At 41.4% G+C, this 115,979-nt stretch overlaps 2 protein-coding genes across 2 annotated transcripts; one reads left to right on the top strand and one right to left on the bottom strand.

The window, feature by feature from the left end:
• Positions 1 to 30,751: 30,751 nt before the first annotated feature.
• On the bottom strand, positions 30,752 to 95,417 carry trmt61a (tRNA methyltransferase 61A). Its single transcript, XM_034194877.1, has 4 exons — positions 95,365 to 95,417; positions 83,300 to 83,656; positions 62,049 to 62,315; positions 30,752 to 31,365 (listed from the first exon to the last, which is right to left on the bottom strand). The coding sequence occupies exons 2-4, from the start codon at positions 83,628 to 83,630 to the stop codon at positions 31,046 to 31,048; spliced, it is 918 nt and encodes a 305-aa protein (XP_034050768.1). The 5' UTR covers positions 83,631 to 83,656; positions 95,365 to 95,417; the 3' UTR covers positions 30,752 to 31,045.
• A 3,425-nt stretch (positions 95,418 to 98,842) lies between these two features.
• ckba (creatine kinase, brain a) lies at positions 98,843 to 108,677 on the top strand. Its single transcript, XM_034194876.1, has 8 exons — positions 98,843 to 98,937; positions 99,158 to 99,352; positions 102,058 to 102,212; positions 102,288 to 102,420; positions 104,062 to 104,233; positions 104,319 to 104,442; positions 104,568 to 104,757; positions 108,161 to 108,677. The coding sequence occupies exons 2-8, from the start codon at positions 99,160 to 99,162 to the stop codon at positions 108,337 to 108,339; spliced, it is 1,146 nt and encodes a 381-aa protein (XP_034050767.1). The 5' UTR covers positions 98,843 to 98,937; positions 99,158 to 99,159; the 3' UTR covers positions 108,340 to 108,677.
• Positions 108,678 to 115,979: the final 7,302 nt, after the last annotated feature.

Here is a 115,979-nt window from a genome sequence, read left to right as displayed (position 1 = left end):
ACACCACCAAAAACTTTGATTCAAGTGCATGAACCAAATACATACTCCTGACATTTGATCACATCTAATTTAGCTGATGAAAAGTCACTTCTAACAGGACTTTGACCTTGAAACTTTTTTCCAATGTAAAATTTTGTGGAATTGGAAACTAGTGCATGGTGTTCTGGTTTAATCAGAACACCTGGCTTAATCAGGTCCCATCTTATCTTAGGGACCTCGTAGTACCATATCACCCCAATAGAGCGCTTCGCTCTCAGACTGCAGGCTTACTTGTAGTTCCTAGGGTTTGTAAGAGTGGAATTGGAGGCAGAGCCTTCAGCTTTCAGGCTCCTCTCCTGTGGAACCAGCTCCCAATTCAGATCAGGGAGACAGACACCCTCTCTACTTTTAAGATTAGGCTTAAAACTTTCCTTTTTGCTAAAGCTTATAGTTAGGGCTGGATCAGGTGACCCTGAACCATCCCTTAGTTATGCTGCTATAGACGTAGACTGCTGGGGGGTTCCCATGATGCACTGTTTCTTTCTATTTTTGCTCTGTATGCACCACTCTGCATTTAATCATTAGTGATCGATCTCTGCTCCCCTCCACAGCATGTCTTTTTCCTGGTTCTCTCCCTCAGCCCCAACCAGTCCCAGCAGAAGACTGCCCCTCCCTGAGCCTGGTTCTGCTGGAGGTTTCTTCCTGTTAAAAGGGAGTTTTTTCTTCCCACTGTAGCCAAGTGCTTGCTCACAGGGGGTCGTTTTGACCGTTGGGGTTTTACATAATTATTGTATGGCCTTGCCTTACAATATAAAGCGCCTTGGGGCAACTATTTGTTGTGATTTGGCGCTATATAAAAAAAATTGATTGAAATTGATTGATTGATTGATTGATTGAAATTTGAAATGAAAGAATTTTTAAAAAATGTTTGAAAGTCAGATTTTTAAATTTTTTTAATTCATTTTTGTCTGTGCTCTGTTCTGCTTTTTTTTTTTTTTCACCCAAAAATATTTTCTGGGCTGCCGGTTCTTTCCTGTAACAGTACTGAGTAGTAGGAAAAGCACACGTCACACCCGACACTATCTTATCTGAGTGAAAATGTCTGGCATGTTCTTTTCCACAGTACACATAAGAACAGATATCCTACAGCTGTTATCTTTACTGTTTTCTCTGCAGAGGTGACCTCTGCTGCAGGCCTCCTGCAGGGTGAATGTGCGGACATCAAAGTCAAGGGGAGAGGAGGTGACACCACTTCAGAGGGCACAACAGAAATTAACGTGTTTTACACATGAATCCAAAAAAGTGAAATCAATCAGCTCTGCGTGGGGCAGGTTCTCCTTTAGGTGGTGGCAAGATAATGGCTATAATTGATCTGTGATTGTGGATTCTGAAATAGACATAAAATGATCAGTTGATCACCAGGACAAAGGTGAGACCTTTATAAAAAAGAGTCAGTTTTGGATTGTTGACTTCCTTTTTGGTGGGCAGCCTTTTAGGTCAGGTGATGGAGCATTTTCTAAAGGATGGATAATGTCACATTGCCTCCAACCCCACTTGTACAGCATGTAGATCAGTGAGATAAGAAAGTTTGGTGACCAACATGGAGACTTGGGTTTCGATTCTCAGTCATGCAACCTGTCCGTGTTCTTGGACAAGACAGTCTGCATTGTGTTAGTCCATCCAACTACCTTTAATGTAACGGCAGGGCATCATAGATTCCCATCCCCTTCACACCACAGAATCTCGAGATAAGCACCAACAGGCCTCAAGGCTGATACAGGATGTCTTCTTCTGGAAGACCAGGAACAGGGTTGGTGACCCCTGGCATAGACTATATCAATCATTAAGAAACACAAACAGAACAGTGTGTGTGGTAAATCTGTCTGGAGTTGCCAGTTGTCATACACTGCAAGTGATCATGCAAAAATGAGACTAGTGAGGGAAGCCACCAAGACACCCAGATAAGTGAGCTATCGACTTCTGTGACTGTGAGTGGAGAAACTGTGCATTGTGCCAACTTTTGTCTGTTGGATCACCACTAAACAGCTTCACTGTGGAGAAAACAGATTAAATCTAGGCTTTGTGTTTCACATGCGCCTTCTGTCAAACTGTAGCTGAAACATCTTGTGTATGAAGCTGTATAAATGCTTAAGAGAACACATGAAATCCTGAAAACCCTGAACTTATTACTTTGAATATTAACACACACACGCACACATATATACAAGGTTGGGTGGGGTTACTTTGAAATGTAATCCAAAAGTAATCAGATTACTAGTAATCCAAATGTATTCTTTCAAAATAATCCTACCCAACCTTGTACATATACATATATGTGTGTGTGTAAGTGTGTGTACACAGACACAAATTTGTTTCACCTTATTGCTTTGAGTCTGTGGTTTTGTTTGAAGCTGTGGTGTGGCTGTGCAGTGATTGTGATCGTGTACCTGACTGACTGCTGCTAAAAATACACTGCTGTGAAAAAAGAGCAGATTCTTCACACAACAATGACCTACATTTGTCCTTTCTGCACAGAGTGCCTGTAACGGCTGAGAATTCTTCTATCAGTGTGGTTCATTTGTTACATTTGTGCTGGCAATGCTTTATTTATTAAACCATAAATGCTATTATTTCACAGAACCCTTTACAAAGTCTGTAAGTGACCCACTTTGACAGTGTGTAACTATACATGTTACGTAGTTTGGATGTGTTTGTGACTGCACATTTTGTCCTTTTTTTTCCTCCTGAGGATTGTTGGTGAAAAGAGACAAATGCAGCCTTATTCCAGGGGCAGCAGCAGATTTTATAAACTGGGTGGTCCAGAAAGCTAAATGATTATGAGGGTTATGATCTAGGTTTGTATGGATACACACATTCTTATATTCATCAAGAGGTTTACCTGTCAGACATATTTGTTGCCTAAAAATTCCCATCCGTGTGTGCACATAAACACTGAGGATCACCTTCTGCATTATCCAAAACAAACAAAAAAACAGGGAGAAGCTGTGTGATGACATATTAAGACCACTGTATGTATAACAACAAGGGGGGTGGCAGGAAATGAAAACTTAGGATTTTCAAATTTAAAAACATAAATTTAGAGAAAATTTCGAGATTGTAAAGTCATAACTCATTGCATTTTACAGAGTGCATGCCTCGACTTTTTCAATGTTTAGGAATATCAAAGGTGACACTGGCCACCGTGAACACCTTTTTGGTGCCATCCCTGTCAAATCCAGAAAATACACAACACAAACTTTGATTATTATCACCATAATTTGACCATTATCAGCAATCTTAAGGACCACGGGGCCCACATTGTTGCCGTACAAGCTTTTTTTAAAAAACATAGTCCATAAAATTTCTACATTTAAGGAGAACAACGGTCCCTGTGTATCAGCACCCAGCTGCAGTATGTGCAGGTTCCTGACAACTTTTTCTTCATTTAACTGCCGACGACCCTTTTTTTCTGCAGCCAGCTTTTATTGTCCTGCTTGGAGAACGACCCAAACACCTCGGTGGTTAACGTGAGGAGCTGCCAAAGTAAAATGTTGGTGAAGGGTCATGATAAGATGAGAGCAGCATTCTGTTTAATGAGCTTGTTTCCCAGGACAAGAATAACCATCTGTCACAGCTCAGTCAGCAGCTGGATGAAGTTGTCATTTTAGGTCTCTTTATAAAGTGACTTTGGATTTCTGTCATGTTCATTTGGGTGTCATATTTAATAAACATCAAGCCTATATTTGAATCCAGAATGATGTGACCTAACTTTGATCTGTTTTTATACTGACCCAGCACCTAAACACTTAAAGGGGTCAAACTATGAAATCAGTTTGTGTCTACTTTTTACAACATCATATGTTTTATCTTCAGCGTCTTATATTTCTATGTTTGTTCATGTAGAAACTCCTCTGCTACAAGCAAACATAAATAAAAACCCTGAAATGAATGATTTTTGATTTCTGTGACATATGTCAGGGAAGTCCATATAAAAAGAAGTATATACACACACACACACACACACACACACATATATATATATATATATATATATATATGTGTGTGTGTGTGTGTGTGTGTGTGTATATATATATATATATATATATATATATATATATATATATATATATATATATATATATATATATATATATATATATATATACACACACATATATTTATACACACACACACACTTCTTTTTAGGTAAGACACACCCACTGTCTCAATCCATGCCTGTTTGTCTATTCCAGCAATTAAACATGATCTCACCCAGAAAGATAAAAGGCCTAATAAAACCTCCGCTTTAGAGGTTGAAAACAGATGGGTTATACACAAACAAAATCTGTATTTCTATGAACAAAACATGCACAGCTGTGCCATTCATGATGATTTAACAGCTGTGCTCTGGCATCAGATGCCCTCATTTTTTTCCATGCTAACAAACCGTTTTACGCTCATTGTTTGGAAAATAGAGATGAGAAATCAGCAAAATAATGAACAGATTGCAACAAAGAGGAAAAATTATTTATAATTCAATAAATAATATGCACCTTTCTGTAAGGTGACTGCTTTTTTCCATCTCTCCCCTGGTGTGGTGTGTCGAAAACAAGATACACAGAGGAGGTCCGTTTTGAAAATTCTTTTTTGAATTTTTGAATTTTGTCATGTTGAGATGCGCCGTCACATAAGCTGCCTCCATCATCAACTGCTGCTGCAGGAATGTCCATTCATGCTTTCATAACATCCTGCTGCTGTTTGCTGTATCGCCACCAGGTGTTCAGAAAACAACCGTATGTTCAAATCCCCCCCAGAGATCATCCCACACCTGATACCCATTTAGTCCAGAGTTACAAACCTGAAGGTGAGCACAAAGAAGATCCTCAGTAATGGAGAACAGACATCACTCATTCCCTCAGACCACATGACAAAAAAAATAAAATAAATAAATTATAGGTAGAATGAAATAAAAAAAAAAAATGCAAACTATCATATGTGGCACTCTGATGAGTTAAATACTGACTTTTGCTGCCAGTTTCCTTGAGCTAAGTAATAAGATAGACACAAGAACATTTCCAAGTCACTGAATGTTGTGTCTTAGGCTTCATTCATTTAGGTACATCATCATACAGGGTTATGATTAGACTTCATTGAACCCAAAATGCAGACAAGACAGACACACAGCTGATTAAAAGATGAGTTGAAGCAGTCCAAAGAGGGTGTACTGTCCAAAATGTTAAATGAAAGGAGGCAAGTCAGTGCTGGGAAGAGGTTTAACAACAGGAGCCAGGAACAGGAGCCAAGCATGAGAGGAAAATAATCCAGTAACAATAACCAGGGAGCAACTTAAATAGTGACACTGAGATGAGTAGACGAGCGACAGGTGCTGTGATTGGAATGTAAACAGCTGTGAGGAACACCAAGTGACAAGGCCACGCCTACAAGCACACCAACCCAATCTCACGGCAGTTCATGATGTCATTACGAAAAGTAAATGAATCTATTGTTCATGATACCATCACCAAATGGGGTGCTTTTCATGATGGGGGACGGAATGCAGGGTGACACAGGGGGGTCTGGGTGAGTTATGATTAGGTTAGGGCAAGGCAAACTTAAGTAGAAGAGAGTTTTTTTATCAGTTTCAGCTGTTTTGGTGGATGAAATTAACAACAGGGGCACTATAGGGGCAACAACGAGACAACACCCAAAACAAAACTGGGTTTTACAGGTGGAGGCCACTGACATTTTTTTCCCCTCCTCATCTTTTCAGACTGATTTTTCACCAGTTTTACATTTGACTAGGGACAAGTCCTAGGGCCAGTGTCACTCTTGGTTGCATGATTTGGTACCTGGACCCTACAGAGGTTGCACAGGTAGTCCACCTCCTCCAGGACGGCACATCAATACGTACCATTGCCAGAATGTTTGTTGTGTCTCCCAGCACAGCCTCAAGAGTATGGAGAAGATTCCAGGAGGCAGGCAGTTACTCTAGGTGAGCTGGACAGGACCATAGAATGTCCTTAACCCATCAGCAGAACCGGTATCTGTTCTTTTGTGCACAGAAGAACAGGATGAGCAGTGCCAGAGTCTTATCAAATGACCTCCAGCAGGTCACTGGGGTGAATGTCTCTGACCAAACAATCAGAAACAGACTTCATGAGGGTGGCCTGAGGGACTGTCATCCTGTAGTGCTGGCCCTGTGCCCTCTGGCTGGCACCATGGAGCTCCATTGGCATTTGCCATAGAACACCAGAATTGGCAGGTCCACCAGTGGCGCCTTGTGCTTTTCAAAGATGAGAGCAGGTTCAACCTGAGCACATGCGACAGATGTAAAAGCAGATGTAAAAGCGTCTGGAGACACTGTGGTGAACATTATGCTGCCAACAACATTATTCACCATGCCCAGTTTGGTGGTGGGTCAGTGATGGTCTGGGGAGGCATGTCCCTGGAAGGATGGACAGAAATGAGAACAGAAGAAATGAGATTTAAAATAAATACAGTGTGCATGAGTAAGCTAACAACACCAATAACATTCAGGCAGCAACAAAAGCACACACACTCACACACACACTCATCAACAACCGCTTAGTCCAATTAAGGGTCGTGGGGGTGGAGCCTATCCCAGCAGTCATAGAAACACTCAGTGCATCATGGGAACCCCCCAGCAGTCTAAGTCTATAGCAGCATAACTAAGGGATGCATGGTCACCTGATCCAGCCCTAACTATAAGCTTTAGCAAAAAGGAAAGTTTTAAGCCTAATCTTAAAAGTAGAGAGGGTGTCTGTGCCCCCTGATCCGAACTGGGAGCTGGTTCCACAGGAGAGGAGCCTGAAAGCTGAAGGCTCTGCCTCCTATTCTACTCTTAAAAACCCTAGGAACTACAAGTAAGCCTGCAGTCTGACAGCGAAGCGCTCTATTGGGGTGATATAGTACTATGAGGTCCCTAAGATAAGATGGGACCTGATTATTCAAAACCTTATAAGTAAGAAGAAGAATTTTAAATTCTATTCTAGAATTAACAGGAAGCCAATGAAGAGAGGCCAATGTGGGTGAAATATGCTCTCTCCTTCTAGTCCCCATCAGTACTCTAGCTGCAGCATTTTGAATTAACTGAAGGCTTTTCAGGGAACTTTAAGGACTACCTGATAATAATGAATTACAATAGTCCAGCCTAGAGGAAATAAATGCATGAATTAGTTTTTCAACATCACTCTGAGACAAGACCTTTCTAATTTTAGAGATATTGCGCAAATGTAAAAAAGCAGTCCTACATATTTGCTTAATATGCGCATTGAAGGACATATCCTGATCAAAAATGACTCCAAGATTTCTCACAGTATTACTAGAGGTCAGGGTAATGCCATCCAGAGTAAGGATCTGGTTAGACACCATGTTTCTAAGATTTGTGGGGCCAAGTACAATAACTTCAGTTTTATCTGAATTTAAAAGCAGGAAATTAGAGGTCATCCATGTCTTTATGTCTGTAAGACATTCCTGCAGTTTAACTAATTGGTGTGTGTCCTCTGGCTTCATGGATAGATAAAGCTGGGTATCATCTGCGTAGCAATGAAAATTTAAGCAATGCTTTCTAATAATACTGCCTAAGGGAAGCATGTATAAAGTGAATAAAATTGGTCCTAGCACAGAACCTTGTGGAACTCCATAATTAACCTTAGTCTGTGAAGAAGACTCCCCATTTACATGAACAAATTGTAATCTATTAGATAAATATGATTCAAACCACTGCAGTGCAGTGCCTTTAATACCTATGGCATGCTCTAATCTCTAATAAAATTTTATGGTCAACAGTATCAAAAGCAGCACTGAGGTCTAACAGAACAAGCACAGAGATGAGTCCACTGTCCGAGGCCATAAGAAGATCATTTGTAACCTTCACTAATGCTGTTTCTGTACTATGATGAATTCTGAAACCTGACTGAAACTCTTCAAATAGACCATTCCTCTGCAGATGATCAGTTAGCTGTTTTACAACTACCCTTTCAAGAATTTTTGAGAGAAAAGGAAGGTTGGAGATTGGCCTATAATTAGCTAAGATAGCTGGGTCAAGTGATGGCTTTTTAAGTAATGGTTTAATTACTGCCACCTTAAAAGCCTGTGGTACATAGCCAACTAACAAAGATAGATTGATCATATTTAAGATCGAAGCATTAATTAATGGTAGGGCTTCCTTGAGCAGCCTGGTAGGAATGGGGTCTAATAGACATGTTGATGGTTTGGAGGAAGTAACTAATGAAAATAACTCTAACAGAACAATCGGAGAGAAAGAGTCTAACCAAATACCAGCATTACTGAAAGCAGCCAAAGATAACAATACGTCTTTGGGATGGTAATGAGTAATGGTTATGAGTACACTTCATATGATTGCGCTACCTTCATTAAAACCACGCCCTCCCAAAGCATGGTCGCCTTGGTTTTATGGTCACTTGTGTGACCTTCGGCAGAAGGCTTGAGCTTTAGAACGGAAATGGCATAATTCCACACTAGAAGTATTCCCTCTCGCGTAGTGTGATGCTATCTTAGACTATAAGCATGCAGTACTGAGTACAAAGCAAACTTATTACTCTAATTTGATTAATAAAAACAAGTATAACTTATAAGTTCTTGTTCGACACGGTAGCAATACTTCTTCACTGACAGCCACCATGTGAGCCAGTCGGTCTCCCTTTGAAGCACAGGAGTTCTTGGATTACTTTGAGAAGAAAATTGAAGATATTAGGTTAAACATAACCTGTGATGTCTACAAAGAGCAGAACCTGTTTACTTGATCCCATACCAACAAAACTGTTTAAAAACCTGTGGCCTATTCTTGGGTCGACAGTGCTGGAAATTGTTCATCTTTTATTAACTTCTGGATCTGTTCCTAAATGTTTTAAATCTGCAGTGATTAAACGGTTACTTAAGAAACCTAATCTTGACCCTAGTGTATTGAAAAATTATCTATTATTTTGCTCTAAAATTCTGGAAAAAGTGGTCTCACGGCAGCTTGTGGCCCACCTTACAAAGAATAATCTTTTTGAGTCACTGCAGTAAACTTTTAGAAAATACCACTCCACAGAGACAGTTCTCACTAAAGTGGTGAACAATCTTCTGCTTGCAATGGATTCAAACACCACTTCAGTTTTGGTGTTGGTATCTTAGTGCTGCACTCAATACCGTGGATCATCATATTTTACTTAATAGGCTGGAGCATTACTTTGGGATTACTGGAAGTGCCCTTGCATAGTTGATGTCATATCTGTCCAGTCGCTCTCATTGTGTTTTATATAATAACACTACTTCTAACCTTAGTTATATGAAATTTGGGGTTCCACGGGGATCTGTCTAGGACCCCCTGCTTTTCTCCCTTTATACAGCACCCCTTGGGCATATACTGTGGCGTTTTGGGATTGCCTTTCATTGCTATGCTGATGATACTCAATTGTATATGCTGATAACTGCTGGTAATTTCATTTCTATAAAAACACAAGAGGATTGCCTCGTAACAGTGAGAGGCTGGATGTAACTTCCTACTTCTAAGTTCTGATAAGACTGAAATGATGATTCTTGGTCCAGCAAGATATCGGCATCAATTTGATCAGCTTGCGCTTGGCTTAGGTTTGTGTGTCATGCCCCATAACGGACAGGGTGAGGAACCTCGGGGTGATTTTTGATCCTGCGTTGTCCTTTGTTCTTCATATTAGGGATGTTACGAGAGGTGCCTTCTTCCATTTGCGAAATATAGTGAGGATTAGTCCCATTTTGTCCATGGCTGATGCTGAGACCCTGATTCATGCTATTGTTTCTTCCAGATTGGATTATTGTAATGTCTTATTTTCAGGGTTGCCACAGTCCAGTATCAGGCGTCTCCAATTAGTTCAGAATGCTGCTGTCAAACTTTTGACAAGGAGCAGAAAGTTTGACCACATTACACCTGTTTTGGCATCCCTCCATTGCATACCTGTGAGATCAGACTTTAAGATTCTGTTATTAGCTTATAAAGTTTTTCATGGACTGGCACCGACCTACTTAGCTGATATGACCCTATGTACTGGCCCGGGCTTTGTGCTCACATGATACAGGACTGCTTTGTGTTCCGAGTGTAAAGAAAAAGTCTGTGGGTCAAAGGGCTTTTTTGTATCGTGCCCCAGTATTGTGGAACGGTCTCCGAGTGTTGATAAGACAGTCCGACACTATGGAGACCATCAAGTCAAGACTAAAGGCACATTTTTTTTCCATCAGTGCTACGGTTGACATAGTGCGATGTATTTTATTCTTTTTGATTCTTTTTAAATTTTATTCTTTTAATTTTTAGTTTTTTTTAATTGTGTTTTTAATTTGTTGTTTTTTTATCTCATTTTAAATGGTTTTTTTTAACTGTTTAGTGTTTTGTGTGAAGTGACTTTGGGCAATGTTGTCGTGATTTGGCGCTTTTATAAATTGAATAAATTGAAATTGAATTGAAATATAAATATACTGTCAGGTGGTGTCCGGTAACTCTTGTGTATGTGTGAGTCCGCGCAGACCATCGTGTGGTTGATGCTACAGACACGACTGATGTTTAAAAGCTCTTGAAGCCATTAGTCTTTCTGATAATACTGTACTGCTCACGTGTCTCAAGCACACTTGGGTGTGGTTGATCACAGTGCTGTCTGCTGTGGGGAATGTCTTGGTTACATAATCTGAACCAATACAGGGTACCGTGTAAAGTTTAGGGGTGACTTTAAACAAGTATTTATCTGAAAAGGTAATTATCAAAAAGGTATAAACCAAATGGAGGAGTTGTGTTGTTTTTAATAGATTTTGACATGGTTTGCAAATAATTTGTTCGTGGGATATGTGGATTCTTTTGGAGAGTTGGAGATGTGTTGGAGTTGGGGAATGTCCCATATCAGTGACTCATCTGGCATAAATATAATAACTGACAGTAACTGGGCAGTACGTTTAACTTAGTGTTTAGCACTGTTGTCTCACAGCAAGATCTCAGGTTTCCTTCTGACTTGGTTCATTCTGTCTTGACTTTCCATGTTCTCCCTTTGTTTGCATAGGTTGTGTGCGTGTGCCGTGGCTTCCTCCCACTTCCAAATGCATACATTTTAGGTGTCTTGGTGGCTCTAAATTTACCATATATGTGAGTGGGATTCTGATTGTGTTTGTCCATCGATTTGTCAACCCTGCAGTTGACTGGTGGCCTGTCTGGGGCGTACCCCGCCTCTCACCCAATGACTGATGGGACAGGTACAGTTTGTAAGTTTGGCTATTGCAGATGGTCCGGTCTGCTTGACGTTTATTCGTGTAATCCAAGAATACAGAGGAAGAATTTACTTATAAACTATTTTTCATGCCCTGGGTAAGGTCTAGACCTTGCTCATGTTTAGTGCATTGAGATGACTTAGGTTGTGACTTGGGGCTGTATAAATGAACTGAAACAAGCACTGATGAAATAACAGAATACATCAAGATGTTGATTTAGAATCAGACAAACTGGAATTGTGCAACTTGATGATGTTGAACTCATGAGTCTATGAGGCCATATCATCTCTTTCTGCACTCCTCATTCAATTTTTACTGAACATAGTCCTTTATGAGTTTGGCTGAATGTTTGTGCCATGAAATTAGCCCTATATAGTGCCCGCTGATACTAGTACTCATCTCCACAGTGTGACGTGAATGAGTATCTATTGTACTTGGCCTGAGAGACTTTCCAGGCAGTAGTGCTGAATTTGCATTTCGTGGAATGTGTTTATTTTTTGACAGTCGAGAATCCCCCTGTTTGATGACCTAGTTGAAATCCCTCCTTGCAACCTCATTTTTGAACAGCATTCCTGTGATGGGTAGAAGTTAGGAAATTCCGTTATGTTTTTTCACCATGGAAACTACTGTCACAAAACAGTGTTTATACGGCAGACCATTGCAAATCACACATTTAAATTAGATAATAATTAGGTTTGACAGAGTACCATCATTTTGAAATGTAAACAATAAGACACCGGTCATGGCTTTCTGGTGTTTGTCCCTTAAAACACACAGACGAAAATTACGAAGATCTTCCCATCTTCAAATGCTCATAATGTTTTTCATATTTGACATAGACCAAAGTCTCTATAAGCTATTTTGTGACCACCACCATTACAGTCCCTTTAAATTTTTTTTTGTCACGTACCTATATTTATGACTCCCCCCAAACAGAGAAGCAAGCCCAACACAGGTTACTTCTCCAGCTGAGTTAGTATGTATATACAGCAGGGTGAACTGAGACAATGTAGACAATGTGTCTTGTCCAAGAACACAAACATTTAGTGAGAATAGAAGGCAGGTCTACATATTGACAGGCCAGTTCCTGCACTGAGCGACCTGCTCAACAGTGCTGTGGAGCAGTGTTCATTTCAGAGTAATCAGACATCTCCTTGATCATGGCTAAGGCCCCCATCACACTTAGCAAGAATCAAGCCGACCCAGGCGGAATGCCCCCCCCCCCCAAAAAAATTGTGCCACATCTGGGAGGGAATAAATGACACTCACCTGTTTCCAATTAGATGATCTTTGAGCATTCATCAACTTTCCCAGTCTTTTGTTGCCCCGTCCCAACTTTTTTGAAACGTGTTGCAGGCCAATATTTTCACAAAAACAACAAAGTTTATCAGTTTGAACATTAAATATCTTGTCTTTGTGGTGTATTCAATTGAATATAGGTTGAAGAGGATTTGCAAATCAATGTATTCTGTTTTTATTTACATTTTACACAACGCCCCAAATTCATTGGAATTGGGGTTGTATGTGGTGCATTCTCAATTTATATTTATCCTACAATAATTCCAGTTTTTTTATATTTGTGTTCTAGAAATTGTTTCTGGATTTGTCTATGTAACTCTTTAGTAGTTTCAGTTCTGATTTATTCTTTAAATGTATATCTGGTTTCAGTCTTGTTTCTAAGTGTTATTGAGGCTTAGGTTTATTTCTACTACTTTGGTTTTATTCTAATGGCTTGTCAGTTTCATCCTACTCCTGTTGTTAGTGTTTCTGCGTGTTTATGTCTTCCAAGTCAGATGTCCTGGTTTCGACTTGAATTTTCTTTTGTCACCTTTGACCCTGCTGTTTGAGTTTTAGACTTTGTGATTTGAACAGTGATCACCTGTGTATGACTTTGGACTGAAATTGGCTTTGATTAAGGATTCAGGGATTCTTTATACCATGTATGTCTTCATACCACATATTCTTCTACATGACATGATATGAGATTATGTTTTAAAAGGTCCCGGTGGTTAAATAAACAAAAACTAGACTAGGCAATATAAATAAATAAGAGCAAGAATGAAATAAAATAAAAACAACATAGATAGAATGAGCAGCATAACAGAATTATTGTGCAAAAAAATATGGTTGTGCAGCTCAATTGTTCAGTTGTGCTAAATACTGGTGTGCAAAATGCCAAGATGTTGTGTAATGAAGGTATTAGCAGGTGTTGAGCCATCTGAGGTAGTGTTAATGTGCAGGAAGCAACAGACCTACAGTGCTTCACCAGAACTCAACAGCCTATGGGAAGAAGCTGCTTCTCAGTCTGGTGGTTCAGCACCTGGGGCCTGTACTACGAAGCGGGGTTAACTTACTCAGATGTAACCCAGGGTCAACCTCCTAAACCGGGGTTGACAAAACCTGGTTTCCTCAAGTGGTGTTAATCGGTACTATGACGCTGAATAAGATGTTGATTTGTTGAACCTGTGTTAACCTAATTGGAGTTTGTGCGCATTCACATAAAAGGGGCAGGTTGCAGCACACGTCACCATTTTTCAATGATGGCGCGGTCACCTTACTTTACCGGAGAAGAATGCACGATTATTATGCGGAGCTACGAGGAATTTAAATTAATGTTAAGAGGGAAATCGAACACATCGTCTGCCAATAAAGCAAGACAGGCTTGTTGGCAATGTATTTCTGATCGGGTAAATGCGTACGTATAATTCAATTGTTCCCCAAATCTGTTACAGATGATTAACCTGTGGAATGTCTAATATGTGTAAAAAAAAAATGACCTTCTTTCATTAATTACGCCCAGATGCAACATGATTCAGAAGTGGGCATAGGCCTACTAATAAATGTTAGGTTAATTTAATGTTTCCTAAATAGGCTACCTTGACTGTATGATTGCTATTCCTAATCCTGTCAATATTTCAGATGTAATAGCAGTGACAAACGCACCTGGCAGCAGGTGAAGATGAAATATAAAAACATCCTTCAGAACAGTAGGTTTATATTCATAGCTTGATAAGCCCCACTTCGCCTAATTAATGGACATGCATTAGACCTATTTTGATATTAGTAATTACCCGCGATTGCATAACACCCTTCTTTGATTTGCATTGCGGATAAATGGCCAGGGAAAACGACAAATGCATCCAACAGTTTAGATAGAGCAAGTACCACCTTGCAAATCATACGACATACAGTATTCTTGCTCAGATGTTCAGCATCACCGATGGAATACATAAATTGTTTACTGGCAAAATAGGCACAAGGCACATTATCTGCTCGATCGTCGGGGCATTGTTACACTGTAAAAAATGACTTGTTTTTACAGGAAAACACTGGCAGCTGTGGTTACCAGGGAATTCCTGTAAAACATACAGCAGCACAGTAGATAACATTACAGACATAATATGTATATGGATTTACAGTGAATGAACCACGGCTGACTCACATTAAAAGAACTGTTAAATCTACAAACAAGAGTTCTCTTTTTTGTACATTTAACTGCTGTATTTTTTACAGGAATTCCCTGGTAACCACAGCTGCCAGTGTTTTCCTGTAAAAACAACAGTCTTTTTTTACAGTGTACGATGGGTGATGTTACAGACTTCTGGTCTGATCGGCTGACAAAGATAACGAATTCCCGCGGCTGAGAATCTATATCTTCCATAGAGAATATCGTCCGGGTATGTCAGCGGATTCTGGCAGCCTTTAAAAACCCTCGCCCTGTGAAGAGAGCCCCTCACAATTTGTGCCCTCAATATCCAGGTAGGCTGGCATTGTCTTCGGAGTGACTGATGGTGAATGGACAGTACTTATAAAGGGAGTGGTTAAGCGAAAACCTCAAGCTAACCGAGAACATAACCTGCTCGGAGCAGGTTTGGCACAAAGTGTAAATTGCCATGGCAGCATACCTCGATCAAAACCTATCCACCTTTTGTAGTACGGGTTAACCAGGAAGTTACTCCACACGTCATCAACTTACTCCCAAAGTTACCGTGATAAGCCAGTAACCCCGCTTTGTAGTACAGGCCCCTGATGCTCTGCAACCTCCTGCCTGAAGCGAGAGTAACAAACATTGTGCTTAGCAGGTGGGTGGGGTCATTTTGATGCTGAACATAAGGCCAGCCTTCTTGTCTGCTGCAGAGCAGGTGGTAATATAATATAGTACCTTCAACTGCACCACAGACTAAAACAATTAAATGTGGTTTATTAAACATTATGTCTCTCTCTTCTAAGTCCCTGTTAGTAAATGATATAATAATTGATCAAGCTTGACTCTTAGTCTTGTCCATCCAAATTGGAAGTCCCAAAAAACAGTTTTATTTGTTGTTATCTATCGTCCACCTGGTCGTTACTATGAGTTTCTCTGTGAATTTTCAGACCTTTTGTCTGACTTAGTGCTTAGCTCAGATAAGCTCATTATAGTGGGTGATTTTAACATCCACACAGATGCTGAGAATGACAGCCTCAGCACTGCATTTAATCTATTATTAGACTCAATTGGCTTCGCTCAAAATGTAAATGAGTCCACCCACCACTTTAACCATACATTAGATCTTGTTCTGACTTATGGTATGGAAATTGAAGACTTAACAGTATTCCCTGAAAACCCCCCTCTGTCTGATCATTTCTTAATAACATTTACATTTACTCTGATGGACTACCCAGCAGTGGGGAATAAGTTTCATTACAGTAGAAGTCTTTCGGAAAGCGCTGTAACTAGGTTTAAGGATATGATTCCTTCTTTGTTATGTTCTCCAATGCCATATACCAACACAGTGCAGAGTAGCTACCTAAACTCTGTGAGTGAGATAGATTATCTCGTCAATAGTTTTACATCCTCATTGAGCACAACTTTGGATGCTGTAGCTCCTTTGAAAAAGAGAGCCTTAAATCAGAAGTGCCTGACTCCGTGGTATAACTCACAAACTCGCAGCTTAAAGCAGATAACCCGTAAGTTGGAGAGGAAATGGCGTCTCACTAATTTAGAAGATCTTCACTTAGCCTGGAAAAAGAGTCTGTTGCTCTATAAAAAAAGCCCTCCGTAAAGCTAGGACATCTTACTACTCATCACTAATTAAAGAAAATAAGAACAACCCCAGGTTTCTTTTCAGCACTGTAGCCAGGCTGACAAAGAGTCAGAGCTCTATTGAGCCGAGTATTCCTTTAACTTAAACTAATAATGACTTCATGACTTTCTTTGCTAATAAAATTTTAACTATTAGAGAAAAAATTACTCATAACTGTTATGTGGGCCGCTGAAGAGGAGGTACTGCTGGCCCACCACCACCAGAGGGCGCCCTGCTTGGAGTGCGGGCTCCAAGCTCGAGAGGGCGCCAGACCCAGAAGAAGTGACAGCTGTCACTCATCGCACCAGCTGTCACTCATCTACAGCACTATATAAGCCGGACTGCAACTCCACCTCCCCGCCGAGAAATCGACTACCGAAGAGATAATTTCTCTGCTGACTCATACCGTTGAGTGATAATCTGAACTTCTTTTGCAGCCGTTATCCTGTGGTGTTCGTCCTTATCTGTGGGATTGGTGTTTGGTGTGACAGCGACGGCTTCGCCTCACACCCCAAACCAGATAAGTGGATTAAACAGGAGCTGCACAAGTGTGTGATTGGAGGTGGAGGTGCTCCCTCCTAACTGTGTGCAGACTGTGGATTACTGAGTGTGCGGACTCACACTCATTCATCTTTTCTTTGCTTTCTGCCAGCAGTACCAGGGTCGACAGCCGAGGACAGAGGCCACCTGGGGACTCGGGACTTGGCGGCTCCGGTGTTCTTCAGACCGTTGGTGGTGGAAGCTGTGTGGGACGCGGCTTCTCTCTCGTCGGGGGTCTTCTATCTTCGAGCCTGCCCACACGTCACCTGGTGTTAACTGACTTTACAAATTTTGTGTATTTAGTTGTGTGTTGTCACAACATTAAATTGTTACTTTTTGGCTTATTCATTGTCCGTTCATTTGCGCCCCCTGTTGTGGGTCCGTGCTACGACACCTTCCCAACAATAACCACCCCAAAGACATATCGTTATCTTTGGCTGCTTTCAGTAATGCTGGTATTTGGTTAGACTCTTTCTCTCCGATTGTTCTGTCTGAGTTATTTTCATTAGTTACGTCCTCCAAACCATCAACATGTCTATTAGATCCCATTCCTACCAGGCTGCTCAAGGAAGCCCTACCATTAATTAATGCTTCGATCTTAAATATGATTAATCAATCTTTTTCTCTTTTTTTTGTCCTGTTAGACCTCAGTGCTGCTTTTGATACTGTTGACCATAAAATTTTATTACAGAGATTCGAGCATGCCATAGGTATTAAAGGCACTGCACTGCGGTGGTTTGAATCATATTTATCTAATAGATTACAATTTGTTCATGTAAATGGGGAGTCTTCTTCACAGACTAAGGTTAATTATGGAGTTCCACAAGGTTCTGTGCTAGGACCAATTTTATTCACTTTATACATGCCTCCCTTAAGCAGTATTATTAGAAAGCATTGCTTAAATTTTCATTGTTGCGCAGATGATACCCAGCTTTATCTATCCATGAAGCCAGAGGACACACACCAATTAGTTAAACTGCAGGAATGTCTTACAGACATAAAGACATGGATGACCTCTAATTTCCTGCTTTTAAATTCAGATAAAACTGAAGTTATTGTACTTGGCCCCACAAATCTTAGAAACATGGTGTCTAACCAGATCCTTACTCTGGATGGCATTACCCTGACCTCTAGTAGTACTGTGAGAAATCTTGGAGTCATTTTTGATCAGGATAGGCCCTTCAATGCGCATATTAAGCAAATATGTAGGACTGCTTTTTTTGCATTTGTGCAATATCTCTAAAATTAGAAAGGTCTTGTCTCAGAGTGATGCTGAAAAACTAATTCATGCATTTATTTCCTCTAGGCTGGACTATTGTAATTCATTGTTATCAGGTTGTCCTAAAAGTTCCCTGAAAAGCCTTCAGTTAATTCAAAATCCTGCAGCTAGAGTACTGACGGGGACTAGAAGGAGAGAGCATATTTCACCTATATTGGCCTCTCTTCATTGGCTCCCTGTTAATTCTAGAATAGAATTTAAAATTCTTCTTCTTACTTATAAGGTTTTGAATAATCAGGTCCCATCTTATCTTAGGGACCTCATAGTGCCATATCACCCCAATAGAGCGCTTTGCTCTCAGACTGCAGGCTTACTTGTAGTTCCTAGGGTTTGTAAGAGTAGAATGGGAGGCAGAGCATTCAGCTTTCAGGCTCCTCTCCTGTGGAACCAGCTCCCAATTCAGATCAGGGAGACAGACACCCTCTCCACTTTTAAGATTAGGCTTAAAACTTTCCTTTTTGCTAAAGCTTATAGTTAGGGCTAGATCAGGTGACCCTGAACCATCCCTTAGTTATGCTGCTATAGACTTAGAACGCTGGGGGGTTCCCATGATGCACTGAGTGTTTCTTTCTCTTTTTGCTCTGTATGCACCACTCTGCATTTAATCATTAGTGATTGATCTCTGCTCTCTGCCCCAGCATGTCTTTTCCCTGATTCTCTCCCCTCAGCCGCAACCAGTCCCAGCAGAAGACTGCCCCTCCCTGAGCCTGGTTCTGCTGGAGGTTTCGTCCTGTTAAAAGGGAGTTTTTCCTTCCCACTGTCGCCAAGTGCTTGCTCACAGGGGGTCATTTTGACCGTTGGGGTTTTTCTGTAATTATTGTATGGCTTTTGCCTTACAATATAAAGCGCCTTGGGGCAACTGTTTGTTGTGATTTGGCGCTATATAAATAAAATTGATTTGATTTGGTTTGGTGTACCACACAGTGATGCAGAAGCACATAACACTCTCACGCACCTGTAGAAGGCCCACCGAACAGAACTGTCAACTCCAGCGCGTCTCTGGACGTTATCAGGGCCTACAGTTTTGTGGGGGCTGATCCTCTGGAGGGTCTTCCTCACTACTGCTGGGGTCACACTGAGAGGGACTTCAACTGGTGGTGTGGTCAGTCTGGAGCTGGCAGGAGCACTTGGGTTCTCAAAGCGGGCGTAGAAGTTGCTAACAGAACACTGTTTGAACATATCCTGCTGGTTCTCTGCATGTGGGGGTCACATAAGTCATTACCTGGGATTAGCGATTGACTTTGACCTTCAGAGGTTACATTGAGGTCAAAGGTGACTTACAATTAGGTCAAATTTCAGATGACAGTAAAACATGTTGTGTAATACACCAAATTAAAGGGCTTGAGGATCCAGAATACAGCAAAGCTTTTAAAATCAGGGTTTACCTTGAGGTCAAACGTGAGCTAAAGTAGGTCAAATTTTAGATTTGAGTAAAAAAAATGCTGTGTAATACACTAAATTAAAGTGCTTGATGAGAACAACCAGAATATATCAAAAGATTTAAGTTACGATGTCATTTGATGCCATAATCACAAAAAACATTAGAAGATGTAGATTCAGATTACAGTAAAACATGTCGTGTAATACATCAAATTAAAGGGTGTGATGAAAGGATCCACCGTATATTAAAAGTTTTAGGTTATGACATAATTTGGTGACATCATCACAATTTAACCTGCAAACTTTTATTCCCCCAGAATGCCTCGCCATCTAATGGGTATTTTGAGCCACAAACTGAATTAAAAAAAGAAGCCAGTTTCTTAATAATGTGCTGCAACTACAAATATGTAGTATGTATGTATCCAAGGTACTGATGAGCAAGTGGGTGTTTATGTGTGAAGGTGTTGTGCAAACACTCAGGGAAATGTAACTGGAAAAAAAATCTTGCATTTTATTTGCAGTTATTTCTCACATTTCAAATTGATTTACAAATGCAAACACATCAGCAATTAATCCTATACGTATCTAACTTTGATGGATGGTAATCTATTTTCAACATCCTTTCCTTCCTCTGCTGCTTGGATTGAGAGACCAGCTCCTGCACACTTGACGCCCTGTCTCCCTGTAATCCACGCGTGCTTGGTCTCTGACAGTGTTCTTTGGGCCCCTGGTGCCATGGCCCAGGACAGAAAGGCTGAAGACAAGCATATTAAGCTCCAGGATTCCAGCAGCTCACAGCTTCTATTTCGAGCCTCATCTGTGCAGATTAGACTCTCCGGAGCTACTTGTCTCTGCTCTCTGGACAACACAGTTTGCTGAAGGCTTATCATTCTCATTAACCTCTAAAGTTCTCCAAAAGCTGCAGGAAGCCATTGCGGCTCTAAAGACAAAGAAATGTTAATTAAACCGTTAAATAGTCAGGAGTTGTTTTTTAGACCAATTTTTTTCTCCATTATGCATAATATATTGCTTTTACCTTATATTTACTCGTATATAATGCAGAACAGAGGTCAAATGAAAAATGTTCTCATTTCAAGCAACATTTAGCTTTGAAAATCACATTCTTTCTGTTGCAGACCCATAATCTAGATAGACAACCACGGGCCAAAAAGCAAACATTGGTGTTGTGTGAACTGCATACACACAGTCTATCTATAATGCAAGAAACATCTGTGTGAGTGCATATCTCTCTGTTTGTCAGATCGGCCTCAGCTTTTAGATATGGCTTGCGCATGGCACGATGATGTGCACTCTTTATTCTGAAAATTTTGGGAATAATTTTCAAACCTTTATTTTGAAACCTTTAGTTTCATTACAGTGTTGGCCAGCTCCCACTCAAGATGTCCCTGTGAAAAAAAAAAAAAATGAAGTGCACCCTCTCTTCTTCTATGGTGTTTTGCAGCTACAGTGGGCAGCGCTGTGTGGCACTGCCCGGTCCTGCAAATTTCCACCCGGCTATCGGGTTCAAATTGGCTGTGCCGCTTTTCTAAAAAAATGAACTGAAATGTTGCTTGAAATGTATCAATTCAATTGTATTTCAAACTTATTGAGTCATAGTTTGATTTATTTTGCAATTTCATCCAAATAATTAAAGAAATAAGAGCTATATTTCTCATTTTAATATGCCGCAAACAGCAGCAATTCAGCATTCTCTGAAGTCACGGCAGCTAAGAGCAGACATCATCTCTGCTTTCAGTTGAAAGGAAAAAAACTCCCATCAAAAGCTTTCATCAAATAATCCAGAGTTACTTCTGTGTCCGTAGATGCTGATACATTTGGAAATGTATGGTTTATTTTACAATTTAAAGTCTTCATGTTTCCAAAACGAGAGAGAGAGAGAGAGAGAGAGAGAGAGAGAGAGAGAGAGAGCAGGAGGAGGGGAGAGGAGTAAGAGGGGAAGGGGAGAGGAGGAGGAGGAGGAGGAGGGCTTCACTCATTTTCATCAGTGATGGGCACAGTTCTGCTAATCCACTAACCGCTAATTAGCAAAGCTAACTTTTTGGTTAGCGGATTAGCTTTCAGCTAACTTTGAAAACCATCAGCGGACCAATTACCTTCTGCTAAATTTAGTTCTGCTAACTTTCAGTCCCCTAATATATATATATATATATATATATATATATATTTTTTTTTTTTTTTTTTTTTTTTTTTTTTTTGCTGGCATAGTAAGAAAAGCTTAACTGTCAACAATGTTTGTAAACCCTAAAATCATATGTGTTTGTTCCTATCTGTTGTGTGTCTTGCAACAGTCAGGCAGCTGTGAGGAACTCAGCCCTCCCCCAGCAGAGGGGGGCGGGGCAGCTGCTGCAAAGAACTGTCATTTACTTTTCACACAGAATAAGACAGATGGTGGCAGAAGACATCAAACACACGGCACTTTTCACTCGTGGTCACAACATAACGCTTCACCAAACTAACTACACTAATTGATCTATAAAAAGACAACAAATCTATAAAACTAACAACACTGCTCAACCATCCCCTGGCAGTGACCCACGATCACGTAAATTACTTGGCACTTAAATGGTCCTAGCTAGAACCCTGGTGTTTAGTGCACCAGTTTAATCGGCTAACATTAGCTTAGCCAGGCTGAACAATCAACAGGTCCCATGAGTTACCTAGACTGCAAATATGAGTAAATTAAGTACTTTTATTCAATTATTTTATTTTTGTGGCATTTTGTAAATCCCGAAATACACGCTGTCGTACCCCTGTGAACAAATCAAGCGCAACTCTTTTTCTACGGTGGACAACGGCAGCCGGCATCCTTCTTGTTGCATTGCTGCCAACTTCTACATCAGTCCATTTATAGCAGTAGTAAATCCTATCGAGGAGTCCAGCGTCTTTCAAGTATTTAAAAAGCCACCATTTCCCCCTCCCAATAGACCTTATGTCTAAAACTGTCTGCAGATCACCTAAACAAGTTCATACTCATTACAATATTCTACCATACATACCCTTTACTTTGCCCCAAAAAAGAAATCTAACCAGATTGAGCCTTTTAAAAATCATGCTGTTGCATTGCTGTTTTTGCGTTTCCCCAATGGACAAAATAAATAAATAAATAAAAGAAAAAGGCACTGTGGTACTTTCACATTAGTGGAATGTGGATCAACTACCTACAGTGTGCTTGCTAAAAGCCAAGATAGTTATCAATCAGTCCACACATTTCACAGCAAACCTACACTCAACAAAAATATAAATGCAACACTTTTGGTTTTGCTCACATTTTGTATGAGATGAACTCAAAGATCTAAACCTTTTTCCACATACACAATATCACCATTTCCCTCAAATATTGTTCACAAACCAGTCTAAATCTGTGATAGTGAGCACTTCTCCTTTGCTGAGATAATCCATCCCACCTCACAGGTGTGCCATACCAAGATGCTGATTAGACACCATGATTAGTGCACAGGTGTGCCTTAGACTGTCCACAATAAAAGACCACTCTGAAAGGTGCAGTTTTGTTTTATTGGGGGGGGATACCAGTCAGTATCTGGTGTGACCACCATTTGCCTCATGCAGTGCAACACATCTCCTTCGCATAGAGTTGATCAGGTTGTCAATTGTGGCCTGTGGCATGTTAATCCACTCCTCTTCAATGGCTGTGCAAAGTTGCTGGATATTGGCAGGAACTGGTACACGCTGTCGTATACGCCGGTCCAGAGCATCCCAAACATGCTCAATGGGTGACATGTCCGGTGAGTATGCCGGCCATGCAAGAACTGGGACATTTTCAGCTTCCAAGAATTGTGAACAGATCCTTGCAACATGGGGCCGTGCATTATCCTGCTGCAACATGAGGTGATGTTCTTGGATGTATGGCACAACAATGGGCCTCAGGATCTCGTCACGGTATCTCTGTGCATTCAAAATGCCATCAATAAAATGCACCTGTGTTCTTCGTCCATAACAGACGCCTGCCCATACCATAACCCCACCTCCACCATGGGCCACTCAATCCACAACATTGACATCAGAAAACCGCTCACCCACACGACGCCACACACGCTGTCTGCCATCTGCCCTGGACAGTGTGAACCGGGATTCATCTGTGAAGAGAACACCTCTCCAATGTGCCAAACGTAGTCTTACACACCTCTCTGCAGCTTCTCTCCCCCTGCCATCCCCTCATTACCCCATCCCCGTAGAGACGGTGTCTGCTCCCAGACTACCAATAACCAGTAAAAATCTATTTAAGCATAAAAATTCAAAAAGAAAAAATAATATAGCACCTTCAACTGCACCACAGACTAAAACAGTTAAATGTGGTCTATTAAACATTAGGTCTCTCTCTTCTAAGTCCCTGTTAGTAAATGATATAATAATTGATCAACATATTGATTTATTCTGCCTTACAGAAACCTGGTTACAGCAGGATGAATATGTTAGTTTAAATGAGTCAACACCCCCGAGTCACACTAACTGCCAGAACGCTCGTAGCACGGGCCGAGGTGGAGGATTAGCAGCAATCTTCCATTCCAGCTTATTAATTAATCAAAAACCCAGACAGAGCTTTATTCATTTGAAAGCTTGACTCTTAGTCTTGTCCATCCAAATTGGAAGTCCCAAAAACCAGTTTTATTTGTTGTTATCTATCATCCTCCTGGTCGTTACTGTGAGTTTCTCTGTGAATTTTCAGAACTTTTGTCTGACTTAGTGCTTAGCTCAGATAAGATAATTATAGTGGGCAATTTTAACATCCACACAGATGCTGAGAATGACAGCCTCAACACTGCATTTAATCTATTATTAGACTCAATTGGCTTTGCTCAAAATGTAAATGAGTCCACCCACCACTTTAATCATATCTTAGATCTTGTTCTGACTTATGGTATGGAAATTGAAGACTTAACAGTATTCCCTGAAAACTCCCTTCTGTCTGATCATTTCTTAATAACATTTACATTTACTCTGATGGACTACCCGGCAGTGGGGAATAAGTTTCATTACACTAGAAGTCTTTCAGAAAGCGCTGTAACTAGGTTTACGGATATGATTCCTTCTTTATGTTCTCTAATGCCATATACCAACACAGTGCAGAGTAGCTACCTAAACTCTGTAAGTGAGATAGAGTATCTCGTCAATAGTTTTACATCCTTATTGAAGACAACTTTGGATGCTGTAGCTCCTCTGAAAAAGAGAGCTTTAAATCAGAAGTGCCTGACTCCGTGGTATAACTCACAAACTTGCAGCTTAAAGCAGATAACCCGTAAGTTGGAGAGGAAATGGCATCTCACTAATTTAGAAGATCTTCACTTAGCCTGGAAAAAGAGTCTGTTGTTCTATAAAAAAGCCCTCCGTAAAGCTAGGACATCTTACTACTCATCACTAATTAAAGAAAATAAGAACAACCCCAGGTTTCTTTTCAGCACTGTAGCCAGGCTGACAAAGAGTCAGAGCTCTATTGAGCCGAGTATTCCTTTAACTTTAACTAGTAATGACTTCATGACTTTCTTTGCTAAGGTCTTGTCTCAGAGTGATGCTGAAAAACTAATTCATGCATTTATTTCCTCTAGGCTGGACTATTGTAATTCATTATTATCAGGATGTCCTTAAAGTTCCCTGAAAAGCCTTCAGTTAATTCAAAATGCTGCAGCTAGAGTACTGACGGGGACTAGAAGGAGAGAGCATATTTCACCCATATTGGCCTCTCTTCATTGGCTTCCTGTTAATTCTAGAATAGAATTTAAAATTCTTCTTCTTACTTATAAGGTTTTGAATAATCAGGTCCCATCTTATCTTAGGGACCTCATAGTATCATATCACCCCAATAGAGCGCTTCGCTTTCAGACTGCAGGCTTACTTGTAGTTCCTGGGATTTGTAAGAGTAGATTGGGAGGCAGAGCCTTCAGCTTTCAGGCTCCTCTCCTGTGGAACCAGCTCCCAATTCAGATCAGGGAGACAGACACCCTCTCTACTTTTAAGATTAGGCTTAAAACTTTCCTTTTTGCTAAAGCTTATAGTTAGGGCTGGATCAGGTGACCCTGAACCATCCCTTAGTTATGCTGCTATAGACTTAGACTGCTGGGGGGTTCCCATGATGCACTAAGTGTTTCTTTCTCTTTTTGCTCTGTATGCAACACTCTGCATTTAATCATTAGTGATTGATCTCTGCTCCCCTCCACAGCATGTCTTTTTCCTGATTCTCTCCCTCAGCCCCAACCAGTCCCAGCAGAAGACTGCCCCTCCCTGAGCCTGGTTCTGCTGGAGGTTTCTTCCTGTTAAAAGGGAGTTTTTCCTTCCCGCTGTTGCCAAGTGCTTGCTCACAGGGGGTCGTTTTGACCGTTGGTGTTTTTCCATAATTATTGTATGGCCTTGCCTTACAATATAAGGCGCCTTGGGGCAACTGTTTGTTGTGATTTGGCGCTATATATATAAAATTGATTTGATTTAATTTGAAACGCCAGCGAATGTGAGCATTTGCCCACTCAAGTCGGTTACGACGATGAACTGGAGTCAGGTCGAGACCCCGATGAGGATGACGAGCATGCAGATGAGCTTCCCTGAGACGGTTTCTGACAGTTTGTGCAGAAATTCTTTGGTTATGCAAAACCGATTGTTCCAGCAGCTGTCTGAGTGGCTGGTCTCAGACGATCTTGGAGGTGAACATGCTGGATGTGGAGGTCCTGGGCTGGTGTGGTTACACATGGTCTGCGGTTGTGAGGCTGGTTGGATGTACTGCCAAATTCTCTGAAACGCCTTTGGAGACGGCTCATGGAAGAGAAATGAACATTCAATACACGAGCAACAGCTCTGGTTGACATTCCTGCTGTCAGCATGTCAATTGCACGCTCCCTCAAATCTTGCGACATCTGTGGCATTGTGCTGTGTGATAAAACTGCAACTTTCAAAGTGGCCTTTTATTGTGAGCAGTCTAAGGCACACCTGTGCACTAATCATGGTGTCTAATCAGCATCTTGATATGGCACACCTGTGAGGTGGGATGGATTATCTCAGCAAAGGAGAAATGCTCACTATCACAGATTTAGACTGGTTTGTGAACAACATTTGAGGGAAATGGTGATATTGTGTATGTGGAAAAAGTTTTAGATCTTTGAGTTCATCTCATACAAAATGGGAGCAAACCCAAAAGTGTTGCGTTTATATTTTTGAGTGTAAATGCCCCTGACTCACATGATCAATAACTACTGTAGTCACATCCAGATGTTTGTACTTTATGTACACTGTTTATTCCTTCCTATATCTCTATGTGTGCATATCTGTCTAACCAGATCAAATGAATGTCACTCTTTTTCTTAAAATAACTGTATTTGCGTGTCTCTTTGTATCTCAATGTCAAACATGTCTTAACTAACGTACACTTTGTCTGTTACAACTATGTAAATAGAGTAAGTACACGTCTTTGTTCATCCCACCTTCAAACACAGCCTCATACGACCGTCCATGAAAAATCTACTTAAGCTCCCAATTTTCTATAGGAATACAACTACGGGAGCTGCACTAATTAAATATATTTTAAAGGCAATTAACATTCTAAATCTAAAATAAAATTTTCAAACATTTTGAATAATCAGGTCCCATCTTATCTTAGGGACCTCATAGTACCATATCACCCCAATAGAGCGCTTCGCTCTCAGACTGCAGGCTTACTTGTAGTTCCTAGGGTTTGTAAGAGTAGAATGGGAGGCAGAGCCTTCAGCTTTCAGGCTCCTCTCCTGTGGAACCAGCTCCCAATTCGGATCAGGGAGACAGACACCCTCTCTACTTTTAAGATTAGGCTTAAAACTTTCCTTTTTGCTAAAGCTTATAGTTAGGGCTGGATCAGGTGACCCTGAACCATCCCTTAGTTATGCTGCTATAGACTTAGACTGCTGGGGGGTTCCCATGATGCACTGAGTGTTTCTTTCTCTTTTTGCTCTGTATGCACCACTCTGCATTTAATCATTAGTGATCGATCTCTGCTCCCCTCCACAGCATGTCTTCTTCCTGGTTCTCTCCCTCAGCCCCAACCAGTCCCAGCAGAAGACTGCCCCTCCCTGAGCCTGGTTCTGCTGGAGGTTTCTTCCTGTTAAAAGGTAGTTTTTCCTTCCCACTGTCGCCAAGTGCTTGCTCACAGGGGGTCGTTTTGACCATTGGGGTTTTTACATAATTATTGTATGGCCTTGCCTTACAATATAAAGCGCCTTGGGGCAACTGTTTGTTGTGATTTGGCGCTATATAAATAAAATTGATTGATTGAATTGATTGACTACTGCTTAATAGTACTTCATTAATTTGAAGCAAATTTGTCAATTCCCTTTGTGGGCCCTTTCTGGATGGAGTTTAAATGTTCTCCCCCGTCTGCGTGGGTTTCCTCCTACATTCAAAAACATGCTTATTTAAGGTCTGCTCCTTTCTCTGCCCCTGACATAGACAGTGGCTACGTTTACATGCCGTTAATATTCGGGATAAGGTCAATATTCCAGTTTCTGAATCATTAGGAATAATCCGTTTTACATGCTTTGATTTGGTCTGGCATTCGTGCAAATCCTGCTTTGTGTAACTTTTCGGCCACCTTCTTGTAAATGTCGCTATCTTGGTACTTTCTACCGTCAATAAAAGACATTATATTCATGTCTTTCACGATACTAAGTACTCGGTTTCCTCCTCGCTCCAAAAGTGTGGTGCTGTGCTGCTGTGTCTGGATTTCCCCATGCTTGTTTACCTCTGCTTCTGTGGTGTTCGGTGGGTTGCGCGCGCTGCATACAAGTAGTGGCCATATTCAAAAGACCAAGATTCCTTGCAGATAGGACATGTGCAGAACATAAAATAATGTTCCTTTCTATGGGGATATTCGATGCATGTTTATATGACCTGATATTCGGGTTAGAAAAGGAATAACCCAGGGGTCATATTCAGGTTTTTAAAAACCGGAATATGAGCATACACAGGTTTTTGCAGGTGTTTGCATGGCCATGCGCAACCAGGTTATTGGCTGCATGTAAACGTAGTCAGTGTCTCTACATCTGGAGTCGGTCCTCGGGCGCCAGACTGTGGCTGCCCACTGCTCCCAGTGGTTGGATTGTATCCAACTGTAATTAGAACATTTTGTTTTATGTACAATGACAATAAAGGCTGTATTATTATTTTTGTTAAAAGAAAGAGAAAAGTACTCAAAACGTGTGTGTGTGTGATACATGTAACGTTCGAGTACTTGCCTGTGTAGGTCAAAAAAAAAAGTTTTTTGGGGCACCAATGGAAACCATCGCTTAGCATACCATCACTGCCAGGGTCAGCCCTACTATGATCAGAATTTACAAGGCTTACCAGATGACTTAAATTGCTTCACTCCTACTTGATAAAATGGAATTTTGAAGTCATAGCAACGTGGAAACTAAGTCATCAAACCTGAACTCAGAGTCGTTGCTGTTCTGATGTCACTGAATGGCAGCAACATTTCAGTCAGTGTAAATATTCACCAGACAAACATGTTCTCCTGATGTGGGCAGTCAGTGTATGTGGAAGTCATTTCAGAACACTTAAAAGCTCATGCACAAACTGTGAACATTCATCTGTTTTTGTTGTTTCCATCTACAGTCAAGACACTGAGTATAAGAGGGTCAGAAGTGTGGATGTTTCAACTCTGAAATACTGACCTTTTGTTTGTTTTGGAACCACATGCTGCCTTAACGTGTGATCAGAAATCAAAGCTGTCAACTTGTAAACTGCACAAATTAATTGTTGACATTAACTCGAACCAGTCAACCCTGACTACGGTACATAAACAAAGCAGTTGAACATGACACACTAAACAGCATGTGAAGGCAGCTTCGTATATGACATATGTCACAGATGTTATGTCATCTTTTGCTTGCTCTGTGGGACGCCGCAGAGCTCAATTCAGTTGTTAAAACACCTGGTGGCGAGTTCACAGGACATTAAAGCTGAATAAAGACAAACGTTACAGGTGACATTCAGTTTACAATACATCCTGATCAAAACTAAACCTGACAATCTATTTCAAAATTCCTACTAAAAGAGGTGAAGTGGACGTAAAGTCAGACTAACTGTCCAACAAACTAAAATGTTTAAGATATTTGAAGTTAATCAACCTGTTTAATCAAGTTTAATCAACCTGTCTTGTATTAAAAATTGTAAGTAGACATGCTGAGCAGGAATCTGCCCAGTAAGAGAAAATGGGTTTTAAGAAAATGTCCCTGCTGTGGAAGCCTCTTGGCTGATATGTACTTTATAATGAAGTATTTATTTTCAAGTTCTACCCCAGCTGGTTTTTACAGGAACTCCGACATTCACTTCTCTCTCTCCTGAAGAGAAACCACCACGTGCACCAAAGCTAGATTGAAGCAGCGCCTGCTTCCTCTCCTTCCTTCCTCCGTTCACACGTTCCCTGCTGATGTGGGAATAAAAACCACATCCCAGTTTAACACAACCAGCAGGAGCTCGTTTATGAACCTTCTGACGAAATCAGGCACGTTTAATTATATGTACGATGTCGCTGACATTAATGAGCGAAGCTCTTCACTGTGTATATTTTATCAAACAATAATTTAAAATGGAATAATTGTTGCAGAACATCAAAGTAATCAAAGGCTACTTCACAATTGTCATTACAATGTTTTTTATGACAAGGCTGTCTGGTTTGTGGCTTCGTCTACCGTTGAGCGAGCTTCGCTTGTATTAAATATTTAAAAGTAAATTTTGGAAAATATATATTTTATGCTGCTTTATCAACCAAAGTTAAAGTCTAAAAATAAAAATGAACTAGCGCATTGCCCGTGGGGATCCATGGGTTCTATATTGGGTAGTGTTTATAAAATAGGTAGCTGACATTTTTCCAAGGGTGGCTTAAAGAGGAAAACACCAAAGTAACTTCAAGTTTAAAATCAACTTTGAAAGTTAAAGTTTAAATTAAACGTATGTACCTCGCCTCGCCTCCGACAGCAACACCTGACCGCTGCAACATGATTTCAAGACCATAAATCTGCAGGATTAAATGACTATAACTAAATCAACCAGCTGTTTGGTACTGTGACTTTAACACAGTTCCCTCATGTTCTTTCTCTGTAACCACAGCTGGACATGCAGAGGATTGATGTGTTTGCTTAAGGGCACATGCATCATGTGCGGTTGAGATTAAACTTGTGACCTTTTGGTTACAAGTCCTTCTCTCTGTGGGATGTGGGAAAAATGACAACGCCAGAAGGAAAAGAGGAGACTTCTTACCGCAAACAAAAACGTTTGTTAAAAGTAATTTATTGGTCACCATCTCAAAGCAAATTCCTTCCACAGCAAACTGCTGCTCATTCATTTTCACTCCGACGTGATGCAAGCAGCACACGGGTGCCAAGTGAATGCAGTACCAAATTATGTAACAGGCTATAAATCCTCTTGGCGCGGCTCTACCAGCCGTGGCCTGGAAGGACTCAGCTCACCCGCTGGAATTAATCTGCATGTCAAAAAAACCCCAAAACAAAACAGAAGATTATAAACCATGTTCATATTCCTGTGGAACAGCTGGCGGAAAGCTCTAAGTCCTTGGTTTAGTGGCGAAGGTCAGGTACCCTGTGTGACCAGGCATTTCTCTGGGAGGTGTGGTGGCTTTCAGACTGACGGAGGTGTGGTTTGGAGCAAAGACAGGACACGACTCCGCCTCGCCCATGGCATTAGACTGTGGAAGAGCAGATGGCTCGGGGCCGAAGTCGGGCAGTGGGAGTGAGACAGTCCGCACGTCATGGACTCTTAACAGGACCTCCAGGGTACTGATCTCTTGGAACCCCTGTTGTGCCAGGGCTTCACATGTCCTCTGAACCTGCTCGATACACGGTGAGAAGGAGCACACTCGACCTCCTGCAGAGAAAGTGACAAAGATCCAAACAGTCAATTTCTCTAAAATGATGCCAGTCGTGTCAGACTACATTCAAGCAGACTTCAGCAGAATTTGACCAGATTCCAAATAAAAACCTCTTGGAGAGAGAACACCAAACAGCAGCAAAGCCATGAGGTGCCACAATTTAACAAGCAACAGTCAAAAGTGCAGCGATACGTGAACTTAATCAGTAGAACTTAATCAGTAGTTGCATTAGATGGACACTGAACATCTGATCTGATCTGAAATGATCTGAAAGTGGAAACATTGCATAATAAACCTAATGAGAATGAAATAGGTGGATCTGATCAGGTCTAATCAATAAAGGCGCTTCAAACCTTCTATAATCAGAAATGTTAGTCATCTAAACACCCGATCAGATTATTCTCCACAGGTGGAATGTTCTGCTCATGCTCATTTGCGTAGGGACATAAGAACCAGCATTGTACTGTGAAAACCAGGCAAATTAAACACCTCAAATCAAATCAATTTTATTTATATAGCGCCAAATCACAACAAACAGTTGCCCCAAGGTGCTTTATATTGTAAGGCAAAAGCCATACAATAATTACAGAAAAAATCCGAACGGTCAAAACGACCCCCGTGAGCAAGCACTTGGCGACAGTGGGAAGGAAAAACTCCCTTTAACAGGAAGAAACCTCCAGCATAACAGTCTCAGGGAGGGGCAGTCTTCTGCTGGGACTGGTTGGGGCTGAGGGAGAGAACCAGGAAAAAGACATGCTGTGGAGGGGAGCAGAGATCGATCACTATGATTAAATGCAGAGTGGTGCATACAGAGCAAGAAGAGAAAGAAACAGTGCATCATGGGAACCCCCCAGCAGTCCTAAGTCTATAGCAGCATAACTAAGGGATGGTTCAGGGTCACCTGATCCAGCCCTAACTATAAGCTTAGCAAAAAGGAAAGTTTTAAGCCTAATCTTAAAAGTAGAGAGGGTGTCTGTCTCCCTGATCTGAATTGGGAGCTGGTTCCACAGGAGAGGAGCCTGAAAGCTGAAGGCTCTGCCTCCCATTCTACTCTTACAAACCCTAGGAACTACAAGTAAGCCTGCAGTCTGAGAGCGAAGTGCTCTATTGGGTGATATGGTACTATGAGGTCCCTAAGATAAAATGGGGACCTGATTATTCAAAACCTTATAAGCAAGAAGAAGAATTTTAAATTCTATTCTAGAATTAACAGGAAGCCAATGAAGAGAGGCCAATATGGGTGAAATATGCTCTCTCCTTCTAGTCCCCATCAGTCATGACATGTCAGTACTCTAGCTGCAGCATTTTGAATTAATTAACTAAAGGCTTTTCAGGGAACTTTTAGGACAACCTGATAATAATGAATTACAATAGTCCAGCCTACAGGAAATAAATGCATGAATTAGTTTTTCAGCATCACTCTGAGACAAGACCTGGACACCTGGACACAAAACACCTGAAATGAGCTCTTTCTGTTCCTCATAAAGGGACAAGGAATGTGACTCCAGATATTTTTGAAAGAGGTGAGCAAAAATGTTTAACTGCTTAGATTTGTTGAGTTGAGTCTGGTCTGAAGGTGAGGAGGAGAGCTAAGCAGAAAGAACACGACGCCGTGGTGTGATTCTGCTGCTCTGTTTATTTCAAGATAAAATTTCTTCCAGTAGTTTAAGCAGCAAAAATAGAACATGGGTCTGTTGCTGAAATAAAACTGAGTTTGGCAGCGAAGAAGATAACAGGAACTGCTTTGTGCACACATCAAAATAGTAAGTGCAATCGTTTTGAGGAACCCATTTAAACACGAGTATGACGTTTCATTACAGCCATGTATACATGTGGATTCACCAACCACAAATATGTCTGTTTCTATTCCATTCAGATTGGTAGCCTTATTGTCAAGCTACAGAAACAAATTTTAAAAAGCCAGATGTCGTCAAACTTTAGAATGTCATATTTAGAAATTCTGAAGCCCCATTTTCCCCTCCACATCATCAAAAATAAATCTTGTTGGATAGGTAATATAGAATTATGTTGCACTGACTGCGACACCAGTATCAGGGATCATATCAGAAACTACTTTATCTAATTGTACAACCCCAATTCCAATGAAGTTGGGACATTATGTGAAATGTAAATAAAAACAGAATACAATGATTTGTAAATCCTCTTCAACCTATATACAATTGAATACACCACAAAGACAAGATATTTAATGTGCAAACTGATAGACTTCGTTGTTTTTGTGCAAATATTTGCTCATTTCGAAATGGATGCCTGCAACACGTTTCAAAAAAGCTGGGACAGTGGTAACAAAAGACTGGGAAAGTTGATGAATGCTCAAAGAACACCTGTTTGGAACATTCCACTGGTGAACAGGTTAATTGGAAACAGGTGAGTGTCATGATTGGGTATAACAGGAGCATCCCCAAAAGGCTCAACTGTTCACAAGCAAAGATGGGTAAGGATCACCACTTTGTGAACAACTGTGTGAAAAAATAGTCCAACAGCATAAGAACAATGTTTCTCAACGTTCACTTGCAAGAAATTTAGGAATTCCATCATCTAAAGTCTATAATATAGTCAGAAGATTCAGAGAATCTGGAGAACTTTCGACACGTAAGCGGCAAGGCCAAAAACCAACACTGAATGCCTGTGACCTTCGTTCCCTCAGGTGGCACTGAATTAAAAACCGACATCATTGTTTAAAGGATCTTACCGCATGGGCTCAGGAACACTTCAGAAAATCATTGTCAGTTAACACAGTTCACTGCTACATCTACAAGTGCAAGTTAAAACACTATCATGCAAAGTGAAAGCCATACATTAACAACATCCAGAAATGTCGCCACTTTCTCTGGGCCTGAGCTCATTTGAAACGGACAGATGCAAAGTGGAAAAGTGTGCTGTGGTCTGATGAGTCCACATTTCAAGTTGTTTTTGAAAATCATGGATGCTGTGTCCTCTGGACAAAAGAGGACAAAGACCATCCAGATTGTTACCAGCTCAAAGCTCAAAAGCCAGCATCTGTGATGGTATGGGGGGTGTGTTAGTGCCCATGGCATGGGCAACTTACACATCTGTGATGGCACCATCAATGCTGAAAGGTACAGTAGTGTTCAGAATAATAGTAGTGCTATGTGACTAAAAAGATTAATCCAGGTTTTGAGTATATTTCTTATTGTTACATGGGAAACAAGGTACCAGTAGATTCAGTAGATTCTCACAAAATCAACAAGACCAAGCATTCATGATATGCACACTCTTAAGGCTATGAAATTGGGCAATTAGTAAAAAAAAAAAAGTAGAAAAGGGGCTGTTCACAATAATAGTAGTGTGGTATTCAGTCAGTGAACAGTCCGTCAATTTTGTGGAACAAACAGGTGTGAATCAGGTGTCCCCTATTTAAGGATGAAGCCATCACCTGTTGAACATGCTTTTCTCTTTGAAAACCTGAGGAAAATGGGATGTTCAAGACATTGTTCAGAAGAACAGCATAGTTTGATTAAAAAGTTGATTGAGAGGGGAAACTTATACACAGGTGCAAAAAATTATAGGCTGTTTATCTACAATGATCTCCAATGCTTTAAAAACCCAGAGACGCGTGGAAGAAAACGGAAAACAACCATCAAAATGGATAGAAGAATAACCAAAATGGCAAAGGCTCACCTACTGATCAGCTCCAGGATGATCAAAGACAGTCTGGAGTTACCTTTAAGTGCTGTGACAGTTAGAAGACACCTGTGTGAAGCTAATTTATGTGCAAGAATCCCCCGCAAAGTCACTCTGTTAAATAAAAGATGTGCAGAAGAGGTTACAATTTGCCAAAGAAGACATCAACTGGCCTAAAGAGAAATGGAGGAATATTTTGTGGACTGATGAGAGTAAAATTGTTCTTTTTGGGTCCAAGGGCCGCAGACAGTTTGTGAGACGACCCCCAAACTCTGAATTCAAGCCACAGTTCACAGTGAAGCATGGTGGTGCAAGCATCATGATATGGGCATGTTTCTCCTACTATGGTGTTGGGCCTGTATATCGCATACCAGGTATCATGGATCAGTTTGGATATGTCAAAATACTTGAAGAGGTCATGTTGCCTTAAGCTGAAGAGGACATGCCCTTGAAATGGGTGTTTCAATAAGACAATGACCCCAAGCACACTAGTAAACGAGCAAAATCTAGTTTTGAGTTTGTAGCGTCAACAGTAGATGCTACTATTATTGTGAACACCCCCTTTTCTACTTTTTTTTTTTTTTTTAACTAATAGCCAATTTCATAGCCTTAAGAGTGTGCATATCATGAATGCTTGGTCTTGTTGCATTTGTGAGCATCTACTGGTACCTTGTTTCCCATGTAACAATAAGAAATATACTCAAAACCTGGATTAATCTTTTTAGTCACATAGCACTACTATTATTCTGAACACTACTGTACATCCAGGTTTTGGAGCAACACATCCTGCCATACAAGCAACGTCTTCTTCAGGGATGTCCTTGCTTATTTCAGCAAGACAATGTCAAGCCACATTCTGCACGTGTTACAACAGTATGACTTCGTAGTAAGAGTGCGGGTACTAGACTGGCCTGCCTGCAGTCCAGACCTGTCACCCACTGAAAATGTGTGGCGCATTAAGAAGCGCAAAATACAACAGAGACCCCAGACTGTTGAACAACTGAAGTCGTACATCAAGCAAAAATGGGAAAGAATTCCACCTACAATGCTTCAATAATTAGTGTCCTCAGTTCCCAAACGCTTATTGAGTGTTGTTAGAAGGAAAGGTGATGTAACACAGTGGTAAACATACCACTGTCCCAGCTTTTTTGAAACGTGTTGCAGGCATCCATTTCAAAATGAGCAAATATTTGCACAAAAATAATAAAGTTTATTAGTTTAACATTAAATATCTTGTCTTTGTGGTGTATTCAATTGAATATAGGTTGTTGATGATTTGTGAATCATTGTATTCTATTTTTATTTAGATTTTACACAATGTCCCAGCTTCATTGGAATTGGGGTTGTACTAGATTACTTTAGGGTAAGTAACCTCTGTGGTTGGACAGGAAGTCAGAGGAAGAGAAAAGTCAGTGATCTGGATACATTAAAAAAAAACTAACAAAATCAAAGGGATCGGAAATGCGGCTCTGCTAAAGTTTAAATGGAGTAAAAAAAAAAAAAAAGTTTTAAAGTTTGTGAGAAGACATTCATTGCTGTGGCGCAATTTGAGGAGGCAACTGGAAATGTAAAGTAACAGATGTTCTCAAAACAATGAAGGGAACCTTAGCTGGAGCAGCTGAGCATTTCCGATGTGGAAACATCTACTCTACTGCATTAGTATTCCACTCGACTGCAGGTAAACAATTGTGTAACTGTGCAACTGAGGACGAAATGAAACCTGACCTCTTTCAGAGATTTAGTCTTGAAAACAAACGGTGTATTTTATAACTGTACTTTCTATGTAAATACTGCTTCATTAGTACTGGTGCTCTGTATCAGCAAATACTGCAGCTTCTTCATACTTTGTATCAGCAAATATTCAAACATGAATAGTGCACTTGTCAATAAAACTAGCAGCAGTGGTCTTGGTGGCCATTAGGCCTTGTCTTTGATAAAATGACAAGCTAATTTTAAGCTACATGCAAATTCAACAACTGCTCCTGATTTTCATCATGCATGTGATGATGAGCCTGCAGCACAGCGACGCAGGTGGTTCATTCATGCACTTGTTTCAGAATGAGAAGGTTCCCAGTTCAGGACCACACCTACATCTAGCGTTACATCAGGAAAGGCAATCTTGTGCCAAATCCACATTGTATCAGCTGTTGCAATGCTGAGCAAAAAGGGAGAAGCCACAAGAAATTGCTGTGATGTGACAACTAGGTTGTTTTGAAATTGATTAATGGTTTTTTGTAAATATTTTCTGTTTTAATTCCTCTCTGACAGATCTTTGGGTTGCAAACAAAAACAAGACATCTGAGGATACAATCTTGAGCTTTGAGAAACACTGATCAACATTTTTCACCATTTTATAGACTAAACAACTAATCAAGAACATTTGCATATAATAATCCAGAAAATAACTCAACAGTCCGTTTCTTTGTGTCTGTTGAGGCAAAGCTGTGTGCATGATCGTCTTTCACATTTTTCCCAAACTTTTGATCTTTTGTACTTGAGGACTAAATACTTTTATGACAACATACTCTGTTGAGAATGTATGGCTATGATTTACTTTTAAGTTAACCAAAGGGTTAATGAACTAATCAGAAAATAGATTAACAGAAAATTTAAGAAGTAGATTACTACGAAAAAAAAAAAAGTCATCCAAAAGGATGAATTGATTATAAAAGTAAGTCAGATCTGTGTCTGTATTCACATTATAATGTAAAGGATAATTTTAGCTTATAATCAGCCGGTTTAAAAGAAACTTTGTAAATAGTGGAAGCGTCAGAGCAAATTGTGAGACTCTAGAGTAATTTATAAAGCAAATACGCAGCAAAAAGGGCAACTAATTCCTGCTGAGTCACTGGAGAAAAACTCATCTGCAGAGGGCAGTCTCGCTGAGCGGCCCGTTCTGGGTCTTGGGTATGTTTCAGATAGCAGCTGTTGGTTGATGGGACTCACAGACTCCCCGTGGGCAGCCGCAAACACAATTCAATGGTTTCCTAGCAACCGAGATGAATACACGGGGAAGGCCTAGTTGATGATTATACAAGGGCGTCTCGCTCAGTGTTTAAAAGTCTAAAACATCAACCCGAGCTTTTCTCTGGCATTTACGTGCACATGTTGATCTAAACACGGGAGTCCTCACATGCATCAAAGGCAGATTCCTGGTATCAAAGCTCAGGTTTTCTCAGTGTCTGAATGTGAGGAGACCCGTCAGTGCTGCACTTGCATACTAACTCCGCTGCTTGGAGGAAGGGGGTAGGAGCGGCTTTGTTAGGATCCTTTGTGAGAACACTTTAGTCTAAACAGAAGGAGGCCGGGTCCCAGACCAAATACAATGGGAAGAATTGGCCCATGGAAGGTTGGGGGGGAAAAAAAAAAGGGAAATTATTCACTGCAGCTTTTCACATAATCTGCATAATGCAGTCTCAAACCTGTGCTCGGAGAAACTACTCACTGCTGACATGTTCTGCTGACTCCACGTGTTGTACTATTCACATTTCAGTCCACCAGTACACTGACCAGGAACTCTGCACCTTCAACAGGCTGGATCAGGTCAACTTAGAATTCTGGCTTATTCTTACTTTCACAGTTTTGGCAAACATTCCTATCTGATATGAGATTTATTGTCATTGTCATTACATGAGTGCAACAACAACGAAATTACATATACACTCCAATTACCTCAGACAAGATACAGCAATTAATCCACAATTATTACTTGTTACCATAATAATGGCACACATCAGAATTAAAGACAACACATATACATTTTATCATTGTTTATGTGCACTAAACTTGAGGAAGTCCGTCATCCGAATTGAGGCAAAGTGGGTGAAGGCTGCAGCAGGAGGGGCCCACGCCACCCAGCTTGGGGGGGTTGAAGGCTGCAGCAGTAAAAACTATAGCCTGACCGATATATCGGCCGATATAAGCCCTTATCAAAGTACTCACTATCGGCCGAAATTTTGCCGATAGAACGCCGATAATTTCTCAAACAGAACAGTTACTGAAATGTTTGTCATCAATGTAAAATGTCATGGCACTGTTTGTCCAGTAGATGGAGCTCTGACTCCATTCAACTGAGAGCTGCTTACACCCCTGCTTGAATGTGTTCATCACCGGCCCCCGTAGTTCGCCGTCACACTGCACTGATCGGCTGACAAAAGCATACAAGTACGTTTATAAGGATCTATATCCTTATCCTGAACCTATATCTAAGTTGCAGCAACAAGAGGTACAAGATCAGATGTATTTCACAACTCTTTTTAAGGATATGCATTTGCTAATTTCACAAAGGTTTAATTCTTGATTGCATTTTTTGAACTTGAAAATTCGCTGTTATAAAGTTAATCAATATGAAGTCAAAGCTTCAGGTTTTAGCTCATACCTTTTTTTTGTTAAGGGTCCAAAAAAGAACATTTTATTCATAAAAAAAAAAATAATAATAATATTATCAGCTGATTTATCAGGTATTGGCAAATCAGCCGATTTATCAATTATCGGCATTTTTTCATCCAAATATCGTTATCGGCATTGGCCTCAATAAATCCATATCGGTCGGGCTCTAGTACAAACAGCGCTGCCTTCAAGGTGGCAGGGAGGAAGCCAGGGTGAGGGGAGTGGAGAGACACGGGGGGGGGGGGGGTTGATCTATGCTGATAATCCTCTGTGGCTAACACATACTATTACCATAAGACCATCCTTTGCCCATCTATTATTAATGAGGTAACGTGACAGGAAATCACTTCTTCCATAATAATACACACATTTATGCATAGAACTTCCACAAACTCTACTCAGCTCATCGCATGCCCAGGGGGTACCCATGTTGTACATATGGAGGATCTGTGGTGCATCGTTATCAAGTCACCATGTTCAGAAGAATGTGTCCACACACTCTGAGAGACATATGCAAGCATGACATTACCTGCTCATAGCAGCAGACGGGGCTGCAAATAACTTATTTTCATAAATGATTAATCAAAAATAATCGACTCAATCAATTTGTCGTTTAGGTCCTTAAAATGTCAGAAAACTTGAAAAATGATACCTTCAAAATGTCGTGTTCTAGTCATGGCTCAGAGATATTCACTTTATTACCAGAGAGGAGGAACAAATGAGTCAAACTACAAAATTTTCACATTAAAGCAGCCGAAGTCTGAGAATTTTCTGCTTGGCATTGATGGATTTTAACTGATGTTTCAGCTGCACTCTCTTCAGATTTGATCTCCAAATAAAAAGACTGAGATAATCCAGATAAAAAGAGGGTTTATTTATTTATTTTTCACACAATTTATGTGATTATTCCCACAATGGACTTTGCCAGCCCATCAGATATTTAAGAGACGGCACCACGTTTACAGATCTCTGCAACTTCAATGATGAGTAACAGTAAAATATTTAATAAACAAAACTTTTACAATAAGACCCAGACTGTAATGACTTTTTGTTTTACATTATTGCCAGTGGTTCAAGTATTTTGGGGCAGAGGGTGCTCCCTAAGAAAATATTCCAAAGCTTTCCTTATGGAGAAACATTCACCCGTTGTCTCTACTGAACATAACCCTCTATGGTCATGGGACTGGCTCTGCAGTTGTCAACTCCATTCATCTGTATATGTGTGTGTTTGTGTGCATTTGTGCGTGCAAGAGTCAACAGCTCACAAAAGGAATACGCAGCAGTGCACCATAAAAGGGAGCGAGCGAGGAGGTGAGAGTTGCAGAGCAGCATCCTCACTCATTCTCAGCCTGAATTGTACTTAATGGAGGAGCTTGTTCAAAAAAACAAATAATAATAATAAATCATGGTGCATTTAGGTGCAATTAGCAATGCAGTTAAGCTTTTTACCTCTACCTCAAGGCACTGCACCATATGGATCTGAACAGTCAGGTTTTGTTGGATGCGTTTGAATAAGAAAAAACAAAGAAACACACAAACATTACCAGTAAACAGATTTTTGAACCTGCACTGAAACACAAGACATCCAGACACCAAAGCACTACTTAGAGTAGACGTACACTCATATATAATGTTATATTTGTTTCTTCATCAGAGCTCAAAGCAGGAATGGTAAAAAGAGAACAGCATGAAACAAGTACTATAGATAGGATTTCTAAATGGTTCTTGATTAGGATTCCGCACTGTTTCTCAAAATTCGACACAATTCACTGGACATTGGATAGTCGATGGGTATCATAATGTATTATGCAATTGTGTTCATGTGTAACCCAGCTTTTTAATACTTTACTCATACTGCTTAATGTGCGTTAGCATTTTCTTTAGGGCTGCCACGACTAGTCATGACTACGTTGATTACTGAAACCGTCTACAACTAATTTAGTAGTTGAGGAGTCGAATACTAGATTTGTATTGAACCTTGAACCAATGAAGCAGTGCTTCGATCCGCTGCTTCGTTGAATCTTTGCTTCGCTCCTCTTCAGAAGTGGCAACTCCGCTTCTTATCCCCTCTCAAAGCCATTAAAATATGTCAATTGTGAGTCACTTTTGTGCAGATTAAAGTGACTCCCTGGGACTCCTGTCTTGTTGTGAGAAAGAAAGGAGAATCGTCCTCCGTTCCGTTGCTCCAAACACTATGCCGCTCTCTGCTGAGTCCACTCGGAATTTATAACTTCAAAGCGAATCGCCATTTAAATCAAATGACAGCTCTTTCCAAACGTTGTAATACAAACAATAAACTGCAATTGGTCAAAATGTTTTTTTTCCTCCCAAAGTGAGACGTCCTGGCTGACGTGCAGCTGGCCAAGACTGTATGGTTGCAGACCTGCAGACTCCAGCAGCCAGCTGAGCTCAGTTCAGATGTATGGAGTGACATCCATGCTGTTAATGTCTGAAAGGAAATGCTTTTGACAAAACCTACAGATTTCTTTTTTCTATGTCCAGGAATCAAGCATCCACTACGTAGAGTTTATTTATGTCCAGAGCTCAAGGATCCAGTGACCAATTTCATATTTATTTACTTTAAGACCCAATAAAATGTTGTTGACGTAGAAAACCTGTAAATGCTACTTGTACCACACAGAAAATTCACAGGCGGTATCAATAAGGGAACTGATAAGAAATCGGATTGATACACGGAATCGATAATGGTATCAATATTGATAAAATGTGGTAAGCCGCAATTTACATATGATCCGACTAGTCGACGAATCGCAATAATAATCACTAACTAGTCGACTATCAAAATAGTTATTTGTGGCAGCTCTAATTTTCTTTTGCAAATTTTCACCTTTTCTATGCCTTTACCCTATGCTAAAATGACATTGCAACTTACGTATTTGTTTGATAAAATTACTAATCCCAATCATTTTCATATTTATGGCTTCCCTAACCCTAATTGATCTGAAATCTACAATTCCAAACAGACCAAGCTGTGCCCAAGCTTAGACATTGCTTAAAAAAGACAGCATTTCAGATCCCATTTTAGTTATGCAGAAAACTTAAAGTAAACAAATTCCACTTAGTGCAAAGCTGTAGTAAAGTTTAGGCCCAGAGTAAAACTCACTAAACATTTTAGCTGTTAAAAATATCACTGTTATTATTATTATTATTATTAGTAGTAGTAGTAGTAGTAGTAGCAGTAGTAGCTGCTAATTAGGAATGAACATATCAGAGGGGCAGCTCATATGGGACGGTTTAGAGACAAAGCCAGGGAAGACTGAGATGGTCTGGACATGTGCACAGGAGGGACCCAGGGTATATAGGGAGAAAGATGCTGAGGATGGACCCACCAGGCAGGAGGAGAAGAGGGAGGCCAAAGAGAAGGTTTATGGATGTGCTGAGGGAGGACATGCAGGAGGTTGGTGTGACAGAGGAAGATACAGAAGACAGGGTGAGATGGAAATGATTGATTTGCTGTAGTGACCCCTAATGGGAACAGCTGAAAGAAGATGAAGTAGTAGCAGTCAAAATCCAAACCTTTGTCTGCATTGTGACACCTGGGTAACAAATCAAATGAAAAATGAAATATGCTTAAGGTTGGGTATCGAAAACCGGTTCTTTTCGGGTATAGTTAAGAAATGATTCGATCCACCAATAAATAGTCCCTTATCGGTCCTTCAGAGCGACCGTGGTTTTTGAGGGTGTTTGTCAGGAAAATGATCATTTCTCTACGTTGATTGCAGACCCTGCATTAAGTTCTTTATTAGTCGTCTCCTTTCGGAGAAATTTAGTTTGGTGCATGAGGGGGCTCACCTGCACAGACAATAAAAACAGGAACAGCCTTTACACAATAAAAGCCACAAAAGTAAATATCACCGACAATAAAATAAATAACAAAAAATAACCTTAAAAATCGCTGTAATCAACCCACTATATACTACTAAAACCACACAGCCATTTACTACTCGCCATTCAACTGAAAAATGTGCAAAATTTATCCTATGACATAAGTACAATTTAAGCTTGTTCATTAATACGCTTAATAGACAACAGAACAAATGAGTGTTTGTACCGATGACATTTGCACAAAGGAACACGATATCTCTTTCCCGAGTTTAACAAGGTGTACTCTGAGTGCAGAACATGTGAGCTGTCCATTAAGATGTTTTTTGCTTGTGTAATGTTGCTCTGTCAGAGAGTTCTTGAAAACTGGAAGGAGTGTGGCCCATAATATAATGTTTTATAATGTTACATTACAGTGCAAAAAAATATGTTCCTCTTTAATGGACGACTTTGTTACCAAGACAAAACATGTACACTTTGACAAGCAAATAACAGCTGCATAGGTGTGCGATAAGCCGGAATTTACGTATGATCCGATTTGTCAGCTAATTGCAAAAATAATCTGTGACTAATCAATTATCAAAATAATTATGTGTGGCACCACTATATTGGATCCCACTCAACATCTGCACCAACAGGAGGACTGAACACTGCAAAACTGCCAGAAGGTTCAACATTGCCAAGCTTGAAGACTCAGAAACAAAAGCAGAGTTTCAACACTGCCTGATAAAAGATTGCCCGCAAGTAATCTGTCCCGGCTCCTAAGCATTAGGAGCTCAAGACAACCATAACAGCCTGCCAAGAACTACTCTGACACCAGGACTGGTTTGAGGAGAAGGACCAAGTTCTGGAGCAACTGCCTGACAAAAAGCAAAAAGCCTTCCTCGACCTCTAGAAAGATCAGACCTCGCAAGAGATAAAGTCTAGACTCCAGCAAAGCAAAGCGACTTTGCAAAGTGAAACTTTCAAAATGAAAAATCAGTGGTGGATCAACAAGGCTGCCAAAATCCAAGCCCTCGCCAACAGAAGTGACTTATTATTCCAGATCGTGATCTTTCTGGTGGAGACTATTACTTCTTAAATACACTCATTCTTTAAAGCAAGGACGTTTTTCTCATTCAGAGCTGCTGCTTCATATGCAGAAATATGGTGCACCTTTTTTTGTTTTTAAGATTCTAAAGATTCTATACTTAAAATACTTTTTGATGTTTTCTTTTTTATTGTGTTTTTATTGAGAGACAAGAGACATTAATATTTATTTGTCCTATAATGAATCCAGTATCATTGTAAAAAGTGTTCTAAAAAATAAAATACAGACATATTAATTCAGACATTTCTTTTTGTGTTTCCATCCCATTTTTTGTATCCATTTATATATATATATATATATATATATATATATATATAGACACACACACACACACACACACATTTAGAAATATAGAAAACACAACAATGAACACCCAGAGAGGGAATGATAAGTGTAGCATTTTATAACATCGAGTGAATCATGCAAATTTTTAGGAGGGGAAAAAGTAAACAAATCCCTTAAAAGCATTCTTGTCAAGATGTAGCAGTCTTACCAGTTTATAAAATCTTGGGCATATGTTGGTTGGCATATTTTCCCACGTGTTCCAGTGTTTAACAAATATCTATCTTTAAATTCACTGAAAAGGTAATCTTTTCCATTCTACCACTATTTGAGCCCAATGCTGAACAGCTGGTTCTCTCTGTACTTTCCACTTCCTTGTAATAGCTTTTTACCTGCAACCAAAAGTGTGTTCGAGAGATATCCATGTATTGTTTCCATTGCTTGAGTTTTTTTTTTTAAACCAAAAACTTAATTTTAAATTCAAGTGGACCATGCGTTCACATGTGTGCCGAAGGGTGGGGGTCTATACAGATCACAGATCAACTATGATCTGTTACACATTAGACACATGGCGTGATCTGTTCTGGTACTGCATTGCACCAGTATGTGAGATGGAGCAATTAATTCAAATGTACTGTTACACCCTCTGGCTAAAATACGTTTGCTCCAGGAGCCGTGATCCCACTGGGTGTTAATGATAACATGGCTCATATGCCAAGTTGGAGCCCTGAGTGTATAAATTCAATAAATTGGCACGGGTGCATTTTTGACTATGGTAGAGCCATATCAAGTCAATCGATGGATTCTCCGCGTGGTTATTTTCTCTCTTTTTATGTTTTTTTTTTTAAAGGTTGGTTGTCATCAAAGCAGATGAAGCTGAAATATGCTTTTATATAAACAGTGTCACAAATGCAGCAAAAATCTTCCTCCTATTTGGAACCAACCAACCCAAAACATGCATCCTGACTTGACACAAAACCCTGACCCCTTCAGTGACTTTTTAACCTGCCTAGACTTGCTGTGACTTCTTGCTGTCAAGCAACCAAAGTATTGTAACTGCCTGTGACAAAACAAACTGATGTCCGAATAAGAAAAATGTGAGCTTTGTTTGCCATAACTCATGGTGCAAGTGTCAATGAGGATGAAGTTGCCTGGAGAACATAAATACACTGGCTGGCATTTTAAAAATGTACTCAGTCACACTCAGGCTTCTGTCACACTTCAATGAGCCACAGAAAAGTCATAGTCAGGCGGTACTGAAGGTTACTGTGAGGACAGACACACACACACTTCCCTTTTACAAGCACACATGAATTTATTTAACAGGTCCCTGCAGTGATCATTAGTTATCGATGCAACAATCCAACTTTCAAAACAAAGCACTGATCCTGCTGTGATAAGTATTCACGTAACTTAAATAACCAGCTGTAGTCAAGTTAAAACAGTCCATGGTAGTTAAGAACCCTATGGATCAAAACAAAAAATACAGTCCTGATCACACATTTACGTGCACTCATCATGGGCATGTGTAATTTTGGGATTTTAATAATGTATTTTAACTTTTCTTTGGCTAGGGTGTAATGAATGTACAACATTCAGTGTTTCGGTGTTCCCCATAATGCCCCTGGCAGCCGCCACCTGCCCTTCCCAGAATGCACCGCGGTGCCAGCAAAGTTCCGCTGTCTCACAGTGCATTTAAACAATGGCAAAGCGAGGATGTGGATGGCGTTAATTTAGTGAGTTCACGGGCGATTATGATGATTATCCGCTCTCCCAAGTTGAGAGGGTTATCTAGAGGAGGTGTAGCACCTGTGATGGACTTCTGCTGTGCCCCGATGTTGTCTTATTGTCCATGGTAGAGAAGCTTGAATCTTCGACTGGACTGGGTTGCTTGACGCGAGGACGTTTCGCTTCAAATAGCAGAGGTTTCTTCAGTTAAAATTCTTGCTCTGGTAGTCTGACTTCTGTCTTGACTCTTGTAGAGAAGAATAAACAGAAGCCACAAAAGCTGAAGTCCTAATCAGACCCCTCCTACCGAGAGACAGACTGCTATAGGCTAGTGACTAAACAATAACTCTAATTAGCAACTATTGTGCTCTAGTTAGCACCCTCCTAATGACAGGGCAGCTGTCCCTCCTAATGATGGGACGGACGCCTATCCTGATGGCTCCCTTGACGACTCTCCTGATGACGTGAATGACTCATTACCATGAACAAAAGACTGAAACTGCTTTGACCTGAGTACCCCATTGTAAACAGGGGACAAAGCGTATCTCAGACCCCCTCCCCGGTTAAGGCTGGGTTTCAACTGTTTCACATAGAATGCCTCCTTGACCCCTCTCTCAAACCATTTCTTCTCTCTGGCTAACATTTTAACTTCCTTGTCCTCAAACATGTGGTTAGTGTCTTTAAGGTGCAGATGAAATGCAGACTGAGGTCTACTGCTGCCCTCTCTATGGTGATGGTATAGCCTTTTGTGTAAAGGTTGCTTAGTCTCACCTATGTAGTGTAGTGTAGTTTTTCCCCCCAAGTAGGGGAAAAACTATAGAGGATCTTCAGACAGCACAAAATTCCAGTTTACTTTAAACCGGTTAACACCTTGAGACAGAAATTAGTTCACCCTAAGGACAGGATCCCTAGTTACAAACAGAGCAATGTAGTGTATTCTATCAGATGTCAGGAAAACTGTAATCAATCAATCAATCAATCAATTTTTTTATATAGCGCCAAATCACAACAAACAGTTGCCCCAAGGCGCTTTATATTGTAAGGCAAGGCCATACAATAATTATGTAAAACCCCAACGGTCAAAACGACCCCCTGTGAGCAAGCACTTGGCTACAGTGGGAAGGAAAAACTCCCTTTTAACAGGAAGAAACCTCCAGCAGAACCAGGCTCAGGGAGGGGCAGTCTTCTGCTGGGACTGGTTGGGGCTGAGGGAGAGAACCAGGAAAAAGACATGCTGTGGAGGGGAGCAGAGATCGATCACTAATGATTAAATGCAGAGTGGTGTATACAGAGCAAAAAGAGAAAGAAACAGTGCATCATGGGAACCCCCCAGCAGTCTACGTCTATAGCAGCATAACTAAGGGATGGTTCAGGGTCACCTGATCCAGCCCTAACTATAAGCTTTAGCAAAAAGGAAAGTTTTAAGCCTAATCTTAAAAGTAGAGAGGGTGTCTGTCTCCCTGATCTGAATTGGGAGCTGGTTCCACAGGAGAGGAGCCTGAAAGCTGAAGGCTCTGCCTCCCAATCTACTCTTACAAATCCTAGGAACTACAAGTAAGCCTGCAGTCTGAAAGCAAAGCGCTCTATTGGGGTGATATGGTACTATGCTAGCTGCAGCATTTTGAATTAACTGAAGGCTTTTTAGGGAACTTTTAGGACAACCTGATAATAATGAATTACAATAGTCCAGCCTAGAGGAAATAAATGCATGAATTAGTTTTTCAGCATCACTCTGAGACAAGACCTTTCTGATTTTAGAGATATTGCGTAAATGCAAAAAAGCAGTCCTACATATTTGTTTAATATACACTTTGAATGACATATCCTGATCAAAATGACTCCAAGATTTCTCACAGTATTACTAGAGGTCAGGGTAATGCCATCCAGAGTAAGGATCTGGTTAGACACCATGTTTCTAAGATTTGTGGGGCCAAGTACAATAACTTCAGTTTTATCTGAGTTTAAAAGCAGGAAATTAGAGGTCATCCATGTCTTTATGTCTGTAAGACAATCCTGCAGTTTAGCTAATTGGTGTGTGTCCTCTGGCTTCATGGATAGATAAAGCTGGGTATCATCTGCGTAACAATGAAAATTTAAGCAATACCGTCTAATAATACTGCCTAAGGGAAGCATGTATAAAGTGAATAAAATTGGTCCTAGCACAGAACCTTGTGGAATCCATAATTAACTTTAGTCTGTGAAGAAGATTCCCCATTTACATGAACAAATTGTAATCTATTAGACAAATATGATTCAAACCACCGCAGCGCAGTGCCTTTAATACCTATGGCATGCTCTAATCTCTGTAATAAATTTCATGGTCAACAGTATCAAAAGCAGCACTGAGGTCTAACAGAACAAGCACAGAGATGAGTCCACTGTCCGAGGCCATAAGAAGATCATTTGTAACCTTCACTAATGCTGTTTCTGTACTATGATGAATTCTAAAACCTGACTGAAACTCTTCAAATAGACCATTCCTCTGCAGATGATCAGTTAGCTGTTTTACAACTACCCTTTCAAGAATTTTGAGAGAAAAGGAAGGTTGGAGATTGGCCTATAATTAGCTAAGATAGCTGGGTCAAGTGATGGCTTTTAAGTAATGGTTTAATTACTGCCACCTTAAAAGCCTGTGGTACATAGCCAACTAACAAAGATAGATTGATCATATTTAAGATCAAAGCATTAAATAATGGTAGGGCTTCCTTGAGCAGCCTGGTAGGAATGGGGTCTAATAAACATGTTGATGGTTTGGATGAAGTAACTAATGAAAATAACTCAGACAGAACAATCGGAGAGAAAGAGTCTAACCAAATACCGGCATCACTGAAAGCAGCCAAAGATAACGATACGTCTTTGGGATGGTTATGAGTAATTTTTTCTCTAATAGTTAAACTTTTGTTAGCAAAGAAAGTCATGAAGTCATTACTAGTTAAAGTTAATGGAATACTGAGCTCAATAGAGCTCTGACTCTTTGTCAACCTGGCTACAGTGCTGAAAAGAAACCTGGGATTGTTCTTATTTTCTTCAATTAGTGATGAGTAGAAAGATGTCCTAGCTTTACGGAGGGCTTTTTTATAGAGCAACAGACTCTTTTTTCCAGGCTAAGTGAAGATCTTCTAAATTAGTGAGACGCCATTTCCTCTCCAACTTACGGGTTATCTGCTTTAAGCTATGAGTTTGTGAGTTATACCACGGAGTCAGGCACTTCTGATTTAAAGCTCTCTTTTTTAGAGGCGCTACAGCATCCAAAGTTGTCTTCAATGAGGATGTAAAACTATTGATGAGATACTCTATCTCACTTACAGAGTTTAGGTAGCTACTCTGCACTGTGTTGGTATATGGCATTAGAGAACATAAAGAAGGAATCATATCCTTAAACCTAGTTACAGCGCTTTCTGAAAGACTTCTAGTGTAATGAAACTTATTCCCCACTGCTGGGTAGTCCATCAGAGTAAATGTAAATGTTATTAAGAAATGATCAGACAGAAGGGAGTTTTCAGGGAATACTGTTAAGTCTTCTATTTCCATACCATAAGTCAGAACAAGATCTAAGATATGATTAAAGTGGTGGGTGGACTCATTTACTTTTTGAGCAAAGCCAATAGAGTCTAATAATAGATTAAATGCAGTGTTGAGGCTGTCATTCTCAGCATCTGTGTGGATGTTAAAATCGCCCACTATAATTATCTTATCTGAGCTAAGCACTAAGTCAGACAAAAGGTCTGAAAATTCACAGAGAAACTCACAGTAACGACCAGGTGGACGACAGATAATAACAAATAAAACTGTTTTTTGGGACTTCCAATTTGGATGGACAAGACTAAGAGTCAAGCTTTCAAATGCATTAAAGCTCTGTCTGGGTTTTTGATTAATTAATAAGCTGGAATGGAAGATTGCTGCTAATCCTCCGCCCCGGCCCGTGCTACGAGCATTCTGACAGTTAGTGTGACTCGGGGGTGTTGACTCATTTAAACTAACATATTCATCCTGCTGTAACGAGGTTTCTGTAAGGCAGAATAAATCAATATGTTGATCAATTATTATATCATTTACCAACAGGGACTTAGAAGAGAGAGACCTAATGTTTAATAGACCACATTTAACTGTTTTAGTCTGTGGTGCAGTTGAAGGTGCTATATTATTTTTTTCTTTTTGAATTTTTATGCTTAAATAGATTTTTGCTGGTTATTGGTAGTCTGGGAGCAGGCACCGTCTCTACGGGGATGCTGTTTATACACCTTTGTATAAGCAACCTTTACACAAAAGGCTATACCAGCACACGTTTGAGGACAAGGAAGTTAAAATCTTAGCCAGAGAGAAGAAATGGTTTGAGTGAGGGGTCAAGGAGGCATTCTACGTGAAACAGTTGAAACCCAGCCTTAACCGGGGAGGGGGTCTGAGACACGCTTTGTCCCCTGTTTGTCCACTGTACTCAGGTCAAAGAAGTTTCAGTCTTTTGTTCATGGTAATGAGTCATTCACGTCATCAGTAGAGTCGTCAAGGGAGCCATCAGGAGAGGTGTCCGTCCCATCATTAGGAGGGACAGCTGCCCTGTCATTAGGGGGGTGCTAACTAGAGCACAATAGTTGCTAATTAGAGCTATTGTTTAGTCACTAGCATACAGCAGTCTGCCTCTTGGTAGGAGGGGTAGGGATGGGTATCGAGAACCGGTTCCTTTCGGGTATCGTTAAGAAATGATTCAATCCACCGACATCAATAACCTTTTTACTTAACGATTCCCTTATCAGTCCTTCAGAGTGGCCGTTGTTTTTGGGGGTGTTTGTCAGGAAAATGATAATTTCTCTACATTGATTACAGACCCTGCAGCAGGTCTGTAATCAACTTTTCTGCAGCGCGGCTTTGCTTTGAACCTTGAACCAATCGAAGCAGTGATTCGCAGATCGAAGCAGTGCTTTGATCACTGCTTCGTTGATAAATTTTTTTCTTTCGCTTTCCCCCGCTAAAACCCTAAAGAGCATATGGCTGTGAGTATTATTTACCTTTTTTATGTTAAACCAACCTGTTATGGTCTTCTGAAACAGTTGATAGATGTATTTTGTAACTTAAAAACGAGACCGATGCTAACACGTTAGCATGTCTATGGCATTTTCAATGTTAAAATTAGCATTAAGCAGTTGCAGCTGTCAAGCGTTTGTTGTCGTAAAAGAGTCAAATGTATTACAAATTGTAACATTTTTTAAATTTATTTTTGTTTATATATTAATAATAATAGCAAGCACAACAATAATAGTAATAATAACTAATCTAATGATTACAATTTTAGAGAAAGAGACAAAAAGAACCTGAATAAAAACACAACAGAAAATATAAAACCAACTGACAATGAACATACATAAATAAATACATACATACATACAGAAATAAAGTGTTTTCTGTGAACACCTAGTGACTCTTACAGCTCCATTTCATCCCTGTCTTATTTAAGTTTAATGACAGTTTGTTTTGGTCAAACCATATTTTCAATGTGTTAATTTCTTCAGTGATTTCCTCCAGAACTATCTGACAAGCTAGAAAACTGCTGCATCCTAGTAAGAGCAGAATACTACTGGAATGAATTTGAATAAGTTGTTTTTTTTTTCTCACCTAAATGGATGCTGCACTCACTGCAGTTTATTGTCTGTAATAGTCCCAGATTGCATTTCAGAGCTTCTAGAATTCAAACATTTTCATGCAGGTGGTGTTGGGGGGTAATTTTGGGTTTCAGCTTTTTTTGTTTTTCACTACTTTCATCCCTGAATATGTGAAATCGTGAGTCACTTTTGTGCGGATTAAAGTTACTAACTGGGATTCCTGTCTTTTTGCGAGAAAGAAACAAGAATCGTCCTCCGTTCTGTTCACACAGCTCCAAATGCTGCACGGCTCTCTGCCGAGTCAAGTTTGTTGGGAAAGTGTAGGAACACGGACCCACAACAGGGGGCGCAAATGAACGGACAATGGAGAAAGTCAAATCACAAAGTTTTACTGTTGTGAATTCACACAACAAACACAACAGATTACAAATACAGCAGTAACCGAATTCCAATGGTGTCGTGTGGGCAGGCTCGACGATAGGAGACGTCTGTCCGAGTCGAACCGGAACCACCTGATTTCCTCTGCCACCGAACCCCGGGGATACTGGAGCCGCCAAGTCCCGAACCCCAGGTGGCCACTGCCTCCGCTCGTCGGATCCGGTACTGCTGGCAAGGAACAGAAACAGTCAGGTGTGGGTGCGGCTGCACCCAGCAACACACAGGGTGGAAACACCACCTCCACCTCTTGTCAGGAAAATACTGGTAAGTGCAGGAGTGTGAGTACTTATCCAAGAAGTCCAATACAGTCTCCCCGCTGTACTACTCACTATCTGCTATCCAACACACAGCAACAAAGTATTATCGTCAAGAACACAATTGGCTGAGTACGTTACCCTCCTTAGTAGAGCGATATCTCGGCAATGAGGTGGAGATGCCGTCCTGCTGATATACCTCCCTGTTGATTGATATCAGCTGTCTCAGGTGATGGTGACAGCTGTCACCCTGGCTGCTCTTGTGAGGCGGCAGCGCCCTCCGGTGCCTGGATCCCGCACTCCAGGCAGGGCGCCCTCTGGTGGTGGTGGGCCAGCAGTACCCCCTCTTCAGCGGCCCACACAACAGGACCCCCCCCTCAACGGGCGCCTCCTGGCGCACGACCAGACTTGTCCGGGTGGCGACGGTAGAAGTCGGCCAGGAGGGCCGGGTCCAGGATGAAGCTCTTCTTCACCCAGGAGCGTTCTTCGGGGCCGTACCCTTCCCAGTCCACCAGATACTGAAAACCCCGGCCCATCCGTTGGACGTCTAGGAGCCGGCGCACAGTCCAAGCCGGCTCGCCGTCGATGATCCGGGCAGGAGGTGTGCCGGACCCGGAGTGCAGAGGGGTGAGGTGTGATGAGGTTTGATTCTGGAAACATGGAATACTGGATGAATCCGCAGTGAGGCCGGAAGCTGAAGCCTCACTGCGGCGGGATTGATGACCTTGAGAATTTTAAACGGACCAATGTATCGTTCCTGTAGTTTCGGGGAGTCCACTTGTAGGGGAATGTCCTTGGTGGACAACCACACTTCCTGCCCAGGACGATACGTGGGAGCCGGGGTCCGCCGCCGGTCTGCATGGGTCTTCGCCCTCGTCCGGGCCTTCAACAAAGCAGAACGGGCGGCACGCCACACCCGACGGCACTTCCTTAGGTGGGCCTGGACCGAGGGCACACCGACCTCTCCCTCAACCACCGGAAACAACGGGGGCTGATACCCCAAACACACCTCAAAAGGGGAGAGGCCGGTGGCTGATGATACTTGACTGTTGTGGGCGTACTCGATCCAGGCCAGGTGGGTACTCCAGGCCGTCGGGTGCGCGGCTGTCACACAACGTAGGGTCTGCTCCATCTCTTGGTTGGCCCGTTCTGCTTGCCCGTTGGTCTGGGGGTGATACCCGGACGAGAGACTGACCGTGGCCCCCAGTTCCCGGCAGAAGCTCCTCCAGACGTGCGAGGAGAACTGGGGACCGCGATCGGAGACGATGTCTGATGGTATCCCATGCAGACGGACGACGTGGTGGACCAGGAGGTCCGCTGTCTCCTGGGCCGTTGGTAGCTTCGGGAGGGCCACGAAGTGGGCCGCCTTGGAGAATCGGTCCACTATCGTGAGGATGACGGTGTTTCCCTGGGACGGCGGAAGGCCCGTGACAAAATCCAGGCCGATGTGAGACCAGGGGCGATGAGGCACGGGCAGCGGCTGTAGCAATCCCGATGTCTTGCGGTGGTCGGCCTTGCCCCTGGCGCAGGTGGTACAGGCCTGGATGTAACCCCGGACGTCGGCCTCCAGGGACGCCCACCAGAAGCGCTGCCGGACGACTGCCACGGTTCTTCGCACCCCAGGATGACACGAGAGCTTAGAACCATGACAGAAGTCCAGAACTGCAGCCCTAGCTTCTGGTGGGACGTAGAGTTTGTTCTTCGGTCCGGTTCCGGGGTACGGTTCTCGTGTCAGGGCCTCCCGGACGGTCTTCTCCACTTCAACCACTAACTGGCGACTAGGATCGGGCTGCACCAGAACGGGTGCAGACGAGAAGCGCCGTTTCAACTCCTTGAACGCGGCATCGCAACGATCCGACCAGGTGAAGGGAACTTTTGGCGAGGTCAGGGCTGTCAGGGGGCTAACTACCTGACTGTAGCCCTTAATGAACCTCCTGTAGAAATTAGCAAAGCCTAGGAACTGTTGCAACTTCCTACGGCTCGTGGGTTGGGGCCAGTCTCTCACCGCCGCAACCTTGGCCGGATCAGGAGCGACGGAGTTGGAGGAGATGATGAACCCCAGGAAGGACAAGACGTGCGGTGGAACTCACACTTCTCGCCCTTCACAAACAGCCGGTTCTCCAACAACCGCTGCAGGACCTGACGTACATGCTTGACATGGGTCTCAGGGTCCGGAGAAAAGATGAGTATATCGTCTAGGTATACGAAGACGAACCGGTGCAGGAAATCCCGCAAGACATCGTTAACCAACGCTTGGAAAGTCGCGGGAGCGTTTGTGAGACTGAATGGCATGACCAGGTACTCAAAGTGACCTAAGGGGGTGTTGAATGCCGTCTTCCACTCGTCTCCCTTCCGGATCCGGACTAGATGATACGCATTTCTAAGATCGAGCTTGGTGAAAATTCGGGCTCCATGCAGGGGCGTGAACACCGAATCCAACAGGGGCAACGGGTATCGATTGCGAACCGTGATTTCGTTCAGTCCCCTGTAATCAACGCATGGACGAAGTCCGCCGTCTTTTTTACCCACAAAAAAGAAACCTGCACCCATCGGGGAGGTGGAATTCCGGATCAACCCGGCGGCTAACGAGTCCCGGATGTAGGTCTCCATTGATTCGCGCTCAGGCCGTGAGAGGTTGTACAGCCTACTGGACGGGACCTCACTGCCCGGAACCAAATCAATGGCACAATCATACGGACGGTGGGGGGGAAGAGTGAGCGCCAGATCCTTGCTGAACACGTCGACAAGGTCATGGTACTCCACCGGCACCGTCTCCAGATTGGGCGGGACTCTGACCTCCTCCTTAGCCTGGGAGCCGGGAGGAACCGAGGAACCTAGACACACCCGATGGCAGGTTTCGCTCCACTGAACCACTACCCCAGACGGCCAATCAATCCGGGGATTGTGCTTCAACATCCAGGGAAATCCTAAAACCACACGGGAGGTGGCAGGAGTCACAAAAAACTCGATCTCCTCCCGGTGATTCCCTGACACCACCAGAGTTACAGGTGGTGTCTTGTGCATGATTGGAGGGAGTAGGGAGCCATCTAGTGCTCGAACCTGCACAGGCGAGGTAAGCGCCACCAGAGGGAGCCCTATCTCCCTGGCCCATCTGCTGTCTAACAGATTCCATTCAGAGCCCGTGTCCACCAGTGCTGGGGCCTTCAGGGTTGATTCCTCATAAAGGATCGTAACTGGGAGTCGTGTGGCAATGTGGGTGTGTCCCACGTGAATGTCTCGGCCCACCCCTAGCCCAGTCTCTAGGGGCGGGCGTTGGTGTTTAACCGCTCGGGGCAGTCTCTCACGTGGTGCTCTATCGAGCCACAAACAAAACATACTCCGCGGGCCCGCCTCCTCTGTGCATCTGGTGCCCTAAATGTTGCCCTGCTCGTGTCCATAGCTTCGTCAGCAAAGGGAGCTGTAGCCACACGGAGCGCGGGGGCCGTGGAGCGTGGGGAAGGCGGAGCGCGGTCGGAACCGGAAGGGAGAGGGACGGCGCGTGCCCGGCCATGCCCTTCGTCTCGTTCCCGACGACGTTCTTCTAACCGGTTGTCTAGTCGTATGACAAGATCGATGAGCCCATCTAAATCCCGCGGTTCGTCCTTAACCACCAGGTGCTCCTTGAGAACCAAAGACAGTCCGTTTACGCAGGCGGCGCGGAGGGCAGTGCTATTCCAGCCGGACCTCGCAGCCGCGATGCGGAAGTCGACTGCATAAGCAGCTGCACTCCGGCGTCCCTGTCTCATTGACAGCAGCACGGCTGAAGCGGTTTCTCCTCTATTAGGGTGATCAAACACTGTTCTGAACTCCCTCATAAACCCATCATATGTCTGAAGGAGCCGTGAATTCTGCTCCCAGAGCGCTGTAGCCCAAGCGCGTGCCTCACCGCGAAGCAGGTTTATTACATAAGCTACCTTGCTAGCATCAGTTGCGTACATGACGGGACGCTGTGCGAAGACGAGCGAACACTGCATAAGAAAGTCCGCGCACGTCTCCACACAGCCTCCGTACGGCTCTGGGGGGCTTATGTAAGCTTCAGGGGAAGGTGGGAGGGGTTGTTGAACGACCAGTGGAACGTCACTGTTACGCACAGGGTCGACGGGAGGGAGAGCCGCAGCGGCGCCCGGAGGGCGCGCTTCCACCTGCGCGGCGAGAGCCTCCACCCTGCGGTTCAGGAGGACGTTCTGCTCGGTCATCACATCCAACCGAGTCGTGAAAGCGGTGAGGATCCGCTGCAACTCACCGATCACCCCTCCTGAGGACGCCTGTGCGCCCTGTTCTTCCATTGGCCGTTCAACAGCCGGTTGACGCCCCTCGGGATCCATGACGCTGGCCGAGATATCCTGTTGGGAAAGTGTAGGAACACGGACCCACAACAGGGGGCGCAAATGAACTGACAATGGAGAAAGTCAAATCACAAAGTTTTACTGTTGTGAATTCACACAACAAACACAACAGATTACAAATACAGCAGTAACCGAATTCCAATGGTGTCGTGTGGGCAGGCTCGACGATAGGAGACGTCTGTCCGAGTCGAACCGGAACCACCCGATTTCCTCTGCCACCGAACCCCGGGGATACTGGAGCCGCCAAGTCCCGAACCCCAGGTGGCCACTGCCTCCGCTCGTCGGATCCGGTACTGCTGGCAAGGAACATAAACAGTCAGGTGTGGGTGCGGCTGCACCCAGCAACACACAGGGTGGAACACCACCTCCACCTCTTGTCAGGAAAATACTGGTAAGTGCAGGAGTGTGAGTACTTATCCAAGAAGTCCAATACAGTCTCCCGCTGTACTACTCACTATCTGCTATCCAACACACAAGCAACAAAGTATTATCGTCAAGAACACAATTGGCTGAGTACGTTACCTCCTTAGTAGAGCGATATCTCGGCAATGAGGTGGAGATGCCGTCCTGCTGATATACCTCCCTGTTGATTGATATCAGCTGTCTCAGGTGATGGGTGACAGCTGTCACCCTGGCTGCTCCTGTGAGGCGGCAGCGCCCTCCGGTGCCTGGAGCCCGCACTCCAGGCAGGGCGCCCTCTGGTGGTGATGGGCCAGCAGTACCTCCTCTTCAGCGGCCCACACAACAAAGTTAGAACGATAGAATCCAGTCGGAATTAATAACTTCAAAACGAAACAGTTTTGTTTATTTTTATTTATGTCCCGAGATCAAGGATACAGTGACCAATTTCATATTTATTTACTTTAATACTCAATGAAATACATAGAAAACCTGTAAAGCCTACTTTTAGTACAAAATTCACAAGAGGTATCGATAAGGGAATCGATAAGAAATCGGATCGATAAGCAGAATCAATAATGGTGTCGATATCGATAAAATCTTATCAATATCGATCCCTAAGGAGGGGTCTGTGTTATGTGTCGGACGCAGCCCGGAGAACCGACCAGCGTTTGAAGGACCCAGTATGAAATAAGCAGAGCACGGTACAAAGGATAACAGAGTTTAATAAACATAACAGTGAAGTGATACGAAAACAACAAGAGTGCCCGGTCTGGCGTGGTGGATTGCGGTGCGCTCCCAGCAGCGCTAACGGTCCGGAGCCAGAAAACTGTTCGGACCCAAGGACCCCGCCGACCCCCCAGGTGGCCGCGACAAACCGAGTCTGAAAGAAGAAATCATTATGTGAGTCCACACTCAACACACAGAGAGACCACTCAAAGGTGTATAAACAGCAAACACTTCCTGGCTTAATTGCAAATCAGCTTCCCACCCTGCAGGCATAGAACACCCTGTTCACAAAACTCCACTGCAGTGGAAGCTGACCCAAACGACCAACATACAGCTCAATATAATAAGGTGTGAGGGACACCACATTTACTGACTGTATAAATGTTAGTCACAAAACCAAACGTACCTCAGGAAGTGTGCTGACGAGTGTGAGACCTCACCCCCTCCTCTTTCACAGACCATGCATCAAACCTGGACGTTCTCTGCATCCACTGATGGGAGATGGCTCTAGAGACGACGATCTCACCCATCTGGTCACAAGGTCGAGTCTCTGGCAAACACACACTGTGCACTCCAGACTTAAATGCCACCATGTTCCAATCCGTGTAGATGCACCACAGCTGTGAGTCCTGACGAGCTGCACGTGATCAGCCTCAGGTGATCAGGGTGAGGTCCTGATAAACTCAGCTACACAGCCACTCAGTCCCAAATGCGCACCACCTGGGAGGAAAACCAAAAGACAGAAACAGAAGACACACAAAAGCCAGCCAGGCACGCCAGCCACAACAGTCTGGTTAGGTTTAAAACTCCAGCTTTTGTGGCTTCTATTTATTCTTCTCTACAAGAGCCAAGACAGAAGTCAGACTACGAGAGCAAGAATTTTAGCTGAGGAAGCTTCTGCGATTTGAAGCGAAACGACCTTGTGTCAAGCAACCCAGTCCAGTCAAAGATTCAAGCTTCTCTACTATGGAAACCACCTGGACAACTGAGAGCCTACACAGAAACGTATTGTCCATGCTTCACAAGATGTGTTTACATTGCGAGTGCTGAGCTCCTGACACCAGAACTCTGCTGAAACAGACCTCTCGCGTGAGTCACGGGCCGCGAAATGGCGTGAGATTCACAACTGCGAAACACTGAATACATCACTAATGACTTTTTGAAACAAGAATTGGGAATTAATTTATTTTGGATCTTCTCTCATCCACACTCTTCTCTCAACCAAATTATATATACAGGCTCAAATGCACACTTAAATCTTAAGTGATACATTCACTTAAATCTTTTAGTAAGTGGTGCTGAAGGTTCTACAGTGTATAACATGACAGGGTCAAGGCTTTTTAACTCTTCATTAGTGATCACGAGTATCTACATATGGTAGTTTCTTTTTAAGAATGTGTTTGACAGCACTGACTGAACAGACCAATACTCAGAACAATGATAAAGTCCAACAAACCCAGTGAAGATCTAAGAAGAATAATTGTACATTTACATAAGTTGGGAAGGTCTCATGCAGCCATTTCTAAACAACTCCAGATTCCAAGATCATCAGTTCAAACAACTGTACATAAGGACAAGTTAGTCACCTTTTTGCTAAGGTCTGGAAGAAGACACTAACTGTCACCCTCAGATAAGAGGATACAGATTAGGATGTTCAGAAACAGCCAAGGAACCACCAAGGCCCAGGCCTCCCATGAATCGGAAGCTGCTGGAACACCAGCGTCACTGTCCACAGTGAAGCAAGTTTTGCATCACCATGGACTGAGAGCTTATTGATCAAGAAAGAAGCCCCTGCTCCAAAATAGCCACTTTCACACTAGACTGAAATTTGCAGCTGCCCACATGGACAGGTTTTTATGGTCAGACAAGGCAAAGATTGAGCTATTGGACCACAATGACAAGAGGTATGTTTGTAGGAGTAAGGCGAAACTTTCAAACCTAAGAACACTGTACCAACTGTCAAACATGGTGGTAGTACCCCCACGCTCTGGGGCTGTTTTGCTGCCAGTGGTATTGTTGCATTGCACAAAGTTGATGGAATAATGAAGGAGGAGGTCTACCTCCAAATTCTTCAACATCACCTCAAATCAACAGCTCAATGGTTGAATCTTGCCCACAATTGGGTGTTCAAACAGGACAATGATCCCAAATGCATGTTAAAACTGGTTCTGGGTTGGATAAAACAGGAATCTGGAATGGCCTTTCCCAAAGCCCCAACCACAACCCTATAGAAAATTTGTGCATTACGCTTAAAAGCCGGGTCCGTGCCAGGAAACCAACCAATTTAAATGAACTCTACCAGTTGATCCAATGAGTGGCCAAATATCCAGCCACAATTATGCCAGAAGCTTGGTGGTGGTTCCCAAAAGCATCTGGTTGAGGTGCAGCTTGCTTGCTAAGGGACATTTCACCAAATATTAGTGGGGATCAGTGTTAATTTCATCAAACGAGACAAGATGTAATATCTTTGTCAACAATTATGTTTTTCATAACGAAAACAAGACGATGACAAAATTAACATGTATTATTGTTGACAAAAACGATGAGACTAAAATGTTTTACATGAAATAAAAACCAATAAAATCTCTCCATTTTTGTCCATAAGCACTTACACTTTGAAAATGTTTCCAAAATGTGCTGCATTCAAATGACACTGTCTCGACACAAAATCATCGAGGCTGGTGTCGCAGACGGAATGGTCCCCTCTAAAAATTGGTCTGCCCTGCTTTCACTGCATATGCATCATCAGCCACAGTTCACCGATTATCACCTCGTTTCTGCTTAAAACTGCACTCCGGTCGTCATCTATCTCAGCGACATATCTAAAGCTTTTGTACAACAATCATTTCCACATAAATTCAGCAGCCTTATTTCACCATAAAAGATGGAAGAAGCGATTAGTGCACTGCAGATACATGAGCTGCTAGCTGCTGCCCAGTCATTTCAAAGTGTTACCGATTATCGCCTCGTTTCTGCTTAAAACTGACTTTAGAATGATTTATGAGGTTTTACCTTGTCATCTGATGGTTAATAATCCCATTAATCCATTTGATCGCTCTGGGTGAAGAGACTGGAAATCTTTAAATGTGGGAGGAAACCAGAGCACCCGGAGGAAACCCACGCAAACACAAGGAGAACATGCAAATTCCACATAGAAAGGCCACAGGTGGGGATCAAGCCCATGACCTTCTTGAGGCAACAGTGCTAACCACTAAGCCACTGTGCTGCGCATTTTGTCAGGTAATGATAACATTCGTTATTTCATATGTATGAAACACTACATTGACTGAAATGGCAACCAGAAATATTTTATCAAAAAGACTAAAATGCCTCGACTGAAACAAGACTAAAATACACTGAGTTCTCTTTTGACTAAAATGAGACTAAAATTAGTAGACTTTTAGTTAACGGAAACATGTTCAAATAAAAAGGGTATGTGAATGACTACATATAACTAAAACTAAAAAGGGCATTTGACAAGACTAAGACTAAAAAAAAAAAAAGCTGACAAAAATAACACTAGTGGGGATGTATGTATGTACGAGGGTAGGCTGAAAAGTTCTAAGGCTCACTATAATGCAGTTAATGCATTACTCCTTCATGGGGAGCCTTAGAACTTTTCAGCCTACCCTCGTATTTATGGATGTATATTTGAACCTGTATGTATAATTTTGACCTGTGTGGATTAGAGAAGATCCAAAAATAAATTCAATCTTGTGCACCCAATACTACTCAACACGTGTTTCTTAGAGCTATTAATGATGTATGCTGTACAATCATTGCACCCTAGCAAAACGGTTCAAGGACATGATTAACAGCCCAAAATTACAATGACATTTATGCCCATTCATGACAATATGTAAACTTCTGACCACAACTGTACACTGTTGCACATACTGTATGCCAAAAGATACGTCTTACCATGCTTCTTCATCGCGGCTTTAGCATGTCCCACTGCTTCCCATGGGCTGGGGATGTCCAGAAAGACAGCATCCGCTACCCCTGTGACTCCAAAGCCTTCTTTACAGACGTCTTGGTTCCTTACGGTGACCAGGTGGCTTACACGATGTTCCCTGAATTCCTCAGCCACCTTCTCAGCCCGCTGCTGGTGGAATTCCACTGTGTGCAGGTGACCCGTGGGGGCAATAGTCCGCAGAATGGCATGGGAGAGAGAACCACTGCCTGTACCTATAACACAGGATGGAAAGAGGATGGACACAGACACAAACCAGGCCAGGCAGTTTTACTTATACATGTATAATATGTGCACAATTCTTCAGCCCGAAATGAAAGAATTTTTGAAATGTTCAAACCATGATGAATATGTACAGCTAGAAGACAGTCAGTGGCTCTTGGACTTAGCCTATGACCTGACTGACAAGCTCAATAACTTGAATCTAGAGCTGCAGGGTAAGGACAAACACATCAACATGATCACAGTGATGAAAGTGGGCCATGGAGGAAAAAAAACAAAAAGAAACTTTTTGGCAAGGGCCGAAGGCCTGAAGCCCTTGGTGGGTGGGTGTTCTCTCCCAGAAAAATTTGAAATCTCAGATGCATTTTGGTGCACTCCACCAAAGAAGTCCTGATGCTCATGATTGCCAGCTGCTGTTGTGAACCTCCTCACAACATTTGCTAACAATTGTGACACATTAGATAGAAAGTTCATTATCTCCTGAAAATAACGTATTCTGACTTTTTCCCAACGTAAGAAATCAATCTGCATGTCCAGGCAGCCTGTAAAAACAGCGTCGTGGAGACATTGCACATGTCCATCACAACTGGACTAAAATAGCATCCAGCAACACAGAAAGCAGTGTCAGCACACGCTAGGATCCAAAATCCGACCAAAAAAGTAAGAGTTTCGGAGTGAAGTGTGTCGCCTTCTGTCTCTCTGTACAGCCTCTGTAAAGTCGAACCTTCAATTTCGAATGAAAGGTCTGAAGCTTCGTTATCAGATGAAGCAGTGTTTGTTTTACTGTCAACCGGCCATCAGAATGTTTCTGCTTTTCCTAAAATGTGTATCACATGCCAAGAAATGCACCTGCTGACTCGGGGAGGAAAGCTGGACATTTAGTTTTGTTTTTTTGACAATATAGAGGGGTGACAAAATCGGAATCACAAGGACAAGGTGAAATTTTTCACACTTTGAAGTGAATGCCTCCAGCCTGGTGATGTTTTGACTTGGGAATTCAAACTTCAAACAAAAAAGTCCACAATCTCCCACATTTTGAATGGCCTTTCTGTACATTCTTTTTTTCGTTCAAATAAATTTATTGCACTTTCGTAACATATATACAGTGTGTCAATGAAACACAAACATTTTAGATTAATTACACTAATCAACAATTCAGCACAGTCAGACCAGAAACAGTACTAAAAGATTTAAATTTTTGTCTTAGGACTTCAGGACACAAGGTTGGATGAGACCCCAAGTGGAAGCGTTGTGTGCTGCTTTGGGTGACAGTTGCTGCTATACTAAAAATTTCTGGGGAAAACCCTGATTTAACCTTGCAATTTTTCAAAAATTGCTCTATAAATAAAGCTGGATTGGAATGGAGTGTTTATTTTGTTCTGGTGGGTACTACAGGGCCTGAAAATAAATTCTAGAGGAAACATTGACCAATTGAGCTGATTTAGGCAGCTACCCGTCAATAATTAACATTCAAAACAGATCACTCAAACCATTCAAACACCTTAAATCCAGCAACCGAGACAGCGTCCATTGTAAACTCCACAAAAGAGTCAGCTGGACCTGACCGTAACTGCCCCTCTCAACCGCACACTGACAAAAACACCGGAGACAAGCAAACTGCAAGAAACAAAGAAACCAAGCTGAAACACTGAAAAGAAGAAACTCAAAGCCAACACACAGCTGAAGTTTCCTGATCGATTCACTGCTCTCTGGGCCCTGCAATAGATAAATGAGCCCATTTCTAACCTTCTAACCCTAACCTAAGCCAACTCCCTTTTTTATGGCCGTATCTTTATGACCTCTTCCAGGGACATGTCCAGGAAAAATATGACTGACGGAGCTGCCACGTGACCAAATCTTATCTACTTGGACTATAACCAGTGCAGCTCTCTCTGTATAGGAACAGGTTTGCCAGATTGACCTGCAAGTTGAAAAGCAACTCCTTTGTGTTCTAAAAACAGAAAAGCAGGAAAATGCCAAATTGAGCCAAACAGCTTTTTAGAAATATTTGAATGTCGTGTGAAATAAAACTATAAACACCTCTGGCAGAATTTCTTTAAATTATTTAAATTAATTTGGCGCACACTCACTCCCGTTACTCTGGCTGATTACTGCTGTATTTCTGAGTGGGTGGTCATGTTTTTTAAGAGCGATTACCAATACGCAGTTTGTGAAGGAGTGATGCACATGTCTGACTTTAAAACAGAAAACTTATGTGCAGAGGAATAGCGTGTGCCCTCCTCAAGCACCCTGCCCCCTTCCGGCTGACATTACGTCACCGCCTCCTTTGTCCTGTGCTGCAACAAAGAGGGCACTGTGAGCCCACAGCGGCACTCTGGCATGCTAACGGACAGCACCGCTACACTGTGCCGTCTGTGGTTGGACCGCTATTTGGGAAACTGGACCAATTCTAACAGATATAAATACGAAAATTAACAAGTACATAAAAAGACTAAGTTAACTGAGTAAACAACAAACGAGCCAGAGCCAGCAAGAGAGAGTCTGTAGTTTAGTGACCGTTGGTAGTTCACTGATGATAAAACATCCGATCACTAAATGAGGTCATTCAAGCAATAAACTAACTGAAATTAATGCTGACACTAACTTAAAGGGGCAAAAAATAAGAAATTTGTTTCATCATATGGCTATTTATAAAACAGCAGATAAAACTGTCTGAATCAATGACTGACCAAAGTAATAATAGTGATGAAAGTGGCCCTTGAAAAGAACAAGAAGAAAAACTAGGACTGCAAGCAGTCATATACGGGCCCTCGTTCCGCGCAACCGCCTACCCAGGCCAGTGGGTGCCCTTGTGACCACATGTGGGCATGTGCATGCAGGGGCAACCAGTCATCACACAGCTAAAATTTTAAGCAAATCACACAATGCATCAAGGAGTTATGACATGTTGATTGTTCATCCACTAGGGGGCGTTCAGTGTACAAACAGAGGGGCTGGGTGTGTTCAGGGGCCAACCATCATCATACATGTGAAGTTTCAAGTCAATCAGGCAAAGCATGGAGTTATCATGAGTTGATGTTCCATGGAAAAGGGTCAAAATGGTGGCACCATAACGGCCACACCCTTCAACATAGAGAAAAGCTTTCGATAACTTTTGGTCAGTATCATCTTTGGATGCTGTCAAAGAAATTTGAAGTGCATTGGACAAAATCCCTAGGAGGAGTTCGTTCAAATACAACATGTAGAAATCATTTCAAAATGAGAAGAAAATTCAAAATGGGCGACTTCCTGTTTGGAGTAGACTCATGGTGCAAGAGACTTTTTTGTACGTCTATGCAAGTCACACATGTGTACCAATTTTCATCTCCCTACTCCACAAAAACCCCTATGGGGAGGGGGTTTTGAAATTTTCAAGGGGGTGCTATTGAGGCACTTTGCCCCGCCCATGGGCGAGGCCCCTATGTGTTGTAGGAGGTTTTCATGATGATATGACAAAATTAAAGCCGTCAAAAGGAAGAACGTAATTTCATGGCGAATGGGCAATATTCGGCACGCCGCCACACGGACGCCGTTACTCGTAACTTCACGGCGTTCATCGCCTACGTTCACCAATTTGTTCTGCATGTTTTAGAAGTGGAATGAAGTTGATTGGGTTAAGTATGTGACATCAGGACCGCTTAAAGTAAAAATAGGACATTTCGCACCACCACCGGGGGCGCTATGGCGCAGGTGGGAACTTAAGATATGTAGACGTTCAGGGTGGAGCCCTCATCATGTCCAGCAAGTTTGAAGGATCTACGATGAAGTATGTGGGCGTGACAGCCGTTCGAAGTGAAATGGCGTGCTCCGAAAAGCTCGCCAAAGTTTGACGACCCCTAGCAGCCACGCCGTTTGACTTAATTAGAATCTTTTGATAACTTTTGATCACCATTGTGTTGTGATGATTTTGACCAAATTTGGAGATGATCGGATGAAATCCCTAGGACGAGTTCGTTCAAATGTAAGTAGTGGAAATGGCCAAAAATGGCAAAAATTTGCTCAAAAGCGAAACTTAAAATCAAAATGGCCGACTTCCTGTCGATATTTCACCATGACAGTAAGAGACTTTTTCGTGCGTCCTGGCATGGTAAATATGTGTACCGAATTTCGTGAGGCTATGATGAAAAAAGCCCAATGCGGAGGGGTTTTTGAAAATTTCTAGGGGGCGCTATTTTGCGATTTTTCTGCGACCATGTGCAACGCCCCCAAAATATCGAATTTCGGATCTGGCCGGACGACTTTGGAAAGTTTGGTGAGTTTTTGAGCATGGGAAGAGGCCGACATTTCGATTTCAAGAGTGAGAATAATAATAATAATAATAATAATAATAAACAGCGCAATTACAATAGGGTCCTCGTAGGACGTCGCGTACTTGGGCCCTAAAAAAGGTCGGGCCGTCGTAGCTAGTGTGTGTGTGTATGTGTGTGTGTGTGTGGGGGGGGGGGGGGGACTACATGTGTGCAATTGAATAAACTAAATGAGAGCTATTTCTCAGTCCCATTTGGTTGCTCTTTTTAGTCATAACAAAACATTTTCCCATATTGGCAAGATGCCAGAAATATAATACAGTCTGTCACATGGATTAGAATACGGTGTTATTACTATTCCATAAAGGCCACATATTCACATTGATTTCAGCAATCTGTGCTTTTATTAACAACTGACAGTGCCTTAACATGAACAAAAATAAAATGTGATACAAGTAAAGCTGTACCTACTGTTCATTAAGTTACCAATATAAATATCGGAAAACCGATTTGGGATTAAATTTCATACTTATTCACTTAATATAAAGAGAAAACGCAAAATAACAGATTTTTCTGTCCATTGATGATGTCAGCATTTCTGGGATTTTACGTTTTTCACACCAATATTTGATTTTTAGAGCATGTTAACTGTTGATCATATTTACCTTCCGTTGGATATTTCACAACCATGTAACAGAGAAACCATAAAATGCAGATTCAGCAGGCTAATGTTTCACGTTTGCATGGAGACAGTTGGAAGTAAATTCATCCCAAGGACAGATTTTGAGACATCATATAAAAATCAAAGATTTGCTGGGAGTCTTAGCTTTTCTATATAAATGATGATTTAAAAAAAGCTGGGTCACCGTTTTGGTCACAGTCAAGTAGTTCACAGTAAAATCTAGAACGGCGCCTCTCATTTGCTCATCTGTGTGGACGAGCGGCGGCACATAACATTTATCCTTCAGTCTCGGACCCGGATGTTAAAACGTGAGAATTACAGTGGGGTAAAAACGTATTTAGTCAGCCCGATTGTGCAAGTTCTCCTACTTAGAAAGATGAGAGAGGTCTGTAATTTTCATCATAGGTACACTTCAACTATGACAGATAAAATGAGGAAAAAAAATTCCAGGAAATCACATTGTAGAATTTTTAAAGAATTTATTTGTAAATTATGGTGGAAAATAAGTATTTGGTCACCCACAAACAAGCAAGATTTCTGGCTCTCACAGACCTCTAACTTCTTCTTTAAGAAGCTCTTCTGTCCTCCACCTGTTACCTGTATTAATGGCATCTGTTGGAACTCGTTATCTGTATAAAAGACACCTGTCCAAAGCCTCAAACAGTCAGACTCCAAACCCAACCATGGCCAAGACCAAAGAGCTGTCAAAGGACACCAGGAAGAAAATTGTAGATCTGCACCAGGCTGGGACGAGTGAGTCTACAATAGTCAAGCAGGTTGGTGTGAATAAATCAACTGTGGGAGCAATTGTAAGAAAATAGACATACAAGACCATTAATAATGTCCCTAGATCTGTGGCTCCACGCAAGATGTCATCCCATGGGGTCAAAATGATCATGAGAACGGTGAACAAAAATCCCAGAACTACACGGAGGGACCTGATGAATGACCTGCCGAGAGCTGGGACCAAAGAAACAAAGGCTACACACTACGCAGAGAGGGACTCAAATCCTGCAGTGTCAGGCGTGTCCTCCTGCTTAAGCCAGTACGTGTCCAGGCCCGACTGAAGTTTGCCAGAGAGCATATGGATGATCCAGAAGAGGATTGGGAGAATATCATGTGGTCAGATGAAACCAAAATAGAACTTTTTAGTAAAAACTCAACTAGTCATGTTTGGAGGAAGACGAACGCTGAGTTGCATCCTAAGAACACCATACCTACTGTGAAGCATGGGGGTGGAAATATCATGCTTTGGGGCTGTTTTTTTCTGCAAAGGGGACAGGGTGACTGATCTGTGTTAAGGGAAGAATGAACGGGGCATTGTATCATGAGATTTTAAGCCAAAACCTCCTTCCATCAGTGAGAGCATTGAAGATGGGTCATGGCTGGGTCTTCCAGCATGACAATGATCCCAAACATACCACTCAGGCAATAAAGGAGTGGCTCCGTAAAAAGCATTTCACGGTCCAGGAGTGGCCTAGCCAGTCTCCAGACCTCAACCCCATAGAAAATTTGTTGAGGGAGTTGAAAGTCCATGTTGCCCAGCGACAGCCCCAAAACATCACTGCTCTAGAGGAGATATGCATGGAGGAATGGGCCAAAATACCAGCTATAGTGTGTGCAAACCTGGTGAAGAGTTACAGGAAACATTTGGCCTCTGTCACTGCAACAAAGATTATGTTACAAAGTACTGAGTTGAACTTTTGTTATTGACCAAATACTTATTTTCCAACATAATTTACAAATAAATTCTTTAAAAATCCTACAATGTGATTTCCTGGAATTTTTTTTTTCTCATTTTGTCTCTCACAGTGGAAGTGTACCTATGATGAAAATTACAGACCTCTCTCATCCTTCTAAGTAGGAGAACTTGCACAATCAGGGACTGACTAAATACTTTTTTACCCCACTGTAAAGCTAGAGTTGGTAGTCCTGGAGAGCTAGCGAGAGAGCTGGGAAGATTTGAAAGTAGCACCTCCTCTAGGTTCCACCCCCTCCCCCATCAGTGCTCTGTTCAAAGTCACACCCCCACAAACTTGAACGCGCATCTAACTGTGGGACTCACTATCGATCCTACAGCTGCTACAGAGGTCTGATTTTTTTTGTTCCTTTTTCTGAATACATAATGTATTGACTACTGTTAGGACAGACAGACCATTTCACCGAATGTAACAAAAAGTGTTTCTGAACAGAGTTACCTACCCTAGCTTTAATATCCACTGTGGCGTCTCATCAGAGACGTTTCCAAACAATTTTACAAATATGAACATCATGAAATCAGACCACAGACTAAATCTGATGTAGGCCAGGAAAACAAAAATAACCCAGAAATGTTCGCCTCTAGTCATATGACACAACCAATCAATGGAAGGCCAGCATAGTGCACTGCTTTGTCCCAAGCCTTGTGATTGGCTGCCAGGTCCAGTAAACAATAAAATAGCTGGTAGGAACAACTCTGACAACATTTTGCTTCAATAGTTGCTTGATTTTGACAGAAATTTCCACATTTTCCTCCAAAAACCAGAATTTCGGAAATTCCGGAAAACTTCCTTCACTGTATAACCAATACATTAACCCTCTGGAACTGATGCTGTCATATATGACGGCTGAGTACAAGTTTTACTAAATTATAAATAACTTTTTAATGATATGAGATAAAAACATACTTTTCTTTGCTGAAAAGTAAACTCCACAGACTTTCAAGCCAGCCATACACCATGTTTGTACTCCTCATAGAAGCTGTGTGATCAATCAATCAATCAACTTTTTTCTTGTATAGCGCCAAATCACAACAAACAGTTGCCCCAAGGCGCTCCACATTGCAAGGCAAGGCCATACAATAATTATGAAACACAGTCTACGTCTAAAGCAACATAACCAAGGGATGGTCCAGGGTCACCCGATCCAGCCCTAACTATAAGCCTTAGCGAAAAGGAAAGTTTTAAGCCTAATCTTAAAAGTAGAGAGGGCATCTGTCTCCCTGATCTGAATTGGGAGCTGGTTCCACAGGAGAGGAGCCTGAAAGCTGAAGGCTCTGCCTCCCATTCTACTCTTACAAACCCTAGGAACTACAAGTAAGCCCGCAGTCTGAGAGCGAAGCGCTCTAATGGGGTAATATGGTACTACGAGGTCCCTAAGATAAGATGGGACCTGATTATTCAAAACCTTATAAGTAAGAAGAAGAATTTTAAATTCTATTCTAGCATTAACAGGAAGCCAATGAAGGGAGGCCAACACGGGTGAGATATGCTCTCTCCTGCTAGTCCCCGTCAGTACTCTAGCTGCAGCATTCTGAACCAACTGAAGGCTTTTTAGGGAACTTTTAGGACAACCTGATAATAATGAATTACAATAGTCCAGCCTAGAGGAAACAAATGCATGAATTAGTTTTTCAGCATCACTCTGAGACAAGACCTTTCTGATTTTAGAGATATTGCGTAAATGCAAAAAGGCAGTCCTACATATTTGTTTAATATGCGCTTTGAATGACATATCCTGATCAAAAATAACTCCAAGATTTCTCACAGTATTACTAGAGATCAGGGAAATGCCATCCAGAGTAACGATCTGGTTAGACACCATGCTTCTAAGATTTGTGGGGCCAAGTACAATAACTTCAGTTTTATCTGAGTTTAAAAGCAGGAAATTAGAGGTCATCCATGTCTTTATGTCTGTAAGACAATCCTGCAGTTTAGCTAATTGGTGCGTATCCTCTGGCTTCATGGATAGATAAAGCTGGGTATCATCTGCGTAACAATGAAAATTTAAGCAATACCGTCTAATAATACTGCCCAAGGGAAGCATGTATAAAGTGAATAAAATTGGTCCTAGCACAGAACCTTGTGGAACTCCATAATTAACTTTAGTCTGTGAAGAAGATTCCCCATTTACATGAACAAACTGTAATCTATTAGACAAATATGATTCAAACCACCGCAGCGCAATGCCTTTAATACCTATGACATGCTCTAATCTCTGTAATAAAATTTTATGGTCAACAGTATCAAAAGCAGCACTGAGGTCCAACAGAACAGGCACAGAGATAAGTCCACTGTCCGAAGCCATAAGAAGATCATTTGTAACCTTCACTAATGCTGTTTCTGTACTATGATGAATTCTAAAACCTGACTGAAACTCTTCAAATAGACCATTCCTCTGCAGGTGATCAGTTAGCTGTTTTACAACTACCCTCTCAAGAATCTTTGAGAGAAAAGGAAGGTTGGAGATTGGCCTATAATTAGCTAAGATAGCTGGGTCAAGTGATGGCTTTTTAAGTAATGGTTTAATTACTGCCACCTTAAAGGCCTGTGGTACATAACCAACTAACAAAGATAGATTGATCATATTTAAGATTGAAGCATTAAATAATGGTAGGACTTCCTTGAGCAGCCTGGCAGGAATGGGGTCTAATAAGCATGTTGATGGTTTGGATGAAGTAACTAATGAAAATAACTCAGACAGAACAATCGGAGAGAAAGAGTCTAACCAAATACCGGCATCACTGAAAGCAGCCAAAGATAACGATACATCTTTGGGATGGTTATGAGTAATTTTTTCTCTAATAGTCAAAATTTTGTTAGCAAAGAAAGTCATGAAGTCATTACTAGTTAAAGTTAATGGAATACTCAGCTCAATAGAGCTCTGACTCTTTGTCAGCCTGGCTACAGTGCTGAAAAGAAACCTGGGGTTGTTCTTATTTTCTTCAATTAGTGATGAGTAGAAAGATGTCCTAGCTTCACGAAGGGCTTTCTTATAGAGCAACAAACTCTTTTTCCAGGCTAAGTGAAGATCTTCTAAATTAGTGAGACGCCATTTCCTCTCCAACTTACGGGTTATCTGCTTTAAGCTACGAGTTTGTGAGTTATACCACGGAGTCAGACACTTCTGATTTAAAGCTCTCTTTTTCAGAGGAGCTACAGCATCCAAAGTTGTCTTCAATGAGGATGTAAAACTATTGACAAGATACTCTAACTCCCTTACAGAGTTTAGGTAGCTACTCTGCTCTGTGTTGGTATATGACATTAGAGAACATAAAGAAGGAATCATATCCTTAAACCTAGTTACAGCGCTTTCTGAAAGACTTCTAGTGTAATGAAACTTATTCCCCACTGCAGGGTAGTCCATCAGGGTAAATGTAAATGTTATTAAAAATGATCAGACAAAAGGGAGTTTTCAGGGAATACTGTTAAGTCTTCTATTTCCATACCATAAGTCAGAACAAGATCTAAAATATGATTAAAGTGGTGGGTGGACTCATTTACTTTTTGAGCAAAGCCGATAGAGTCTAATAATAGATTAAATGCAGTGTTGAGGCTGTCATTCTCAGCATCTGTGTGGATGTTAAAATCGCCCACTATAATTATCTTATCTGAGCTAAGCACTAAGTCAGACAAAAGGTCTGAAAATTCACAGAGAAACTCACAGTAACGACCAGGTGGACGATAGATAATAACAAATAAAACTGGTTTTTGGGACTTCCAATTTGGATGGACAAGACTAAGAGACAAGCTTTCAAATGAATTAAAGCTCTGTCTAGGTTTTTGATTAATTAATAAGCTGGAATGGAAGATTGCTGCTAATCCTCCGCCCCGGCCCGTGCTACGAGCATTCTGACAGTTAGTGTGACTCGGGGGTGTTGACTCATTTAAACCAACATATTCATCCTGCTGTAACCAAGTTTCTGTTAGGCAGAATAAATCAATACGTTGATCAATTATTATATCATTTACCAACAGGGACTTAGAAGAAAGAGACCTAATGTTTAATAGACCACATTTAACTGTTTTAGTCTGTGGTGCAATTGAAGGTGCTATATTATTTTTTCTTTTTGAATTTTTATGCTTAAATAGATTTTTGCTAGTTATTGGTGGTCTGGGAGCAGGCACCGTCTCTACGGGGATGGGGTAATAGGGGGATGGCAGGGGGAGAGAAGCTGCAGAGAGGTGTATAAGACCACAGCTCTGCCTCCTGGTCCCAACGCTAGACAGTCACAGTTTGGAGGATCCCAAAAAATTGGCCAGATTTCTAGAAATGAGAGCTGTGATTCATTGTGTCATTGTGATGACATGCGCAATGTGATTGTCCAATCAGGAATTGGTTCATCGACACATGGTTTTCCAGTATCCACTCGTACGGCAGAATGATCTCACATGGTGAGCCAAAGAGTCTCAGTGGATGAGATACGTCACTATTTGTTGTGAATGTGGTATTATGATTGAATATGGCTCTCATAATTGATGCGTAAAGAGCAATGAAGAGCAATTAAACGCACAGACCATTTTGCATATATTGTTCAAAATGTGCATTTGTCTGTTAGAACCTTTATTTTTTACATTCTTTTGTACAAGACCCCCAAATACCTTTATAAAGTGTCAAAATTGTTGTTTATTATAGTTTGCTGTGTGTTTTGAATAAATGTGTGTGAAAATTATTTTCCGCTTTATTTTTTTCCTTTCTTATTTCTGATTGTAAACCTATAATATATCTATAATACCTATAATATATATAATATATAAACCTATGCAATATCTGGCATACATGTTGTGTATAATCATGTATGTATTGACATTTAATGCAACAACCTGATGTTTCACCTCCCGGTACCTGAACACAACAGTACTGATTCAATACCAATACAATCATCACCTTTAAATCAATTTTAAAACTGTCTACCTTATTGATGTAATCAAGTGGGATCCTTTCTGTACATGTAAGATGTGAGCGGTATGTACCATCATTTTAAGGCTATGAACAATAATGCTCATTATTTGTCTGATTCTTGTGACCCTATTTTATTTATGACAGTGGTACATGTCGGTCAACCACATCTGACTGATTTTAATGCATTCACTGTGCTCAGGATCCGCGTTGGTACGGTCAGCAAGAATTGTTTTGGTGCATATTAGAAGATAACAGTTTATATTATCATGCACATAGCTTTAGTGATTCCTGTCAAGTCGGTCAATATTCTGCCTAGGTTTCAATGCTAATGAACAGACCATATACAGAACCGTAAAGAGACACTCCAACCGTGTTCGAGATGGAGAGAGATGTACTGCTACTCCTCTGTAGACAGGAGAGGAAATGACTGCAGGCCTACAGCATCGTTCTGTCTGAGAGCGATGACTGGGCCCAGCACTAAAATACTACCTGCACATAATACACGTAAACAGATGCTCAATCAGTGTATGGCCAAATGTGTACCTCTGTCGCTACGCCAAGATGCGAAAAGAAGTGAGACTCCAGATGTGGTCCGAGGAGGGAGATGGAAAATTAATAGAGCAGACGACCTCCAGCAGCAGTGTTCTTGATCATTACTCAAAATTAAAACAAAATTTGTGTGCTTCGTCAGATAAAGTGTGCTGATAAGAATATATGCCATGATCCATCACTGACTCTGCACCCACAAACTCTGGCAGCTCGGCTTGACAAGACGTCACAGCCAAGACACAGACTGAACTGAAACCAGGTATCTTAATTGGTGGGTGAACGTTACCGCTGCACCACATAAATCTAATCAAGTGAAGTCAGGGCGTATTCACTGGCGCCAAGCTTTCCTGCATTCACCACACCACAGAACCACCTTGGGTCCTGGATAGCAACCACCCAGGCAGATGGTCCCTGCCTCTCCAAAGCAGTCATGTATCTGCCATAGCATGGAGAAGCGGGGGCATCCCTTTGACTTTCTCCAGCCACTGAGGTCCTCAACAGTCGCACTACACAGCTAAAATTATGACACTGACATTCCCTCACAATGCAAGCAATACTCCTCATCTTGGTCCCCCAACTCATCAAAATCTCATAACCATACATTAAGACAGGTGGTACCACAACCAAGAAGACTTGGACCTACTGCAAAGACATCAGCATTGCCAAAGACCTCTGTTCAGGAACTTCATAACCAACATTTTGTTTAATTATTTTCATCCTTTCCTGTTTATTGAACTGCAGTGGCTATTTGTTGTGTATCACAGACATTAGATATGGTCTGACATGAAGAACTGATACAGATATAAAAAAAAATACTGTCAAGGCATCAAGAAGTCTCGATATATATCTTTTTTTTATCTGAAGCAAACTGCCTTCAAGGTTACGATTCTAGATGACCGAGTACTACTTTGGCAGCCTTGGTGTATCAGCTGAGTGAGAACAGCCAACAAACTTATCACCTCTAATCACTACGTTTGCACAGCTCACTGACACAAAGTCAAGTTCTCCCTGACAGAACAGCACAAAATGATTATGGCATAAACCCAGCAAATGGTTGGTCCAGTCAAGGATATATGACATCAGGAATACACGTGGTAAGGCTCTTAAAGTGATTGTTTTCCTATAATGAATCTAACGTGTGTGCAAACAATACACACCCATACAAGTCTACGTACTGCTGACTAAGCAGATTTCCTACTAAACGAATCCATCACCAAAAAAGAACCACCCCCCCAGACACACACACACACACACACACACACACACACACACACACACACACACACACACACACACACACACACACACACACACACACACACACACACACACACACACACACACACACCTTTCACAAAGTGCAATCAATAATGTGACACAGGGAGGTCTGATAGCAGCAAAATGTGATGAAGCACTGCAGTGCCACGCCTCCTCTCCCAGCCCCCATGCTGCATTTGGAGAAGGAGAAACTGTCTGCAGCATCGAGCCGAAGCACAGCACTGCACCGAGAAACAAATGTAGCTGCAGGCCAGGCTGCAATAACAGGAAAAGCCAGAGGAAATGCAACAGGAATCAACAATCATTGACCAACCATGTCAATGATTGGTTCTTGGTCAATTGCACAATGAGTTCAATAATGCTATCCTGAATCTTCCCAAACTAAATCGGTAGTTATCACACAAAATACAGTCCAGATATATCAGCAGGTGAGGAGTTGCAGGTCAAAATGTTTTGGACAAAATATAGGTGTTGATGGAATGATTTAACTTTACTGAACTCTCTCTTTAATACGTTTTTATGTCTTTCTAAAAGGACTATTCCACCGGCACCGTTCTACTATGATCACTCTCAAACCAAAAATGTGCAAAAATGGCATGAAATAGCTTAATCTGGCTTGTGTCCTAACAGGCTGACTTATAAAGTCCAGATCTGGCAACTGGCTGGTTTATAAAGTGCAGACCTGGCAACCTGCCTGACAACAAAAGCAAGGACCTTCACCCTCAGCCAAAAACTGTAAAAAATGCTGCTCTGGCTTCAAATTTTTACCCCGATGGAGCATGATGAAACATGTTTCAAGCAGTAGTCAACATGAATACCCTGTTTAAAGGGGTTCAAACATGATTGAAGCCATTAAAACTACAAATACCCAGAAGACTACTTATGATTTCGAGAATCAGGACAAAATTTTTACAGTTCAAAAACTGGATCCTGATTTCAAACATGGTGTTGATGATGGCCGTAACTACTACTAAGTTTGTTCACGATTAACAAAGACGGACCAAGACGTTACTATGATGCTTCAAAACGTGCCCCGAAAGGTGCTCTGTGAAACAGCCCCATAATGGACAACATATCATCCATCATCAGAACCGATGCTCAACTTGCAAAAATGCAGAATGGTCCCCCCCAACATATGACACTATGAAAATACACTTAAGCTTTAGAGCTCTTAATTCCACATGGTTTCAAACCTGATTCCCCCCCCCCCCACCTCAAAATAAATAAATGCACCTAAAACACCACAGCCCATATTCACAAAGCATCACAGAGTCCTCTCAGAGAGCTGCTAACTTAGCCTAAAGATTCCTAGCAAGAAATCGTAGCCTAAGATCCAGGAAGTGCCTGAGAGCAACTCTGAGCAAGGAGTGGACAGAAACTTTTATCTCTGTAAGGAGGCGGGGTCAACCCTGTCGCCAAGTATGACGCACTCTTCTGAGAGCTGTGATTGGTTGCCACAAGAGAAAGAATAAAACAAATGCTCTCTGTGGTCCTAGTTATGAATGGACAGAAAAATCAACCGATCATACAACCTGAACTGTATTAAGAAATGTGTAATCATGAAAATAATTTAATGTTACGATGATGAAACTGTCTAGTCTGGAGAAGTGGAGATATGCTTTGGAGAGAAGGGGTATGAAAGTCGGTAGAAGCAAGACTGAGTGCATGTGTGTGAATCGGAGGGAGCCCTGTGGAATAGTGCAGTTACAAGTAGTAGAAGTGGTGAAAGTAGAGTTTAAAGATTTTAAAGAGTTTAAATATTTGGGGTCAACTGTTCAAAGTTATGGAGAGTGCGGTAGAGAAGTGAAGAAGAGAGTGCAGGAAGGGTGGAGTGGGTGGAGAAAGGTGGCAGGAGTGATTTGTGACTGAAGAATATCAGCAAGAGTGAAGGGGAAAGTTTACAAGACAGTAGTGAGACCAGCTATGTTGTATGGTTTAGAAACGGTGGCACTAACAAAAAGACAGGAGGCGGAGCTGGAGGTGGCAGAGCTGAAGATATTGAGATTCTCTTTGAGAGTGACAAGAATGGACAAGATTAGGAATGAACATATCAGAGGGACAGCTCAGGTGGGACGGTTTGGAGACAAAGTCAGAGAGGCGAGCTTGAGATGGTTTGGACATGTGCAGAGGAGGGACCCAGGGTATATAGGGAGAAGGATGCTGAGGATGGAGCCACCAGGCAGGAGGAGAAGAGGGAGGCCAAAGAGGAGGTTTATGGATGTGCTGAGGGAGGACATGGAGGTGGTTGGTGTGACAGAGGAAGATACAGAGGACAGGGTGAGATGGAAACGATTGATCTGCTGTGGCGACCCCTAACGGGAACAGTCGAAAGTCAAAGAAGATGATGAAACTCAGCAAAATTACATGAATTTTTACACAGCTTCAAAATGTTTGAACATACCTCATTCACATGCCAAATATTATATTGATTAATATAGGATTATACTTGTAATACATGTTACCAATAAGTATTTGGTGATGAGTCACTGTGTAACCATTGTGATAAGTAGTTGGTGATGGATTACTGACATATAGACATCGTACGTAATTACATGTTCTGTGTTGTAACACTCATGTTTGTCTCTTGTACAATAAACGTGTGAACATTGCTCATTGGCAAGTTGAGTAAAGAGTTTGATACTCATTTATGCTCTCGTTCCACTGATAACACAGTGATCAAATCAGTCTCATGGGACGATGTCTGCCTGGCCACCTCGAGTGACCCAACTATGGTAGAACTGCTGAATCTCAGTGAGGATGGCTTCCCAGAGCTCAAGACAAGCCTCCCCCAGTGCTCAGATCATACCATCAATACAGGAAATATCTGAGCAGTTTTGACAGAGTCACCCTCTACTATGACCGGACCATTATCCCAGTGTCCTTGCACAATAGAGCAAAGTCGTCCTTCTTCTGGCCAGGTATGACCCCTGCCATCACAGAGCTGTGAGAACGATGCACTGCCTGCAACTGCATGACTCCTTCTCAGGCTGGTGCTCAGCCACAAACATTATCCCTGAGCGATCAATCTGGCAGAGTGTTACTGAATCACTGCCGTTCAACATATGGACAATGTCTCTCCTTCCTCTCCGTTTTTCTGCCATCTTGTCTATTTAAAACACTCATATGGGCCTTTCAGTTTGAAGGCGTCAGACACGGCAGCTAACGCGTGTCAGAGACGTCAGTCACGTTGAAAGTGGCAAGTAAGGCGGAGAGTTCTACGTCAATCTCTGACTTTTTCCAAAGCCCAAGAAAGCTGAGCGATCGCCATCTTGGATTTGTGTCTGTAGAACCACAAAAAAAAAAAAAAAAAAAAAAAAAAAAAAAAGCAGCTGCTGAGAGAAGCTTTTTTGTTTTCAGCTACTTTTCGGAGTCACGCCAAGGCAAGGGAGGACCGATGACTTAGTGGGATTGATCGAACCGCGACAGTGTGCAGAGCTGCACGGAGCAGCCGGAGTTCAGGCCTCATTCCTGGGCAGAGCGAGACAGGTAGCCTGGATGATGGAGCAGACCAACTTGATCTGAAATTCCTCACTTTTGGATAAATACAAACACCCAGTTTGACCAACGGAGCTTAGTTCTGCAGTTTAGTCTGAGGTGAGAATAATTTAAAATAAAACATCACTGCACTGCTGAAGTTTTGCTCAGCTAATGTTAGCTTAGCCTTTTAGCACAGTTGAGCAGAGTGAACGCTTTAATTTGTAAATGGTTCAGTCTATTTTTATTTTTACCAAATAAAGCTACATCTTCTGAGACCACATAAAGCTCAACTTTAAATATGTTTTTTTCGGGCATTTTTTCCTGGATTTATTTCCTTTTTTTTCTTTTTTTTTTTACTGTTTAGTGTTTCTTTATATTTTTAGAAATTTTTTTTTGTTTGTCCTACAATCAGGAACATTTGCTGTGCAGGCAACCTAAATTCAGACGCACTTCAAAAACTTCCAGTGATGAGCTGAACACCATGAAGTCCAGCCTGAAGCAAACATCTCTGCTCTTCAAAATGGGAGAAAAGTGTCTTCAACAACTCCACCGAAGGTCAATGCTGCAGAAGAGACCATCTGGTTAAATGTCCTGAGAATCCAGCAAAACAACACCTGCTTCTATGCTTCTAAATAAAACAAAAGCTCTTTAAATAGCAACTATTGTATTTTTTTTTTTTTTTTAAAAAGCTGTTTCATTTTATATTTTACCATTAAATGAATGGATCATTAAAAATGTCCATGAAGTCAAAGTCAAAAGACATTTCCACAGCACTACCCCTATGGTGCACAACTTTAACCCTCCTGTATCCCTCAAATCTTGCTGACACCGTTTATCCTTAGGGTCATTTTGACCCCACTTAAATAAATCCTCTGAAAATGATTATAATTCTTATTGTAACAGGTACTTAAAATGTGTTTACTAACCATCATAAAAAAATCTTTCCAAAGTTGACTTTATATCTTGCACATGGCTGACAGCATATCTAGTGGGGCCTGGAACCATTCTGATGACATTAGCAACACTGTCTACCCTGTTGTACAGGTGGGGACACAGACCATGTCAGATTTCCATTTTTGGAAAACAGGGTTATTGCTTGTTGTTGAGATATCATACATGACGCGTTATTGTTGAGAGACGTTGTTGTTGAGAGACAGTAGGGAGAACAGGAGCAACTGGAGAGACAATTGGAGGAACAGGAGTGTCAACCTCATCCTCACCCTCATCCTTATCTTCCATCTCATAATCAGGGTCATCCTCAATAACATTCTCTATATTATCCTCTGTCTCAGACACATCCTCCTCTATGTCACTTTCATGGTCAAGAAGTTGTGTCAGAACGTCAGTGACAGAAAACCTTTCCCTTGAGTTCATTTTCAGAGCACTCAGAAAGAGAGAGCATAGAGCAGCTAAGAAGTGATTTAGACCAGGGCTGTTGTGCAAGTTTTTATGCTTTTGCAAATTATATTATCACAACCAGAATATAATGCTGTAATTGGTAATTTCCTATCATGCTCCTAACACCAGTATAACCAGTGTGCATGTGCGTGTGTGTGTGTATATATATACTGTATATATATATATATATATATATATATATATATATATATATATATATATATATATATATGTACATACCCATACTATTTCAATAATAATATGATCCATAATATGTACAATATTAGTGTATCTTATGTTTCACACAGCCAAATTAGCTTGGGGTCAAACTGACCCCAAAGGATCACCAATGTACATAATATTAGAACAGGACTTTGAAAACATATCATTGTGCATATTTCATGCTTACTCTGTTGGTCCCTTCAAATGACGAAAAGTCATGAAATATGAAGCCAAAAAAAAAAAAAAAAAAAAAAAAAAAAAAAAAAAAAAAAAAAAAAGTGAACCATATATTTTATGACGTTAAACATTGCTTGGGGTCAAATTGACCCCAAGGATGACAGGAGGGTTAAAACATTCACAATCACTAGTCAAATTCATATTTTAGAAATGACTCCATTCTGATCACAACATTAAAAGGCAATAACATATTCTGATGTAATTACAAGTTGAAATTTAAAAAAATGATTTCATCATGAGGTTTTTGTCACATTAAGAAATCCCACTTTACAATCACACTGCAGTCATTGTTAAATTGTCTCCTGTTGCATTTATAATAAACATTTGTATTTATTTACAGTGTCTGTTTTTCTGGTTGAAATGGGATATGAATAATCTACGAGATTTAAAAATGTACACATTTCCATGCTATTCTGTCTAAAAATAAATGTCCAAGTTTCCTTATGTTAAACAAGAAATCATCTAATCTGAAATAACAGGTAAGTTATGGTTTTAATTTACTGATGAAGAAAGGTTTCTAAAGAATCTTTTATTTTTTTACTATTTTAATCAAAAAGTTTTATAAACTTTTTTAAACAGCAATCAGAAATTAATTTTTGAGGTAAAAAACACACACACACACACGTGCATTACCATATTAAGTAGGATTGGCTGCCATGTTGGCCAGTTCCTTCTCAAGAGACAAAGTAAAAACTGTGGTTAATCCAAAAAGTAAATAATTAAATGAAGTAAAAATAAAGTACTGGAAAAACAAGCTCACATTTTTTTCTGATAAGTCTAGTAATATTCAACATCGGTTAATATTAACTCTGCCCTGACATTAGTACTATATTTTTAAATGGATTTGGCACCATATTTACCCTAACAGGGGTGGTGCACAAGTGGTTAGTGTGCTTAGTTTCAGTGCCGAACCTTCCTGGTTCAAACCTCACCCCTGCCACAGTTCCCCATTTAATGTAAAGTTGCATCAGGAAGGGCATCCGGTGTAAAATTTGCACCAAATCAACCCCAAGTTAAAACAAGGGAGTAGCCGAAGGGATTTACTTTTTGCCCCATAATTTATCTTACAATGAACACACATTAAAAGTTGTCAAGCTATTTCAATCTGTTTAATAACTGAATATTGTTGCATTTCGAAAATGCAGCATAGATCACTGTCTTTTTTTAATGGTTTAATGTTGGCAGTAAATTTTGGACCCTATTTTTCTTTCCTGATCTGTGGATAATTTCAAGTCAGCAGGACTGCACTTTGTGGAAAAACATACTGAAGTCTCATTTTTGGATTCTGTGAAAATGCATTCATTTTTATTCATCCACAGCAGTAACATCAACCTCAGAAAAAAAAAAAAATTATAATAATTATAGTGGGTACAAACCTCTGTGACTCACATGCAACCAGCACACTAACTCACACAGTCAGTTCAAACAATCTATAAAGTGACAGAAATTACGAAAATAAACCAAAAATAATATTTTCTAGTAATCATTTAAGCCCTTGGTAACACATCTGGGAGAAACTGAATCATGGATGGCTATGGATGGTTTTGCTTGTCCTCCACAGAAAGATATGCTAAAAGTGTGAAATAAAAGTTTTCAAAACAGACCCCCCCCCCAAAAAAAATCACTAATCCATGACCGCCATGTCATATCTCATCTAATATCAGGTAACAAATTTATTGATATGTATCATCCCTATCAACTCCAAGGGTCTATTTGAGGCCATATTAAAACTATAACCAGAAGCACAGTATGGTCTCACCTGATGCCTAGCTTCCTCAGCCCTATTATAATAAAGTTTTATAAAAAAAAAACAAAAAAAAACAAACAACAAAAGTTTGTTTGCCATCATCAACTCTATTCCATAAAGTATTAAAGTTATAGCCAATGTCAAAGTTTTTGTCAAAAATCATGTTTTTACCCCCAAAATACACATTGGTATAGGATAATAACGCATCACCTAGTAATCATCTAAACAAAAGATGCTGCATCATATGGAATATCTATGTCCACACTTAGTGAAACTATAGTGCCTTCAAAAAACTTTGACGTAGGGTCCACGCTCACAATGAGGACAAGGACGATGACAGGCGGATCATTCATGACATAGACTCACATTGCATGTGAATGAAAAATAAAATCAGAATCTTTTTAAAAAAAAAAATTGTGATTGGCTTGTAAAAGCGGCACTGCTACATCTAACTTGAAGGTGATCCGATGACATCCTTACCTGACTCGCAGACAATGGAGCCCGGCTTCAACTCCAGCATCATGGTGATGGTGGCGATGTCCGTAGTGTAGAGAATCTGCGTGCGGTGTGGCAATGCAACCGTCCACAATTCAGGTGTGGGGTGCAGCACGTGGACCCATCCTCCCTTGCTGCACGTGACCTTGGACCCATAACGCTGACCTATTAGATCTGTAGAATGGCGAATAACGCCGTAGCGTGTCTGTGTTTGGGCGCCGTGCTGTACCTTGACTGGCATCATAGAATCATGGCTCAGATAAACAATGGCCACATCCCCATCCTGAATGAAGTCCGAGTACTCAACAAAACTCATGTTGAACGCCGTCACTCTACAACTCTGCAAATAAAAAGAACTCAGGTTAGCTTGGTTTTAAATTCAATTTGGATCACAGGAACCCAGCAGCCCTTTTCTTAAAAAACAAAGAACAAAAATAAAAAAAAACAAAAATCTGCAGCCATATCAGGACTACTCAGGTTATTATCCTTTACTAGCCCATATGCTGGGATGTCAAAAAGAGTGTGTTTGCTTTAATATTGTGCTCCAGTTATACAGCTTCATACTGGAATGCAGACGCCTCAGTCAAGATCAGGGGTTCAAACGTTCTCTTTTTGTTGTTATAAAGGACAAATTATTCTTGATGTCAGTATTTGGCATGTTGTGAGCCTCAAGCTGTTGCAGCACATCACATTCCTCATACTCACCTTTTCCAGGTTCAAATATCTTATTTCCATCAAGAAATACCCAATTGTGTTTGTAAATGCAGGTAAAATTTACATTATTCCGTCTCATTGGGGAAACTGCAGGTTTTTGATGTTGCCACTGAAATGTCCTGTTAAAATAAATATTACATTCTAGACTATGCTTTGTAGCAAATATTCTTTCCTTTGCAGTTTACTAGATCCAGATACAATGAAAGACAAAAACGTTGCAGCAGGATTATGAAATGAAGACCCACATTGACATTTTTCCATAATTTGAGCACTGATTCACTCTTGCCTGCACCCAGAGCATGGAGTGAACTTGGTACTTACCAGAAGCAGTCAAATTACTCCTACAGTGTCAATGTTTGCTCTATACATAGTGTCTGAATATAAATCACGTGCCACTGTTTGCTACCAACTACCATCACAGTTTGGTGATGTTCTTGACACAAAATTCTTGTACAGTCCGTAACACTCTAAAGAGTGCAACATTTAAACATGTAACAACATCATTTTGAGTTTGTGTGATTACTACAGGTGTTCCAAGATTGCACAAGGGCTCGGAACATGTAATCTGTGCAGTCCATGACATATTTCGTATCACACCCTCTTTTTGTATTTATCCCATTTCTTCTGATTAATATAGCTTGTTGAATTATTAAAATAAGATAGGCAGGGAAATATATTATCTGACTTGCATTTTTAATGTCTGATAATGGCTCTATACTAATGAACTATATATAACAGCACGTAATGTTTTATATATATATACGAGGTCTATTAGAAAAGTATCCGACCTTATTATTTTTTCAAAAACCATATGGATTTGAATCACGTGTGATTACATCAGACATGCTTGAACCCTCGTGGGCATGCGAGAGTTTTTTCACGCCTGTCGGTTACGTCATTCGCCTGTGGGCAGGCTTTGAGTGAGGAGTCGTCCACCCGCTCGTCGATTTTTTTCATTGTTTAGGAATGGCTCAGAGACTGTTGCTTTGTTTGATAAAAATTTTTTCAAAACTGTAAGGCACAACTGAGTGGACACCATTCAATAAATTCAGCTGGTTTTCGGTAAAAATTTTAACGGCTGATGAGAGATTTTGGTCTGGTAGTGTCGCTTTAAGGACGGTCCACGGCGCCTGACGGCGATCTGCGCTTCGAGGCGGCAGCGTCTCGCCGTTTCAAGTTGAAAACTTCCACATTTCAGGCTCTGTTGACGCAGTAAGTCGTCAGAGAACAGAGAACTTTCAGAAGAAGTCGGCATGAGGAGTTTATTCGGACATTCCATTGTTAACGGTCATTTTGTAATGAAAGAACGTGCGGGCAGAGTCGCATGTCGGGCTGGACCCGACCGCGGGGGGTCGCGGCAGGAAAAACACCTCCGTTGGAAATCTTAACGGGCAAGTTGGAACATGCCCAAGCTGTTAAACAATTTCTCAGTTACTCACTTGTTGAAAGCCATTAAAAGCCGCCTGAATTCTACAAATGGTTTTCAACACGGAGGTGTTTTTCCTGTCGCAGCGCACAGATTTGCCGAGTCGTCACGGAAACGACTCGGCGAATTTGCGCGTACGTCTTTCATTAAAAAAATGTCCTTAAACAGTGGAATGTCCGCATAAATTCCTCATGCCGGCCTCTTCTGAATCTTCTCTGTTCTCTCACAATGTCCTGGGTGAATTAAGCCTTAAATTAGGATGTTTTAAGCTCAAAACAGGCCGACGACAGCGCCTGGAAGCGCTGCAGGACGTCCCGCTCCGTGGGAAGTCCTTACACCGACAGAAACACCCCATAATCTCTCATCAGCCGTTAAACTTTTCACAGAAAACCATCTTAATTTCTCGAATAGTGTCCACTCGGATATTCCTCACAGGTCCAGAAAAAATTTTGATAAAGCAACGCGCGCCGTCTCGAGCAGCGTGTGAAACAAAGGAATTCAACCGAGAGGGCGGGACCACATCTCACTCAAGGCCTGCCCACAGGGAAATGACGTCACCGACACGCGTGAAAAAACTCACGCATGCGCACGAGGGTTCAAGCATGATTGGTGTAATCGCATGTCATTCAAATCCATATAGTTAAAAAAAAAAATAAAAGGGTCGGTTTATTATCTAAGAGACCTCGTATATATGCACTCAACAAAAATATAAATGCAACACTTTTGGTTTTGCTCCCATTTTGTACAAGATGAACTCAAAGATCTAAAACTTTTTCCACATACACAATATCACCATTTCCCTCAAATATTGTTCACAAACCAGTCTAAATCTGTGATAGTGAGCACTTCTCCTTTGCTGAGATAATCCATCCCACCTCACAGGTGTGCCATATCAAGATGCTGATTAGACACCATGATTAGTGCACAGGTGTGCCTTAGACTGCCCACAATAAAAGGCCACTCTGAAAGGTGCAGTTTTATCACACAGCACAATGCCACAGATGTTGCAAGATTTGAGGGAGCGTGTAATTGGCATGCTGACAGCAGGAATGTCAACCAGAGCTGTTGCTCGTGTATTGAATGTTCATTTCTCTACCATAAGCCGTCTCCAAAGGCGTTTCAGAGAATTTGGCAGTACATCCAACCAGCCTCACTCGGACAGCTGCTGAAACAATCGGTTTGCATAACCAAAGAATTTCTGCACCAGAAATTCTTTGGTTATGCAAACCGATTGTTTCAGCAGCTGTCCGAGTTAATATTGATTTACTGTTGTCTGCATCATTCCATGTAGTGTTAATATTTATTTAGTAGTATCCTGTAGTATTCTTGTCCCAAAGAATTTCTGCACAAACTGTCAGAAACCGTCTCAGGGAAGCTCATCTGCATGCTCGTCGTCCTCATCGGGGTCTCGACCTGACTCCAGTTCGTCGTCGTAACCGACTTGAGTGGGCAAATGCTCACATTCGCTGGCGTTTGGCACGTTGGAGAGGTGTTCTCTTCATGGATGAATCCTGGTTCACACTGTCCAGGGCAGATGGCAGACAGCGTGTGTGGCGTCGTGTGGGTGAGCGGTTTTCTGATGTCAATGTTGTGGATCGAGTGGCCCATGGTGGCGGTGGGGTTATGGTATGGGCAGGCGTCTGTTATGGATGAAGAACACAGGTGCATTTTATTGATGGCATTTTGAATGCACAGAGATACCGTGACGAGATCCTGAGGCCCATTGTTGTGCCATACATCCAAGAACATCACCTCATGTTGCAGCAGGATAATGCACGGCCCCATGTTGCAAGGATCTGTACACAATTCTTGGAAGCTGAAAATGTCCCAGTTCTTGCATGGCCGGCATACTCACCGGACATGTCACCCATTGAGCATGTTTGGGATGCTCTGGACTGGCGTATACGACAGCGTGTACCAGTTCCTGCCAATATCCAGCAACTTCGCACAGCCATTGAAGAGGAGTGGACCAACATTCCACAGGCCACAATTGACAACCTGATCAACTCTATGCAAAGGAGATGTGTTGCACTGCATGAGGCAAATGGTGGTCACACCAGATACTGACTGGTATCCCCCCCAATAAAACAAAACTGCACCTTTCAGAGTGGCCTTTTATTGTGGACAGTCTAAGGCACACCTGTGCACTAATCATGGTGTCTAATCAGCATCTTGATATGGCACACCTGTGAGGTGGGATGGATTATCTCAGCAAAGGAGAAGTGCTCACTATCACAGATTTGGACTGGTTTGTGAACAATATTTGAGGGAAATGGTGATATTGTGTATGTGGAAAAAGTTTTAGATCTTTGAGTTCATCTCATACAAAATGGGAGCAAAACCAAAAGTGTTGCGTTTATATTTTTGTTGCGTGTATATGTGTGTGTGTGTGTGTGTGTGTGTGTGTGGGTATTTGATATTAGAAATATCTTACAGGAATGATGCAGATACTACTAAATAAATATTAACACTACATGGAATGACGCAGACAACAGTAAATCAATATTAACACTAGATGTGGTGATGGGATTAACCAAAACCTGTTTTTGCAGGTAGCCATGGAAGGAAACACTAAAAACAAATCATCAGCCGAATGCACCCCGTTTGTAGCGTGAAGAAGAAGCATATGAAGAAGCTAAGGACAAATCAAGGAAGAAAAGAGAAAGAAAGAAAATGAAACATGACCCAAAGAACAGGAAAGGAGCTCAAAGAAGAATACTGAATACTTACTTGGGGAAAAGTAACTCAGGTTTAAATATATATTTCAACAGACTGATCAGAGGCCACCTTTCAAAAGGTAGTGTCAATTGACCAATCAGGTCACGCACTACTGGGTGTAATGCAAAACCGGAAGTCAGCTGCTAGTTGCGTACTTGAGACAGTAATTGTCTAAAGTGGATTTAGCCAAAATTACATGTCGACAAGGTAAGAGGCCATTACACACATACTTTAGACAGCTTTGAGCGAGCCGTCCACTATTTTTTCTACCGTCTTTTTCAAAAACTGACCGTCCAAATGACGGCTGGAAGGCTTGCTGCCTAAAATAAGGTTCTGGCATGCACCCAAAATGCACATGACGGCACTGCTGGAATAGCCAGCATCATATAGAATGCATACAAGGATTATTTTTGCCAATTTATGCAGTTGAGTAACATGTTAGCATCATTTCACTGCACACAGGTAGGAGTGTGTGTGTGTGTGTGTGGATGAGGTATCTGGCCCTGTCTGCAATGAAACTCAGACACAGAGAGGAGACAATAGTGGTACAGCCTTTTTTTTTTGGTGTGGGGGGGACACACTGGTGCTGTGCCATGGTCATGAAAACCATTCAGTTTTCTGCCATCATGACGGTGACATTCCCATGTAAATAAATGTGTAAACACAGCAGGCAAAATCTCAAATTCAAAAAATTATCAAGGTTGCGTCCACACATTGTACAATAAGTCAATAAAGTAATTATTGTGACAGGCCAATCTGCAGGCACCATCCATGTGTCACCAACATCAGCACGTGACTCTGCCCCATTTCACAAAAACTGCACACATTCCCTGAGCGAGCAAAGTGACCCAGTTCTTAGACCCATCGCCAGAATGTCACCTACAGAGCATCTTGAGCAGGGGTGCTGAAATCTGCTCCTAAAAGACCACCTGTTCTGCATGTTTTCATTTCTAGCTGCTCTCCTAACAACTACGTGGACCAGGGAGAGTAAGAAAACATGTAGTGCATGTGGACTTCAGGCGCAGTGCTGAGCAACCCTGATGTTGAATATGGAGGTGACTGCTGCACACAGAAGTGCACGTCAGCTTCATCCACTGTTCAATGAGTGATGACAAACAAACAAAGAAACAAATAAATAGTTAATTTTATAGAGTCGGGTCTTTAAGATCAATTCACTTAAAAGCTACATTATTTAGGATCTTTATTTGTAAGAGAAAGTAGAATCCATCTGTTGGCACCGGCAGGCAGTGGCACATCTGTGGCAGTCTACAGCACCTCAAATCAAATCAAATCAAATCAATTTTATTTATATAGCGCCAAATCACAACAAACAGTTGCCCCAAGGCGCTTTATATTGTAAGGCAAGGCCATACAATAATTACAGAAAAACCCCAACGGTCAAAACGACCCCCTGTGAGCAAGCACTTGGCGACAGTGGGAAGGAAAAACTCCCTTTTAACAGGAAGAAACCTCCAGCAGAACCAGGCTCAGGGACGGGCAGTCTTCTGCTGGGACTGGTTGGGGCTGAGGGAGAGAACCAGGAAAAAGACATGCTGTGGAAGAGAGCAGAGATCAATCACTAATGATTAAAAGCAGAGTGGTGCATACAGAGCAAAAAGAGAAAGAAACAGTGCATCATGGGAACCCCCCAGCAGTCTAAGTCTATAGCAGCATAACTAAGGGATGGTTCAGGGTCACCTAATCCAGCCCTAAGTATAAGCTTTAGCAAAACGGAAAGTTTTAAGCCTAATCTTAAAAGTAGAGAGGGTGTCTGTCTCCCTGATCTGAATTGGGAGCTGGTTCCACAGGAGAGGAGCCTGAAAGCTGAAGGCTCTGCATCCCATTCTACTCTTACAAACCCTAGGAACTACAAGTAAGCCTGCAGTCTGAGAGCGAAGCGCTCTATTTGGGTGATATGGTACTATGAGGTCCCTAAGATAAGATGGGGCCTGATTATTCAAAACCTTATAAGTAAGAAGAAGAATTTTAAATTCTATTCTGGAATTAACAGGAAGCCAATGAAGGTTTCACATAGCCCAATCATATCAATCAATCATGTTTTTCTGTTCTCATCATCCCACCAGGTGTGAGAGCGAGAAGTACTGACGGAAGAAAGGTCTGCTGTATGAACAACATGAAGCAGAGAAACAGATGTCGAGTGACATTTATGAAATTTGGCAGCTTTAACAGCGGAAGAAGTTAACGGAGTTAACTTTCAGTCACGGAGTTAACTTTTCAGCAAAAAAAAAAAAAAAGCCCGCAGCGTCGGTGTCGGTGATCTATCCAGGCCCGAGGCGTCGGCGGAGGCAAACCATCCAGGCCCGCGGCGTCACCGGAGGCGGTCCATCCAAGCCCGCGGCATCAGCGGAGGCGATCCATCCAGGCCTGCGGCGACAGTGGAGGCGATCCATCCAGGCCCGCGGCGTCAGCGATCCATCCAGGCCCGCGGTGTCGGCTACATCCGAGGCTAACGGCGGCTACATACGAGGCTAGCAACGGCTACATCCATAGCATCTGAGGCTGGCGGCGGCTATATCATCAATTCAATTTATTTATTTGATGCCAAATCACAACAAAGGTCACCCCAAGGTGCTTCACTAGGGAAGGTCTAACCTTTCCAATCCCACTGAGCAAGCGTGTAGGGGACAATGGTAAGGAAAAACTCCTTCCAGTGGTTTTTGAGGTACAAACCTCTGGCAGACCAGATGTGAGGGGTGAGTCAGACTCAACAGCAATCCTGTGGCAGACTGTAGCACCTAAGTGGCAGCAGAGCGACAACTGTGGCATCTAGTGAAAACACCATGTCGCTGGCTTTTTTGTTTGCTTTACGATTAAATAGCCAACATTTTTAATGCCACAATGTCCCACTGAGGTGTCACTGCCTGCCAGTGCAATTTCTAAGTTATTATACTTTCTGAAGGAACAACATGAGTTTCCATGAAAGATCCGTTTTAACACAAATCTTGGGAGTTCACTGTCCTCATTTGTTTTCTAGTCTTTACAGTAAATATGACAAGTATAGTCAGTATTTAGCTAATCCGATCATTTTAGGATGCAGGAAAAATGCTTTTGATTTAAAAAAAAAAATGCTGTCATTGCAATTCTATTACTGTAGATTTGCCTTCTTCACCAAATAAGCATGAAGCAAACTGTTAACTCATTAAGTACGTCTGATGTTTACAATGAAAGACTGATGCTTTGTTTTTTTTGGTGAGGCAGTGGCATTTGAATTTATGACTCTTTCACAGAGAAGGCTGCAGCATGTAAAGCCTTTTAAAAATGGAATTTAGACGGCAGTGCCAACAGGCCTTTCTACTCACCAACAAAAGAATAGAAATCATAAGTTTCTATCAGTAATCAGTTCTATCAAGGTTATTTTTTATATTCACTATAGTGGCAAGCAAAGTGGCTGACCACAGCATGTATTCATATGCCATATGGGACGCAGGCTTGGATCAGTTAAGTGGATCAGCTCTGTCTGTGTGATAGCCGATAAGTGAATGACATCAATATCAGACCGGATACACATCAATATCAGACCGGATACAGATATAAGCTCAGAACTAGGGAGGGGTGTTATTTCAAAAAAGTTGGAAATCTATAAATGTTTGCATGGAATATGGAAATATACACGGAATAAACCATAGCAGGATAAATTTTGGGTCATTTGGTTCCAAAAACCCATACGGACGGAGCGTTTGAAAATTTCAAGTAACGCGTGTGTCGTATATGTGCTGTTGATGCAGAAAACCACTCTGTTGCTTATAATTAGTTCATTCATTGTGGCCATGTCAATCCTTACATGTGATGATTATCAGTGTTGTTTAGTAAGAAGTAAAAATACTTCACTACTGTACTTAAGTGCGTTTTGGGAGACTTTGTACTTTATATGAGTTTTTTTTAATTCAGCTTACTTTCACTTTTACTTTACAATTCTGACGTTAATTGCATACTTTTACTCCGATACATTTTCTATGTGCCATGCCGTTACTCGTTACAAAAAAAAAAAAAAAAAAACACAAACACACACACACACACACACACACGAAAAAAGTCGTGTTTTCACCCAGAGACACCACTGATTACTAGTGACTGCAACAAAGTCAGGCCGATTTGTCATGAGGCATGTCCGGTAGGCTTTTTTGCAGTTGCGCAATTGGGGGTGTTTGTCAGGAAAATGATGATTTCTCTGCATTGATTACAGACCTGCAGCGGTCTGTAATCAACTTTTCTGCAGCGCAACTTTGCTTTGAACCTTGAACCAATCGAAGCAGTGATTCACAAGTCGAAGCAGTGCTTCAATCTACGATTTGTGGATTTTATTTCGCTTTATCCTAATTTTTTCCCGCTAAAACCCTGAAGAGCATATGTCTGCGAGTAATATCTAATATTTTTATGTTAAACCGACCCGTTATGGTCTTCTGAAACAGTTGACAGATGTATTTTATAACTTAAAAACGGGACCGATGCTAACGCGTTAGCATGTCTATGGCGTTTTCAATGTTAAAGTTAGCATTAAGCTGTTCGCATCAGCACGTTTGTGTTGATTTGTTTTCTGTATAATTAATGGCTCAGCGTTCGTTGTCGTAAAAGAGTCAAACTGTAATTTTTTTAATTTATTTTTATTCATATATTATAGCAACAACAATTATAGTCTACATAATAGACAATAATAGTCAATAATAATAGACTAATAATGTTACAATACAATTTTAGAGTAAGGGACAAAGAACCTAATGAAACAAAACACAACAGAAAAGATAAAACCATGTAACAATGAAAATAAATAAATACATATAGAAATAAATAACTGTTTCCTGTGAACACCTAGTGAGTAGCCTACTCTCGTTTAGGTTTTGAAACCTTGTTTCTGAAGTGTTTTTGTGTGATGTGCACAATTTTCAGTATTTTGACTAATACTACCAGTCATTTACAAGCCTAGATAAACTAATAATAAAAAAAATCAGACCGTTTTTGATTATTAACATTTACTTGTACTTTTACTTTCAATACTTGAGTACATTTAGTTGTACATTACTTGTCATACTTAAGTACAATAAATACTAGATACAGGTCCATCTCTATTGGCTCCTCATGACAACTTGCTGTTCGTGATTGAATTCATCCATTTCCATAAAGAGCTGCCACAACTGGGGATGTCACTGAACGAACAGTCAAATACTTCATGCAACACAATCAGTCAAAACACTTTTGCTACCAATATGGAGCGTATGCAAACCGCAAATTTGTTTTGGTACTTAAACTACCCAACATCACAGTACATTCACAACCCTAACCCTAATGTCTGAGCTTGAAATTCATCAATTGCTTCCTGTACAGCTTAGACACCATGATGTTCCTCTTTATCTTATAGATAATTTCAGGGTCCCATGATCTTTTACGCATATGGAGTGGTGCCGGTTGCATGCTAACGTAGCAATTTTTTTATTTAAATCAAGAATATCCAGGTAAATTTTTTCATTCGTTCTTCCTTCAATTACATGAAGTTTGCCCGTACTGTATGCTGAAAAACACCCCCACACCACGATGTTCTCACCTCCAAACCTCACTGTTGGTATGGTGTTTTTGGGTGATGCACAGTACCATTTGACCTCCAAACATGGTGTGTATATTACAGCATCCAAACAGTTCAATTTTGTTCTCATCTGTCCAGACTATATTCTCCCAGTATTTCACAGGCTTGTCTAAATGTTGTGCAGCAAACTTTAAATGAGCTTCAACATGCTTTTTCTTCAGCAACAGAGTCTTGCTTGGTGAGTGTGCAGACAGGCCAATGTAGTGCATTATTTATTGTTTTCATCGAAACAATTGTACCTGCTAATTCTAGGTCTTTCTGAAGTGGTCCTTGGCTTTTGGACAACTCTTCTGATTCTTCTCTAACCAATGTCATCACTATGTTATGCAACAAGGTTGCAAAGATCTTAAGAGAGCTCTTTGCGTTTTGTGAGACACCTTGGTAATGACACATTTTTATAGGCCCTCAGCTGGGACTGAACTGATATTAATTTGCATCGACAAGCAGTAGGACTGCTTTCTAGTTACTGATAGAGTTCAGCTGGTGTTTTGGCTTTCCATGTCTTTTTGCACCTCCCTTTCTTCAGGTGTTCCAATACTTTTTTCCTGTGTCGTTTCACATTAAAACACATAACTTGATTTATGGACATGTATGGTTTGATTTATATGTATGTGTGGGTTACTTGGGTTGTTACAGACATCTGGTGAACATGTCAGGTCAATAACACCTTTAGAAATACATTTACTGAGAAAAATGGTGACATGTTCAATATTTATTTTACCCGCTGTACATTTGAATGACTTTGGTGACCGCATTTCATGCTGGTTTGTGTGTTTGTTGTTAACGTTTCATTTGTTAGTAACTTGATGATATTAAATTGTCTATTATGACGTGCAGCTGCCTTTCTTGGCCAGGTCACCCTTGTAAAAGAGGTCTTGATGTCAATGGGACTTTTATCTGGTTAAATAAAGGTTATTATTATTCCTTTCCTTGTGCGTGACAAGTGGTGATGCCATTTTTGTTATTTACAACCGGTGAGCCGAACCGGAACCACTCCAAGCACACAGGGGATGATGGGACCCTGAAAGACTCTATTGGGTGCTGTACAATCACAGCCATTTTTTTATTTGATGTCATACTGTGTCTTTATGTTAACGTGAGATTTTTATTCTCCTCTTTTTTTAGAATCATTCAAAAATTACTACTAGATCACACTCAACAATGTCATGAGTGTTACTAAACAGATACTGCCGTGTGAATTCTATTTTTCTGTGTTGGATTATGTGACTACCAAGGCAGATTATCGTTCCTAAACCGCTCCGTTCTGCATACTTGGACACTATATGTTGTATTCCATAAACAAAAGGAACACTGACACTATTTTGTTTCACTTCATTCCAAGGTTAAGTGAACGGTCGGTTGTTAAAACTCCTTACAAATTACAGTAACCGAAAGACAGCGATAAATTCGTGGTGTAAAGCGTCAAAAAGTTAACTTTACCGAAGAGCTGGCTGGGGATATCTGAGTAAATAAAGGAATAGTCTGACACTTCTGTTTGCTAACATGCTAGCTACTGTTTGCACACGATAGCATCATTAGCTAGCCGCCTTTGCCGTTTGTTACGATGATCAAGCAAAAACCGACTGCGGACATACCTTTTCTCAAAGAGCTGTGTGATAATTAACACAACCACGGGAACTCAAACTACACTCAAATGTGAAAACAGCACTGACAGTTCTGTATCACAGCTTCAGCTCCCAACGTGGTTTTGTTTTTACAGGAAGTGAAACAGACTCAACCGGATATAATCCGGTAAAACAAACCATTAGCTTTTTTCTTTGACTTTTGATATAATTACTGCAATCATATTATTTTATAGACGAAATATTCTGCAAAATAAATAAGTAAATAAATAAAAATATTTTTTTTTGCAGATTAGTCAATGACGAGAATGACAAGTAATTAGTACCGGATAGATAGATATAATTCCAGCATGTTTCAGGTTTCATAAAAATGGCCATGGCAGTTTTTATATATATATATATATGAGTGTGTGTGTGTGTGTGTGTGTGTGTGTGTGTGTGTGTGTGTGTGTGTGTGTGTGTGTGTGTGTGTGTGTGTGTGTGTGTGTGTGTGTGTGTGTGTGTGTGTGTGTGTGTGTGTGTGTGTGTGTGTGTGTGTGTGTGTGTGTGTGTGTATGTAGTAGGTATATTTATTACTGTGCAAATGTTTTAAGTGCATTTCATACAAAAAGCATTATCAAAGTGATGAAAACCTGACAAATATTCATAAGTGAATGAAATGTGTGGTGAATTTCAACTTTAACCCTCCTGTATCCCTCAAATCTTGCTGACACCCTTTATCCTTGGGGTCATTTTGACCCCACTTAAATAAATCCTCTGAAAATGATTATAATTCTTATTGTAACGCAGTTTTTTGTAACAGGTACTTAAAATGTGTTTACTAACCATCATAAAAAAATCTTTCCAAAGCAATCCCATACTCCCACACCCCTTTATGAACCTAGAAAACCTGTTATGTGGATATAGCGAAATATATAAATCATCATAAAATCTCATTGATCGACACAAAATTTGAAAGAACTGGAGTGATATATATATATATAGTGATGAAGAACTCTAATGTTGACTTTATATCTTGCACATGGCTGACAGCATATCTAGTGGGGCCTGGAACCATTCTGATGACATTAGCAACACTGTCTACCCTGTTGTACAGGTGGGGACACAGACCATGTCAGATTTCCATTTTTGGAAAACAGGGTTATTGCTTGTTGTTGAGATATCATACATGACGCGTTATTGTTGAGAGACGTTGTTGAGAGACAGTAGGGAGAACAGGAGCAACTGGAGAGACAATCAGAGGAACAGGAGTGTCAACCTCATCCTCACCCTCATCCTTATCTTCCATCTCATACTCAGGGTCATCCTCAATACAATACAAAAATATAAACGCAACACTTTTGGTTTTGCTCCCATTTTGTATGAGATGAACTCAAAGATCTAAAACTTTTTCCACATACACAGTATCACCATTTCCCTCAAATATTGTTCACAAACCAGTCTAAATCTGTGATAGTGAGCACTTCTCATTTGCTGAGATAATCCATCCCACCTCACAGGTGTGCCATATCAAGATGCTGATTAGACACCATGATTAGTGCACAGGTGTGCCTTAGACTGCCCACAATAAAAGGCCACTCTGAAAGGTGCAGTTTTATCACACAGCACAATACCACAGATGTCGCAAGATTTGAGGGAGCGTGCAATTGGCATGCTGACAGCAGGAATGTCAACCAGAGCTGTTGCTCGTGTATTGAATGTTCATTTCTCTACCATAAGCCGTCTCCAAAGGCGTTTCAGAGAATTTGGCAGTACATCCAACCAGCCTCACAACAGCAGATCACGTGTAACCACACCAGCCCAGGACCTCCACATCCAGCATGTTCACCTCCAAGATCGTCTGAGACCAGCCACTCGGACTTGAAACCGTCTCAGGGAAGCTCATCTGCATGCTCGTCGTCCTCATCAGGGTCTCGACCTGACTCCAGTTCGTCGTCGTAACCGACTTGAGTGGGCAAATGCTCACATTCGCTGGCGTTTGGCACGTTGGAGAGGTGTTCTCTTCACAGATGAATCCTGGTTCACACTGTTCAGGGCAGATGGCAGACAGCGTGTGTGGCGTCGTGTGGGTGAGCGGTTTTCTGATGTCAATGTTGTGGATCGAGTGGCCCATGGTGGAGGTGGGGTTATGGTATGGGCAGGCGTCTGTTATGGACGAAGAACACAGGTGCATTTTATTGATGGCATTTTGAATGCACAGAGATACCGTGACGAGATCCTGAGGCCCATTGTTGTGCCATACATCCAAGAACATCACCTCATGTTGCAGCAGGATAATGCACGGCCCCATGTTGCAAGGATCTGTACACAATTCTTGGAAGCTGAAAATGTCCCAGTTCTTGCATGGCCGGCATACTCACCGGACATGTCACCCATTGAGCATGTTTGGGATGCTCTGGACCAGCGTATACGACAGCGTGTACCAGTTCCTGCCAATATCCAGCAACTTCGCACAGCCATTGAAGAGGAGTGGACCAACATTCCACAGGCCACAATTGACAACCTGATCAACTCTATGCGAAGGAGATGTGTTGCACTGCATGAGGCAAATGGTGGTCACACCAGATACTGACTGGTATCCCCCCCAATAAAACAAAACTGCACCTTTCAGGGTGGCCTTTTATTGTGGGCAGTCTAAGGCACACCTGTGCACTAATCATGGTGTCTAATCAGCATCTTGATATGGCACACCTGTGAGGTGGGATGGATTATCTCAGCAAAGGAGAAGTGCTCACTATCACAGATTTAGACTGGTTTGTGAACAATATTTGAGGGAAATGGTGATATTGTGTATGTGGAAAAAATTTTAGATCTTTGAGTTCATCTCATACAAAATGGGCGCAAAACCAAAAGTTTTGCGTTTATATTTTTGTTGAGTGTATATACAACACAGAAATCTACAGCGTTTGTGTGCATTTTTGTCTTTGTGATCACTGTGCACAGTTTCTCCAATGACAGCCACGGAAACCAGTTGTCTGGGTGTCTTGGTGGCTTCCCTCACTCATCTCCTTCTTGCACAGTCACTCAGTTTTTGAGAACTGCCTCCTCGAGAGTGATTTACATACAGTTCCATACTGTTTAGATTTATTAATAACTGATGTAAATGAACCCCAAGACATTCAGTGAGTTTTAAATTTTCATCCCTCAATAGGGGGTTAAAAAAAAGGCTGTAAAAGCGATTATCTACTTGTTTTAAACCAGCAGGTGCTGTTTTGACTTTGCAATTTTTAATTTAATGTGTCATGTTGCATCGATATTTTTTTTCATTGCGTTTAAAATTATATCATTCTAGATTTTTTTTAAAAATTATAATAAAGATGTTTGATTTGCCACTTTTATTCGGCGTGATAACACATCTTGTGCAGAAGAAGTGTTCTTCAAGTTCCTGCAGGAGCCTGAACCGAACGCGTCCAATCGAATGAATGGACTACAAATACTGACCAATAGGAAGCCAGATCGTCCGCTATAAATTCTGATATCGAGTCACGCGTTCGATCGCAGTGCAGCTCGGACGTTGTTAGTGACTTTGGAGCTCCTCCGCCCGACAAAAATAAGCTTTTCTTTGTGCCGATCCGACGAACAGCAGGTAGGCGGCGTCACCCCAAATTTTACGCTCATAATATTTTCGCGGTGGAACAATTAAAGGGTGATCGGATTCGCTTTTGTGCAATTAATTAAATCATAATTAGGAGTCAGATTTATACCCGAGCGTGCTTGACTGTGGGATTTCTTCTTCTTTTGCGCGCCAGTGTTTGTGCGTGTGTTATCCGCCAGCTTTTTTTCTTCTTTTTTTTTCCCTTCTTCAGCCATGCCTTTCGGAAACACGCACAACCAGCTGAAGATGAAGTATTCCTCCGATGAGGAGTATCCGGACCTCAGCAAACACAACAACCACATGGCCAAAGTCCTGATTCCCGCTATGTACGAGAAGCTGAGGAGCAAACAGACCCCCAGCGGGTTCACGCTGGATGACGTCATCCAGACCGGGGTTGATAACCCAGGTAATACTCGTGCACGTACATGCATGCATGCATGTTGTGCAGGGTGAGGTCACATTGCACGACATGGATGCGTTGATGCGCATCCATGTCGTGCAATGTGACCTCACCATGGGAATGAATTATTACGCATATGGAGTTACATAATGGTGCAGGGCTGCAGCTTTTAAATGCTTCTCAGCTTCCCTGATGTCAGCTTGTTTCCTGTGCAATATGTCTCTTTCCATTAAGGTCATCATGGTCCTCAACATGGCGATGCCTTCTAAGGGTCACATTGTTCCTCTCCCTCAGATGAGGTTTTAAAAGTTGAGCCTTTTCTGAAAGTCAGCAATTCCATTAAGCGTTTCTGCTCTTGCAGCTTTAAAGGGCTCGTTTAAGACTTTGTGACATGTCACGGAAATCCATATCGGGTGTGCTTGCTGCAGACGCGCCCACTCCGCCAAGTGTGTGCTGGCTGGGACATGCCCACATGATCCCAGTGAGCGGCAACCAATTTTACATTTTAAAGTATAGAACACAAAGATGGATCCTTGTTGTCCGATTGGCTTGTATGTCACGTGACATTGACCCCCCCCCCCCCCCCCCCCCAAAAGTCAAGTCGTTGGATTTCCATCTAATAAACATATGTAGTTCCAAATAAATTACATTTTCTTTCATGGATGTGCTTTTTTGAGTTGGGGCTACATATATTTGTTAGATGGAAATCCTGCACATAATTGAATTGAGTTCATTCAATTAGTTTTTTTTTTTTGTGTGTATGTTTCATTCCAATGAACAACTTCAGTATGCAGGGGCAGATCCAGGATTTTTTTTTAAGGTGGGGAGGGGGGAGCATGGATTTGTGAATGAGTCTGGTCGCACTTCTTTTAATCGTTTTAATTTTTAGATGTGATTTCCTGCACCTTTGGTGAACATTTCAACTATAAAATACAATCATAAGGAAAAGATACTTTATAATGTGATTATTCATTTGAACTCATACAGTCTTGAATGTGATGTTATGATGGCAAGTAACAGAACATCTGTAATGTTGGTGGCTAAGAAGTGAACACCTTGCTGAATCTTGAGCTGGTACAAATGTACTCACTTGTTCCTAACTAGAGGGTTCATTTGGTCCAATGAAAGGGTTGGTGGTGGGGGTGTGTGACCCGGTCAATACCTTTTACATAAAATACATCCATGATTTGCAGAAGTTGCCTATAACACATGGAGCTTTCCCATTTTTGCCAATAGAAGAAATGAGCACGTTCACCTAAAGTCAAATTACAAGGATCTGCTTGGGTGTAATATAAAACAAATAATTTTAAGTTAGTTTCCCATCTGTGCATTAAGAATATCTCCACGAGTTGACAGATGGAATGTTTGAATGAAACATTCCACGAATTGTTTCATTCAGTCTGTCAACTCAAGGAAATTGTCATCAAACATTTACATGAGGTATTTTTTGGTACAAGCCTCAATCTGTGCTCTCAAAGGGGTCCTATTTGGTAAAGTTTTTCAGAAATGACCAGACTTGGCACGTACTCTATTGTACAGACGCTGTGCTGATTTTGGCTGTTAAATGAGTAATTTTGATATGGGTGGATATTCCAGAACTATACAGCAGGTGGCAGCACAGTATGTGATATTCCTTTTCATGTGGCTTCTGGAACAGTGTCAAACACAAAGGGTTGGTTATCATCCCTGTTCCTATTCTGTTGCATATTTTGTACCACAATTAACAGTAAGTTGTCATTCATGCTGTACATTAACTATGGACGAGCGGTGCCTCTTTTGTTTGCACTGTGCATCCATATTTTGAAAGCTTGCATATATGGATAAAATGGAGCAGTATCATCAGAAAACATGGGGCAGGGTAGCCCACAGTTTAAGTAAGACATCTTTTGGAAAAGCCACCACAGGCATCTGGCAATGGTGGAAAATTTTGACAAACTATGTGAGCTGGTTGTATTAGTTTTCACCATCTGCAGTGCTGCCTCTCTTCAGCAGGAGATGCGTTAGTTGCCTTATTACAATTGTTATGTTTGGTTTTAATCCTTTGTTCCTGTGTAATGGTAGTACCCTTTATATATCACCTAAATAGATCCTTGTCATTTCACTGGCTTGGTTCAGGGGCACTGATTACTTGTCCCATTGTATATTACGAAAAAATAGTCCATTGTATTTTTTAAATGCAGTTTGCTTCCGTATTTCTCCCTCCATTGAACAACTTTAGGAGACGTCCATAAACAGCTATCTATAGCACTCGACTGTTACACTGTTTGAAATGCACATACAGATGTTCATGCATAAGAACCTTCAGCTATTGCCTCATATGAAGGTGAACACTGCCGCCAGTAGGTGGCACACAAGTCCACAGGATATTATAGGCAAAATAGTTGCTTAGTCTATGTCAAAGTCAACCAGATTTCAGTTTGTCCTTGTTGTATGCCCTTTAAATTGGCAATACACACTGATGGCATTTATTAGTTTGTGTTACTGGCCTACAGAAGCTGGCTAGGCTGGAATAATCCACTCACTCTTGTGCATTTTTGCCCTACATTCCCTATACTGTTACTAGGGACTACAGATGTCAACATTGTGGTGCATTTATGGGTTGTATTTAGGAACAGAAGCACCACAGTTGCCAGATTTTGTCTGTGATGCCAAACGACACACTGATCAGAGTAGCAGGTGTGTTATTCACTGAGTCGAATGACTGTGTGCAGGTCACCCCTTCATCATGACTGTGGGCTGCGTTGCTGGAGATGAGGAAACATACGATGTCTTCAAAGATCTGCTCGACCCTGTGATCCAAGACCGACATGGAGGATACAAACCAACAGACAAGCACAAGACCGACCTGAACTCTGACAACCTGAAGGTGCTGTAGCACTGCATTGTTTGAACTGAAGACTTTGACTGCTGTCCCTCTAATAGCTTTGTCCTTCCTCCTAAGGGAGGAGATGACCTTGACCCCAACTACGTCTTGAGCTCCAGAGTGCGAACTGGCCGCAGCATCCGCGGCTTCTGCCTGCCTCCACACTGCAGCCGGGGAGAGAGACGCGCTGTGGAGAGACTCTCCATCGAAGGTACTGTGAATCATGGGAAATGACTCACTGTGGCGGTCATGATGGGACATGACTGAGTTGCTAATCTAGCAGTGGGTGCCATCTAGTGGGGAAAGATCACAACACATGGAAGCTAGAGGGCCTGACTGGTGGATAACTCAGGTTTTCTGACACAGCTGTCAAAAAACAGGCAGGAACCAACATCCATGAGCAGCCAGCGTGCCCTCAGTCACTTTAGAGTTTCACCAACTAGGTTTGTTCTCATGAATTTGTCAAGATTAGTCATTTATTTATTTTTTTGGCCTCAGGTAAAAATGGCATATGGTTTGCCAGAGGTATATTGAGTATTCTGTCTTCCATGTGAGGGTAAATGAAAAGCCATAGTTAGACAGTCATTTTCAATAAATATAACAGCACAAAGCTATATTATAATAGCAAACTGGTCTCTGTGCATGTATTCGTGCATCTGGCTTCAATCACGGAGAAACTGGGGAGAGCTGACATTTGCAGTGTTGTATGCTGATATATTTTGGGTAAAGGATGGACACTGCAAAAAACCGAAAGTTGATAGGACTGTTTGTAGAAACTGGCAATATTGGCTAACTGAACAATGGACATTGTACTGTAATGTAGCATGGGAGTTGGGTGTTTTAAATGTCATTGTGGTTCATGTTTAATAGTTTTATTTGTTTTTATAGTTCAATTAGTTTAAGTGTCATGTTGCTGTTACATCAATGAAAAGTGTAGTGTTTGTTTTCCACCACAGTCTTTGTGGGTGTATAAAATAAATGGACCTACTTGCAACAGAATGCAGAAAAGACAAAGCTGTGTGCATGCATATGATTTCAGTCATGGACAAACTGGGGAGAACTGACATTTGATATGCTTATGTATTTTGGGTCAATGATGAACACCGGAAAAATTGATAAGTAATATTTTTGGAGAAACCACATACACAGAACAATGTGGTGATTACATCCTAGACTGGAACACCATTCCAGCAGGGGGCGGTAAATCATCTATATATTAAAAGCATGTGGACATGATTTTATTTAGTCAGTACATAATATAATTGTAAATATTTTTATAAAAACAAAACATGGATGACACAAGAAAGTGAAAGCACTATTTCCATTGTGGTCCATTTAAAAATCAAATGCCAAAATAGAAATGGTAATAAAATGATGATCAGTGTGTATATGATGACAAGAACCTAAACAACTTATAAATACACTAAGACAGAATTAACATTTTAAAAAATTATGTAACTAAAAGGATTGAGTTGTATCTCTAAAAACTGAGGTCTAAGGTTCTAACCGTTCTGGGGTCACATGTCATTCAACTCATTATAGAAACTTTGCATAATTTATTAACGCCTGTGGAAAAATGTTAGCTATCTATTTCATAAATACTACCCAGTCTAGAGCCTGTGGATCCACAGAGTACACACTAGTGTATATGTAAATGTCCAGTATTTTCCCCATATATCACGGGACATTAATGATTGACAAACTAATAGAAACGATTTGATCCCCGTGCCGTCACCCCTGAGAATTGTCTTGCTTGACACCCTAGATGGCTGGCATCTTGGTGTGACTAGCACCATGTTTTTGAGCTTGTACCACATATTGTGGTTTTTATTTTTACTTTGTCCCCCTGCAGCTCTGGCGTCCCTCACAGGAGACCTGAAGGGGAAATACTATGCCCTGAAGGACATGACTGAGGCCGAGCAGCAGCAGCTCATTGATGACCACTTCCTGTTTGACAAGCCTGTGTCTCCTCTGCTGCTGGCCTCTGGGATGGCTCGTGACTGGCCTGATGCCAGGGGCATCTGGTGAGAAGGTCTAAACCAACACAATGTTTGTTCACATGGAATTTAAGTTTGAAGTCAACTAAAATTTCCCACCCCCCACCCAAAGGCACAACGACAACAAAACCTTCTTGGTGTGGGTGAACGAGGAGGACCACCTGCGTGTGATTTCCATGCAGAAAGGCGGAAACATGAAGGAAGTGTTCACACGCTTCTGCACAGGTCTCACCAAGGTTGGTAGGAAACTGAAGATGTTTTGGCAGGTCATCGAGGAGAAACCAGATTCATGTGATTTCTGTTCCTTTATGGTGACACGTGCACAAGAATCTCCCCGTCACACTGATTCTATTGTGCTTAGATCGAGAGCCTGTTCAAGGAGAAAAGCCACGAGTTCATGTGGAGCGAGCACCTGGGCTACATCCTGACTTGCCCATCCAACCTGGGCACTGGCCTGCGTGCAGGTGTGCATGTTAAGCTACCCAACATGAGCAAGAACGCAAAGTTCGAGGAGGTCCTTAAGAGGCTGCGGCTCCAGAAACGTGGAACAGGTGCGTTTCACTGTCACGCTGATCAAAATGCCTCATGGGGGGCACAAGATGCCAGTTTATACTTAAATAGAACTCAACGATAAAATAGCCCCGGCCGTATGAACATAAATGGAAACAGAATGTGACCTTTTGACCTCTTAAAATAGGTCGAGGTTAGCCATCTTTGAACTTGTCCCAAGAATGTTTGTTCCCTGTGGATTTGAAGACTCTGGCATTAACAGGACTGGACTTGTGCTGAGTACAGACAGATGGATGCAAGGCCTTCACAATACCTGATGGCCATATTTTGGCGTCGGGTAAAAACAAACAAAACTAAAGGGGCAAAAGTTAAATGGTGGCTACAGTACCAGGTTCTGACAGTAGGCTGTGCACAAACATCAAGTGGCTCAGTAATGGTACCCCTGTGATCCAGTGACCTTGACACTTGCAAAAAACGTGAGGTCAATTCCAGGGTTGCCCTTCAGCCACATAGTCTGGGAATCTTCCAAAGAGCCTCAGTGGAGAAGGGCAACAAACATTTATCCATTTTATGATTTTTTTTTTTTTTTTTAAGTATCAGTTATTGTCTGTCAACAGTATGTGTTTAAATGTATCTTTGAGCCCACTTCACTGTCTGTACTCACCTACATGGTAACTTGAATATACATTTACTGTAGAAATGAAATTCTCATAATGGCAGTGTTTAGATTTGGACAGCATGTGAAAAATGGCTTTTGTGCTGAACAGACTTTATGAGAGCAACAAAATACAGCAGATCTGGCTCTCCTGGCCTGAGGACAATCCATCTGTAGCTTTGAAGATGCTGTGTGTTGTCCAGTTGGTGATCACTTTCTGTAGCTTCAAGTCTCCTGTTGGTAGCTGATTTCATGGGGGTCCAATGAAGACCACAGTTATCAAGGTCATCAAGAGAAATTTAGTACAGTGGAAGAGAAACTGGTGATCCTTAAGTAAACATGTCAGCTAGACTACAGTATGTGGGAATAAAATTTAACTCATGCAGATACAGAGCCTGAGTTTATTGGCACCAATATCATTAAAATTTAACTTTACTCAGTTACATCTTGGGTTTGAGTTACAAAATTGATGGATAATGGAGTAGAGTGTAAACTGTAATTTACAGGACAAGCTTGCAAAATCCTCTTGGGGAGGAACTAGGAGAAACTTGGAATTCAGTGTCAAATTGATCCACAGACCTTCTGGCTTATTGACAAACTTACACCATAGGTCTAAAGTGATACTGTACAGTAGTGTTCAGAATAATAGTAGTGCTATGTGACTAAAAAGATGAATCCAGGTTTTGAGTATATTTCTTGTTACATGGGAAACAAGGTACCAGTAGATTCTCACAAATCCAACAAGACCAAGCAGTCATGATATGCACACTCTTAAGGCTATGAAATTGGGCTATTAGTAAAAAGTAGAAAAGGGGGTGTTCACAATAATAGGAGTGTGGCATTCGGTCAGTGAGTTCATCAATTTCGTGGAACAGAGGTGTGAATCAGGTGTCCCATATCTAAGGATGAAGCAGCACCTGTTGTTGAACATGCTTTTCTCTTTGAAAGCCTGAGGAAAATGGGACGTTCAGAAGAACAGCATAGTTTGATTTAAAAAGTTGATTGGAGAGGGGAAAACGTATATGCAGGTGCAAAAAATTATAGGCTGTTCATTTATGATCTCCAATGATTTAAAATGGACCAAAAAAAAGACCCGTGGAAGAAAATGGAAAACAACCATCAAAATGGATAGAATAACCAGAATGACAAAGGCTCACCCATTGATCAGCTCCAGGATGATCAAAGACAGTCTGGAGTTACCTGTAAGTGCTGTGACAGTTAGAAGACACCTGTCTGAAGCTAATTTATTTGCAAGAATCCCCCAAAAAGTCACTCTTAAATAAGACGTGCAGAAGAGGTTACAATTTGCCAAAGAACACATCAACTGGCCTAAAGAGAAATGGAGGAATATTTTGTGGACTGAGAGTAAAATTGTTCTTTTTGGGGTCCAAGGGCCGCAGACAGTTTGTGAGACGACCCCCAAACTCTGAATTCAAGCCACAGTTCAGTGAAGCATGGTGGTGCAAGCATCATGATATGGGCATGTTTCTCCTACTATGGTGTTGGGCCTATACAATATATCGCATACCAGGTATCATGGATCAGTTTGGATATGTCAAAATACTTGAAGAGGTCATGTTGCCTTATGCTGAAGAGGACATGCCCTTGAAACGGGTGTTTCAACAAGACAATGACCCCAAGCACACTAGTAACCGAGCAAAATCTTGGTTCCAAACCAACAAAAGTAATGCCTTGCAGATGTGAAGAAATCATGAAAAACTGTGGTTATACAACTAAGTACTAGTTTAGTGATTCACAGGATTGCGAAAAAAGCAGTTTGAACATAGTTTTGAGTTTGTAGCGTCAACAGCAGATGCTGCTATTATTGTGAACACCCCCTTTTCTATTTTTTTTTTTTTTTTTTTTTTACACTAATAGCCCAATTTCATAGCCTTATGTGTGCATATCATGAATGCTTGGTCTTGTTGGATTTGTGAGAATCTACTGGTACCTTGTTTCCCATGTAACAATAAATATACTCAAAACCTGGATTAATCTTTTTAGTCACATAACACTACTATTATTCTGAACACTACTGTACATCACTTGACACAGTGGCCAAACAGACTAGTGCACTGAGGATAGAGCATGGTTTAAACATGAGAAAGCTAATGTATGAATATAAACGTTATTTGTTTTATATAACAGCAAAAATACATCCTTGTCATTTGACATTATATTAAGTTATAAACAGAAAATAGACTGACATTTTGTTGTGTGTCACTGGTGCTTTAACATCAGCAGTCCAACACAAACTTTAAATAGGAGTCTAAAATTGTTCAGTCAACTCAGAATAATTCCGACGACGTAGTCTGTTTTTGTGTGTGCGCTAGAAAAATTAGCACAGTCAATTGGCTTGTTCAAATTGTCACTCAGCAAAACACTCCATGTTTAGCTAAATGCCACCCCCACTAGTGTGGGCAGGGTTTGCGGCGTGCAATGGTACAAAATGTATGGAACCAAATTTGCACAGTAAATGGAACGCAACACAAATGGGACGATTAATCCAGGTCACGTGATGTTCAAATGACAAGGAGCCACTCAGCCATTATATAAATGGCAATAACCTCCTTCAGCAAGAGGTTAAATCCCAAGTTGCACTCGATACAAAACATGACTGAAAACTGGAGGAAGAGGGTAAAATGTGGAATTTTTCAAATGTTTTAAGTACACTGAATTTTTGGTTTAATGTATACTGTCAGGGCATTGAACACAGTAATGCATGTTGCTGGATCCAGTCTACTGCCTTACAGTTTGACTTTTTTTTTTTTTTTGTGAACTCCTCACAGGCGGCGTGGACACCGCTGCAGTCGGTGGTGTGTTTGACATCTCCAATGCTGACAGACTGGGCTTCTCTGAGGTGGAGCTGGTGCAGATGGTGGTGGATGGAATCAAGCTGCTGGTAGAGATGGAGAAGAGGCTGGAGAAGGGCCAGTCCATCGACGACTTGATGCCCGCTCAGAAATAAAACCACCCCGACTGCAAACTGTCACATCCCGCTGTATATTCTGTCTCTGTTCTGACATTCACTCTGTATCGCAGCTCATTTGTTTGTATTTAAGACGACCGCTGTATGACACTGGAAGTGAAATGAATTGACTAAATCGGCGGCAGCAGACGTGTGCAGTGAGTTTTGTCAGGTTGGTAGTTTTGTTAAAATGTTAACCTGTAACTTCAGATAACCTGGTTTGGGTCATTCTGATGGTGAAATCTGAGCAGGGTAAATGTTTCACTTTGTTCATTGTAAACATGTGATGGGAACTTGTCATGAAAAACACTGCAGGCAAAAATTAAAACTCTTCAGGAGGAAATAAGTGATTTCATTAAAAAAAAAAAAAAGACCCCTTGAAGGGTAAAATATTTAGGATTTCATCAGTGGGTCTTGAACCTGTGTTCTGATGCCACAACTTAGTTTGTAGTCTCTTAGCTTTGAAGTGTAAAAATAGGAATGAATTCATAAAGGAAAAATGGTTAACTGAAGCTAAACTAGCAGTGGACAAAACTTTCCTGTAATAAAAACATTCTGAAACTGCTGCACAGCAGATAGATCTTTCACATTACATTAAAATAATCACCTTCAAGTAGAATCTATTTGTGCTGTCATCTGCATAAACTACACAAACTCTGTACATGGGACCAGCTAACTTACAGATTCAGATTGTAAGATTAAAGGGGTTTATCTGAAGTGCCACAGACTTGTTTCTTACAGAGGCTTCGGGAAGTGAGCTGATGTCTTTTGTCCCAGCAGGTCCTTTTCAATCTGCATGGTCACTGTAGTAGTGGCTCCCTCTAGTGGTAGGTGGTTATGTTAGATGATGCTAGAGCACATGAATGCTGCACTTTGCCATATGCCTCTAAAGGAGTTTGACCCCATCCTCTGGGGACAAGATGCCTAAGTTGGACAGATTTATTAAATGGGTGGTATGTGGGACTCTTTCAACCTTTTTTTGGTGGGGGGGGGAGCAACCTTGAATTCTGTTTAAATGGCAGTGAACAAACATTATGCACTTTAATGCTCAGGGTGTCAGTGAGTGTTGGTCTTTGAGTACATTCTCTGTAGAATATGACGGTGACAGAGCAGCAGCTTGATGATCACAACTTCATGTTTTGTCCTGCTCGTGTGTCATCTGATGATGGCTTGTGATGAGCCTGATGCCAGGGGCCGTCTGGTCAACATCCTCACCAACATCTTTGTTTACATTGGCTTTAAAGTTTGTAATAGTCCATTTCTGCTGCACTAACTGGAAGTGTTGGACTTTTTGCGCTGCAGATCTCTGGGTTCTCAGCCTTTGCAATTGAGACACATGGAGTCCTGATGTCCTTGGACAAAGGTCTTTGGTGATACAAAGTGTATTGTGCATCAGTCCACTCTAGACCGAACGCAAATACTGAGCATCTGACAGATTTTCATTTGCTGCAAGAAAAGAGCCTTTGTCATTGTACATACAAAAAAAATTTGTTCTCTGCATTTAACTCATCCTCATTAGACACAATCCAACCACTTGGAGCAGCAGGCAGCCACAGTCTGGCACGTGTGGACCAACTGAAGATGTAGAGATGCTGCCTTGGTCAGGAGCAGATCCTAAATAAGCATGTTAACATGATAGAATGACTTTAGCAAAGCTACTGCATCAAATTTTGCCAAAGGCTTGGTGACACTTAAACGGAAAACCATTTGCAAGATTCAGCAGGCTTTTGGCGATGATGCCAGGAGCATAACATCAGTGGAGAATGAAGCATGTTCTCGTAGGCCATCCACAAGCCCAAATGACCAGGTGATTGATAAAATGAAGACCTTGGACACGGGGCGCCAACAGGGATTTTGGGCCCCGTGAAAATAAATCTTACTGCCTCCCCCCCCCCCAATAGCCAGCTGCCAGGCTGGTGGAAAATGTTGATAGTTTTACATAAAACTATGCATTTTAATGATATTTTTAACAATCAATCCCATATTCGTGAAAAGAAAACATGATTTGACAGATTCTTGGTCGGGGAAGCACTGAAAATACAGTAACATTAATTTAGATTGAGTTATTTGCTGCAAGACTGTTACTTTAGACTGACAAAAAATAAAAATACATATGAGGCTATATGGTTGTTGCCATTTAATCTTCTGATTTCCAGAAAATGTAAACGTTTCTCTGATTGGGTTTAGAGCAGTCACCCAGTCTGCATGCACTACAAATGTTCTGTTCCGACTGCACAGCAGGATGTTGACAGTTCCAAACTACTGACCAAACATATTTCAGTGATGGCTGATGCTTTTTAAACCATTAAAATCATTCTGAAATGAATATGTACAATAGGCTTTTTTTTTCTATTTCAGAAAGATTTTTTTATTCTTTCATATTTTTTCTCTGTAATTGATTAATTCGACACACAGCTGCTCACCTTCCTCGGGGGTACTTGGACTTCAGGTGGAGGCTGACAGACGTGCTGCTGCTGATGTGTCCGTTCGGAAAATGCATCATTTTTTGAGCAGAGCAGCTTGTTAAATGTTTGCTTCCACTGATTATTAAACTAAAACAGTGAAATTGTTTTCTTCAGAAATATGAGCTAATATGGGGAGAAACATGAGCTAACTTGCAAACTATGGACAAAGTTAGGAACAGACAACATGCTAATGTTCCAGAACTTTGCAGCAGATGAACCACTAACAGACCCACCTTGCCTATGAAAGAACTCTTGACATACTGTCACTTCTTAAATAAATTTAGTGTTACCAATACATTGTAAATAAAATGTACGTGTGATTGTAAATTTATTACCGTTATTACGTTGTCAGTATTGTAATTGTATTAGGGGCCTCTCTGGGCCCCTGTCAATTATTATGGGCCCCTAGAATCATTCTTATTCTCCCCTTTTTGGCACCCCTGCTTGGACATGGATGCCCGTCATGTCACCATGCAAGAACTTGCAGAGGAGGTGGGGATAAACACTGATTCCATACATTCTATTTTGACAGCGGATTTGGACATGCAAAGTCTGCGAAATTTGTGCCAAAGCTGCTCAAGGCAGAGCAGAAGCAACTTTGTCTAGAAATCTTGTACCCACCCATTCTGCTCAGCTGATTCAGACTTTCCTGGTCAAACATAACACTCCTGTGACTCATCAGGCTCTCTACTATCCTGACATAGCTCCCCCAGAATTTTTTGGCTGTTTCCCAAGATCAAAACAACGCTAAAAAATTACTCTGAGTTGTGAGAAGACACCATGCAGAATGTGATGGCCCAGCTGGACACCATTCCAAAAGAGACCTTTCAGAAAATGCTTCCAACAACGGCAGAATTGTTGGGAGAAGTGTGTGTAGTCCTAAGGACACTACTTCAAAGTGGATTAGGATTTCAGACCCCCAGATGAGTAATTGTATCTTTCATAGCCAAAGGTTGAATACTTTTTGAATGCACCTCGTGTCTTTTCTGGAGATCAAAGGTCTTCAGCATATTGGTGCTTCCTGTCTTAATGTATGGTCCAGACTTTGATGCAGACCAATGACCTAAGGTAACAACTAGCAGACTTCCAGATCTTGTTCTCAGGATCTCCCACATAAATGTGAGGTACTCCCGGCTCGCTCTTCTCTCCTGCCATTATATATTGCTGATGTAAGAAAGGACAAATGCCTTGTCAAATGTTAAGCACTGCATTGTATTTTATATGGGTTAGTGTTGGGAATCTGAGCCGTCTGTCTGGTTCCAGTGTTTGCCCATTTATTCCAGTCGGACAACCTGACAGTCTAAAAATAGCAAGAATTAAGTGTTATGGTGATGGACGCAACATCTGACAAATAAATACAATCCTATAGCAGTAGCATCCTGTAGCAGTTTTTTTACCCCTGCAGGTGAGCGCAGTTGCGTGTCAGGCTGTCTGCATTTCAGCTGTATGTGCGTTGTTCTACATTCCCAGTTTGTGTTTCTTCTGTGACCACATTTAATTTGGGCTTTTTGTGTGTGTGTATGTAGACATACAGAGTACTGCACACAATTTTTACATCTGCCAAGGACATAATAAAATCATCGGTGTTATCTTAGCAAAACAGTTTTTGCGAGATATGTTACTCAGCATATACAGTGAAAAAAATAAGTATTTGAACACCCAGCGATTTTGCAAGTTCTCCCACTTAGAAATCATGGCTGAATTTTCATCTTAGGTGCATGTCCACGGTGAGAGACATAATCTAAAAAAAAATAAAAATCCGGAAATCACAATGTATGATTCTTTAATAATTTATTTGTATGTTACTGCTGCAAATAAGTATTTGAACACCTGTGAAAATCAATGTTAATATTTGGTACAGTAGCCTTTGTTTGCAATTACAGAGGTCAAACGTTTCCTGTAGTTTTACACCAGGTTTGCACACTGCAGCAGGGATTCTGGTCCACTCCTCCATACAGATCTTCTCTAGATCTTTCAGGTTTGGAGTTTCAGCTCCCTCCAAAGATTTTCTATTGAGTTTAGGTCTGGAGACTGGCCAGGTCACTCCAGGACCTTGAAATGCTTCTTACGGAGCCCCTCCTTAGTTGCCCTGGCTGTGTGGTTGGGGTCACTGTCATGCTGGAAGACCCAGCCATGACCCATCTTCAGTGCTCTTACTGAGGGAAGGAGGTTGTTTGCCAAAATCTCACAATACATGACCCCATCCATCCTCCCTTCAATACGGTGCAGTCGTCCTGTCCCCTTTGCAGAAGAGCACCCCCAGAGTATGATGTTTCCACCCCCATGCTTCACGGCTGGGATGGTTTTCTTGGCGTTGTTCTCATCCTCTAAACATGGTAAGTGGAGTTGATTCCAAAAAGCTCTATTCTGGTCTCATCTGACCACATGACCTTCTCCCATGCCTCCTCTGGATCATCCAGATGGTCACTGGTGAACTTCAAACGGGCCTGGACATGTGCTGCCTTGAGCGGGGGGCCCTTGCTGCCCTGCAGGATTTTAAACCATGACAGCATCATGTGTTACTAATGTAATTTTTGTGACTGTGGTCCCAGCTCTCTTCAGGTCATTGACCAGGTCCTCCTGTGTAGTTCTGAGCCTTCTCAGAATCATCCTTACCCCACAAAGTGAGATCTTGCATGGAATCCCAGACCGAGGGAGATTGACAGTCATCTTGTGTTTCTTCCACTTTCTAATAATTAATCATAACAGTTGTTGTCTTCTACCAAGCTGGTTGCCTGTTGTCCTGTAGTCCATCCCAGCCTTGTGCAGGTCTACAGTTTTGTCCCTGGTGTCCTTAGACAGCTCTTTGGTCTTGGCTATGGTGGACAGGTTGGGGTGTGATTGATTGAGTGTATGAACAGGTGTCTTTTATACAGATAAGTTCAAACAGGTGCAATTAATACAGAGTGCAGAATAAGAGGGCTTCTTAAAGAAAAATTAACAGATCTGTGTGAGCCAGAATTCTTGCTGGTTGGTAGGTGTTCAAATACTTATTTGCAGCAGTAACATACAAATAAATTATTTAAAAAATCATACATTGTGATTTCCGTTTTTTTTAGTTTTTTTTTTAGATTATGTCTCTCACAGTGGACATGCACCTAAGATGAAAATTTCAGACCCCTCCACGATTTCTAAGTGGGACAACTTGCAAAACCGCAGGGTGTTCAAATACTTATTTTCCTCACTGTATGTACAGTATATTTGGATTTTTTGTAATCATTGCATTTTTCAACTTTAACTCGCAATGCAGCACACAGTTTACATCACAGACTCTTGCAACTTCATTTAATAGTAGCCCTAGCAAAATACCTTTCAACACACAAAAGGATCAAGATCAAGGTCACACCAAGGTCAAACACTAAATTCAACAAAACAACTTTCCTGGTCATAATTTTTGAAATTTTGCTATGAACATTGTGATAGGCCTTGCCCATAAGCCATGACCTGAGATCAGTGATTGACCTCCAGGGTTTTGCTTGAGGTCAAAGGTGACCTAAATTCGGTCAAATTTCAGATTACAGTAAAACATGTCATGTACAGTAATACACCACATTAAAGGCTTGAACAGCAGATTCAGAATATATCAAAGGTTTTAAGGTATGATGTCATTTGATGACGTTAAAAATTGCAAAATGCTTTTTATTAAGGATGTGAGAAAGCATGAAAATCATCATTGCAGAGTCTAGTAAGTTCACATATAGCCGTCCTATCGACATACCTTTCAGCATATACAAAAGGATCAAGCTCAAGACCAAAGGTCAAGCTAACAGGAAGGTCAAATACTAATTTCAACAAATCAACTTTCCTGGTCGCAATTTATAAAATTTTGCCTTTAAATTTGGCAGGAACATAGTGATTGGCCTTCCCTATAAGCCATTACCTGTGATAAGTGACCGACCTTGACCATCAGGGTTTATCTTGAGGTCAAAGATGACCTGCAACTAGGTCAAATTTCAGATTTGCATAAAACATAAATGGACTGCATTTATATAGCGCTTTTCCATCTGCATCAGACGCTCAAAGCGTTTTACAAATAATGCCTCACATTCACCCTGATGTCAGGGTGCTGCCATACACTCTTAACCCAGATTTTGTTTTAACTTAAATTTCTGAGTTATCATTAATTATTCTTTCGTGTTTTGTAAAAAAGCATTCTCATTACTAAACTAAATTAGTTGATTGCACTATTCAACTGAAATTTTCGGTGCAATGATCATGTTAAGCAGAGTTAACTTTTTGTCTCAAGTTTCTGTAAGGGAGGGGAGGGGCCCATTTTAAATTCTACCTAGCAACCATGTCAAGTGTGACGACTCCACTCATCCTGCTGCTTCTGCTCATGGCTTGCTGTGCTCAAATTCAAAACCTGTGGATTTTGAGAGCAACACATAACTTTCTGGTCAAAAGACGGTTCATTGAAAATAGCTTAGTGTTTAAGTGCTGCTTCTTCTTTTTTTTTCTCTCCGCTGTACGCAGTGTACACTTGGCTGTGGGTTTTTGAAAGAAACACTGACTTAAAGAAAGTGGAATGTAGGCTTCAAGTTAGTTATTTGTTGATAACTTTCTGGAAATTAGTTTCGCCCAAAGAGTGGTCCAGTGAGAACACGTTAGCTAAACTGAAGTTTTTTGGCAATATAACTCATCATTTGGTGTGCTATTACTAAATCAAACACATTTCAACTGTTGCTTTTTTTAACATGCACTTACTTTTTTTGTTTAGGTTCAGTTAATGTATTAAATACTTTTTAAACAAAATTGTAGAACTTAAAATCTGTTCATTTATATTGTGTCACTTTGTTGCCTTTTTTTAGTAAACATTTGTCACATTTTTTACAGTACAGTTTTAATGCATTTTTTTCTGTTTTTACTTGTCTTTTGGTTGACAAGGTGTTCATGAGGTGTTCCTTCGTAATATTTTTTAAATAAAGTCTTTGGAACATTTAAATGTATTGTAGCAATCGCCAGGCCGGTTGCTAAGACTGTGAACTGTTATGCTGCAGTGCATCATGGGAGTACAGGGTTTTGAGAGTTTTAAGTGTTGTTAATGTGTTTCATGTTAGTTTAATAGTGTGGTTAGTGTTACTGATTTATTGTGTTCAATAGTTCAGTTGAGTTAGTCAAGTTTAGTTAAGTGTCTGTTGCCACCATAAGTGAAAAGTGTATTGCGTTTGATGCTTT

This window comes from Thalassophryne amazonica, chromosome 19, assembly GCF_902500255.1.
Source record: "Thalassophryne amazonica chromosome 19, fThaAma1.1, whole genome shotgun sequence".
Classification (NCBI taxonomy): Eukaryota; Metazoa; Chordata; class Actinopteri; order Batrachoidiformes; family Batrachoididae; genus Thalassophryne; species Thalassophryne amazonica.
The sequence above is the reverse complement of the archived record's forward strand: the minus strand, read 5'-3'. Positions and strand labels throughout refer to the sequence as shown.

Coding starts and splice junctions, on each gene's coding strand:
- trmt61a (XM_034194877.1), bottom strand. CDS start 83,630: ATGAGTTTTGTTGAGTACTCGGACTTCATTCAGGATGGGGATGTGGCC. Junction 62,316..83,299: donor CTCCATTGTCTGCGAGTCAG/GTAAGGATGTCA, acceptor CCTGTGTTATAG/GTACAGGCAGTGGTTCTCTC. Junction 31,366..62,048: donor AGCCGCGATGAAGAAGCATG/GTAAGACGTATC, acceptor CTTTCTCTGCAG/GAGGTCGAGTGTGCTCCTTC.
- ckba (XM_034194876.1), top strand. CDS start 99,160: ATGCCTTTCGGAAACACGCACAACCAGCTGAAGATGAAGTATTCCTCC. Junction 99,353..102,057: donor GACCGGGGTTGATAACCCAG/GTAATACTCGTG, acceptor GACTGTGTGCAG/GTCACCCCTTCATCATGACT. Junction 104,758..108,160: donor GCTCCAGAAACGTGGAACAG/GTGCGTTTCACT, acceptor AACTCCTCACAG/GCGGCGTGGACACCGCTGCA.